The sequence below is a fragment of the Chlamydotis macqueenii genome, chromosome 6 (assembly GCF_036417535.1).
Source record: "Chlamydotis macqueenii isolate bChlMac1 chromosome 6, bChlMac1.mat, whole genome shotgun sequence".
Taxonomy (NCBI): Eukaryota; Metazoa; Chordata; class Aves; order Otidiformes; family Otididae; genus Chlamydotis; species Chlamydotis macqueenii.
In genome coordinates this window covers 19,748,826-19,870,721 of record NC_141561.1, presented here as the reverse complement: position 1 = coordinate 19,870,721, position 121,896 = coordinate 19,748,826, and the positions used below count along the sequence as shown (strand labels likewise).

General features: G+C 37.6%; 1 protein-coding gene across 1 annotated transcript; it reads left to right on the top strand.

The window, feature by feature from the left end:
• Positions 1-2,113: 2,113 nt before the first annotated feature.
• On the top strand, positions 2,114-63,284 carry GRB14 (growth factor receptor bound protein 14). Its single transcript, XM_086750946.1, has 14 exons — positions 2,114-2,244; positions 3,903-4,035; positions 37,520-37,676; positions 46,071-46,192; positions 48,126-48,200; positions 50,306-50,443; positions 51,483-51,593; positions 51,784-51,879; positions 52,454-52,534; positions 54,758-54,874; positions 54,959-55,016; positions 55,334-55,421; positions 59,400-59,493; positions 63,138-63,284. Exons 1-14 carry the CDS (start codon positions 2,114-2,116, stop codon positions 63,282-63,284), a joined length of 1,548 nt encoding a protein of 515 aa, XP_086607072.1.
• The last annotated feature ends 58,612 nt before the right edge of the window (positions 63,285-121,896 follow it).

The following is a 121,896-nucleotide window of genomic DNA, read 5'->3' as shown; positions in this document are numbered from 1 at the left end:
TTTAGTTTCACATTCTCACCTACGCAACGTTTCCAATACTACACTGAAACAATCACGTAGGTCTTTCTGTGCCTCAGTTTTCCAATTACTGTATTTTTCTCATACAGTGCTATTCTCATAGAAAGCACTGAAAGCATCAAGCATCAGAACAGACTATGAGAAGTAGAAAAAAGAAAGTTTTAAAGTAAATTTGTTTGTTACATTACTACATTCAAGTGAAATTATAACAGCATTACATTTTTCATTGATCTTTCCTAAAAGTGGCATTTTTGCTGTCATGACTCATTAGAATCCTAGCAAAGTTATTCTAAAACATAGAAGTATTTATTTGCTAATATTCCTTCTAATTGTGTTTTTATTTGCCTTCCATTTTAAAACAATTACATGAGTAAGCCAAAGACACAAAAACTACCATGTATGACAAGTTGCAACTATGTAACAAGTTGCACAGACTGGGTGAAAGTCAAAACACATCTTTTCATGCCTGAAGTTTTAAAATACCGATTAATATCAGCATACAATTGCCACTTGAAGGTTTTTATCTCTGCCTGACCTCAGTTTTCTATCTAGAGCACCTCCACCAGTTGTCCTTCCTTCTATGCTTCCGAAGACAGCGAGGTTTAACGTGCCACATTTATGGCAGTGAATCAATTAGGCAAAAAACAGTGGTCTGATCTGTGCAACTGTGTAAAAAGACAGGCACACACACAAGCAAATCCACTGTAACATTCCAGGTGTGTTTGCCAGTCTCTGTATATAAGAATTGTTAATCAACTCGGACTTGTACTTCTGCTGTCAGCGTAGCAGAGAATGAGCTGTTCAGAGGACAAGGAATCCTTCATTTCATTGACAATAAACATCCTGCAAAATCATCTGTGACTCAGCTAAAATGAAAACTGAGTGTTGCTTCTGTGTCAGAAAAATCATTCTCCAGAATTTAAATTTTGGCTTGTTTGTGTGGATTTCTTCAGTGGGTTCAGGAAAACAGCAAAGCGCACATATCTCAAAACATTCTGTTTTTTCAGCAGTCCTGACATCTCAGTTCCTGCCCCTGAGCACGCCAGGTACAGTCAGCAGGTTTCTGCATGCAGCTGTTTTTAGCAGGGGCTGGGCTTTAAATTAGTTGGTTTTCTATCAAATTGACTGACTCACACGATTTTACCCCTCTGCTTGGTGCTGTGAAGCTGTTCTTCATACAGCAAGAGGGTATTTTTACGTTGCCATAGGAGGAAAGCTGGTAAGGAAGGCCGCGGAACTGCAGTGTAGGGTTTTGTGCACAGAGCAGGAGCCGGCTTCCTCAGGGGTGCAGGCTGCTCTGGAGGAGCCCCAGGTGCGGGGAAAAACCTTTCCCCTTCCCACTCTCCTCGGAGCTGGGGCTGAACGTGAGCCTGGGCCCAGCTGCGAACGCAGCCTCCCCACGAGCGGCTCCTTCGGCACGAAGGTAACGGGTCTGTCCCGCGGCCTTGTTCATTCCTTGTTTCTCCGAGGCGTAACCATAAATTCCCGACCTCACACAGAGATGGGGCAGCTTAGTTAATGATTTGTCGGGCGCTTCGACAAGTGCCGTTCTGCACCAGGGGAGGAGGGCAGAGGCCAGGCCGGGGCGCGGCGGCGTTACCCCCCGCCCAGCCGAGGGGGGCCGGGGCGCAGGGCGGGCAGGGCGCGGGGTCCGCTCGGCGGGGGGCCAAGTGGCGGCGCCCCCTGCCTTCAGCCGCCCGGACCCCCTCGCCCAGCGTCAGGCCCGGCCCGGAGCCGGGTGACACCGGGTGGCAGAGGCGCGCACCTGCTGGGCCTCGCCTCGCCCTCCCGCCAGGGCGCCGAGCGAAGGGCTGCCGCGGCCCCCGCCCGCCCTGCTCTGCCTCCCCGTGGCAGCGCCGAGCCGGCGGCCGCCCGCCCCCGCCGCCGCCCGCGCACGTGTGCCGGGGAAGACGCTCAGTGCCGCTCGCCGCCCGGGCGGCGCTTTCCCCCCCGCTCCCCACCCCCGCCGCCTCCCCCCGTCCTCCGCAGCGGGAGCGGAGAGCAGCCTCCGCCCGACGAGCCCGGCAGCGCCGGGGCCGCTCGCCGACGGGCCTCCCGCGCGGGCGGCCGCCCGGCCAGGACGTCGCCGCCGCCGATGGCTGCCCTGCTGCCCGGTGCGCGGCGGCCGGCCGAGCCCGCGGGCGGCAGCCCCCCCAGCGCAGCGGGCTCCCCCTGCCCGCCTCCCCGGCCCCCCGGGGGGGACCCGCCGCCCTCGCCCCCAGACAGGTAAGGCCGGAGGCCGGGCGGGCGCCGGCGGCCCTGCCCGCTCCCTCGAGGGCCCGCCTGCTGCCGTCTAGGGGCTGGCAGGCGTCCTGCGATCGGGAGCACGGTGCCGGCGGGTCCTGAGGGGCGAGCGCCCTGCGGCTCGGGTGGCGGCGGTTTGGGGAGGGGGCGAAGCGGCAGGAGGGGGGTGGCCTGGCCCGGGACCGGCCCGCGCCTCCCTGGAACTCAAAAGTTGTTTCCCGGCCGTGCAGACAGTTCTCTTCGCTGCGGGGTGCGTTCCCCCTCTTTTTTTTTTTTTCTTTGAGGTTTCCCAGCTTGAGGTGAAAATAGACGGCGTTGCCAAGTCTGTCTTGTCAAACTGAACCGAGGCCTGACTTTCTCATTGCAGTGTCCTATAACGTTCGTGAGAGAACCTGCTTCCCCGTTAGCGATGCCGCTGTAACTGCGGTCAGTGATGTGCACCCGGTGTTTCTTACCTCTCAGGCTGTTCTTAAAGGCATTGGTCTCTATTCTTAGTAAAGGAAACTGTGAGCTAGGTTTTTCCATGAAGCATCTGATCAGTTTTGCTAGACTGAAATTTACAAAATCTTGAAATACTGCATACTCCTTCTTAATGCTAAATATCACTTTAAATGAATCTTCAGTGAGGATTTTCAGAAGGTAAAGCATCTTCATTCTGCATCACTACCCTACTCTGATGGTTTTCCTCCCTTTGTACCAATTAGTATGTGAAATGTGGAATGATAATAATGAAGATAATAAAATTAAATGTTAAACTTGGAGCCATCAGCTCACACATGTAGAAAAATCTGATTATATGTTGCCAGACTCAAGTACTTGAGGTGCTTTGGGTGCTGCTCTCCAAATGAAATCAAGTAGACAAAGCGCTGTTCAATATTTTATGTGAGAAAACCAAGCACTTTAATGTACACTGCAGTCTAAACCACCACATTATTAATGTGATACTTTAAACCAGTGCATAACTGAGCACTTCAGCAAGTACAGTAGTGATTATCTTCACTACTCCCACAAATGCTGCATGGTGATACTTGCGACACAATCAGGTTTTAGTAGCCAGCAACTACTGAGACATTTATTTTGTGATGGAGCTATGAAGATTCAAATACAAAAGTAATTGAAAACAGAAATGAATGTATTGCTTCACGCTATTTTGTCTTGTCTGTCCCTTTGACTTCTGGTTCCACAGAAAAAAAAAGTTTCAATTTGTTTAAATGGAATACAGTTGTGATGTGCTCAGGAAGTGTTACTGAAAAGTTACATGCATCCACTGTTGTAATATGTGTACGCAGGGAACGGCATGAACACAGGAACAACAAAATATTTACTCCTTAGTAAATATTGTCCTTAGGAGCCAATATGAATATATCCATGCTCTTACTCTGCAAGGGCTTACACATATCCAAACAACTTTATATTCAGAGCTGAATACTTGGATTGCTTTCAAGTAGTGTTAAGCACTGTATGTTAATAGATTCAGCCTACTGATTAAAAAAAAATAACTGCACAAAAAAGCTAATTGCTGCAACCAGGAAGTGTCGTGGTATTAGTGTCTTAGTATTTCATGCATTATGGTTGGATATTGCAATTTTAACAACAATTGTTACAATTATCGCTTGATATTATGTATTTTGTTGAAATAGGAGAAAAAAGAAAGATGACAGTATTTTGGAGATCCCATCAATTCCAAATCCTTTTCCTGAGCTGTGTTGCTCTCCGTTTGCATCAGTTTTGTCAGCTAGTCTGTTGCCCAAGGCAACTTCAAGAAAAAAACAGGTAAGATTTATAAATTATTATTTGACATTCTAAATTGCTTTCATGAAAGCTTGAGGAAAAGCCCAGTTACCTATGAAGTTATTTTTCTAATAAAAATGTTCCATATTTCTGCAATTTGGTGAAATTTTCTCTGTAGGTCACCAATGGTTGTAGAAAATGAGTTTTGGAATCTGTGGCTTAAGATGTGACTGTTCTTTCACAGAGTCTACATGTGACTGTGCAGATTTTTTGGGTAAAGTGGAACCAGGGACAGGCAAGCAGTGCTTTCTGTCCTTAAATGAGAAGTTAATTTCTTTCTTCCCTTCCTCCTCACCTCCAATTACTGTCATCAGTGCTATAGCACGGAGGGTTTTAACACTCGCTGAGCAGCTCCTTTTGTCTAAAGGTCTAATTTTGCTAGGATAATTGAATAAAACCAAAATTGTTGGGGAGGGACCAAATGCTGTGTACAAGGCTATATTTTATATGCACACGTGTTTATCTGTATGGCTGATGTTACTGAATTTCCATAAATACCTTAAACTGTAAGCCAAGGGAAGTTCTGCCTGGGCAGACAGACCTGGCAGTGCTCTGTCTCAGTACTGGTCACACACACTGGACTTGTTACTCTGGGCAGGGGTAGAGGTTGAAGAGGAAGAATTTCCAGTTAATGGAGATTACTGGTGTCGAAGATCTGTTTCTCTCTTTGAAAGCTTACCTGTCTCATTTCCCTTTTATTTTCTTGAGACTGGAGGAGTTTTGACAAGAACACCTGTGGGATTAAGGGTACTACTTCCTTCACATTCTCTTTTTTTTTGGTGGTCTGTAAGATCCCTATCCTAACAGATTTAGGGGTGATATTGGAGGTGTAAGAACTTACACTGCTGCTGCTGCCTATTCAGTTTTTAGATTTGCATTAAGAAATTGTCTGCAAGTTGAAGTTCCTTGTAGTTGTATTAACTTTTCTGAAGGTGACCAGCCATTACTGTTTCTGTGCACCTGGCAGAGAACTTTAGTAGCAAAGTCTTGGCTGGCCCCTTAAGGAGCAACCTTCTCCCCACTTCTCCAGGGAGAAACATGTATGTGTCTGGGAAACTGCACTGATTCTATCTTGCTGTATTTTGGACATTCTCTAAAAATAGCTATGGTGTCTTTTGGAACTACTTTTATTGTTTTTAGTTTTTTCCTACTACAGCAATCTTAATCTGAAACATTTCTGGTCAGTGTCTATCTAAATGTCACTAGTGCAGCGGGGTAAAACTATGCTAGTTTTGTGCTTGGGCAAGGTGGAAGCATTGACTGTCTCTGGAGAGGCAGGAAAAACACTGAATTGGTAACATTATCTTTCAGAACATAAGGACTAGAAGTCACATTTAAAAAAATTATTCTAAATTACTCATGTTGCTGGCTTAAATTGCACTCATTGTGGTAAACTTTGTGCTTGCAACTGGAAAGTAGATTTCCCAAGCATGATTTAATACACAAAGGTCAACTAGCTGCTTTTGTGGCCTATCATGTTTAAAATTACTGATTGGCTTGATCAGTTTAGCCAGCTAAGTGTTAGCTTCGGTCCCTCAGAAGCTTAAGTGCATAGCTTCACTGATTTCACTTCTGTTTCTTCATAAAGGCTCGTCATACATTTTGTGACACTTTCTGCGCACAGTCTTTCAATTTCTCCTGCTTTTCCATTTGAAAATGTAGTGCTCACTTTGTTAAAAGTGGGAGGATCGAGAACAACTGGTTTACTGACAGATGTGAGCTAAAATAATAATAGTGTCTATGGAGGGCCTGATCCATTTTCCAGTTACCAGAAAAACTGAGAGGAGTCTTCCTATTATTTTCTGAAGGCCATTTAACAAGACCATGGTTTCTGTCAAAAAGCTTTGCACCTAGGTATCCTTTTATGGCCACTGCAGGAGAAGTGGTACTGAGCTAAGTAGACCTTTTGTCAAATGCAGCATGACTGTTCTACTGTTCTTGATCTAAAGTTATTAAAGGTTAAGGCCAAGTGGCAACTTTTGAGTTGAACTTTTATCTTTGAAATTCAGGTTGAAATCTTCTAATATGTTTATAAAATCACTTGCATTTAAAAAGGAGAGGGAATGGTAAGCAGGTGTGCAAAGAGGAGAAGTGAACTGGCTGCGACGTTGACTTCCCACAGTTGGCTGTGGAGGCTGTGCTTGGAAATGTCATGTTTCCACTCTGTGTTCTTATTTTGCCAACTTTGTAACAGCTCTGCTTGCAAATACCCATTCCATATACAAAGATTTAATTCAATGTAGCCCCCAAGGTCATGAATATTAGTGTTAGAGTCTGATAGTTTCCTAACTCTTAAAAGAAACCAGCTACACTTAAGCACATTTTTTTTTTCTATGGTGTTGACAGCTGCCACAATTTTTTCTGTTGCCTCTCTGGTGATCTACATATGTTTTAAGAGATTCTTCTTTTTTCTTTTTCCACTGTGTTTTTACTTTCAGGTGTAATAAAGAAAAAAATACAGAGTAAATTTCTACTTTTGTCTAGTAGGTAACTATTATCAAAACAGGTGTTTCTAAAAGAAAATAAAAGAAGTGATGCCTCTTGTCTTCTTGTTCTCTCCAGAAAAGATTTTCTACTTCTAGGGAAAAAAGAAGTTGTCACAAATATCTACACTCATAGCACCTGTGACATGTGAAATCTTTCCTCTTCTGAATAGATTATTAACATTATTTTGAATTCTTGTTTTTCTAAGCTGAAGTTCTTACTGCCTTCTTTTATCATAAGCCTCGCAAAACATTGAACATGCTGCTTGAACAGCATGTCTGTCTGTGGGGTTGACTTACTGGAAATAAGTTCATAAAAGCAAATTGGTAAAAGCCGTGTAGCAGAACAGTAAGTTGCCTTTGTGCTTGGAAAGTAGGACAGCTGTGTGTCTGGACATTACTTGATCTGCCTCATCAACACAGCTGTCCACATCTCCTTCTCCCTCCTGCAGTTTGGAAGAGTTTTGTGTTATAGCCTCACAGACTCATAATCGTGACACATTAACAGTAATTAGAACAAACGTTCTCTAAGAGGCAACCTTGACTATTTTTTTCTCTTTTAATTTAAAAAATGAAGGAAGGGGAATGCTGTGGATCAAAATAAGGAGTAAAAGTATAGAGTCAGTATAGTGATAAATGTTATCTTAGATAGAGTACTGGGAGCAGGGAGAATGGAAAGAACAGGCCTGCATTGAGCTGCTGAGAACATGCAGACTTGTGCCTCAGATGACCTGTTCTCAGTGGAGCATTTCATGGAGGTGATGCTGTGGAGCTGATGTTATGGCATCACACCTGTGTTTGGGATGATGGGACCTTGAGACATGTCACAAGTGGGAATGGGATTGCGTATTTAACATCCTCATCTTCAAAGGAATAATATAGAGGTTAAATCAACAGGTGAACTTATGGATGGGAACAGCACATTGTGGACTGCATAATCCATTCTGTAAGAAATCGTCAAGTTTGGTTTCTTAGGAAGAAGTGTAGAAGGGAGGTGGGTGCTTTTGGCATGAGTAATGTTATATTTATCTGTGTTCAGATAAACTCAATTTTATGCTTCAGAGTGGAAGACTTTTACCTGAAAAGGCCAAAAAACCCAGCTTTCCCCTCATGTCCCACACAGCATGGTCAACTAGGTTCATGGTGGGAAATGTTTCCTTACGCTGAGGAATTGATAATTTACTGTTACTAGGTGAACTTGTGTGGAAAATCTAATTGTGTCTCGGAGTCTGTGTTCTCTACGAAGTAACAAGGAACTGGAAAGATAAAATACTTTGTAATTTTATCTCTGATTATGATCAAAATGCATATTAGTAGGGAAGAATGTTAACGGTAAGAAAACATGTTCTGCTCTTTAGTGTACTTTTGGTTTTCTTTGGTCAAATTAACTAAATAGAGGTTACTATAGATTTATGAAATCTTAGCTGTTAAGTGTTTCTGAAAACAAAACCTGAATCATTAGCATTGGAGTGACAGTTCTTGCCCTACTCAAGGATAAGCCAAAAAGTGTTTCATCACAAAAGTAGTTCAAGGTAATTAGTGCTTTGTTTCTTTAAATTAAATTAGAAGTGCAAAAATAAAACTCAAGTAAATCTCAAGGTGAAGAACACTCAAATCTTTGGAATTTTATCTTGCCTCTCTTGTCTTTTCTGGATGTTCTAAACAAGTAGATATTTTTATAATTTAGAATCCAAGTATACTCCCATAATGTTCTTTAAAGGAAATCAATTGTATAGAGAGATCTCAAATACACATTGATTGTAGTGGAATGTCACTTCTCTTTTTGCATTAACAAAGATTTTAATGTAAAGCTCTTCAGCAAGGAGCAACTGAGAGGAACTTTATGACAAAGAGCAAATATTTCTTTAAATGTTTCCTGTTCTGAGTTTATGAATAATATTGAACATTGACTCTTGTAATTGAAGTACTTTTTTTTTTTTTTTTTTTTTTTTTTTTTACAGCTATAGTTCAGGGTCTTCTAGCACACCTGCTTGAAATGTAATTCTTCAAAATTTTACATATAATTCTATTAGGAGACATAAGTGGCTAAGTATCTAGTAGTTAGACTTTTTCATGATAGTTTTTTTTTGGCTGAAATACCTGTTTTCTCTTGACTTTTAAACAGTGCAAAAATGAAAGTATTTTTTATTGAAATGTCATAATTCATGAATTTGCAAGCAACTTCCAAGGGCTGGAATATCTTTTCCAACCAAAAGATGCATTAGTTAAATTTACTCTGTAATTCCAGTCTTGCGAGATTTCTTTCCAGGTTGGAGAGCATTGCACGCATTCGCCTTTGTCAGTTCTCAATCTTTTTTCCTTCCAGCTCCTAAACATACACAAAAAAGACTCCAGAGTTTGAAAGGCAGAAAGGAAGGGAAAAAGTCTTTCCAGCCAGTTTACAGATTAACAGAAGAAACATCCTATACAGAACCAACGTAAAGAGCTCAAGGTTTTTACGTGAAGTCTTTAATTTAAGACTTGATTCAGTTGGACTCCTTTTTGAGGTGTCTCACCTGGTGGTCTTCTGCTCCAGTTTCTGTGCTGTGTTTGTCATTTAAATAGCTGTACCCTCCCATCAAGGAAAGATTTATTGCTATTACATTAGATTGAAGTTATCTAGAGCTCTACGAAAACTTGCTTTTTTTAATGCATGTGTCTTTGTGCTTTCACCAGTCACCTTAACACTGTGGCAGAAAGTCACAGGTCTATATAGGTAAAAATCAGGAGGCAGATTTGAACAATTTCTCATTTCAGCAATAAGGAATATCGCCTGGTTTATATTGAGGTGGCCTAACACAAGCTGTTGGATACATCAACCTGGGGAAGCTTCAGAATAATCACTTGTTTGTGTCTTTTATTTTTCTTTTTGCATTTTACTTTATTGTCTTTACATTGCTTCATTCCTTAGTGTATCTTTCTTATAAAGAAAAGAAATTGCTTTCTGTCAAACTTCACATCAACTCTCAATGTTATTACAAATCAACCTTGTACTTTGTTACTGTCCAAAAGCAACCCAAGAAAGGACTCTAAACATTCTAACTTCACAAAAATAGCATGTCTTTTTTTTTTTTTCCTTTCAAATGAGGAAGAAAACAAGGTCACTGTAACTTTTCTGGTTACTCAGATATTGCCTCTGGAAGCACATTGTATAATTCACTTACATCAAACAAATGTTAGGCTTAAATTTTTACTATTTGTAGCTGTATAAAATAAAATAATTATCAGTCTTGTCAAAGATTCTGACATTTTGCTAATTGTCAAATTGGAATGATTTAATCATTCTTTTGATTTTGATTGTTTTGGGCTTCATGAGCCTGAAAGTCAAAATTGAAGTTTCTTATATTTTCTATTAGGCCTGTTTTCCCAGTACAAGAAACTGCCTCTTCTGTGTCGTTTGGGAAGTTATATTTGGAAAAAGAAACCTCTGGTACATTGCAGTAGATCTAGTTCTTTGTGTAGAAAACCTCTGTGAATTTGGAAACTTTGGTTCTCTAAAAAGCAATTCTTTACTATTCATCTTTTGAATTCATAGTTGACTACCTGGTATTTTGGTCCTGTGACACCTCTATAGTACTATGCAATTCTATGTAATTACAAGGTGGCTAAACCAGACAGTAATAAAAACAGTCTCAATTTCTTTGAATATACAAGACACTTGACAGTTAAAGCCAGATGAAACTTCAGGGAACTTCTGCTCTGATATTGCTGAGTCACTTTTGATAACTCAGTTTTATTGAGTTTGGCTTTAAAAGAGTAAACTCTGATGAATGGAGCTTGAATCCTCATAATTTTGAGAAGGGAATGAGATCTGATAGGAGTAAGAAAAATATTAGTATCTAACTGTTCCCAGGGTTAAGTGCATTTGTTTAGGATTAGACTGGAGAACTGAGAAGTTTAGATCATTTTCTAGCAGGTCCATACCTGCCATAGACAGATCCATTATTAAATAAATATTTTATTAACAGGTCTTTTTCCAGGTGGCTTCTCATTGGTGGCATTGTCAGTAAGTGATACTGTGATAAGTGGGGGATGCAAGATGTCAGTATTCTAACGACAGGATGCTGTTGACATCTTCCCTTTACAGACCACTGTCTGAACTGTTTTTTGATTAAAACAGATAAACGTTCCTATCTGACTCCCAGGGACACACAGTCTATGTTAATCAGAATAGTGTTTAGTAACATTAATAATTTGTATCATTTATTCTAGATTAGCATTATGATTCATATTGAAGAAAGTATGTGGATTGCTGTTTAAAGGCATTATCAAAGTAGAAGACTTGTATTCTCTTGCTTTTTGAAGCAGTACTCCTCCCAAAGTATTGAGAGCTTTTCTATTCCCTAAAGGATTTTTTTTTTCAATCTTAAAAGACTTAAATGACAGTATTTTTAAGCATGTACATTTAGAATTAAAGTTAATGTCTGCTCCTTAGATCACTTTTTTATTACCATGGCAGCTTTCATTTTCAACCAGATAAAAATCAGACCAAGCCTTATGTTTTGTTGTGTTTCTTGTGTTTTTTCTCCTTCGTTTTTCTTCAACTTTCTTTTTCTGGTCTTATAAAACCTTTGTGGTCCTGTCTGGTCTACTTTTATCACCTCATTGTGTAAACACCTGCTTGATTTTACGTTCTGCTATTTTTGTAACATAAACAATTTAATAGGTGCATAGTATTGAACGAGATGAGAGTAGTCAATGATGAATAGCTAAACTACCTGAAATGCTATGGGTTTACTAAAGCTGGCAACTTAGATGTTTCTTATTAAAGGTTTACAACTTTCACCTCCTTTGAATTAAAAGCTGTGCAACAGATGGAGAAAATACCAAGTAGTTTGCCATACATTTTACAGTACTTAAGCTAACATGGTCAGAAATTTTATTATTTTTATCATAGTAAAACTTTTTTTATCCTACTGTTAAGGCATTAACTAAAGAATGGAGCTCAGGCTCTGATTGATTTCTGTTAGGGGTTTTGCTGCAGTTTTTAGCATATCCTTGCATTGTTGCATTTTTGATGTTCTGAAAGTTATTATCTATTCAAATAAGAACTTGAGAACTATAGAAACAAGCAGAGGAATATCCCCATCCTACTTCTGTGTGTAAATATTGCCACAATAAGAAGAATTTAGATTTTACATACACAAAACATACCTTTGCATAAACATCAACATTAAAACTGGTTAGTTTTCACCAGGTGGAATTAATTTGATCATTCATACAGATTAGTCCTAAATATTTGTGACTGGTAAAACAATTTTATATTCATTATACATATGTATTTTCTTGTAAGTTATTTACAAGATAGCAGAAAACTTACTTGTTCTTTCATGTGATAATTCCAGAGCCACTAATCTAGTATTGGGGGAGTTTTTTCCCAATTTTTGCTTCATGATCCTTTTGAGTCTTTGCAGTGGTAATCTTTCTTCTGTAGCAGTATATTTAAGAGATCTATCTAGAACTGTAATGGAAATTGGACCAATTGAATACGGGACTATTAGGATAGAAAAAGGACTCCTCAGTTTTTAAGTTGCCTTCTTATACCTCTTCCATGCTTTACTTGCCTTTGCTTTCAGGACCAAGTTTCCGTTGTGTAAGAAAAAGTACAGAAACTGAAAATAAACCTGAGGTCTCTCACCCACCTTATTTCATGCAGTATAGTAGCAGACAACTGGTATCTGTGTCTTGACACCTGCAGATTACTTAGATGAGTATCTTTAGGATAAGAGTAGTCTTCTGTTTGGCGTTTGCATAGCAGGAGCAATGATGGCCAGGCAGTGGAAGGGCATCAAAATCCTGTAACTGACAGTTGATGTTGATCTCACGTGTGTGTGCATGTGCATGCAGAGGCGAGAACTGATACAGCTTCCATTTAGGGATTTCAGGGCTCGGGGATTCCAAGCTTTTCTAACAGCTGATGATTTCTATTAACACAATGGGATATATCACTAGCAAGTGGTGAAATCCTACAGTGATAAGTGGGAGATGACAGTTGACCATTGGCCATATTCTCCTTGTTTGTCTTAACATGTTTAAAGCTGTTACTTCTGAGGGAATTTGTGTCTTTATGACTGCCTTTAATTTGGGAATGAAGATAAAGGGAGACCTTCAAGACAGCATGCTTATGTGTGTCTCTCATGTTAAGAGTCCTGATGGGAGTCACCTGAAATGGGAAGATTAAAAAAAATGCTAATCAGGCCAAAGAAAATTTTTGAAGAAGGGCAGTTGTGGGAGGAGGAATGAAGAGGGAGAAGAAATTAGATTTCTTTGCTCTAGTAACAGCGTGAACTTTCTTTTCTCCCGCTTCAGTCACAGAACATTCATTTGCAGCTAATCAGCTCATGTTTTAGCCTTATAGTCTACATTATATTTAATACTTAAGTCTCAAGAGAGAAATCTATATCGATTATCTTAGAAGTGTGCCTGTGCTTCTAATTAGGATACTGATGGATTGTCCCTACCTATTTCTGGTTTGGGTGCATATGTTGCACACCAATACGTCTATCTGTTTGCTTCTTAACTTGATATTATATCAGGAAAACACAGGAAAACAAGATACAATAGATTGCCTTGTGATCAGAATTTGATTTTTCAATGAGTGCATTCTTAGGCTATAAAGAGCCTTTTAATATTAGTTGTAATATCTTCTGTCACTGATTACATTAAGACCCCAAGTTTATGAACAGCTGCAAGGACTTGATAATGGCACAGAAATGGTATCAACTGTTGAGAAACAGGCTGGAAGTTTGCAAAGGTTTCTTTTCATAATCACTGGAATTTACTGCTGTGTAGTGAGAGAGGCCCATGCAATATGAAGGTTTTCTTATAACTCAATTGACAGAACTTTGCTATCAGTATGCTTTTCAATCAGGCTTCAGCCTATTGATTGCGAAAATAGGCAGCTGAAAAGCTTTGCAAGGAGTGTGTGTAACAAGACTTTAAGATCCCACAAGTATGTGAGGAGAATTGGTGAGGATGGAAAACTGCACTATGCATTAAAGAGCAGCGTTCAGCTTTTTCCAGTTGTTCTTGCAAAAGTGAACCCTTCCATAATCATTTGAGGGGAGATGAATAATCTGGTAAAAGAAGGTTTTTTTCCAGGCTGGTGTGATTTTCATTATTAGGCTTTTCCTGAACATCAGCCCATCTCTGATTAGTGTGTTGTAGCATTAGGATACAGGAATAGTCTCTTCCATTTTGGTAAGCAGACAAGGTCTGCCTAGTTTCTGCCTAGTACAATAATTACTCATTAGGGCTAAAGGAAAAGTGTCCACAGCCTGAGGGTGTCCTGTATGTACTGCTTGAGGAATAAGACCTTGTCACATTTCTGTGTGTGATGGACTATAGAAGTAGAAAGACAGCTTCTCACTCAATACTTTGAAATCTTTCTTTTGTGGGGTGGTTTTAAGAAAAATAGTTATTTGCCAAACGTATGCAAGTGTACCTATTCAAAAAATACCCTGTATGTGTTTCCAGAGTCACGTTGGTGGTATTAACTGACTCTTCTAGTAAAGAGACAAAGTGACCATTTGTGCCAAGCAGACAGGAGCACTCTCTCAAGGAAGTGCAGATAGTCCCACAGATAACTTACCTGACTTTATGTTGGTCTTGTGTGATAATCTTCTGCCCTAGCTTAAAGAAAAAAACAAGTACAAAAACTAGCATGAATGATTTTTATAAACCTTAATGAATTTATATTTTCTAGAATTTTTTTTCATCTACAGAAGCAAAAGCTGAGTCTGATCTGCTCTTGTTACCTATAAATGCCCCCATTCCTGTGTTACGTCTGGCAGAGCCAGGAATAGATCAGCTGTTGTGACTCCATATCCAGTGCCTTAAGTACATCACTGACCTTCCTCTACTGGCAGGATATTTCTATTCCATATGTTGTTATAAAACCCTTACTTGGAGCTACTAACTCTTGCTAAGAGCTTTTCAGTTCTTGCCCACTCAGTTTAGTCACGCTTTCTTTAGTGGCAAGCCGTAGAAGTGGTTTCTATTTTGAAGTATCTAAAAAGTATCTGCACAGTGTTTTCAGGACTATATCTGATAGCTTAGTGACAAAAATAGGAGTGAAAAGCTGCATGAACATATTCATTTTACCAAGCTCTCAAGCAAGTGAGCTGCATGTGGTTTCCTTCCTGTCCACCAGCACCAGCAAAATTTTTTGTAAACTTGCCATGGACAAGTCAAATCTTTTACCTGTAGGAAAAAAAAGTGATTATATATGTTTCCTTGAAGGCACAGTCAGCTTTCAAAGCATTTGTGTGTCTTGTGTTTATCAACAGGACTCCCTTTGCTTTCAGATGGTGAAGTGATTCTGCAAGGCTTGCACTTAGAACTTGAGATGTATTTTATTTTATTCTATTTGTGCAATTTAAGAGATGAAAGTATTCCTCAGTACCATTTTTAGTACTCTTGAGTGCAACTGATGCGTACTTTCATTAGTATAAGTAAATTACTGTAGTATTTTTGTTTAAAATAAAATCAGATCTGAATATTGGATTTTTGTTGCAAAGGTAAACAACACTTAAGTGTTTGCTTACTTTCTAAATAGATCTGGTCTGTATATCTGACTAGAGAAGATAAAATACAGATAGTCTCACTGAGGAAAATAATCCTCTGCTTCACCTTGCAGACAAATAGGTCAATATTATTCATAGAACAAAAAGCTGCACAGGCTTTTCAAGAGCTAAGGACCTTCAGTACCCAGGCGTAAGGAAAAATGGCTTGGGTTATTTTTGTTTCTTTCCCAATAAAGTCCCTAATGCAGTCCACTGAGATTTACAGTTACTGTTTCCTGAGCATTTTTCCATAAGATCCAAGGAGAAAAGATTGTAAAGGGAATTTTTTGTTCTGGTGCTGCAAACATGCATATGTAATATTCCTGGGAGTAAAATGCCTACAGGATCAGGCTCTAGTACCACAAGTTGTTTTCTGAATCTTACAGGAAATTTTTGAAGCTGTATAATAGAATTTTGAGAACGTGCTCCTGTAGGAAATAAAATCTTTGTGCCTGAAAGGTAAAAACCTAATTACAAGCACTTGACATTTATCATAGCTGTCTCTAGTAGAAAAGGATGTTCGTTCCAAGTGTTACAGCATTAACACTTTAAACTTGATCTCTAGAATAGTTTTTTTTATTCTTCTGATTTCTCAAAACACTTATAAGGATTTTGGACTGGAGCTTAAGAGAGAAAAAGAAAATAAATAAATATAATAAACCTAGAATATTGGTTGCTCTACATCTGTTGCTGCTATAGACTTGATGTAAAATGAGTCAAAGTTAAAATGGAACCTTTTTATTGAGGCAGGGAAATGGCTAATATCTGCTGTATTTTAACTGTTTTTATGGTTTATTGAAAAGTTTTGTTTTAAATCTAACTGAACAAGGATCAAATGTCTGTCTCCAAACAAATTATTTTTGTGACTTGGCTTCAGTTTCTTATCAGGTTTTTTCCACCCTGTGTGACTCAAGCAAGGGCAACAGGTTTTGAAAGTTTAGGAAAATATTTTTCTTCACTTCCTGTTTCTTGGCACTATTTCATTACTGTTTGAGCCCTGCAGGTAAAATGCCAGTGCGTTGCAGGTTTTAGTTTTTGGAAGGGAACTGTATTATTTTTGTATTTACGGTCTTTGTTCTTCTTGTTCGTCAACAGAATTTACCAAAGCCCTACTGATTTTAGGATTTCAGGAAAGTAATTTAGCATGAAAACAGATGCTTTGAATCAATGGATTCTGAAGTATCTTACTGGTGCCAGTGACTTGTTATGTAGTTTTTACCAGTTACTTAATTCTCAAAACAGAAAATTACATGAAATCACATTGGTTTCATTTATTTTTTTTTTAACTTGCCAGTATATAGTTTCTTATGTCCTGGAGATGAGTTTTTTTTCTAGACGTTTTGGGATTACCATAGAGTGTGCTGATCTCCAGTTACTGAGGGGAAAAAACACTATCAATATGATCTAGTGAATTTTAGCATGGATTATTATAATATTTGCCAAGTCAATTCTGAATGCTTCTAGGACATATACATCAGATGTGTCCTAAATAATAGATTTACAGTAACTTTCTATGAAGCTACAGTAGTCTGCATATCTGATAAATTATTGTTTGAGATATTATGAATTTTTGCAGAATGTCTGCAGTCTTCACCTATGGTGAGCAATGGTTCTGATGCAAACTGCTTATTCAAGAGTTACAAAAGAAATATCCAATATCACAGCTCTAACACTTGTTTAATAATTTGGTTTACAACGGGATTATTGCTTACTCATGCAGCATAAAAACAGAACACTTTTTCTGCTGTTATGCATGTTATGAGACCTTAAAAAAAGATTATAGCTGCAAAATTTTACCCTTTTGAACAAAGAAGAAAAAACCCTGACTTCCTTAGTAGAACCACATTAATGAAACTATACTTCTTACGCAGATATTTGATACATAAAGTAGATATGTGAGTGAGGATGATCAACAACTTGAATTCATAAAACAATCTTAAATTTGGCACATTTTACATGCCAGATCTTCAGGCCTTTGCTGCATTGCGAAGGTAGAAATTGCACTACTTTAAGTAAAAGGGAAATTTTGCTACTCCTTTGAGTAAAGGCAGTTAAGAATCATAGAATTAAACTCCATGGATTCAGTGCATTTATTCTTATGCTCAGTTACTTTCCTGAAACCCTACGATCAGAAGCACAGAATATTTCTCCTGGAAAAAGTCAGGAGAAAAAAAACCCAGCAACACTATAACCACTCAGTGTAAAGTGCTAGAATACACTCTTTAACAATTTTTTGTTTTTGTTTTTGTTTTGACAATGAAGACAGGGTTCTGAGTGATAGAAATGCATGTTGTTCTGCTTATTTTTTATAGCCAGAGATACTGTGTGCACAGGACAGAAGACAGTCCTTCCTTCCAAGGACAGAAGACGAGTTTTCAAGCTCTTTGATTGGTTGATTTCTAGTTAGTCATACCTCAGCATCTTCTGTAATTTGCTTTGAATAGGACTAGATTCACGTAAATAGAGTAACATTTACTACATCCTTAGTCTTTTCTTTGCACAAACTCTCCAATATTTGGGTTATGAGAAGTTAGGCTTCAAGGAATATTGCGAACTACTTTGTTCTGCTTCATGTTATCACCTGGGTGAAGGTTGGTGAGTTCTGTGAAAAGCAGACATGAGTTTTTCCTCAAGAAGAGCAACGTTGCCTGCATTTATGCCAATAACTCTGCAGAAATGGGTATGGCATTTAAACCGGTCTTGTAATTCTGGCTTTATTACAAGTTGGTAATACATTTGCTTAGTGTATATAGGCAATGTTTAAAATAAACAGGGCTAAGGATTAGCCTTAAAGACAACATACTTTTTCCTCACTATCTGTAGCTAACACCTTAATATTGGATGGTTCATCATGTATTTTGGGAATCAGAGTAACACTGTACAATGTTTCCCCATAGCCACTGTAGCATGCCTTTTTTTGTTATCTCTCTAAAAAGTGGAAGCAATCCAAAATCATTACACCCATGTGCACTAGGATTGCCTTGTGTAACTCTATGCATTGGGAGTATCTATGAAGTTAAAAATACACATGGAAGTGAAATATGGAACTATGACTCTCTGCTAAGCCAGATATGCTAACATCTAAGAAGTTAGTTCAAAAAAACTGTAAGTAATTAATTAGTTTGATTTATTTTGTAAATGTGTAGAGATTTTTCAAAAATTCATTGCTACATAATGCGCCTGAATCCCGATTAATAGACTCTTTTGTTACACAGAGACTTTTAATATACCAGCAGTGACAAAAATGAAATTTCACTGAAATACTGCTACAGTATTAAATGGTTCTCATGAGCAATTTACCCAGGACACAGCATATACTTATGGCATAAGTTCAGTGGGTCTAAAGTGGTATATGAACACATAGCTCTTATTGATTTGAGATGTATAATTATACTACTGTCGTAATAACATGATCATATACTACTATACTGGTATAGTAACTTCCCTTTCAGATTTAGATGTGTGCAAGATGTGCTCTTACATAGTTTTATCCTAATAATTTGGTATATCTCTGTTACTCTCCTTAAAAATACTCTTTTAAAAATTGTGGTTTAACTTCTCAGCTCTCATCCTCTCAATCCTGTGGTTCCCTCCCCTTCGTCTCTCCCTCCCCCCAATACCCCATTCAGTCTCAAATCTTTAGTTGTCATTTTATTTCGGGCTTTTCTTTTGATATTTGTATTTTAGGAGATTTAGGTCTTTGTTCTTGCAGCAGGTAGTTGTGTTGGACTCCTCTCGTGTGCCACACAGCACTACTTGGTGCTATGTAAGAGGGGAGAGATATGTAACTTTGCTCAATCTAGCATTCAGAAGCCTAGGAAACTCAGTTTTAACTGTACTGTATATTTTAATGGATTGCTTTTCTTTTTTTTGCTGTTGAGAGGTGAGCATCATTCTCTGAGGAAACGTACGGGTTTTTCTTTTTTGACAAATGCATGGTGAGTACGATCATTTTCTGTGCATTCTCTCCTATTTTAAAACACAAATATTTTCACTTTACTGTCAAATTAGCTATCAACAGTTATTGGCTTTACTTCTCTTTATCTGTGCACTTCGTAAGCCCAACATAAAAACAATGGAAGTAGGAGAAGAAAGCAGAACAGGATGTTGCTTTAGGTAGGTAGGTATTGGGTTACACACAGTTGCAAAAATTCTTAAAGGCATGTGTCCTCACTGATGGCTCACCATATGCCAAATTTAATAGTCCTGTTTATGCTTGTGATGTTTGTATCTATGCATGTAGAATTCCTCCTGGAAGTATCTCTTCTCTCTGTTCAGAAGGTGCTCTTGTTATTTCTGCAGCAATACCCTAATTTCTGGAACAGGAATACTGCAGAGAAGGAAGGCAGGCAAGAAAGAGCCTTGCTTGTAAGGGGTAACGTTTGTGCGTGCGTGTGCACGTGTAAATTTGTTTTTGTTTCTCATGGATATTAGAACCTTAGATGTCACCTTTGACTTAAAGTAGTGCAACTTCTGTTTTTCATAATGCAAGAAGGACCTGGAAATGTAAAAATATTACATTAGCACTGCATAGTCAATAGAAACTTAAGCATTAGCTCATGAAGTATTATTTTAGGCTATCTATAATCTTCAATCATTATTACTTAAGTTCATGGAATGAGTAGTTGTGTAAGAAGTCTAGTTTAATTATGATACTGCAAAAATTGCAGGCCTTTTTTTTTTCTTTTCCTTTTCTTTTTCCTCCCTCACAAAAGGTGAAATTCTGCACTATCAATGTGCTAATCTGGCTGTTCTGCCAGTTTCTTGAATACATGGGTTTTTCTCATTTTCATTCCAAATATCTGATATGCTTTGTCCAAACTTATTTCATACTTATTTCTATTTTAAAATCTGATATGAAGTACGTATTACAGTTAATGTGTTTTATTCTTAAGTTATATGTTTTTAACTAAAGCTACAGGGGCTCATTTAGATTCCAAGGGGTCTTTTAGCACAGGCAGAAAAATGACTTGCTTAATAAGCATCGGGAATTATGCATATTGGATACTATTCAAACCAGATTTGTAGAGTGTATATAGACTAGACATATAATTAACCCAACACAGTTACAGTATATGTCTTCTTTATCTTTTGCATGAATAACTTTGTACTCCTCTAAAAATGTTTTTAGGAAATCAGATTTAACAGGTCATAATGCATTCAAAACATTGTTTTAGTCAGTTAAAGACCAATCATTTATTCAAGATAAACAGCCACAAGTCTACTAGACTTGTTATGCGGTAAGTAATAGAGTACTTATGCACCTGATGTCGGATGCAAGGTGTATAAACAGTGGGAATTGTAGTTTTTTTCCACAGCAGCTGGGAACTTCATAGCATACAAGGTCACGTGATGTTAGAAAGCATTGTGTACACAGGCAGTATGGATTGCAACTGAATAATTTCCAGTGATTCTTAAAAAGATTGCATAGTGTCTTTTAAGTGGATGAAATATTGATTAGAAAATGAGGATGTGGTTTAGATTGCTCAAATCTAGGACTGGTATAAGCATGCAAATTTCAAGATTCTCTTGCATCTCTATTCCATCTATTTTTCTGGCCTGAAATCACACGCTGCTTTAATCAGCACTAACCCCTCCCCCAAGGAAAAATGGTCACTTAAGCCAAATTGTACTGAGAATTAGTAATGTCTATCTGCAAGGCTAAAAGCATGAAAGTAATTTTTCGGTTTTGCATTTGGGTTCCCTGAGATGAAAGGCCAATGTGCTAATCCAGGAATTTTACATAAGGCACTTCAAGTGACATGATAATGGTGTCATTAAATGGATACCTTTTAGGAAATAACGGGAGGCAGACAAAGCATTCATGTATGAAACATCTCTTCATAAGGACAGTTTGAAAAATAGTCATTTAAAGAAGCATAAATAACACTCATGCCCTTTTTGTCTTTTGTACAGTAATTACAGAAATACAATAATAAATAATATAATATAATAATAAAATAAAAGAGTAACATCCTGCAAAGATTTGAAGACAGATGAGAGGTTTAAGTAGGAGCTGAACTTGAGTGTTCTTTAATGATTTAAAGAACAGTGGTCAGAAAACCTGTCGTGATTGAGGTGAAGTATTTGAATCACTGTAAGGTCTTATTCTTAATGGAATGTCTTGTTTCCTGACAGACTGAGAGGTCTGAGAGAAGGTAATGGGGATAACCACAGGTAAAGCAGTAAGATGGGCCTGACTAGAATTTCAGTGTAGAATTAGATCTTAGAGATAAAATACTAGGGTAAAGCATCAGGATGTGCTGCTACTGGAGCTGCAGAGTTTGATACAAACAGTAAAGGTTTTGAGCCAGAACAAGAGTTGAGAAAGGTTGAGGAGGAGGAATATGTATGGGAATGGGCAGAGATCCAAACTGAATTCAGACGACTGGCAGTGTGTTTTCTGAAAGAAGTTTATGTTTAAAACTGATAGAAGGCCAAGCTAGTATGTAGGTTCAAGGAAAGATCTTGCCACCTTTATGTATTTAACCTGTGCTAAGGTAGCTGCATTTTGTTTGAGATCTGGAGTTCTTGCTTCCTCTTGATAATACATAAAAACTTTGTGAAACTAATTTTACAAGTATCTACCTGAGATACTTGTTTGAGGGAGCATACAACTTTCATGTTATCTATTAAAGGATTCATAAGCTGCCTAGAATTCAGTCATCTGTCATACTGTACTTGTAGATGCTAACCTACCTGCTCAGCCTCTAGGCTGAGGTGATGCTAGAGATTCAGTTTGTGGATGACAGGGAAGAAGGAGGGTGGCAGACTAGCATTTTCTGTCATCGTGGTAGAGATCTGGCTAGGTCCAGGGACTGTTTAGGAGAGAGCTACTGACAGGGAGGGCCTCCACAAGGGAAGATATTGCAGTACTTTTCCCCTCCCTATGATGCTGGCCAAATAAATCTACATCTGATACTATAGTTGAGAAGGGTTGTGGGACCAAATTTTTGCTTTGAATATTAGCAGACACCTAAAAATGTGTTCTGGTATAGCAGTCATATTCCAGTTGGTCAGTCATCTTTCCTGCTTTGAATAATGTGGAACTAGTAAAGTTTCCTACTGTTTTTATTATGTATAAAAATGATCCCACACGTATAAATGAAAGAAAAATGGGGCTAAGTTTAGCAGTCTCTATGGTTCAGCTACTGGGGTGGAGAGGGAGTTTTTTTTCTGTCCTGTGACATTCCAGTCTCTGCAAGCAATCAAATTTTATGGAATATTTTGTACACAAAATTAAAGCGATCTTGGAATTTAAAATGTATAGCACTGTCCTGCCTAATTGCCATGAAAGGAAGATAGGGATGCAACTGTGTGTGTGTGTGAGAGAGAGAGAGAGAGAGAGAGAGTGTGAGTAATAAGTGCACAGAGCTTTTAAAAAGTCTTTTAAATTCTCAGTGGTTTAATACACTTGCTCATTACTTGTCCCTTGTATAGTCTGACAAGGTTTAGTGGCGCAATTAATGTTGCACTCTGTCTCCTCTCTGTCTTCAGTTCTTGAACAAATCTTTGATACGTTTTTCAGTTTCTTCTTGCCTTCTTTGAACATCTAACATTCTTCATACAGTAACCAAGGAAATTGGCAGTGTTTAGTACCCTACTCTGCTCATAATCCTTTTCTGTTGGCAGAAATCCTTTGGAAAAAACCAGCTTTTTCATCAATTGAGGAAACTGCTTGGCCATTTTCTAGCTCTAGTACTTTAGTCTCCTCTTGAATAAATTAGGCTTCAAGAAGTCAGAACTTGACCTTCAAACTGTGTTATCTAGCCTTGAAGTATATCAAGAGCTATTGCTGAATAGTTATTTCTGCTGGTAGTAAACCTCATACTGATTATGCTACATTGCTTTATATGTAGGGAGAAACTCAACAAACTGCACACAAGGTGTTGGCATCAGTTCTATATGAAAAAAATCAAATTTCCCTTACTTATATATCTTCTCTGTGTTGCTTTCAACATGCAATACACAAGCAAGTACCTGAAAAATGAGAAGATTTTATTTAATTTTGATAAATTAAAGATATGCTAATGTATACAAAGAAAATTAATCACCTTGCACCAAGGAATTACTCATATTTAAGCTAGCTTTCTTCCTCATTTTCATGCTGTTGCTATGGGTACTGGCCATGCCCCGTTCTCCCCCACTCCTTGTTTTTCTGCCTGTGGGTCAGGAACAGAGGCAGGACCAACCCAACAAGACACCAGTTGCCTTAAGGACCTAAAATAGAAGTTATGACTGTATGATCAAAACTTCTGAACCAATGTAATTCTATTGTAACACTGGAAATTTTGCCCTGGTTCCAGTCCATCTTAGTCTCTTACACTTGGTAGTGACTTTGTAAAATTTCTCTTTTGAAGTTACCTTTATTCAATTGTTTTCAACCCTTTCTTGATGATTACATTATTTCAAACTGTTTTTCATAGTTTAAAGTAGTTATACACGAACAGATTTATTTTGGCACAGTACAGCACATAAGGGGTGCCTAGGGAATGGTACAAAGCAAGGCGACTTCCCAAGTCACACTTTCTGAGAATGCATATCCCGTTTCTTGAGCCAGAGTTGAAAGACTCTCATAGTATTTCTCATATAGCATCGTATTTTGCATCACCTGTTTCATCTCCCCTCCCTGGCAGATCCTAATGGCTGTCTTGGACTGCTGACCTGTATCTCTACCAATAGACATGCTTGGCCATCAAAAATGTTAACTTGGAGAGACATCTCTTATTCTTTTATTTCTCATGCCTTGTACATCCCTGAGGTTACAACTTCCTCCTATTTGTGTCTTTGGCACCACTACAATTCTTATGAAGGACTGAGAGCTGGAAGGAAGCATTCAGTTGTCACCCTTAATGCTTTTCCTTTATTTGCTACTGGAATCCTCTTTTTTTTTTCACTATCAGTGAAAAATAAAAGAAATCAGTGTACTGATTTCTTCACAGTCTTTTTTATCGCTTGTGTTGCATATTGTGTCATTTCTGCCTCCGATCTTGGCTGTAACATAACATCTTTTTTCTTAGACCACTTTGGCTGCTTTTCTGAAACAGTTGATTTCCTTCTGCAAGAGGTTAGCAAATGGTGTCTAAACTGCATAACAATTGAAGCCCTCTGCTTGTCTTGTATTAGCTTGACAGGGAGACTTAACGAGCTCATCAAATTATCCATAGGCTGCGTATGCAAGCCCTCAACATTGTCATTTTTCCTTTGATCCTGTTGATTGTAACTTGTTGGATTGGTGTCTGTCACCATGTTTTTGAGTATCCAGTTTGACAAGACTTTTAGGATGATCATAACACAAATAAAATACATTTATGATGATATGAACCTGGCTTGTGTGTGGGGAAGAGAAGCAGCAGCCAGACAACCCAGAAGATCTCTGAATGTAGGGTATCACAGTGTGTGAGAAATGTGCTACTGACTGACCAGTTTTCCTGTATGACTGAAGGCTGTTCAGTTGGCATACCTCATTTTCATTTTAGAACAAGTGATTAGAGGTAAATATTGTCAAAATACAGTATTTCTGAAATGATTAGTCTCTCCTTATTACTACCTCGTCCACTTCGCATTACATTTCTGTTCCACTCTGTTCACTTGTTTTAATGAGTATCTCATGCATTAAATGATTATCACATTTTTATTGACAATTACAGGGCCTGATTTCCGTGCCCTGGTACTCCTGGTCTTTTTTTAATGTTCCTGTAGTGGTTTGGATTTGTCAGCCAACATTTTCTGACATCTGTAATGACCCAACAGTGTGTAGTTGAAGGTTTTTCAAGGTTTGAGTAGACTTACTAGCTTTATTGCAGGATTTACTCTTTATTTGGATTTTATACTTTGGCCAGAGGGAACAATGCTATGTGAATAAAATGAAAGACAAGTTGAAAAGTGTTGAGGCATAAAATGTTCTGTCAGAATAACTATTCTGTAGCAGTTAAACCTAGCTGTTATATACCACCAGTGACTAGAAACAGATACCCAGAGACAGTGCTGGGCTAGAAGGATGTTGTAATCTGACAAAGCAAAGCAGGTTTTTTTGGTCTTATACCAAATAGAAAAGTGCTTCAGCATTCTGAAACAGCTATTTATTATAGTGGGTTAACCTACAGAGCCTTTGTCATATTTGCTCTGGACTTTCCTTGTGCCACACCAGATATTCCAAGAAAATTTCCAAACTATATCTTCGTTAGCTAAAAATCTAAACTTTGCTTAGTCTTACAGAATCTACATTCTTTTCTTCTCTAGTGACCTTCATGGGAATACATAGGTGATAAAGATGATGACAAAGGCATTCTTTGCTTTGAAGCTGTTATAGTTCAAGCCCTAACTTCTGTATAAAACTGTAAAAGTGAAAGAACATTTTAAGAAAAAAAAAAAAGTCCTAAAAAAATTTGAAAAAATTATTTTGGGACTGCTGCAAAGGAAATGGGAAACTAACTAGTCTCTTAATGGTGTTATTCAGAGGCTTGGTCTTCCTCAGATCAGCAGGAGATCTGCTCTACTGAGAAAACAGCAACATAGTGTGAAAAACCTGGTAGAAACAATAGGTACTTCTTTTTATAGCTGGTATCTCTCCGGAAACAGAGAGTGCAGCCAGAACGTGGCAGTAACAGATTTGCTTTCTCTTGTGCTGGAACATAGCATTCTATTTATCTCTGACAAGCGAAGGATATGTTGGACAAACTGCACTATTAAATACAGAAAGCCTCATTTAAATAATGTTAGCGCTTTGACATAAATAGGGACAAGCTATTCAAACATGAGGCTGATAACATTCTGCCCTTAACTTTGTTGTACAAAGAAAACAAAAAACAGAAGTGTCTTTTAGTGGCTTTATATTGAAATTTCTTTCTCCCTCGATCTTCATGCATTACTTCTTTGGAAAGTAGAGTAGTATGTGGATAATTTCTACCATATTTCTAGTTTGAAGGATAAAGAACACTGGTGCACTGGGAACTTTTTACATTTTCTGTTCATTTTCTATTTCACAATTATTTTTTTTCATAAAATATAGAAGTTCCTCCTTCAAGTTAGATCTTTTGAATCCTCTAGTATGATTTTCCATCCTATTCCTTTTTTTTAAGTCCAGTTTGTCTAACTGGATATTTTTCCATCAGTATATGGTAAGTGCATTCTAAATGTTGGTGTTGTATATGGTGAAATGTAAAGCTGTATATTACTGTTAAATGTATAAAAGCTATGTAAAGTTAAGACTTAGCAGGCGGTGTTGAAGCAAAAGAGTGAAGATACTAAATAACATAAACTTACTGATAAGGCTAATAAGCTTTTCACCTCCACTAAATTAACTTTTTGTGAAGAAAAGCTAATATGAAAATACACTCTTATTAACTTTAATGCAATAATCAAGTCTGATCTGAATATTGATCTCTTTAAATTGAACAATAAGGCTTTTGAACTTTTGTCACAAGGGACTTGGTTTAGGGGCAAGGTACAAAACTCTTAGCCATTACCAAGATGAATTTTGTACCTTGCTAGTTGCTTTAGCAATTTCCTGTGGATTTCGTGAGAAGTATTAAGGTAGCTCTGAGTGAAGATAATGGATCATAAAGCCTAGAGAACTTAAGCTTTGTACTGTGAGCTCTATTGGTTGGACATACCGAACTATGTGAAAGAGTGTGGTGATTCTGATACTAAGAGGTGGTGATGCATGGCTAGAAGGGAGAATAGCTTGCATACAGATGTACTTGTTTGGAAGTTGGTTTATGTTATGTTCTCCACTGAGTTTTACAATTACTATCCCTTGGTTAAGGAATTTTACCCACGTTTCACTGGATTGTTGTCATCATTTATTTATTTATTTTTAGTGGATAGGAAGATGTAAAACTCTCTTGTCTTCCTACATGTCTACATGTCTATGTACTGGGTTTAGATTAACTGGGGACCAGTACATACTGTGCATTGATGCTGAGAAGTGACCTACATTTGATTAGCTGTCTATTATTAAGTGGTACATAGAAGACAGGAATAGGGAACCTTTTACCTTTCCCAGGGCCAAGAGGTTTTTCAAATAGCTTTGTGTCAGATGTTAATGTACACACTTAGCATTACTCAATAATGTAATGAAAAATAACAAAAGACATTTTTATCACGGCTTATAAGACATGGTTTGTTCACACAGATGTAAAGGTTGGTGTGAGTATGAAATGACTTGACTTGGCTTGACTATAGCCAGTTGTTCTAAAAATGAACCATTCATTCCAAGTTTATCTTTATTTTGCAGTCTCTCCCTCCATGACTGTTTAATCTTCGTAATAGCTCTTCTTTTGAAGGACTTGGGAAAAGTTATTGATACCAATCAATATGAAGTGCATTAACTCACTGAGATTTTTCATAAGTATGATAATTGCTCTAAACCATTCTAGCAGCTGCTATGAACAAGATGGGGAAATTTTTTCATAAATAAGAGTGAATTTTCTTCTAGGAAGAGACAGATTCAGGTAATGTTAGTAGATTCTTAGCTATCTGCCTGATCATGGTGGCTCACAAATTCACAGTGAAACACCCCAAAATTAATCTGCCACAATAGCCCTTGGGCTTTTCCTCTTTCTCAGGATTGAACAGAAGTTTATACCCTATGCACATCAGATGCAGTAATAGATGGAGCCTAAGCCTCCATTTCTAGTGATGTTATGATAGACTGAGGTTTGCCATTTTATTTCACCTCTAAAGAGTAGATCTGGGAACATATTCTTCCATATCCGTTGTGAATAATTAATGCAAATAAATCATTTCACTGCTCTGCAGTGTGTTTATCTTGTATAAGTGATCCTTTGACAGCTTAATCATCTAGCAAATCTGCTAATTTTCTTTCATTTCTGCTATTCCATGGAATTGTATTATTTGAATTTTTGCTAATGTTTTTTAAATTTCCTCACAGCTCTCTAATTATTCATACACATCTTACCAGTTGCACTTGAAATGCCTCTTTAGCTGCCTTTGTTTGGAATCTTGGTAGTCTGAAAGAAGCCTCTGGTAAGGCAGAATAATTTCAGGCTCTCTATTTAAATAAATTGTCCTGTCCACCCCCGCCTTTTCTGATAAATCATGTGCATTCTTTTCAAGAACTTTATTGTAGTTTTTACTTCTATAGATCCCTTTGCATTTATTACTCCTGATTTGGTCCTTTGTGGTGGTAACGGCTGTTGATGATGATAAATCTTTCACTTTCTGTATGTAATCTACGTGTTATTTATTACTACAATTCTTACTTGCAGTGTTGAACTTCACAATGTAGCTGTTGTTATTCATTTATAGTAACTTTTTGAGGAAAGTATCATATAATTATAGTTATTGTATAGTTAACAATAATTTCACTTTCTGCTCTAAGAGTGGTTGTACTATAAGTTAATTGTCCAAAGCGTGGGAGTTGCTTTCTCTAGACCTTGACTTTTGTTCAATTTTATACAGAGAAATGAAATCTTCTATAGCTGTTTAATTACTGTTTACAACTGTGTTTTGCTTCTGTTGACCAATAGTGAAAAAGTGAATGTATTAAACTCTGGATTAAATAATTATATTTATATTTTAACTTTCCTGTTGTCTTTCAAGCCTTGTTTCTCTTCAGTTTTACTGACATTGCCTTTGAGATGATTGGATGTCAGCATTGTCCTCATTCTGCCATTTTTTCTAACATTGTAATGTGATTGTCATACCTTCGTTTGAAAGAACTTTGCTGGTATATTTTTGCACATGGCTTATTATAATTTAGAGATCTGCATAATTTAACCTCCCATTTTATAATACAACATATTTACACTTCTAAAGCAGTAGTCATATGAGGAAGTCGATGTGCTTTACAAATCTTAATGAGTTCAATCTGTTACTCTGCTGTACAGAAATAGATTTCAGTTCCCCTGCTCCATTTTACTAAAAGGGAACTAAGGGACTAATACTGACTTACCTGAAGTCAGATGGCAAATACATATTTTAAAACTAAGAATTGGACCTTTTTTTTTGGCTATAGGTAGTCTCAGATCTTTTTGTTACTTCTTCACATTCCTATTTAGTTCCTTTTTTGATGTGATTTTTTCATTCATAGGATGGTCAGTCTTGTGCTGGATTAGGGCACAGAGTCTGTACTAAGAAATTGAGGGAGGGGAGTGACTCTCTGGGCTACATAGTATAAACAGTTGCCATAGTAAACTATCAGAAGACTACTACAGAAAATAAATAGAAATTCTTTTAGTTGATAATGTACTGTTTCTGTGAAATTAAACATTTTTTTTTTAATATCTTCTAACAGAATATTTAAGTCTAAAAAAAATCATTATGTTTTAAGGCAACAAATTAATGAATTGCTAGAGAAATAAGGTTTGTCAGTGGTCTTACATTTGAGTAAAGACTGGAAATTTAAATTATTTTTGCTCTTTGAAATATTTTAGCAATGGTTAGATTTTGGAAACAATATGAGATTTTTCGAAGTTGTGGTAGGAAAGGCAGGCAATTTTACTAGACTTTGGTCTTACTTTCTTGGCACTTTGGTTTCATTGCAAGACAGACTAGTGGTTTTATATCTTTTATTGCTTGTGGGACCATACTTCAATATCTCAATAATAGGCAAGTGTATGCACAGTTCACTTTTGGTTCACTTGGAAGAACAGGTCTTCCTTGTTCGGGCAACTACTTCCTTCTTTGATGTTTGCTGTCCTTGTATTCAGTGGATTGGCTTATCTTCAGTTTCTTTAAATTGATCTCCCAAGTCTTCAATATATGGCTTCACAAGCTGTACAAGGTGCTTAACTTTTCCTTAATACCAAGACCTATATTTTACATAAATTTTTTTTTTTGATTGCATGCTGGAACTTGGATTTGCCCTCTTCCCCCATGGACAGGCTTCCAGGTAGTTGTCCCTAATCACTGGGTGACAGTTCCTACCTCCCCAGTTATACACGTTGACAAGTCTATGCGGAAATGATGTGATGCCTTGTGAACTCTCCTTCAGAAGAGAGGTTCACAGGCTTAACGGCCACCATTTTGGATTTGGGTGCCTAAAAAATTAATGAATCCTCTGTTGTTTTGTGTCTGTGCTTCAGTTTTCTCTGTCCATTCCTCACAGGGACGTATACAGGATAAATTCTTGAAAGCTTCTGTTGTGGCGATTGAGAAAATAGTTGCTTTAAAATGAGCAGCTACCATTCATCATCTTTTTTTTTTTTTTTTTTTTTTAATGACAGGTATAGTTTTCTGCAAATTGTGAGAATCCTTTTGGCTTGGAGATCTTCCCTTTGGAGGAAATATTGGAAGCTGGCATTTTAACTGTAGACTGGGATATTTAAAGGGAAAGTCTTGCATTCACATCTGATAATGAAGACAGTTAAACTTTACTAACACTTTTTTTTTTTAAACTAGTTGTGAGTTAACCTGCCCTTAAATATTTTTATGAATGTGGAATTTTGCTGATTTTCTCTAAGCCAAGACAGACTATTGCTAGACGTCATAAAATAGTTCAAAATGCTAGGAATTTCCAAGTCCATCCATTGTAGTTCAAATACACTCCAAATTCCCCTACCCACTGGCAATATCAATAAGAAAAAACTTTGTCTAGCAGGGGGCAAGGTTGGAAGTTGGAGAACAAACGCTTCAGGCAAATAGCCTGTTCGTTAACACTAAAGGCAAGGGTTAGCACAGTAGCAGGCAGGATCTCAGGGGAAGTACGGCACCCTGGAGTGCAAGACTTTTTAAGGCCTGTTTTTTTATAGAATAACTGTACATTTAACATAAATGTGACTGAAATTGTAATGTAAGCATAAAATGTGTGATGTTTTATTCATGGGGGAAAAATAATTGTAGAAATGATAAGCTAAAGTTAGATGCTTGTATCTTTATAAATAAAAGTGGCTTGATTTTTTTTATTTTTATTTTTTTTTTTAAAGTGGAGATCATCCCCTGTCTTAATGGCTATACAGGAACATTAAGAATCTTGTAGATGTCAGGTCATTTTGATGTAGGCACCTAAATATGGACTCCATGTGCTGAGTGGTTCTTTTTCTGTTAGATCTACCTGGCTTTTTTCACACGTCAGGACTTAGTTTGAAATTTGAAATTCCTCAGTGCATGGTATGGTCTTTCCATATGTTTGTGCTGTTTCTGCAGATTGGAACTTCCAAAACAGATGGCTTGAAGATTCTGAAGAATCAGACTTGGACACCCTCTCTTAAAAGTCTATGAAACACATTATTTAATTATTGTAGTGGAGATGACAGTTGAATGTGGAAGAAGACTCGGGGGAGTAGAGTCCAGCCTTCTCTTGCTCCTCCCTCCTCCCACACTGATTACCTTATGTGCTCTTTTACTTATTCTTTTAAACAGTTTCTGATATTTTTTTTCCTCCTTCTGATTATTTTTAGTATAAAAGCTAGGTTCTCCTTTTCCTTTTCTGTGTTAAATAGGAGGTCATGTTTCTCAACATTGATTTGACATTCAGATGTTAGTGAAATGCAAACAAGGATATATTTTATTTTAAAGCAACATTTCTTATAAAAATAATTTTTTTGAGGGATAAAAATGCATTGCATATACGTCTGGGATCTTGGCTGATTTTTAATATATTGAAAAATTGAAAGAGGACATGCAGGAAAGCTGTACCTCCTTGCCTGCTCTCATAGGCAATGAAAATTATTAATGCTTCTCATGCTCAGCTTGGTGCTTTCCTCTTACAAAAAGATTTTGGAGTTACTAATTTCTTAGTTCCACTGGCTTAAATGGAAGCTATTGAGGTGTTTGTTTTTCTGATCTCGGGAAGAATATCTTGTATTCATAAACTAGACAAGAAGGAAGAAGATTTGAGCACTACTGAGGCAACTTTTTCTGTCTACTAATAGGTGTAGTCAAGGGAAGTTAAATAGTTTGCTTTAGAACAAAGCTCGAGAGTGTATAGTAATGAAAACTGTAATGACAGCTTGTTCTCAATTAGCTCTTTTCTTGTGTGCTACTTCTCAGACAAATTTTCAGCAGAAAAAAATGCAAGAGAGTGGGGATGACTGGCCAGCTTAATGCATGATGATAACTGCTAGTAAAAATAAAGAAGTGGTCACTCAAGCTTCCTCATCGCTATAGGAGGTCAACATCATTGCATCTTTAGCATAATCTTGCCACTCTTTAATTCTTGGAGCATCCTCTACTTCTGGGAAGAGAAGTATGTATTGCAACATATTTCCAAGGAAAAATGGGATTTTGAATTTATCCTTTCTCATGTGATCCACTCCCCTTGGAACAAATACATTCCCAGCAAATCCTACAAGAGACTTTGCTTCAAAAACAGCAGAAAGCACAGACTGAGCAACTTTTTCTAATTACATAACCCCTCAGAGGTCACTCTAACTGGTGAGATTTACAGCATCACATTCAATTATTAAACTAAAACTGTAACAGAAGTTTAGAAGGGTCTGTTAAGTGACTGACTGTCTCTTGTCTTCTGCTGTATTTGAATCCCTTGCAAGGAAGAGAAAAAGGGCACAGCATTTGGGTTTTATAAGGTAGCACATGTCATAGCTGTGAGCTGGGATGATCCGTTGTCCTAGACTTGTGCAGGATTTATTTCCCTATACTGAGAAAGGCAAGTGAGAATACTCACTGAGAATATAAACTCTGGGGGTTTTTCTAGTTGTGTTGTGTTGTTTTGTTTGGTTTTAGGTGTGCTCCTGTAGTCCAAGGCCATCTCCAAAGCTTCCCATTCCCTGAGTTGAATGGCCACAGGCAGCTCATTATCACGACTTGTGTTGCTGTCTTCAGCATTTTAAAGTCTTTTTCTATTTCTTCAGCAATAAGGGTGTAGTCATCTGCACTGAGACCCTTAACACTTTTTAAAAGCATTTCTGTAAAAAATCATCCATCAAGGGCCTCAGCGTGGGCCATACGTGCTCTTGCTGTAAAACAAGCACACCACCTAATGTGATGAGTACCTGGAGAAAACTGTAGTTGCTAATATGTGCTGGCAGGGTCCCTAGCCAGGGCACTGGCGTGGATTCTCACCCTGCCTTTATTGCAAGAATCTTGAGAAATAAAATAGAGTATTTCAGTTGGAAGGGACCTAAAGCAATCATCTAGTCCATTACCACTAATGTCACTTTAATTCTCTCACTTCCTTTCCCCTTCTTACTGTCTGTCTCCTTTTTGGCACTTCAGCCCATAAAATCTTTTCGATTCAGTCTGCCACACACTTACTGGAGAGGCTCCCTGACCTTCAGTACAGCCCAGAGTAGGACATGTTTTAAGGTGACCAAGTGCTGTTTTGTCTACTCACCTGTACAGCCAGCTCTCTATCCCACTCACAGCGCACACTGCCAGACACCTCTTTTAATTTCACCTTTGAATCCTTGTAAATACTGGAGGAATTTAAATAATTCATGCTGGTTTATCCTGAACTGTAGAACATAATTTCTGTGTGACTGGAGTAGGAGTTTAAGTAAGTTGTGTATGTGGAACAAGACCCTACTGCAAGCAGGCTGCATTGCTACCAGTCTCACTTGCTTGTCAGTGGGAACACGGCCACAGCGTAGACATCTTGTAAAACCAACCACAGCCATCAGCCATGGCTGCTTGGGCAGTACCAATCATTGAATTCAATATTGATGTGGTCGTTTTGCCTTTTGTATTAAATGTAAGTACTGGACTGTAGCTGAGGCCTGTGGAAACTTTGGATGAGCTTTCTCCAAGGCCTACATGTTTTCCTTGGAAGACTCTGCTTTGAGGTGGTTGATTAATGAGTAGACAGAGATCTTCACCACTTTAGAAGCGTGATTTTAATGTTTGCCGTATCCTGGAGGTCGGTGTCACGGCAAGGGTGGGTGAATGTCCTCTGGAGCTCTTGAGCTGTCATCATTTATTAGCTGAAATATTAAAGCAAATCATCACGGACTTCATGCTGATTTAATATGCTGTGCCAAAGTTTGGAACAAAACTGCTGTATGTGTAGTTCCATAGAGAAAAGCAGTTTTCTGGAGAGGAGTAAGGTCATCAGTGTGCTTTATTCTCTATGTGGTTTTCACATTGAGTCTTTTTTTCCTTGTTCTGATGTTTGGCAAGCATGGGTGAGCTGACCTGATTTTATTTTAATTTTAATTTTAATTTTAATTTTTATTTTTATTTTTATTTTTATTTTTATTTTTATTTTTGCCGTTGGTGGAAGAGAAGCAGGTGGCAGAAGACAGGGTTGCAGCTCCTTGCGCACTTTCCTGCCAGCTTTGACACAAACCATGGAAGGAGCTGCTGTAACAAGTTAGGGCAACAATACATTGCTAATTGTTTATTAGATGCTTGAAATGAGCATGTGTTTAGTAACATAGCAATTAAGGGCTGACTGACAATAACATGCTTGTTTGTCTTTAAAGTAAGAACATGTCTTGATGTTTAATAAAGGGTTTACAATGGTATTTTAAGTTTTGTGCATAAAGTTCAGGTGAGGTGGGTGTTATGGTTTTGTTTAGTGAGGGGGGGCCTAAGGTGGCAGCTTCTGTAGGAAACTGCTAGAACTCGCTCCTCTTTGTTCAGTGGACTCGGCCAGGCCTAGGGCGGACCTGCTGCTGGCCAAGGCCGAGCCAATTGGTAGCAGAATGTCACGTGATAATGCCTCTGCGATAACGTATTTAAGAGGGGAAAAACAGGAGAAAAAAAAAAGATGTGAAGCAGCTGAGCGGAGGCAGAGAGGGGGAGGTGCGAGCCTTGTGGGCCTTGCAGGCCTCACCCTCTGGCCTCCTGTCAGGCAGCTGACTGGGCCCAACTCAGCCCAGCCTGGCTGCAAGAAGTGGAGAGGAGATGAGAAGTGAATAAGATGTAAAAGGATCCTGAGAGGCGTCTGCCAGCCTGTTGTGAGGAATGGCTGCAGACGCCAAGGTCAGTGAAGAAGGAGGGGGAGGAGTAATGCGGCAGCCTGTGGTGACGACCATGGTGGAGCAGGTTGTCCCACTGCAGTCCATGGAGGTCCACAGAGGGGCAGAGATCCACCTGCAGCCCGTGGAGGACCCCACGCCAGAGCAGGTGGAGGCCTGAAGGCAGCTGTGGCCCGTGGAGGGCCTGCTGGGGCAGCTGTTCTGGAGGGACTGCACCTTGTGGAAGAGATGACCCACGCCAGAGCAGTTTCACGAAGGACTGTGGCCCGTGGGAGGGACCCCATGCTGGAGCAGAGGAGGAATGTGAGGAGGTCTTCCTCCGATGATGAAGCAGCGGCATGAAACAACGTGTGATGAACTGACCGCGATCCCCATCCCCTCTTCCCCCCTGTGCCGCTCGGGGTGGGGAAAGTAGTAGAGATAATGTTCAGCCTGGGAAGAGGGAGGGGTGGGGGGAGGTTATCTTGTTCTCTGTCTCATTCTCCTGCTAGTTTTAGAAATAAATGAATAGTTTTCTCCAAGTCGAGTTTGTTTTGCCCATGACGGTAACTTTAAGGATTTTTCCCCATCCTTATCTCAAACCTCGAGACGTTTTTCCTTATATCATCTCCCCTGATTCTCTCGGAGGGTGGGGGGAGCGAGAGAGAGACTGCGTAGTCTGGTCCCGATCGGGGCTGAACTACGACAGTGTGTCATGTATAGTGATGAATAGGTATAAACTGAATAAACTGAGAGGATGATTTTTAGAGATAAATTAAAAATATCTTGGATGCCCTTTGTCTTGAGGATGTATGTGCTTTGGCACAGACAGGGTAAGCAGAGTAATTTAACTGGTACTAAGTTCCTTGCTGTTGTGGCCAGACTGTCACTAGCAGATGAGCTGCATAGTGGTTCCATTGGGACAGTACACAGCAGGCACTGCACTGGGGGTGGACATTCAGACTCTTACTGTTTTGGTAGAGAGGGAATAATGTTGCTCAATGTTACTTCATGCTACTGGAAAATGTAAATATTGGGGAATAAACTCCATTCTTAAAAGTGAATTAATATAGTAACTTCCAAATCTCATGGCATTGGGTGGCTTTTGGGTGAAAACGCTTGTTTGAAAACAGAGAGTAAAAATGATGCATTCCTGACTTGATCACTTAGTGTGTTTCTAAGTGCCTGGAAGACTTTATGGCATGTTTAATGTTGCATCAAATCTTCTATACCTGCTGCTAAATTTTACCTGCATTCTTTTGTGTTTATAATAAAATCTCAAATGTATGTTTTATTTTGGAACTATGTCACTGTTCCAACATACAGTACCACAGATAAGAGTCGATCCTTGTGTCAGGAAACTCAATATTTTTCACTTTCTGTGTTTTGACTGCTTTTAAAAAATGAGAAATAGAGGAAATCTAACAGTGTTGAGTTTCTTGACTGCTGTGAGGAATATGAAATTATTTTCTACTCTTATACAAAAAACCCCTTCAGTGTTGACTTTAATGGGGTTGGTCACTGTGCAGAGCTTATGGGGACGGGGCACTAGTGATTTGCATCAATTCCATCCAATTCACTGATTCATCCAATTCATTTGATTTATTCTCCTTCAGAGAAACAAAATACAGAAAAAAATAACTAAATGGTCATGCCTTCTTTTAAACAGTCGGTATGCAATAAGACTTCCTCAGTCTCTTCATTTGAAACTAAGTGTAAGCAGGTTTAGATTCACCTCCTCAAGAACTTAATGGACACGTGTTCTTCTGGACTTTAAAATGTGTGTCAGTGTTGAAAAACAAATTTTTAAAGTGAAATTTAAAAGTGAAAATGACAAGTATAAGTGAGAGTTTATATTGACAAGTATGAGAGTTTATATTGTCTCCTCCCCCCGCCCCCAACATACTTAACAGAATAAAGAAACTACTGAGATAAGACATTATAAAAATGTCTACTTAGTGATAGATTTTTTTTTTTTGCATGTACATCTAGAACATTTTATTTACTTTCCTGGTCCTCATAGGATGATAATTCTTTTCCATGTATGATGTTTTTGACTCTGTATGTATGTATATATGCCTTTTTTAAACTCATAGTTCCAGTTCTTGCTTGTCAAAATTTGAAGCAACTCTGTAGCATCTCCTTTTTATTGTCTATAGAATTATGAGCATCTCAAATCTGATTACTGTTCTCTGAACTAACTCTATCAAATATTTCTACAGATCTTCAGTCATGGAATTCTTGAGTTTCACTGTTTATCCTCTGTGGTTTCTTCTTTAGCTTATGTAAGAATGTACAGTTTCACTGGGTCCATTTACCTCTCCATTGCCATTTTTTAAAAAAAGTGAATGCATCAGTCTGTCCAGTGTCCTGTGGCAAGGGATGTCCAGTAGCCAAATTTAGAAGTGGGGTATGCTTTGCTCAGCTGTTTTGTTCTCAATTACGCCATTGCACAGGAGAGAAATGGTTGTCTTTAGTATTGCATCCTATGTGTATAGGTTCTTCTCTCAGTCATGAAGCTGAGAGAGGAACATCTTTGGACTAACTGAACCAAAGATTAAACTTACGGATATTTTAGCTTTTTTATTTATTGCAGGTAATTAAAGTATATAGCGAAGATGATACTAGCAGAGCTTTGGAAGTACCAAGTGATATAACAGCCAGGGATGTATGTCAGCTGTTGATATTGAAGAACCACTATATTGATGACCACAGCTGGACTCTGTTTGAACAACTTACCCACACAGGTTTAGGTAAGGCTGATACTATACAATGGTATGGCAGTAAATAAGGTGTTTGGTTTTCACTTTCACGTAGAAGTGCAATTGCAATAGAAAGGCTTGGAAGCAAATTGACAGGAGGGCTTGAGTGAATTTGTTCTTTTGGGGGTTTGTTGCTTAGGTTTATATTTTTTTGAAAACGTAGCTATAAAGTACATTTTGTTGTCATGGTACGTTTGCCTCACACTACCTGATCTGCATCTGTAAGAGTGATTCGGAAGACACTGACGGTTATGGTTCTTGCTGCAAATTATTACTCACTCTTGCTTGCTTTTCTTTGGCAGTTCTTCCTCTTTTACTGGTATTTCCTGCTTATCTCTAGCAAGACTTGGGTTATTTTCATTGCAAATAAAGTCTTTGTTGTTCCCAGCACACCTGAGTGAAATCTCTGACATCAGGGACAGAAAGCCGTTACACAGTGCTGCACAGTAGGACTCAGTCTTCAGAAACATCATCAGAGTAGGCTGTCAGTATTTTCCTTCAATACAGTATGTTTGGCTAGATTTATTATAAACTCTGGGGCAGGACTACTTAAAAAAAAAGCCAAAACAACAATTCTTCTAAACTTCCAGTTATGGACCGATAAACTGTGTTGAAGTAACTTTATGCTTAGTATTTTAAGTTGCTGGAAACTCTAAACTCCTTCCACATCATCAGTGTTCCTGTAGTGCAGTAGAACCCCTCTTTTTCTATTATACAGTTTACAAGATGTAATCTGTGTTTTCAGATTACAACTATAATTTTTAACTCTGGTCTCTATTCTTTTTTGTAGTGTATAGATGTAATTTTGCAGTATAAAACACATTAAGACAAATTAAATATAGGCAGAAAGGGGATGTTTGCAGAGATGTAAAAAGTGCAGAACACAGGAAAGACTTCACTCAGTAAAAGATGAGTTTTGAAGCCAACTGCTAGGATGTAGAATTGAACTGATACTCTAGTCAGACAGTCTTACTTCCTTTTACAGCACTACGTTTCAATACTGTATTGTGTTTGATTTTGAGAGGGAATTATACCAGAAAAATCTACTAGAAGACAACTGCCATAAAAAAAATCTGGTTTTAATTTCATGTCCCTCAAAGTTTCCATATTATTCTTGAACTTTGTCACTGTAGTAGAGTTACCAAAGGTAGTACTACTTCTGCAGCCTCAAGGGCAGTTCCAGCTGCTAGTGCAAGTTGTGGCTTGAGAAGAGGACATTTTGGGAGCCTTCCTGCATTCTAAAATACATAGAAAACTCCTTGGAGTCCTTAATTCTCAGAAGAGACTGCACTGGTACCTGGTAGCTCCAGGACTGTCAATTTAAAAAAAAAAAAACACACACCACCACCAAAAAAAAACCAAAACCCAGCACCTTCCCCCGACCCCATGATATTTATATGTGACTAAAAGCTATTGTTAAACTTCCTTTCTGTGTATGTATCTAGGCAATCTAGACTCATGCATTTGTGTAAAATAAACTTGACTATGCATCTCCAACTATATTAACAGCCATATTTTAAAGATTAACTACAAAAGCTAAAACTGTTTTCTGCCCTTTTCTGCTCCCTTATCCTATGAAGGCAGCTACAAAAGTTTTTAAATTTTTTTTTTTGCTTTGTAACGTTTCAAAGATATTTATAACCTTTTGCACTGAATGTATCAGTTGTAAGATGCTTCCAGCTCAGAGTAAGGTCAGAGTTAAATCTGGGTCAAGGCCGTAAATGACTGACTGCTACAGAAGAGGAGGTATAAAAATGGCTTTAGACAGCACTACTATATAAATAGTAGAAGTGGGTTTTGTGTTTTATAGTGTGGCTGGTGTTTAAGTACTGTAGTAACTATTGAAGATGCTTTCACAAACCATGCCAGAACAAGAGTGGTGTTATTTCCCCAGGTTTATTTATTTGTATGATACGCTTTTTGTCAAATATTGTATTTGCTTCAATCTGAAGGATTTCTTGGAAGATTTCAATATCAAATCATTAGTGAAGTTGCTTTTCCTAAGATTCTGAAATTCTCAAAATTGCTGGCATGCAGGTCTGAAGACCTGCATTCACCATACAGTCTTGTGATTGCTCCAGCTTTAGGCATCATTTTAGAAAAAGGTGAATTGCTCATTTTAAAAATAAAATTAGATTATGAGGATGGCAATTCAACATAGCCAAGGAGAGGAACAACTTGAGATATCTTTTTTTTTTTTTTTTTTTTTTAATACTGAATAATAATGAATTTATTTTTTATGAAACTGTTAGATCTGGTTTTCTTTGAAAGGTTTTACATATAGATCTTGACTTGCATTAAGTGTATTGTGATGCACTGAATGAGTAGTGTAAAGAAATATTTCTCAAGTGATTATTTAGTTTTGGATGATTTGCTATTTATTATTCTGTTGTGTTTTACCCATGAAAATTTGGACAGTGTTTTTCTGCTCCCAAGTTAAATGAATGGATATAGAAAGGAGAAGTACTGTGAGTGAATGTGTCTGTGTAAATTCCAGTATGATGGGGATTAATAATTCATTCATCAATTAGTGAACATTATCTTTAATATCTAACAGCTGTCTGAATACTCCTGAATTAGTTATGATTGCATGAATCTCAGTGAGCTGAACTGCTTTTAATCAAGACAGACATTAATTACATCACCAGGGTGTGCCTTCATTGCTGTGTGGAGGTATCTGTATGTGAAGGCTGGAAAAAGAAAAAAAAAAAAAAAATCCCACCTAAAAGAAAACATAAAAACACAGTCTATATATTCCTATTTTCACAAACCTGTATGTCCTTTAGTGTGAACCTATATTGTTGAACATTAGGCATGACTGTGTCTCATTGCATTGCATGGCAAGTGCTGACCAGGTGATGCTGACTTGGGGCAAGTGGGCAGGTGAGATGCTTCCTCCACCTGTGCCACTTCCCCAGGGTGCTGGCCCGTGCACCCCATCTGCTTGCTGTGGGGCACTCATGCTGTGCAAATCGCGCTGCCACTGCCTCACCACCCGAGATGCTCAGCCTTCCCACCCACCTCTGAAGTCTTGCAGTAGCCTAGGCTCCATTTCAAATATCTGAAGTACGATTATTACAGCAGTATAAATCACAATGTATTTCAGAACTGTGTGCTTCTGATATGTGTCCTTTTTGTCCCAAGCTATTGAATTCAAAGAAATTCTTGGATGTTTTCCACTTTGTCTAAGATTATTGAAGGCAGTTGAGGTATGCCTAGATTTGAATGATGCCATGTCATCCCTACCACCAGGTACCTTGATGTTGAAGTCTCATAGTTCCACTGCAGTTCCCCTGTAGAGGGCAGGCTGTGAAAACAGATGAGGTTTCCATAGCTGTTCTCCTTTTCAAGGAAAATACAGTTTTCATCTTGAAATTTTTCCTTTTCTAGTGAGAAGTTTTTGTGTTGACTGTAAACAGTTTTCTGTTTGTTTCTGCAGCTCAGTAGGAGGGGGTGTCGCTCTCTACATCAGCAACTGGCTGGAGTGTGCGGAGCTCCACCTGGGGATGGAGGAGGAGCTGACAGAGAGCTTATGGGTCAAGATTAGAGGATGGGGACGGACAGGGGACGTTACGGTGGGGGTCTGTTACAGGCCGCCTGGCCAGGAGGACAGAGCAGATGAAGTGCTCTATAGGCAGATAGGAGCAGCCTCACGGTCACAGGCCCTGGTTCTCATGGGGGACTTCAACCACCCTGACATCTGTTGGAGAGACAACACGGCAGGGCACAGGCAGTCCAGGAGGTTCCTGGAATGCGTGGATGACAACTTCCTCCTGCAGGCGATAGAGGAGCCGACAAGGAGGGGTGCCATGCTCAACCTTGTGCTCACCAACAGGGAGGGGCTGGTGGGGGATGTGAAACTAAAGGACAGCCTTGGCTGCAGCGACCATGACATGGTGGAGTTCAAGATCCACGGGGCAGCAAGGAAACTACATGGCAAGCTCTCTGCCCTAGACTTCAGGAAGGCGGACTTCGGCCTCTTCAGGGACCTGATGGGCCAAGTGCCATGGGAGGCGGCCCTGGAGGGAAGAGGGGCCCAGGAAAGTTGGTCCATATTCAAGGACCACCTCCTCCAAGCTCAGCAGAGGTGCATCCCGATGAAAAACAAGTCAGGCAAAAAGGCCAGGAGGCCGGTGTGAATGAGCAAGGAGCTCCTGGACCAACTGAAAGTGAAAAAGGAAGCCTATAGAGGGTGGAAGTGGGGACAGGTAGCCTGGAAGGACTACAAAGAGGCTGCGCGAGTGGCAGGTAAGGTAAGGTAGGCCAAAGCCCTGGCAGAACTGAATCTGGCCAGGGATATAAAATGCAACAAGAAGAGCTTTTATAGGTACGTAGGGGACAAAAGAAAGTCCAGGGAAAATGTAGGCCCCCTCCAGAAGGGAACTGGTGTCCTGGTTACCCAGGACATGGAGAAGGCTGAGGTTCTCAATGACTTTTTTGCCTCAGTCTACACCGACAAGAGTTCCTGTCCCACCACCCAAGCTGTAGAAGGTGCAAGCAGGGACTGCGAGAATGAAGAACTGCCCATTGTACTCGAAGAGCAGGTTCGGGATCATCTGAGGAACCTGAAGGTGCACAAGTCCATGGGACCCGATGAGATCCATCCGCGGGTCCTGAGGGAACTGGCGGATGAAGTTGCCAAGCCACTGGCTATCGTATTTGAGAAGTCGTGGCGGTCTGGTGAGGTCCCCGATGACTGGAAGAGAGGGAACATAACCCCCATTTTTAAAAAGGGGAATAAGGAAGACCCAGGTAACTACAGGCCGGTCAGCCTCACCTCTGTGCCTGGCAAGGTCATGGAGCAGATTCTCCTGGAAACCATGCTAAGGCACATGGAGAGCAAGGAGGTGGTTGGTGACAGCCAACATGGCTTCACCAAGGGCAGATCGTGCCTGACCAATTTGGTGGCCTTCTATGACGGGGTGACGGCATCGGTGGACAAGGGACGAGCAACTGACATTATCTACCTGGACTTGTGCAGAGCTTTTGACACTGTCCCGCACGACATCCTTCTCTCTAAACTAGAGAGACATGGGTTTGATGGACGGACCACTCGGTGGATAAGGAGTTGGCTGGATGGCCGCACTCAGAGAGTGGTGGTCAACGGCTCAATGTCCATGTGGAGACCGGTCACGAGTGGCGTCCCTCAGGGGTCCGTGCTGGGCCCGGCCCTGTTCAACATCTTTGTCGGCGACATGGACAGTGGGATAGAGTGCACCCTCAGCAAGTTCGCCGACGACACCAAGTTGTGTGGTGCCGTCGACACGCTGGAAGGGAGGGATGCCATCCAGAGGGACCTTGACAGGCTGGAGAGGTGGGCCCGTGCTAACCTCATGAAGTTCAACCAGGCCAAGTGCAAGGTCCTGCACCTGGGTCATGGCAATCCCAGGCACAAATACAGGCTGGGCGGGGAATGGATTGAGAGCAGCCCTGAGGAGAAGGACTTGGGAGTGCTGGTGGATGAGAAGCTTAACATGAGCCGGCAATGCGCCCTTGCAGCCCAGAAGGCCAACCGCATCCTGGGCTGCATCAAGAGAAGCGTGGCCAGCAGGTCGAGGGAGGTGATTCTCCCCCTCTACTCTGCCCTGGTGAGACCCCACCTGCAGTACTGTGTCCAGTTCTGGAGCCCCCAACACAAGAAGGACATGGACCAGTTGGAGAAGGTCCAGAGGAGGGCCACGAAGATGATACAAGGGCTGGAGCACCTCTCTTATGAGGACAGGCTGAGAGAGTTGGGGCTGTTCAGCCTGGAGAAGAGGAGGCTCCGGGGACACCTGATAGCAGTCTTCCAGTACCTCAAGGGGGCCCACAAGAAAGATTGGGAAAGGCTGTTTAGTAGGGCCTGTTGCAATAGGACGAGAGGTAATGGTTTTAAAATAGAGGGGGATAGATTTAGATTAGAAATTAGGAAAAAAAAATTTACGATGCGAGTTATAAAACACTGGAACAGGTTGCCCAGAAAGGTGGTGGAGGCCCCATCTCTGGAAACGTTCAAGGCCAGGCTGGATGAGGCTCTGAGCAACCTGACCTAGTCAGGGATGTCCCTGCTCCTTGCAGGGGGGTTGGACTAGATGACCTTTGAAGGTCCCTTCCAACCCTAACCATTCTATGATTCTATGACATGTTAGAGATGGTAATAAAGAGATGGTAGAGAAGAATGTAGAAACTCTTCAGTTTTGCTGAAAGAGGAAAAAATCATCTAATTAAACTGAAGTGCAATTTTTTTCATGAGAACATTTAGGGATTTGATTACAGGGCTGTGTTTTGGAGGGCCCTAACTCAATGTTTCAGTTCCTTCAAGAAAGTAAGTTGAATCAACTATAAAATATTCTGTGATGTGACAGCTTAAAATACAGAAATACCAGCATCCTTACCCATCCATTGGGGTGGTGCAGAATGTCTTACTTTTGTACCAAGAAGTAAGTCTTGAGCAAATGGTATTTCTTAAATGTCACAATGCCAAGCATTTAAGAGTGTAAAATGTCATCCCATAGGAGCACTTTCTCTTTATAAAATTCAAAGAAAGAAAAAAATGCAGGTTTTGAGTAAAAGCTTCAGTTCTTTAGTGTTTCTTTACTTCTGCATCTGGAGAATGTGTTTTGGAGTAGAGCAGGCTGTACAAGATTTTAAAATGATCACTTTTCTTTCTGTATTTTTTTGGTATTTTTTGTTTTCGCAGTTGCTTTGTATTTTTATTTGCTTCATTTGATCTGGTTGCAAAATATGAGTTTCATGTAGCATCCTTAATCTCTGTCTTTATGGGCTCAAGAATGAGTTAAATTCAGTGAAGAATGAGTCAAATTTGTGGAAATCTGAATTTTCCCTACTTGATCTGTAGATCATGAGAGTGCTTTGTCTTCTGTTAGTCGTGAGCTTGATGTTTTCCTCCTGAGATGAAATTTAGCTGTATGAGTGTATTGTCTCCAAATTTGCTAGCTGGAAACTTCCTGAAGAAGCTTATAGATTTGCAGGCTACAGTAGGGCTGTTACCCAGGTTGGACAATGTGGAAGCATGGAGCAGTAACTGGCGAAAGAGGTGGCAAGAGAAGATTTATAAAAAGTTGCTGTAGTTCTAAAGAGGCCTTAATGATTTCAAATTTGAGGTTTGATTTTTATCTCTTAGAAGGTTGCGCATGCTACGCTTTATGAAACTTAGGTTTTTTTCTTTAGTCAAAATCACTTGCAAAAATTTACCATTTATGTTACTTTAATGTTATGGATAATTAAATTTGTAAAAATAAATTATACTATTCTTTTAACTGTTATGATTTTTTAAAAAGTTTCTAACAACAAGCTGTTATATAAGACCATCAACGTTCTTTTAAAGCATGTCATAAGATCCCTTATGATAATGCAATGAAGTGTAGAAAATGTGATCAGAAAATTGTGAGTTACATGGTTTTTATAATACATTTTGAATTGCCTTCTTACTTTGAAACATGATGAGAATTCATTGTTAAAACCCTGTAACTGGCAAGGAGACCTAAGTTTAGATCTCAAACCTATTCTTAAGCTGTAACTGATTGTTGGAGTGTCATTTAAACTTGAAGGTGCCAATGATCATTTAAGTGAAATTTACAACTTTGTTCAACTCCATCTTGTTCTAATTAGTTTGAGTCCACAACAAAGTACAAGAGGACACAAAACCTCTATACTCATTTGGAAGCATGTTCATCCTTTTTTTTTTTTTTTTTTTTTTTTTTTTTTTTTTTTTTTTTTTTTTTGTAACATGATTTTGTAAGTTGCTGGAATTTATTTAAAAATAGGCGGTATAAACAATATGTACACAAATTATCTATAGCCTTTCAGGATTTATGCTTCCTGCACTATAAGTAGTCCCATTGCATTACTCAGACTGTGCAACATGTAAAAATGCACAACACATATACAGGAAAGTTCTTAGATTCTGTGTCTTTCCTATAAGTGCATTCCAGATTGCTGTAAAATAAAAAAATTCACTCAAGAATCTGAACAGCAAAAGCAGCCTAGAGCAATGAGAATACCGATTCTGAATGCCAGTGCTGTGGTACAAATAACTGAATTCTTTGCCTGGCTTCTGCAGGGAGAACATGGATTTGGCCATGAAATGGAATAAAGCCCTCAGCTGTCCCTGTAAAAGATAACAACAACAAAACATGAACAAAAGACCTCACACGTGACCTACCTCAGAAGTTAGGACCAGCTGAGGTGGAACAGTGACTTGGTGTAACATGGACCAGATTAATGAACTGTGTTCAGATTGCTTGTTTCATGTTTTGTATTTGTTTAAATTAATTTAATTTAATAATATTTTTGTTATTTGACCTTTGTGTTTTAATGTTCTACTTCTAGGCTTTTCGGTGCAGCTTATGTGTTGGTTTTTTTCATTTGTTTGGTTTTTTACAGGAAGAGCTATAGAGGACCATGAATTAGTGATGGAAGTCCAGTCAAGTTGGGTAATGGAAGAGGAAAACAAACTGTATTTTAGAAAAAATTATGCCAAGTATGAGTTTTTTAAAAATCCACTGGTAAGTCCTGACATTATATCTGCGACATGCATCAATTGCTGTTGCTGCAAAATTGTCTTTTATCTTACATACAGGCAAAGTGTAAATCATGGTCAGAATGAATAATTGGGAGGGAATATATGGGATATAGGAATATACTGTGGTGTGTGTAATTGTTGGCCGGTCTCTTTTTTGCAATTGTAAAACATTCATGTTCATACTTTTTTTTTTTTTTTTAAAGAGTGAGTGGGACAGACATGGCTTTATTGAAGTTTGCGCATAGACCTACGACAAAATAAAGTTTTTGAAACTGAGTGAATTTTCCATCAAGTGACAACCAAATATAAAATGAAGCCATGTGAGGAGGGGCATCTGTAGCAAAGATGATTTTATTGTTAAAGTGAACATGAAATGTTATGGCCCAGCACTGCCCAATGACAGCTTCTCACAGCTGCAGCTAAATGACAACTGACACAAAAGGCCATGAGCAGCCATAACCTATTAGGAGTAAGTGAAAGTGAAGCCAAAGTTAGTGTATGTAAGGAATGGAAAGAGAGCAGAGACAACTCATAGCTCAAGGATATTGCCAAAGGTTAATGCTGCTGATTCAAACCTTGGCTGATGGTAAAGGCCATGGAAAAGCAGCCCTGGCTCAGCAGGAGAAACTCACCATCTGGTTGCTCAAATGCATGGTGTATTTGGATCACTGCTAATGCTGTTTCTTATAAAGCCAGCTTGTTTCACATGTCAGAGGGAGAAATAGCAGAAATGTATGAGGGCTTGAAAGGTGAAAAGTGGAAGGGAACTCAAATTATCTACCTGTGAAAAGGATGAAGAGGTAAATATTAAGATATCAAAAGATATAAGAGATCTAAGAGGTTTTTTTTCTTGCTCCATCTGTGTTTCTCTGGGCAAATAATATACTCCCTAACATGGAGATATCACTGCACTGTGAAAAATTCTAATCTTGAGATGGTCTACAGTTGGTAGAGAAGCTTTCAAAGAATTTGTGTTTGTGTATTGGTTAACTAGTGAGTGGGACCAGCTATGGAGTGTGGGAGACAAGCAGCTGTGGCTACTCAGAGTCCTTGTAGTTCCTGTTCAGTCTTTCATGTACTGTGGTCCCAGTTGTAGCAAGAATGCTTTATCAGAAATAAGTTGATATTAATTAACCCTACCAGTAGTTCAGTTATATTAAAAATGAAAGTCAGTGTACACTGGATGGCCAAGAGAGTATTAGCTTCAAAATTGTCCAGGCCTTGAGAAAACTTTATTAGTAATGGTGAAACTCTTGGCTGGTTCATATCTACATGACTATAGTGAGCTCTCCAGCTGCAGGTCTGTCCCATAAACTGTGTCTTGAGCTTTCCTTCATAATGAAATTGGCACTTGAAATGTGGACTTTTTAACCACACTGTATTGATGGAGTCGAGTTTTTATGTAAATTTGTATTCATGTCACACAAAATGGACAATTAAAAAAAAGCCTGTGTGGATTTGTTCTTTATTAATGGAAGTTATTCCGAAATATTTTACTGGGTTTCTAGTGTAATGAAAACAATAGAAAACAATGTATTTGTCAGTATGTTGGTGTATATCCTCCCTGCTTTGTAGCCTATTGATGCCACAGGGAAGTCTTACGTATCAACAGCAAAAGAAATTACTACTAGAAAAACAGCACTAAGGGCCAAGTACTGCAATATGACTTGCACTAGTGTATGAAACCCTCTTGCTTCCAGGGACCGTTGATGTTTTCTCAAAATTCTAAGTTTTTCAGCAAATAATACGTAAGATGTCACAAATTTAGGAATGTTATTAAGGTAAGCTTAAATTACTGGTTCAGAGAATCTGCAGTGTCTTGCACTGCATTGAGAACTTTGATTTTATGGCCAAATGAGATAGGAAATTTTATATTTATTTTTATGGAACTTTGATACAAATTGTTATTGTTGCAGAGCTTTTTTCCAGATCATATGATATCTTTTCCAAGTGAGATCAATGCAGCTGTAAGCCACTCTGGCATATTACAGGTATGTAATCTTTGAATGAAAATGAGCCAGCCCAGCTCAGAATTCCCCACTGTCTGCGTTGTGTGAGCATAGCTCTTTGTCAATGTTGGATCTGTTGCTAGGTTTTGAATAACTCAAAATATGGTTAATAACTTTTCTTCCTTATAAGATATGAAGTGATGTGTCACTTCCAGACACTTACTACAGGACCACACTTGGAAACTTGCACATTCTTTCAGAGTCAAGAAGTGCCAAAACAGATAAAATGCAGTAAAAATGGTAATACCTTTATTGAGTATTTCAGGTGAAAGACTGTTTCCGTAGAAAGGTGGAGTGCTGCAGTACTCAGCACATACTTAACAGCAGGCCTTGGTAGAATACTGAGAACTGGTAATGGAATACAAATGGATATAAAAAAATACTTAAATGGTGTCCTGTTTTCAAAACTAGGACAAATGGTCAAACTTAATGAGTAGAAAATTTAGACTGACCAGTATGATTTGTTAGCTTGAAGGCTACTTTAGCCTTCGGGGGAAAAAAAAAAAATGGTAGGTCACTCAGTGTTAGTCATCTTTTAAGCAGATACAAGATTTTAATTTACAGTGGGAATAATTTCACAGAATGACCATACTAGAGATCATCATCTTACTTCTCAAAGAGGGGAAAAATGAGTAATAAAGGTGGAAACATACACATCACTCTTGTTTGCTTGTCACTAGAAAAATTAATTAATAGAAGAACTTTCACTGGTCTTAAGACAACAACCCTATGTATGAGTTTTGGGGTTAAAGAATGATTGGAAAGGCAACACAATAACACGAGATACTTAAAATAGAACTAAAAGGAATATAGAAATTACAATATTTTTTGTATCCAAATAATAAATTCTACCTTAACATTCACCAGTAAATTAAAAACATTAATGAACTAATTTTCAAACCATTCTTCTGTATTAAATAGTTATATCCTTATGAAAGCAGACATTAGTCAGGAGGTTAATATTATCCCAAATATAGTACAAAACATTAAATTGATACATGCTAGATTCTGTAAATAATTTTTACAGACCTAAATAAAAACTTTGTAATTTCAAAAGATGTTGCATATCTAATGAGAATTGATTCACTTTTGCTGCCTTAATAAGAGACAGATTTTGCATTCTAACATAAATATTTAATCTAGAAAATCTTTTCCACAGGTTTAATAAACTTAATATTTTTTGCTTGCTAATGTAATTTGGTAGTTTGAAAAAAAATAATTAAGACTTTAATTATCAAACTGTTTGCCATATAATTTTGCACAGAACTTCCTTAAGCCCTACAAATAGAACATATTGTGATGTGTAGAAATGTGTGCAGAGCTTGTGGGTAAGATTAAGAATCATTCTAAATACATATAGTTACATCCCATTTTGATAGCTTGAACTCTCCTCTGTTGCTGTTTTACATTGTGTTGTCTGTTTAATTGTATTTCATCAAATAAAACTTACTAGGCACGAAATAGAGAAAACCTTTGTGGATTGTGTAGCTGTTATGCACATTTCAGCAGAAGCTATTGGGTAAATTGTTTACAGTGTGTTGCTATTTCCTTGGAAACTTTCATTAAGACAAGTTAATGGGCTTGTATTATTATTTGTGATATGCTTGGTCAAGTATCAAGAGAGACATTTGTTTTAACAATGCTTCCAAGTGATTAAAAATAACTTGTGATACTTTTATAGCTTTTGGTGGACGGACCTGTATGCAAGTAAAATGTTTTTTGAGTATATTTTTCTTGACTTTCATTGAAAGTAAGAGAGTAAGTATTTTGGCTGATGACTTTCAATCAGAGGATCTAAATAGCCTCAAAACCTGCAGTCAACGTATTGCGTAACTAATGCTCTCATTTCAAACCATATGTTCCATATAAATATGTAACTTGCTTAGCATACCTTGGACTTGTGTAACATTCTACGTGCCTTAAATCAGAGGTGCTCTTAATGGGATTAGGTGCAATCATAACTGAATTACTGTGGAGTAATAGTGGATTTAGGCATTTATTCCCCTTAGTCCTGGCTGAGTATGTTAATGAAACAGAAAGCTGGTTGCAGATGAAAAGAAAAATGCATGTCTGATATTTTCTTTCAGATGTTCCTAAGCTCCAGCACATATCCTGAGATCCATGGTTATTTGCATGCAAAGGAGCAGGGGAAAAAAGCATGGAAAAAGATGTACTTTCTTTTGAGAAGATCTGGCCTTTATTTTTCCACTAAAGGTACATCTAAGGTAAGGGGAGAAAAAGAAAATAGATAACTATGTAGTCATAGCAAATGTTTATGTATTTATCATTTGTTGTAATAATAACCCAAATTTGAATTTCAACTTAGAGTGCTAAAAAGAAGAAAAAGTCTATTTATTATAGATAAAATCTAGAGAGAAATTGAGGTATAAAATTGGGAAAGTATTGTCTTAGAAACAGTGCTTTCTTTTTGCCTGATAACTTTACTTCATTCTGGTTGATAGTTTTCCAGTCAGTTAGCAGAGTATCCTTTTAAAATGAATTTTCAAATAGTAGTTAAAATTCTGAAGTATAAGTAAATGCTCTCAAAAGTGCAAATAAACAAAAACCTATGTATAACAGAAATTTACAGGAAGATTTTGAGAGTTCACAAGTTTTGTCAATGGACAGTTTTTCATTTTACTGGTTCAGCTTTTTGATGGCAGCATTTTAAACCTAATTATTTAAACAGGATGCATTGGAGTTGAGACACCTTTTACATAAACCACTTAAACCAATGTTTTTTCTTGTTCTAAGTTTTCAGTGTTAACTGACAGAGTATTAATTGAGCTGGTTTTGTATCCTTCAGCAAATTTCTTTTGTTTGCTTCCTTGACTTAATTAACCTTAGAGGATGGAGATAATGGTTAGAAATAGTACTGGGCAGTACTTATTACAGTATGTTGTTTTTCAGATTATGAAAGTGTGTTTTATTTTGATGTTTGAAATGCATACTGCTCTCAGAACTTGACTCCTACTCTAATATTACTGTGACTTGAATTTAGTGGATGTTTTCTCAGAAATGGTATCACTTGTACTTTGGTTTTTCTCCCTTTCAGGAAGAATGAACTCTTTGACTAGTTTGGGGTGTTTTTTCTCTACATTATAAAATTAATGCTGAGTTGTCTCTTTCCTGATGTCACAGTTTAAATCTGCAGTATGCAAGACTATATTTTGGAATAGGATACCTACTATAATCTTCTGAGTTTCTTATCTGAAGAGGCTGCCAAAAAATAGGCTAACTGTATTACATTGCTCTTCTTTTTAGGAGCCAAGGCATCTGCAGTTTTTCTGTGAATTCAGCAATAGTGATATGTACATGTCTTTGACAGGCAAAAAGGTTTCTGGAGCACCAACAAACTATGGATTCTGCTTTAAGGTACAAGCTTATTATTCTGATATATTGTAAAGCAAGCCACAGTTTTTAGGTAAGCTTAAATTTCCTTAAGGTTTTTGAAAACAATATTCAGCTGTCTATTATAAAATAGGAGAATTAGTGGCTTTTATTTCAACAGGTATTATCTTCAAGATATGCATTAATGCTAAAAAAATGTGCTGTGGCCTTCTAGCCTAACAAATCAGGAGGAACCAGAGACCTGAAACAGCTCTGTGCAGATGATGAACAAAGTAGGACCTGTTGGATGACAGCAATTAGGTTGCTTAAGGTAATTTTTCTGTGTGGAATTAACTTTACTATGTGAAATTTTGATACTGTGCAGTAGAGAAGTAATGTAATTCTAGGTTCCCATGCAATAGCAATATCAATTTTGAATTCTGAAAGCTTATTTTTCTCCATCCCAACAAACAGAGAGAGACCAAATAATTGGAATCATAGGGGATGAGGTTATGTCCTGAAGCCTCTGTCCTGTAAATAACTTAAATTTCACATTAAACATAAGCTTACGTGTAACTATGTTGAGTTCAGTGAGATTGCAGAGTAATGTTTAACAAAACTACAAGAATACACAGGAAGGGAACTTGAATATGTTTTTAAAATATCTATTTGTGACAAAATAGAAATATATCAGTTGATGTGTTAAATGGGTAGTATTTAATGCAGAGTGTACATTTATAAAGGCAGGAGGAAGAACGATGTTAAACACTTCCTTATCCTAGCAGCATTTGTCCCTGATTTCTAATGGTAAAGAAAAGCATGTGTTATCTTTTACATCTGGAAAAAAATTTACTCGTCTTAGGTTTATAATTTAAAGTGTTAACCATGCTATTTTCTGGTTTTAGTATGGGATGCAGCTGTATCAGAATTACATGCAACCATATCAAGGTAGAAGTGGCTGCAGCCGGTTGAATGTAACACCTATGGTATGTCCCACAGCTGTTCCGTTAATAAATACATTGTTTCTGCCATCATGCTATTTTTAAGTAACTTGTGTCAGTTATACTACTGACCTGATCCTGCAAATCTTTGCATGTGCAAATCCATGCCGAAATATTTGGGGCTCTCAGGGTTGAATAGAGAGCTGATTAATTAATTTACTCACTTAATACAATCAAGTAGTTCAGACCAGTTAACAGACTTTTTCCCTTTGTCAAATTTCCAGTATTTTGGGAGTTCATTGGCTTATTATCACTGTTAATGGAAAGAGGATTTTGAAAACAGAGCAGCAGAACTATAAATGTATTTAAAAAGAGGCAAAGTATTTCAGGTCAATCTAGAAAAAATCCTTTTCAGTATACAGGAATACTTTCATGTTATTATTTTTTATATAAAATATTAAGTACTTAAGATGAGTTTCAGCTGGTGTAATACTGACTGGACTTCACAGGAACACCATAATTTGGCAGAACTGGGTTTTGTAGAAATGACAGCATATACTACACACTGTGTCCATCTCCTCAGTCAGATAGTTGGGATTAGATCAGGTTGTCCTTTTTTTTAATAATTTATGTTAGCCCAGTTCTTAGAGTCCTTTGATTTCAGACTTTTTCCATGGATGATTTATATCACTTTTGTGTTTGTAGTTGGCTAAATTGGGTAAAAATTGCTTATTGCCGGGACTTGTGACAATGATTTTATGGTGGATTTTTTTGAGCTTTTGTTCTAGTTCTTGCTGGTTAAATTCTCAAAATATGCATTTACTACTACAGGTATTCACAAAAATGGTTTTCAGTGATATTGCTAATATGCATGGTTTCAAAATTGTATTTAATACACTGACAGTGTCTTTACTTTCTGTTATGTGAAGCTGTTACAATGGCCAGCTGCTGCTTTTATAATGAATCTGGGAGCCACTACTGATGCTCTCTCCTTTTACATTGTTCTGTGCATTTTAGCTCATGTGACTTCTAACACAGGCAGAATCCGTAACCAGTACTAAGTATGACACAGTTATTCTACTTGTGTATAATTTATGAATTAAACAGCAAATTGGATAAACTTGAGAATTAAGTGCACAAGCTAATGAACATATTTTGTGGGGGAACCACTTCCATGTTTCACAGTCGTCAATAACTGACAACCATGTCAGCTACAAGGAGTTACCTCCACTCTCCTAGAGGCAAACATTTTATCTTATTTTGCGTGTATTTTTGTACTTTTGCTTCTTTACAACTTACAGTTAGGCAGACCTTAGACTACCATGTTAAAAATTACAAGGAATTACAGAATTGTTGGCTTCCGTTTCTAGTTATATTCATGCTTGTAACCAAACAGGAACAAAACAGCACTGCTTTGGTATTGGACTGGGAAGCTTTGGTAACCCTACAGAAATCTGTCTCTTGTGTTCTAGATGTTACTTTAACTTCTAGAATGCTAGAATGTTATTTTAATTATTTGGTATTGCAGTGACTGCCAACATTTGAGCCATTACAATCAGTATTGAACTTGATTTTGTAAACCTTCATTTCTGAAAAGTATTTTGGTGAGTTTTAAGACTTCTTTGTCAAACTTCAGTGCTTTTTATAATATTGTTACAAACTTGGCCTTCTCTGGGAGGAAAAAAAAAGAATTTTTTTAATAACAGATCTTACAGTTGTTGAGTCTATGATAAAAGTTAGAAGGGATGTATTAAAATAGAAGTTAAACTCCATAGAAATGGCTGTTTTCAATGCTTAAATCCAGTAAACTTTGAGTGAAAGTTTATATAGAAAATATATAAATTTATGACATATTTATAGCAAAATATTTCAAGTCTTTGTTATTTGATGGTTATATATAAGAATTTTGCATTTTATCTTTTTTTTTTTCTGTTACTTGGACAACTTAATAACATTTTCCTGACTTGTTTTGACATGCAGAGGGCTAGTTGTAGTTAAAAATATAGAGTTTATGGTAAAGCGATGTATTTATCATCAATTGCAGTAATGCAAGAAGGTGATCTGTCCTGCCAGACTGTAAAATTGAGCTTTGCAGCAGCATATTGGAATTACAAATGCTCCCAAGGGTAAAATGAGTTTGACTCTGATGGGAAACTGCAGATACTTGAAACACCACTTACAAAACATAATGTTTTCTCAGAAGCCCACTTTTAAATGATGAATCTTTTAAAAAAATGAACAAACTAAATTTATTTTTCTTTGTTGCAGAGAAGCATTTCAGAAAATTCTTTAGTAGCAATGGATTTCTCAGGACACAGAAGCAGAATTATAGAAAATCCAACAGAAGCCCTTTCAGTTGCAGTTGAAGAGGGATTAGCATGGCGGGTATAAACACCTTTGCTTTTTCAGAATAGTACTTTTTTAACAAAAAAAGCTTTGAAATCATGTTTTTACTTCTCTCTCATACAGAGGAGAGGGTGTCTACGACTCAACTCACATGGTAGTCCTATTGCCATGTCTAACATGGGTATGTATGACTTAATTCATTGCCATTTAAGACTTTTTGTCAAACTTCAGTGCTTTCTATTACATGGCTACGAACTTGACCTTCACTGGGAGAAAAAAAAAGCATTTTTTTTTTTATAACAGATCCTACAGTTGTTGAGTCTATGATAAAAGTTAGAAAGGATATGTTAAGATAGAAGTTAAACTCTATAGAAATGGCTATTTTTTAATTAATTGCCGGAGAAATGGAATAGCTGGTTCTTTCAGTAAAGACATGTTTTGAAAATATATTTATTCCTACAGCTATACACAGATCTCAGTCATGGTTTCTCCCTACAGCTATACACAGATCTCAGTCATGGTTTCATCATAAAATCTCTAGAGAAGAGGCTCAGAGACTTATTTTGCAGCATGGACTTGTAGATGGGTAAGCTAATTCTTTACATAGTTCTTCTGAGACACATTTCTAGTTATCAACTGCTACTTTCGTCTGCTTCTTATTGGGGAGGAGATGGAGGAAGGAGGATTTTGCACTTACCTAATAGAAATAAAAAATCTTTTATATAGGGCTATCTGGGGATCAGTTGGTTTTTATTTTATATCTTTTGGAAGCAATAAAGTGGTGATCTAACGCTTCGATTCTGTCACTGACAGATTACTTATGTCCGCTCAGAGCCAGGCACTTGAGCTTTGTATTTGCACAATATTCTCTGGGAACTGTCAACTTTGGCACCAGTGTCTTTTGTATCCCTTATTAGTGATGAAAGAATGGAAGAAATCCTGAAAACATTGAGTAACCTTATTCTAAGATGAACTGTGCAGGGACAGTCATTGAAAAAAACTGTGCTTTTACTCATGAAATTACTGGAAGTTCTATTATCCATTAATGGTAAACAATAAGCATTAGGATAGGACTATTTCTTTTTAATTTTCTCTCATTTAAATATTAATTTTAAAAAATCGCAAAGCAAGTAGGTACTTTATGTTGAAGTCTTCCTGGTTTTCATGTCTGTGTTTTTATCCTTACTTCTGTATTAAATGTAAACTTCAGCCTTGTTCATTCAATGAGTAATTCCATACAATGCTAAGTTTCTCTGAGTGTTTCCAGTTACGTACCTGTAATATCAGATTACTGGTTAAATTCCTTCAGTTTTAGATTAAGTATTTCATAATACTGTTTTCTTCATCTATAGAAAGGGCTCTAGATAAAAAAAAAAAGAGATGGAAAGGAAAGGGAGACAAAAATAGTCATAGTCAGCAAGGATGGCTAATTGGACTTCCACTTCTGTATTTTTTTCTTTTTTTCTTTTTTTTTTTTTTTTTAATTTTAGGGACAGCAACAATCTGAAGGTGTGCTAGGAAGGAATAAAGTATTTGGATCTACTGTTCTGGTGTAAAACCAACTTCTTAAATAAGTTAATGTAACAGTATTGTAGATTTCATGCTTTACTCCCTAAAGGACACTTGAAGACTTTTCAGTGATAAATGGTTGACAGGATTGCAAAGTGACTGGCATCTGATTGATGAATGGGATAATAGAATTACCAAAAGGCCCATGACAAAATAGAATCATAGAATAGTTTGAGTTGAAAGGGACCTTTAAAGGTCATCTAGTCCAACCCCCCTGCAAGGAGCAGGGACCTCTCAACCAGATCAGTTTGCTCAGAGCCCCGTCCAACCTGGCCTTGAACGTTTCCAGGGATGGGGCACCCACTACCTCTCTGGGCAACCTGTTCCAGTGTTCCACCACCCTCATTGTAAAAAAAATATATCCAGACTGAATCTACCTCCTATTTTAAAACCATTACCCCTTGTCCTGTCACAACAGGCCCTGCTAAAAAGTTTCTCCCCATCTTTCTTATAAGCCCTTATGTTAAAAGCCCTTTCTTATATTTCTTTTTTATAAATGCAACTGGTGATTCAGAGGGTTCCTTGTAAGTTTCTGAAGGAGCAGTTGTTTGGAGTCATCCAGCACATCTAAAAAGCTCCCTTCCAACCAGCATTTCTAAGATTCTGTGAACTACAACCCTTGCTTTATAATAGAGTGATCTTTTTAAAGGCTCTTTGACAACTAAGTAGGTTTATTGTGATAAGATTAGAAAAGAGTAAAGATCTTTTTATGTGAAGGAGGACAAATATTGCTTATCTTTACTGTTAAGTAAAAAAGTAAGAAAATGGATGTTAACAGAAGTTATGAATGGGAACATAAATCCTAATCAACCTATATTTTCTTTCCTACCCAATATGATTACTTTATGTATTGTTTAATGTGGACCTCAGTATTTGGATGTAGAGACCCCATTTTGGATATCTGCGAAGTGGCACCTTCATATAGTGTCATTTTTCAGAATTAAAAAAAGAACGCCAGTCCTTAATGACAGTTTATGCAAAGGACCTGTCTAACTGTGCTCTGAAAAAATTCATTCGTGTCCTGGAGCGGGTGAAAGGCCACTAGGTGGTGAGAGAGAGCTTGTTAGGAGAGCCCAAGGCTGTTGAGAGCTCAGATTTCTCCTTACACTTGTCGTGTGCTCTTACAAGCCATATGCTGAGTTGGCAATTATCCCTCTTTAATAACTGAATTAACATCAGAGCTTTGAATTAGACTGGATCGGGATTTTGATGGAAATGTTAATGATTATGGACTCAACATTTCTTAATTGCAGATATTGTCTTGCTTTGTACACAGAGAATTCTTAAAAAATTTGTGGATTACATTAGTAGTTTGGTTCCATGCCGTTAGTCAGCAACAAGCCACTGTAAGCCTTTGTCTGCATTCTTCTCCTGAAATCATTTTTCATATAATAGTTGTGCTCTAATTCCTGGTATGTGGTTGGGCAAAAGTAGGTGGCCATTAGTGCTCACTTGGTTGACAACTACAAGTCCATCTTGCCTGTTTCTTTTGTATCCTGAAAAAGGAGCATGTTTGCCAATGGCTGTCCCTCCATTTCCCTTCTTTGATACATTTGTTGGCTATAGCTCTTCCAGACCTGCACAGTACAAACAGTTCAGACTCTCTCCACTACAAAGCTGTGAATCAGGTACTTTCCTCTGTCCTCTGAACTGCTGTTCTCTGCTGATATTCCAAACTCAATGATTCAATTAAAGCTGTCTCTTATTGGTAATCATACCTTGCTTGTACCAGATTATCCTACCAGGATTAAGGCAAAATTATGTCTATCTATAACCTAGCTGGAATAAGTTATCAGTCAACTAGTTGGAGTGGCACTGTTCGCCGTTGAGAGTGTTGTGATTTGAATAATGATGCCATAAAGTGAGCAGAGTGTAGCTCTGTCTCCGTGGGAATTTTGCTGATGTGCAGAAGTGAGTGTGTGTTTATGAATATTGGCCAGATGTGAAAATCTTTCTGGTATGGCTTGCATAACCTTTTCTGTAAACTTCCTGTTGAAATACTTTTCAAATTTGCCCTATAATGCTTGTGGTTTAGGTAATTGTCAAAATTCAGAGCAAAATTTTTTTCAAAGCACAAACTTTGAGGGTGTTTTTCTATCTGAAGGGATGCATTGTAATTCTATGCAGTGTGAAAACTAACATGTACAGTGTCATTGTCCTGGTTTCAGCTGGGATGGAGCTAATTTTCTTCCCAGTATCTGCTCTTTTGGATTTAGTATAGGATTTGTTATGTGAAGAATCTTGATAGTACACTGATGTTACTAGTTGTTGCTAAGAGATCAAGGACTTTTTCCAGCTTCCTAGGCTTTGCTAATGTGCAGGTACAAAAAATTGGGAGAAGGATAGCCAGTACGGTTGACCCAAACTGTCCAAAGAAAGTGTTCTATACCGTAGATGTCATGCTTACTATATGAGTAGGAGTTGGGCAGTGAGCAGCTCTCTCTTGCTGCTCAGGATCATTCTGAGATTGCACTCAGTTCCATTCTGTGATCGCTGCTTGAGACAGGCTGTATCAGTGCTCAGGTGGTGAGAAATTGTGCATCATTCATTTTTTATATTGTTATTCTTGTTATCATTATATATATATACTAGTATCATTATATCTTCCTTTGCTGTCCTAGTAAACGGTCTTTATTTCAACTCATGAGTTTTTCTTTTCTTTTTGATTCTCTCTCCCACCCCCCTCCCAATGAGGAGGAGGATGAGCGAATGGCTGTGTGGTACTTAATTGCCAGCTGGGGTTAAACCATGACAGTCATTCATTTTGAGAATGCATGTTTTTTACACAATAGACAAGGTGAAGAAGAATTTAAGAAAAAGTATTTCCAGTGGCCCATTTGCCAGGAAATACTGATCAAAAGCGTAACTTATGTAATTAATATTATTTTTGCTTTTCACTGATACTTACTGCAATGAATTTACAACAGTTTTAGCTAGATGTTTACAAAATACTTTCCAGAGTGATCTTACTGTGAAAATTTTCAATCTCTTCTAGGGTATTCCTGGTACGTGATAGCCAAAGTAACCCCAAAACATTTGTATTGTCATTGAGTCATGGATTAAAAATAAAGCATTTTCAAATTGTACCAGTAAGTAAAACTTTCAGTTTATATATACTGTTGAATGCAAAGCAATCGAATAATGGTGATAGAATACTGATGGATTTTTTTTCTTTTGCTGTTACATTGAAGATGTAAACATAATACCTGTATCACTAAAAATAAGCGAGTAGAGTTGAACATTTTTGAGCTTTGCTGTTCAATTTGTTATAAAGATTGACTAGTAGTATGAAATCCTAAAAATATCCTTGAGATCCTTGAAAAAATAGACCAATCTATTTGACCGGGAGTAGAAGCAACCCTGGTGGCATGAAAATCATGTTTTAATAAAGGTCATATTGCATTTTTTTAATATGTGCAAAATTTTTTTTTAGTCATCTGTTTAGGGGGGCTGCCTATGATGTGTGTGTGTGTATCTCACTGACTCATGAGGTCAGGATAGTTTCTCTCAGTATTTGAAGTCAAACATTTTTTGCTGACCTCTCTTCTTGATTCATGTTATTGTGATATATTCATGTCCAAGTCTTCTTCAAGGGGACAATTTTAGCAAAAAAAATTATATCCTTATTTAGTCCAACTACTTATACATAAACTGATATTTCCTAAATTGAAATAATATTTCCATCAGTTTTCATTGAATATGTCACCCAATTCTCCTGCCAGGATGGCCAGCTTTCCTCATCCCTTTCACTCGCTCCAGAGGTGGTTTATACTGTTTTCTTTACAGCCTACTTCTGTTGAGATGGGAAACACTTTAGCATTATGTGTTTTAGCCACAGATGCTTGACATAACTGAGCAGACCTACAACTTTTTCTTCTCTCTTCACAAGAACCTTTCTTCCAGACCACATAATACGCTAGCTTCCATGTTTCTTCCTGCTGAAGTTTCTACAGGATTCTGCTGTTTCTCAGTAAAAATTAGTGTAGTTGCATTTTTTTGTTTGTTTGTTTCCAATCTGGAGATCCCCTATGATTGTTCACCAAATTTCTGTATGCCTTACCTGGGGCTTGTAGGTGATATCCTCCCCTAAAAAAGTTCCTGTAGAATAAAACTGAAGCGTTATTTGGGAGGAGGAAAGGAGTGACTCAATGTTAGTTAAAAGAATTGTGCAGGATTTTCGTTGTGTTAGGTACAAATAATGGAGTCGTTAATCCAAAAGTGATAGCTATGTCTTGGATCCCATGTGAGCATCAACGTATGCTCTGTGATCAGAATCCCAGATGTAAGATCCCTGTGCTTCTGTTGACTGTAATTGCTTCTAGTATTTACTTTAGGATAACTATTGTGTGGTTTAGAAAACCTTCTGAACTCTGTACAAATACTGTATGATTCTGCTTCATTGGGATGTCACTTAGCTCTTAAATTTAAGAGACTACTTTTTCTTTCCCTATCAGGAAACAGACCTTCTCTTCTCTAAGAGCAGATATAGCAGGAAGCTGCAGTTATCTTCAGTTTCCTCTGAGCTGGATGCTTCTTCTCTTCCCTTCCAAAAAATTATCCAGTCAATTCTAATGTTATTCACCAGATGTAAGCAGTGCATTTGAGGAATTAATCATATACACGCATGCCAAAACCTTGCTCTTCTGTTGTAGGATCTTTGAAGGAACCAGGGATTCTTTGTTTCATGTCTACATACTGGGGTCGATTTTTCTATGCTGGTGGTCTAGAAGACCTGTACCACAAGTGCAAAACCTGTTTTACTTGAAAGAGAGGGGGTTTTTTTATTGTTTTTAAAGTAAAGGAATTTATCCTATGCTAGTTACCAGAAAATAGAAATCTACAATGAGAACAACTCATTCCAGAGAGCGAATGGGAATATTTTTCTCTTATAGGTTGCTTCAGGTTATACTTCATTTAAAAATGTCTCCTTTCAGATAGTGCATGCAGCCTGCTAGTTCAAGCTTCCCCCACATTAACAGGTGCATCATGTTAACATTGGTAACATGTGCAACAGGTTTTGCAGGTGGGTGGCAGGAATTGATTGTAAAAAGTTGAAAAGAAAACCTTTGGGATACATTTGGCATCCCATACTGTGAAAATTGGAGAACTTGATAGCTTAAATGTATTTTTCAGCCTTGCTACTCTGAGCTGATACAAGTTAACTTCAGTGTAGTCTATCCTGAAATTAGCTGTTCTCTAGTCCATGAAAAAGAATAAGAATTGATATACATTTCTGGGACTGTCTTTTTCCAATAGATGTTCTCTCATAACAGCCTTCTTAGCTTGCAGAAGATGTTAGGTTCGTGGACAAAATAATTTTGATACGAGTTTTAACTTCGCAAAGTATTTGTTGCTTTAGAATTAACAATCTGTCTGGTATTCACTTCAAGGTTTGGGATTACCTTGGAGGGGGAAAAATAAGCTAAAAATTAAATCCTGGTCAACAGAGGTTTGAATTGTCAACTCTTCCCTTGTCTTCAGTTGTATTGGCAGGAAAATTGCATGAGGAAAGTCCAATGGATAATAATAAGTTTTCAGATTCTTGGTTGGAGCACAGGAATTTACACTTGCACACATTGGTAATTCCTTAACTAGCAGTGTTTGACCTGGATTGACCAAAGTCTGAGAAGGAAATTACAGACTACTTCCAGACATGGTAGAAAGGGGTAGAATAACCAGGAGCCATAAGCAGTTCAACAGTTGCTTCAGATGAGAAATCTTAATTACAGATAAGAGAGCTAATTGTATCTTCTCCCCTCCTCTGTACTCAAGTAGGATAGTTGCATCTTGCCCTAGCACACCATCTGCTACTCTACGCTAGCCCTACCTCAGGATCTTCTGTTCACTACTCTCTCAATCTTGTAAAGTATCTTTTTTTCACTTCTCTTTTTAAAAGTAGTTTAAATAGTTTTTTACCCTCTATTTGCATTAATACTAATTAGTCACTATTGCACTGAAGCTTCTTGATATTAGACATAGCAGCAGCAGAGGAATAAATTGAGAAAGTATATAGTCACCAGTGCAATACAAGTTGTGCAAGACCTAATGTTCAGTAACCTGGAATAAGGAAATACTGATTCCAATTTTCTAAGCATCTGGAAGTCAAAAGGAATCTTTGAAGGTATGTTTGTCAGTTTCTTCTCTCTCTCCTGTGTCTGTGCTAATACATGCGTTTGGAGCTGCAGCAGTTCTTTCTCCTACAACAAAGAACATATTACTACATCAAGCATGTTACTTTTGTGATGGACAGTTTCTTGTGTAGCAAATACAATGCAGTACACCAATGCACTAGTGTGTAGCCTCGTTGCATCTTATTAATAAGTGATACAACATGTAGCACTTACACAGAATGTGAATGCAGCAAAGTTGAAATCTATGAGTAAGTTGAGACTTGGTTATTTCTTGTCACTATGTAAAAACTCAGTGTTCATATTAACTCCAGCTATCATTTCAAAGCAAAGGCACACAGTACAATTGTTAGTGTACTTATTTAACTATTCTTTACTTCTGGGTGTGTACCTAACTTAAAGGGGAAATGAAAGAATGTATTATTTGACAGTCGTTTATTTTTGATCTTGCTGTGAATGATCACTGTATTTTTCCTTCTTTCAGTTGTCATAGGATTGTGAATATTTTTGTCTACAAGAAGATTTGTCAAACAATTATTTCAATCAGGAAGAAGTACTGCAGCAAAAGAGGATTTTATTCTATCTTCTTTTTTTCATTTTTACAGTTGGAAGATGATGGGAAGCTATTCTATACCCTTGATGATGGTCATACCAGATTTACTGATCTCATCCAGCTAGTGGAATTCTACCAGCTTAATAAAGGAGTACTGCCTTGCAAGTTAAAACACTACTGTGCACGAATTGCTCTTTAACCAAAGCATCCGTTGTTTCATCAAAGGGAAAGGAAGATACTAGAATACTTTTCCTCTAAAGGCAGTTTGTATAGTAAGAATGGAAAAAGCCTTGCATTGTAAAGATTCTATGTTTAAGCTGAAAAAAAAAAATTCTGTATAGATATAAACTTTGATTTGTGATTGTCACAGCAAAATTAATTTTATGTTTTTTTTTTTTCTTAAAAAACCCCCCATTATTTCCTATGTAATTTTTTAGTGTTGTCTTGGACTTCTTTGATTTTTTTTTTTTTCAACTGAAAGCAATTTTAAAAAAAAATGATGTTGTGTAACTTCTACAAAAATATAACTGAAGGGAAGATCTTTGTTCTTAGGTTTAAAATTAACTTTTTGTCTTTTCAAATGTTTCTTATAATTTCTGTTCATCACATAGAATAATAACATTTACTGTGGTGAGGATAAGAAGCTGAACTGCACATTTTATTTGTAAATAAAATGAATAAATATTTTGCACTATATTTTTGGATGCTACTTTGAGAATTATCATATACAAAAAGTGAAAAAATCATTAAAACTACTTATAACTGATCAGTTGTACTGAGTTGTGCTATTACTGTTGTAATATTTTATGGGATTTTTTTTCTGTAATCTAATGACGAAATCTGCATCTTTATACAGAGCTGGAGGGTCACTCGCTTGGGTGTGATATGTATAAACATGCATAAAGTGTCATGTAGTATATAATGTGGTTGAGTATATGCCTACAGTCTCTAACATAGAGAGAGGGAGAGAGAGACCTTTGGATTGTTACAGAGTTGGGGAGGGAGTCAACTTCACTTGCCCTTGAAAAATAAAGGTAATGTTATAATATTTACCAACACACAAGTATTTGCAATACTTACAAATAAAGGTAAATCCAGTGATCTTTACTTTCTGCTAAAAACCTGGTGAGAGTGTGTTTGCATTCAGTTCCTAGCTTATTTTATTATTCATCACAGAATAAAAATTTCAATACAGCTACCAGTCCAACAATCTTTAGAGATTACCAAACATCTAACATTGCAACTAAAAAGAGCTGTTATGGTAGAGTCAGTCAAAATTTGGACCATAGCTATAGCATTAGAAATATTTTTGGTATCTGTGTTTTGAAAGAGAGATAATACTGCTGCATCCTTAAACGAAGACTCGAAGGGAATGAGTCTTGGATTGAAAGGGGCATCCCTGTCCTGATGCTTTGCTATTCCAAGAGATTTGATCTTGTTATGGGGGTTCAGGAACTGGCCCTGGGTATCTTTACCCTGGGTAAAGGCTGAAGTGCAAGGTGTAGTGCTTGGAGATGGGCCATCACACCGAATCTGGCCCCTCCTTCCTGTGCTTGCTTTGATCTCTGACTGTTAGACATACCAGCTGTTCTGCTGTAGGAATTGGTAGGGAGAGAAGGTGAAGGAGGCCTGGGCAAGGTGGACCCTTACCCTGGGAGTAAGGTGGACCCCGGGCACCTTACACCTACAGTGTGTGTAGGCTGGCAAGGTCATGTAGATGGAAGCATTAGCATGTAAGCACAGTATGGTAACTATAGCCTGTGGTTTTGTTATTGTGTGTCTGTGGAAAGCAATCGTAATAACATAGTACTGTGATACTTAATTTACTGACTTGATCCACACATCACTGGCCTTTTCCTCTGGTATGCAAATACACTTTTTAAAGCTCATTAAAAAAGCAGCTCTTCATAATATGTAGCAAAGATGCAACATATGTGGTGCCTAAGCTCATTACATTAGGAAAGACTTGTAAAACTCTTTACAGTCTAATAAACTTAACTCTTAAACCTCAAATATAATTTCAAATTGTAATTACAAAAATATGGTTTTAATTAAAACCTCTTCAGATTTAGTTTAATAATGTGATTACTTTTCAGGCCTAGTATTATTTCAGAGATTAGTACAGAATAAGGAGAAACATTCTCCTCTGCATCCCTGTTTTTTTTTATCATCTTCTGGCAAATGAAATTTTCTACTGTGGTCCATTTCTACTTGGACGCATGAAAGCTTTGCCATAATTTTTTTTGTATTTCTGTATTTGCTAGCATGCTTGGTAGAGAAGCTTGGTGAGTGAGTACCTGTCACCTTTGGACCTATCAGAGAAGAAAAAGAGTGTGGGGATTATATCATGTGGTAGAGAAACAACAACCATCAAGAATCTTTACCTGCTTTTTCAGGTTTTTTTACACAAATGAAACTGGGGAGAAAAAAAAACAACATCAAAAAAAAGTAAAACAAAGTATTGCTTAATAAGCATGGATTTTGGACATTTGAAAGTTTTTAACCGGCAAGTATTCAAAGCATTCTTATTCTGTAAAGTGTCACCCCCTGCATTTTGACAGCTCTTGTAATTAAAATCTAAACTGAAATCTCACTGAGAATACAAAAGCTTTTTTTTTTTTTACAAATGTGCATACCTTTCCTGAACTGTATGGGTGCTCGTGACTATGCCATAAAAACCAAACCAGTAAAACTAATAAAATCTAGTTTGATGTTTAAATGACTTAACAGGCTACCTCCTTCTTTTTAAATATTACTGAAGGAACAAGCATGAAGGATGTAGTCTTAATGGTTCAAAAAAACCCAAAATAAACAAAAAACCTACCCAAAAAAACCCAGAATAAAACTCTTTGATGTCCCAGACTACTTAAAATGTGCTAAATGGTACAGGTGGTTGATATATGACTTGCAAGATCCTTACTAGGAACAAATATTTTCTTGTCAGAAAAATGGCAAGGTGGTTTATTATATCACCCAGGATACGTCTGACGATAAAGTTCTTTGAGGATGTAGGCAATGCTGTATAAACAGGCTTTCAGCGTGTTGACTGTGGCTTCTAATTAGGAAACTACACTTCTTTGGTGCCCACCTTCAGAAAGAAAATTGGCTAATCGGGAGTTTTTAACAGCTCAGGGAAAAATCAGTACTATTTGGGGCAAGCCAGTCTATCTGCCTGCAATGGTTTGCTTCTCTACAATATGCGGACAATTTTATATCATCTACCTCATAGAGCATTTAAGGACTGGTTTTTTTTTTTTAAATTACAATTGTAATCAATGTTGTTTGCAGAGAGCTTTTTTTAGTACCTAAGAAAGTCATATGTTTTACCACTACTTTGGGGAGGTCAGAATCTACAGTCTTAAACTTCCTGATGGAAAATCAGTATCAAACCTAGATTTGAAGCATGTTATTTGAAAAACACTTAATACTTTCTTAAGATTTAAAATTGTATACTTCTGTGAGTGTATCTGTGTAGTGCAGTGCAGTGCCAGGAAGAGGGAACGACGCTTGCCGTGCAGAGGTTCCGGATGCAGTGTAACTGCATAAGCCTGTCTTTCTGTCTGGGGTGATTAGCCCTGCAGGGGTACGCTCTGCAAAATGTGAGCTAGTTCAGAGATTGCTCTAAAGCTCAGCTTTGTATTTGTTGGCATGACCTTTGTGCTTAGTTTCCAATCTTAAAATCTTCTTGGCTCAAAGGAGATTAAAAGTTAATTCACTGATGTTTCATAATGCATATCCATACATGGCCAGAATTAAGGTTGCATGGGTAGCATTAAATGACATTTTTTAACTTCAGAGTGTTTTTACTTAACAATCTTATTAAGTCATTTAATGAATTTTTTGAAATGTAGCAAGTCTTCAGTTCATCAAACTAAATGTTTTGAAAGAGAGCTTTAACCCATTAAATAAAAGAGGATTACGTATGTAACGAAGTGCAAGTGGAATCTTTCAAGGATAATTGAATTTCTGTCAAATGTTGTCTGTTACATCCTGGTTTAAGAATTGTAGCATTTTGTGCTTCCCTGGGGGTAGAATTATCCTGTGGTGTAAGTGGGTTTGGGGTGTCTCATTTTAAGACACAAATCAGCTTATTTCAGGAGAATAGCCTCTTTTTTTGTTGTTGTTGTTATTGTTGTTAGATTGTTTAAAAGCTACTCATCTTTATCTAAATGGAAGCCACTCAGCCACCAATTAGTTTTAGCTGCTTAAACATATTTAATAGATGTAGCTTGCAAATCAGTCTAGCATTTGTCGGTAAGAAATCTTACACATAATTTTTGTTACCTTCATTACTTTAGTTTAGAAAACTACAAAGCAACTTGCAGCTTACATCATCATTTCTGTTTGGTTAGTAAAGTAATTGTTTTTATTACTGTTCTGATATTTCAAACTACTATTCCTTAGCACTGTAATGCGTTCCATTTCTAATTTCAACTTTGTAGCTGAAGCTTTCACTGAAATCATCGAAGATGGGACATACCCCATTACTTGAATGTACTTGCAAGCTTTTAGAGGTTAAACACTTAAAGTCTATGCATAATCAATGTGTATGGTAGTGCAATTAATGTTAACTTTAATGAAATGCATGAATATTTTAAACTTAATGAATCCGGCTTTACAGCGCACTTTACAGCCTGGTTCACATATGTGAACAGTATTGACTGTTGGCCTCTGGATGTCAGCAGCGTATCACAAAATTCCTGTAATCAGCTGCTGTTTTCCTGCTTCCTCCCAGAAATATCTGTGACTTGTGGTCTCTGCACACCTCCAGAACACCCCGTGCTTTTTCCTCTTATAAATTATTCACTTACTCTGTACCAATTAGTTCTACCAGTTGCTGGGTTTGTTATCAAGTGAAGCTTCAAGACAAGAACCTGAACTCAATGAGTGATTAAAAATTTATTAGCAGAGATGATTAAATATGCAGATAGTCTGTGAAGCTTGTTCTTGAAACCATTATATTACCTTTTTAATACTAATGATTTGTATAATTAATTTTAAAAAAGCCTGAAAGTCTTTAAAAAAAAATCAGAGTAGGACATAAAAGGGAAGAGATTAAATGCAGAGGAGGCAGTGAACCTGCGTATTAAAAGAGCTCATTCACATATATAGGCAATAAAGTGATTTCCTTACAGGAATAGTTTGTGGTTTTTTTCCCTTCTGCTAAGTTGATTATTTTATTAATCTTTTAAGCAATTTGGGAAAACTCTATCCACTAGTGAGTCATATTTTCAAAACAGAACTTTGTGTGATTAATGCTGATAATACAGACAATTTCCCTAAACTTTACAGTTAAAAACGAAACCATGCGATATCAACATTTAAGCATATGCTGGATTTTAGGCATGTGAGTAACACCAGGGTTTCCACAGGAACTGCTCAGGTACATTAATGCCACCAGGGAACTGCCGGGCAGTGTGGCAAATGCCAGGCAAAGTTTCTGAAAGAGCGGCTGTGCCCCACACCAGTTTTCGGAGGTGGTGTGTGTGCGTGTGTGTGAGGTGGGTGGCGAGAAGAGCCTGTGTTCTCCCAGCTGTGCCCAAGGCAGCAGTCAGACACATTTGGGAGTGGGGACAGGTGAGACCCTCCAGAGCCCACGGTGAGTGGGAGCAACGTGGTGCTGTTCAACCTGCAGGGCTGGCTCTGGAAGAGACCTGTCCTCCCCTCCCATGAGAGAAAGAAAATAAATTACTTCATTGCCCATTAAGGGAGCAGCTGGAGCAGAGGGGTGGCCCTGGCTTTTGCTTTCCAGCTCCCTGAAAGAAGTGAACCCTCATGGCAGCATAGAGGTGGCCTGGACAACAAAGGCAGCGGGCACCAGCATGGTGCAGAGGGGGCCTGTGTGGCTGGTGCTGGCCAAGTGTTAGGTGTTTTGTAACACCTCTGTGAGAGGGTCTAGAGGTGATGAGACCTGGTTGTGCACTGGGAGCTGTAACAGGCTAGGGGTGTGGGGGAAGCTCAGGGGTGAGCTGTGTGCTGCCGTCCCTCTGCGCTAGGGCCCAGCGGGACAGGTAGGGTAGGCGGTGGGCAGCCCTCCTCAGGTGCTGCCCTCTGCGGCAGGGAGAGCTGAAGTTCACCTTTCTCTCCCTCTTTTTCCAGCCTGCTCGGCACAGTGCCACCAAAAACCATGGCTGATGGCCCCAGGCACCCCATGGGAGTGCACTGCTGTGGACAAAGCTTGAAGGAAGGTGAGGGCCTGCCCCATCTTCTGCTGGGGGCTCTGTGCAAAGGGCAGGGTGGGAGCAGGCCAGGAGCTACTACTGTGTCCTTTGCCTCCTGGAAAGGGAGGAGTCACCCCTCAAGTGAGGCTGATAAGTTCCCCTTAATTAGCACCTGTGCTTGGGGCTGGGGTAGTTGGTGTGTGTTTGGAGGAGGTGTGTTATGCATCAAATGGAGGTCAGCATGAACAGTGGGTAAAATTGTTTGTTATTTAAGATTGGGGGCTTGAGATGGGGGAAGCATAAGGGAAGGTTGGTGAGTACTTGTGGTGTTGCCATTTTTTTTCCCCCTGTTCTATTTATAAATTAGAGTACCTTTATTTTCAAATGCTAAGCTCTATGTAATGTTCTTTAGGCTTCAGTTGTGAAGTGCAGCGCGTGTTTCTAGCCCTGGCTGTAGCAGGCAGCAGAACTGGAGCACAGCCTTTTCTAGATTGAGACCTGAGGAAGGTGTTTGAGTTTGCATGGCTAGGATCTCGCTGTGGAGGATAAGTCTAAGTAGAAGTGGTTGTTTTTTATCCAAAGTAGCAGGTGTGCCTCTTTGATAGTGTGAGATTAGACTGTGACCTAGGAGCTTCCTTAGCAGAGCATGGTCCTGGAAGCATTTCTCTAGTTCTCCGGGAGATGTATTGACTCAGTTGTGCAACTTCCTGTTCTTTCTTACTTCTTGCTCTGAGCTAAGTCGAAACATCACTTTTCACAAATGTATTTCAGCTGCCCCTTCCCTTGTGTCAGCTATCTACTTGGGGACAGACAAGGAGAAGAGGAAAGAACATTAACTAGGGTAAGCAAGTTGGTAGAAAAAAAACTGAGAGGACATTGAATGAGGTGCTTCCCGCTTTCCTTCTTGTGGCTGAAGCTGAACAAAAGAATGAGTCCTTAGTCTTGCATTCCTGAATATGGGGAAGGCTGATGTGCTCCCAAAGTGAGATCGTAAGTTTAGATTGTTTTTTAATGTTAGTGAAAACTTTCTAATGTGAAGATAAATCCTTAAACTGAGGCAAAGCACATATATGATTTCAAATCCTTTTACAATACAAGTGGATGCAGGAGGGAGAAAAAAAAAATGCATGAAGGTTTCACAGGTTGGGATTTTTTGTTTGTTTATTTGTGGTTTATTGTGGTATTTCTTTTTTAACTAAAAAACTTATTCTGTTAAATTGTGCCAAACTCTGCAATTGCCAAATCTACAGCCTATGAAGTTGAAGTTCTGGGAAATAACTTGTAGAAAAAAATATCTTCTGATGATGGATGTGAGGTCAGCTATTCAAACTAAAATACTTTCTTCCCAGTTACATAGTATAGGGCTGTGGTGCTCAGACCATATGCATAGTTAGTTATTTTTAGGCATTTAAGGAGAATGTAAAGGAGGTGATGTGTAGGAGGGTGGAAGGGTAAAGAAATAATTTTAAAAGAGATACTTACACTTGGAAAAACAATAGATATGCTATTGAAGTGATTTCCCCCCCCCCCCCCCCCCCCCCGTACACATCACGTCTGAAGGGGTTTGCTTCTAAACTGAACAATTAATGAAGTCCTCATTTCTGAAATAATGCATGTGCTTGTTTGCATGCTGTGCATAATGCTATGGATTTCAGTATGCTTAAGATAATGTGTGTAAGTGTTGGCAGAATCGGAGTCAAAGATGTCAAAAATAACTTGCAGGGCTTGTGGAAATTCACAAAGTGTAATAAGGTGATACTTCAATTGGTGCTGAAGTGGAAATTGTAGCTGATATTATATTTAATGATGGACTGTGGTCACTAGGTTCACTGTGACTGAACAATATCTATCTCTATTTTTGAGGTAAATGAAGAGCAGTATATGAAGTTGAACTAAAAATTAGGAATGTTTTTCCTCTTTTGTACTTGCACATTGGTAATGCTATGTGCACTTATTATTGTGTATTGTGTGTTTAAGAAAAAAACACACAAGAAACCCCACCAAAAAAAGCCCCAAAGCCTTCTTCACAAGAAAGGATTTGCAGTAGGAATCTATATTTGAAGTGGCCTTGGCCTTGTGAATGTGTAAGATGTATGATACTTCTGAAGAAAAAGTTCTTGTTCCTTAGCACTGTAGTGTTAGGAACTAAAAAATATTATGGGAATGATCTAATTGTTTCTATTTCTGTGCTAGAAATATAATGAACACACTAATTCAAAGAGCATCAGCAGGACAGGTGGCCCTTAAAAGGGCCTCCCCATGGCAAAGTAGTACAGCTAAATTGTATTACTTAAGATAATGGGGGTTTGCAACAAATGAGTTCTAGGCTGTTCTGAGATGAAGTGAAATGCTGCTTTGTCTGCAGGAATGTGTGTTCCACTGCTGTTCCTACTTCCACTTGAAATAAGGCCATATTGCAGCCAGGGTGAATTTAGAGGCAGGGAAGTATGAACGTGCTTTTGCCATCATGTTGATCCAAGGACCTGCAAGAGCATTAGCTACTGATGTTCTAGGCTTTTAACTTTTCTTTCTCTCTCTATATATATTTCTTTCTAGATTATCTTTTTATTACTTGTGGAAATTAATCTTTTTCTCTCTGAAATATTTTCTAGTCAGTTATTTGTCTTCCTAGAATTTATTCTATAGAAAAGAGGAAAATACCCTCTTTGCTATGCGAAGTGCATTGTTGGTTTACAGATCTTTTAACAAGTTTTTGATGTAATTTGGAAACAGCATTGGTTCTGTATTTACAGTTGATTAATCTAGTGTTGAAAGCATGATATTGAATAGATTAATGCACATGTACTGTTCAGGATGCTTTCAAAGATGTAAGAGCAGGAGAAAAATGTATTTGACGTTATGCAGACTCCTCACAAAGAAATGTGGTGGAGAAATTCTCCTATGCTAGGTAGTACAGACAAAGAAAACATGCTTCAAGTAGCTGAACATCTTTATAGTGAAGTAGTTTGCATTTATAGCATTTCAGACTGGTTGTGGGTAGCTCAAGAGAATTAAAATGAAACAAATGGAGAGCTCCTGAAGAAAACTGTGTGATGGTAAAAGGCTGGAGGAAATGAGCTCCAAGTGAAAACTAGAGAACTATGGCAGGTTAGCCAAGTAGGCTGTGGCAATTTCAATCCTGAAAAACACTAAGAAGTGGATAAGAAGATGAAATGGAAAGGAAGAAGTTAGAGAACACCAACTGCTTTAGCTGTTTGGGGCGGGGAAGGAGTCTTAATTTGTTTGGCCCATGATTATGTGGCATTCTTACATGTGTTTGAATTTTAAAATTTTCACTAACTTTGTCAGTCTCCTGTGGAGTCTCATGAGGCAGTTCTGACCTAGTGAAACACCAGTATTCTTACTGAATAATTTTGAATTTGTCACTCGGTAGCCTGATGTTGCAGGGGAAGTTTTGTTCTGAGGGATGTGTTTGTGTTTACTTTCTGAATCTAATTTTCTTATACTCTACCTAACAGAAACAACAGTATAAACTGGAGACAGGTGGTGAGATGGAAATAAGTCAAGTAGAAGCATGGTATGTGCTGCAACTATGAAGCTTGACCAAAGTGGAGAGAATAGTAAGAAGTCATTTCTATTAGTAATGTGGCACTGTTTGCTCATGGCATGTAGTTGTAACTAAAATGCAACAGCTTTGTGAATTTTTTTTCTGGCTTACGTTTCTTACTCTGAAGATATGGAACTATACTTGCTAAGGGTTAGCTCTAACAATTGTTACTTGAAAGTTTCATTGGAAGCTGCCCAACCTTGAAGTAGTTGAACGCACTGTAAAGTTTTAAAGTAAGCTTTGCTGTGATCTCTCTTCTAGAGAGTAGTGTAGATACTTCAAAAAAAAAAAAAAAAAAAGGGAGAAAGGTTGAAACCAGATATGTAAGCATGTTAACTTTTTATTAAAAGAAATCATTCCAGGAGACCTCATTAAGCCAGGACGATATTCTAAAAGTGAATATACATGTTGACAGCTACACCCATAAATTTGAAAACTGCAAACATGTTCAGCATAAAAGCCATTTTTGAAAAAAGCTGTTGCTCTGCCCTTGTACTAATTTAAGAATTGTTCTTTCATTCTGATTTTCATAGTTTCTTTCCACATATCTAACTGGGGCAGTTTAAAAAGTATTTTAAAGACTTTTGTGATGTCACAAACTTTATAATGCAGATGATATTTTTAAAAATGCACACATTATATAATGACTCAGACTGTCAAATGACCTCAATAATGCCATTCTTTTCCTCTTCCAAGAAACAAAATGACCTGTCCATAGACTGCACATCTGTACAGTATTCTTGCAAAGAACCTCTGTTTCCTGGGAGTAAGTAACTTAAGCAAGTTTAAATCTCTTGGCTCCAGCACTAGTCTTGGTGAAGAGTTTCTCTTGTTTTATTTGTACTGTCTCTGGAGACAAAATAAGGTCTCTGCAGTGAGCACAAGACGCTATTAGACCAAGTCTTCTTTGAGTACATTAAAGGTACATGCAGGTTTAAGTTGGTTTCAGTAAAGCAGGGACTTATTATTAACCTAGTTTGGAGAAGCATAATTAGTACAGAGAGACTTGAGTATTCTGCCTGTGGATGAAGACTGAAGAACAAGAAACAACTAGCTGTGACCTCAGGTTTGTTTTCTTGTTGGTGTGCTAGGAAGGAGAAGGAAAATTCAATTGGTTTGCTCTGTGTGGGTGGAGATAAAATGGTGTTCAGAAGCTAGAATAATTTTAAATGAAGATCAGTAATGAGAAATTCCACCACAAAAAGTATGGAAAGATGGCAAAAAGTGACTGAGGTAGTTGAGAGGAGCTAAGCAAGGGACAAGACCTTGGACTGGAATGGTTCTTAGGCATTAAGAAACATAAAGTGTGATTGACTTTTTTTGAGGGGGATGGGGAAGCAGGGTGGAGTTGGGAGGGGGGGTGTCTCTCTTTTGAATAGGTAGGGATTTTTGTGAATACTATTCATATCCAAAATGGGTGTGTGCAGTCTGATTACTTGTATTTTGTCATATTTAGCAAATAACTTCTAGGTTTTACATGACGATACTTCATATGTGCTTGGGAAGGGATTACATTTCATGTGTATCTTACCTTAGCTCTTCTGACAAATGGCCTGTTGTTTTCTCTATTACTTGAATTAAAACACTTTTCATAGAAAATACATTCCTCTTACTTCCCATCTGAGTGGCGATGTAATAAGGAACAGGAGAGACAAAGAACTATTGCCAAAAATCATTTGGTGAGCTTTGACACTTGAGATAAATCAGTACCTTGCCAATAGAAACAGTGTTTATGATAAAGATTTTGATCTATTGACCAATCTCTGTCATAGTGTAGTGGTTCAAAACTTTTGATAGGTAGACGGTGTGTTTACTTCGATAAGAAATGGAAGGCTGAGGTAGAACTATGAGGTGAATCTTCAAGGATTCACGCTAATACATGCATGTTCAAATATTGAAAAGATTCATTTAATACTTCGTCTTAACAGCTGAAAAATAGTTTTGCTACAGAAAGGCTGTCAGGCATGTTGCACTGCAGACGTGAGATCTGCATAGAGTAAAGGGAGTTGCAAAAGCTACAGAGTTCTTGGACAGAACTGACACAGAATCTTTCAAATGAAATTAATTGACATAATTGTGCTGTTTCTGGCCTCTTCCAATCTAACTGAACATAAGCTCCTCAAACAGGCTTTTTATTGGTGAATACCATCTGGTAAAAGAGAATATGTTTATGCGAAGTACTCCTTTATTTCTAAGCAGTGGTGTCAAACAGATTTTGATCTCTCTAATATAGGTGTATGTTATTTGTGGGTAGTGGGAAGAAGGGTAAGAGTACATTTCTTATCTAAATCAAGCGTGTTGGCAGCAGTTCTCTGTCGGTTCCAGGGCATTACTACTTTCTTGTGTATTGAATAGACTCCTGCCTCAATGTTACGTTTTGTTACATATTCTGGTATCTTTGGCAGAGGGAGGGAAACAATCCCCAATGTGGATGTATAAAAATAAAAATCTCTTTTAGGTGATGAATAATATAAAAAAAACACCTTATGCATCCAAACCAAAAGATTTGTATGTGCATAGGAGATGCTTTACATAGTAGAAACCCAAGAAAAATCGAGGCTTCAAGGAGTAGCAGCTTTGGCAGGTTCTCTACAGCTGACACTTCCAAAATCATATAATGATTGCACCATGGACTTACAGGCAAGATTTCCTATTGGAACTTTTCAAGGCTTTTGAACGTGGGATAGAGCCAATAACAGACCCAGACAAGGGCAACTAACAGTTTAGGAAAAACAGTTGTGACAGAGAAAGGACTAGAGTGATGCTATATGAGGATAAACAACACTGGAGATGAAGAAGAGAGAGCAACGTAGACTAAAACCAGTAAGACATTAGTCTGATATAAACACTTCTACATTGCCCAGTGTTTGTACTGGAAAAAAAATTCTTTAGCAGGAAGAATGATAAAGGCTCATTAGATCAAGTTGTTGAATATGGAATAAATACAGTGACTAAAATTCTTACTTGTGTAAGATTTTCAATTTTCCTCTGCTGACTGAACAAGATTAGAATTTTCTGCAGATGGAATAGAGAGCAACAGTATATGAAACTGTGGAAAAGAGTACCAAAGAAGTAGATCCCTGACACTGAAGGCGTCTTTCACTTTGTAACTGAGATATTTGCCAATTTACTCAGTGTTGATCCTGGTGATAGAAAGAAAAGAATTATGCTGGTGTAATGCACTGGGGTCAGATAAGGAGATGTTTTATTTGGTTGTTTGCTTTCCATCAAACATTAGCTGAAATCTTTTTAAGATGGCAGACACAAAATAATTGCATGGAACTTGTTCAAGTATTATACTACTGGTACTCAGCGGGAAATACTCTTAAGTACAGCCTGTGTATATACTAACAGTGAATAGCAATGTACCAAATATATCAATGTGCTATTAGTATATTTAATGGCATTGACTGTGACTATTATTGCATACAGACTTTTTAATTTTTTTTTTTATAATGCAAGGCATATTATGTCTTTGGGTAAGCATTCACATTCTGGTTTTATGTCAGTTAAGTAAACAGTGATATTTATATCTGGGCTAATAGATGTTTAAATGATGCATTATACCTAGAGAAATTGCTTTTCATTTAATGAGTGGTTTGGTTTTTGTGGTGTGTGGGGTTTTTTTTGGTTTTTTTTTTTTTTTCTTTTTGTGCAACGCAAGCTACTCTTGTATTGGAGAAGAAAATAGATGGAGCTGGGCAACTGAGCAAATATGACCATATGGTAGAATATCCTTCCAGATTCTACTGTGGCAGCAGTAGCAATAAGAATTCCGTGTTATAAAATAGCTTCTATATCCAGGCCTTTTTCTTAAGAACGTAAACCTTGCAGTATTAATTTCATAGTCTAGTCAAAGCTACCTACGTGCATATAGTTCCTTGTTAAACTTCCTTTTCCAGTCAACTTACTTTCATTTTTCAATTCATGAATACTTTGGCTTGTAACTGGTGATATTGGCCCATGCAGATTAGTTGAAGGCTATAATTTCCTCTGGATCAAGGAATAATTTTGATGTATCTTCTCTTATGTGAAACCTTCTGCCCAAATTCCTGCACCTGGAAAACTGCTAATGATTGCCAGAGGTGGAAATGCAGGCTGACTAGTTCTGTATGAGAGATAAAGAAAGCAAAATAGAGCACTGGAGAAATGAGATTAAAGAATTTGAAAAGATGAGTACCCTTTGCCTCTAGGAACAGCTACTTTGAGAGTAAGGATTTCTCTTCCTCTCATCCCCAAAATGCTGGGCAGGGTGAGGAAATGCTCATTATGATTTTTGGTAATGTTATCCAAATTAGTAAATGGACTTAATATTCTCTACCTACCAGTGGTGAAATGTAAATGCTGGTAGAGGGAATAGGAAACAGCAGTTGTATGGAGGGCCTCTCCCTATTGTGCCTTGTTCTGCAACCGGTTTGTCATTGCATAACTTCCTTACAGTAGATTGCATCTTGTCCTTAATTAGTTGTTACTGGACCATGAACTACTTCCAGCTCTGTTTGATCCCACCTACACTCTTGTTTTCCACCGTTTCTCAGGCAGAGTTGCACTTCTTGTTACGTGGAAGTAGTTCTTTGTGGATTTGTAAACATCCTGCTTGATATGTTTCTAAGTGAAAAGTGATGAGCAGGTGAGTCATCATCACGTTTACCTCACTGTTTGTTACTTAATAGATGAGCACATAACTCTCCTCTGTTGACAAGGAGACTTGGTGAAGAGTTGAACTTTCTCCATTCTGGACGTTTTCTACATTCCTGATGATTGTGCTTTTCTGAAGTACCTGATTTCCTTTAATGAAGTTATCAGAGCTGCACTTAGACTGAAAGATTTGTGTGTATTTGAATTTACTAAGTCACATTATGTTTTGAGATTTTTTTTGTTGTCTTTATTCTCCTTTCTTCTTTTCAGTTTTCAATTTATTTTTTAGACCTCTGCTGAGCATTGAACTGAACTGATGTTTTTGGAGTGATGGTGTCTACCTTGTGGCCAATCACTGCATGTGGATGCTTCAGGTTGTGGTTTTGTTGGGTTTTTTTTGTTTGTTTGTTACTTTGAATTTATTTAAACTTTTAAAATTTTTCTATTTAAAAAAATTTTAGTTACTGTGAAGGTAGCATGTGCGTATACATGAGAGAGATGATGTCATCCCACCTGGTGTGTTATCCAATGTTGTCCTTGGTGTTGTCTGGCATAACTTGAATATTTTAGAGAAGACACAAAATTTAGGATTTCAGTGTTCTGAAAAAGTCCAGTGAGGCAGCAAAGATAAGAGACCGCTGGACAACAAAGAAAAGGGAAGGTAAAGAAGGTTTCTTGGAGACAGCTGGCTGGGTTGGCTTTCTAAGTGAAGAAAGGTACTGATCCTGAAAAGAAAGACTGTCAAATCTAGGACTCTAATGAGGAAAGAAAGAGTGGCATGAATGAAACAGCATGATATTTGTCTGGGAGGAAAGTGGAGCAAGAAATAGCTTGGTTACAATGAAGTTTGAAAGTAGAAACTTTTTTTTTTCTGATTTGGTTCATAGAATCATTTGTGTACGCTTCTACAAATGACCAGTAAATTAAACTTCTGAAAATTGCCATTTGTAACTATTCCAAACTGCCAGATTGAATGGACGGTGAAGATATCTTTCCATCCACTCCACTTCCCCTGCCACTTTCAGTTAAGATTGGATCCTGATGGATAGCATCATTTTGTCACATTGTGGCACTCCATAAATAACATAATGCAGTGATGTACAGTGCACTGACAATTGCGGTTTTAGTAGCTATTGGGAAAGCTAAAAATGAACATTTTCCATAATCTAGATAGTTTACTTTGGCTGTTGGGCTTTCTGCACATTTCCAGTATGTATTCCCATAAGATATTAAAAAGATGTATATGTTTTTATTGTATTGTGTGTACACTTTAGTAGGTGTAAAATAAGTTTACATTTTAAATACATTTGTGCTGCTATCAGAAAAGCAAAACAAAATAAATTGATGCCAGGGGAAATGTCAGGCATGCAACACAGATTTGTTAAATAAACATTACTGTGTGGCATTAGCTAATGTTATTACTTTGTTTCCCTAGTGGCTCTTTTTTTGATTATCTGCATTTCTAAAGACTGTGCACATTTCATACACACTATGAACAGAGCATGAGGATTCTGCTTACATGAAGGGCCTTGTAAAAAAAAAATACAGAATACAATGGCATTTTTTTTACAGCTCTGCTAAAAACTTGCTTACATTTTTGTTGTATGAGAGATAATGTGAAGAAACTTAGCTATTGAACTTTTTTTTAAAAAAAAAACTGTATGGGAACTATATGTGGGAAACCTTAAAAAGCAAAATAGAATCTCAGGGATTTAAATAAGGGTCAAAAGTATATTGTGCTTTTCCTGAATATCTTCCAGAATGGAAACCAAAATGACAGTGTACTTCAGAATTTGTTTAAATCACTGAACAAAGAATAGCACAGATGTGCTCGTAACTGTGGAAGGTGGTTTCGTAACTTCCACGCAGCCTTTTACACACAAATACTTCTTATTCATAGAATGGGGCTGTTGAAGCCAATATGCAGTGTAGATAATACTCATACATAGTGCAAATTTGGGAAATCTTATGAAGAATTCTGTGACTGGGAAACCCCTCCCTCTCTGGCCAATTCGTATCCAAGAGCAGAGACTGGAGTACCTGCAGTGCCACTGCATGGCTTATTTGAACAAGCTGGATTTATTATCAAGACTTCATAGCAATACCAGCTAGGAGTTTCTATGTTTGCTGCTACAATATTAGGTTGGATAATGTATCCGTATTTATTTGAAGAGTATAAAACTAGTTTTCAGGGTTTGCGTAATCAGCTTATTCCAAACAAGTCTGATGCAGAAAAGTGACTGGGGTAAAAAAGAATGTCAAAGCTGCATGTTACCATCTGTTCAATTTATTTCATGTACCGTGTTGCTACTTTTAGTCTAGGTCCAAATAAACTTGTATCCATACTACATGTGATATCAGCTGGCCTGCCTTTGGGCTGTTGGTAGAGAAGGCCAAGGCAAGAGAACTGATCTCGAGCATGGCTGAGAGACATTGATTAGAGTATTTAGGGGGGAAAGTTTGCACTGACATTACCTTTCTCAGAATGATAACATCGTTTGAACCCTACACAATAGGTTGGACATGTATATAATTGTCAGTGCTTCTTTAATGTAGTGTTTCCTCCCTGCTGAATGTTTGACTTTGCAAACTAAATGCTATTTTGGTATAATTAGTTGGTTTTGATTACAAAGTAGGGAACAAGAAAAAACTTGTATGTATGGAACAATACTGACTTCTCTCTTGACTTCTCTCATCTAGTGCATCCTACAGCATGAATCTTTACTTCACTTGACTTAATGGAGCAACTTGTAGAAATGACAAAAAGAAGTAACTTAGAAGGATTATGCTATTAATCTTTGATGAACAAGAATGTAGAACCTGGATTTTGGGGAGATTTTTTTTTTTTTTTGATGTGTGATGAATTAATGGTCTAACATTCTGTCCCTTCAACTTTCACATATCAGATCAGTCTTCTGGCTACTCTGGCTTTTTCTTTTAATAAAGAGGGCTGACAAAGCATCAGTCTCTACTCTTACTGACTCTTGGTTTTGACTTTCTGATCATTGCAAGCTAAATATAATCAAAACCCTTGTAGCTTTGCCAGAACAGGTGGAATTTCTATGAAGGTGAAAAGATATTCAAGCAAGAAATGATCACTCTGGGGAAAAAAGTTATTTCATGAAAGTCACGATCTGGTGAGGATACGATTTTATGATGGAGAATGAGCCATGTTTAACTACAAATATTCTTTGTCTTTATTAACTATGTTATCAAGTGTGTATATGTTGGAGATCTGCTGAAGAGACACCTTCTTTTCTTGGGGAATGTCATGCCTGGATGGACAGCTGTGTCAGGTTCATTGCACATCATACTGAACCTGTATTAGGTTATTGTAAAATGAAAACTTCAAAACACTCCTGAGCCTGATTCAGCTGAAGATGATAGTTGGTATACCATTCATTAATTTATGAGCTGGATCAGCTCTGAAATTATTCTTCCTTTGTTGCATTAAGCTGAAAAAGAAGAAATTCAGTGAGTCTTGCTGTAGGTATAAAACTAATTGCCAACTCTAATTTCTATGCTGATTTTCAACTCCCTTAAAAAAAAAAAACCTACAAAAATAACCCTTCTTTTCTGTTATTGTTAATCCTATTAATGGATTCTATCACCTAGTGGTAGGACTTTAATCCCAGCACCCACCCTTTCCCATAATTTTCCTAAAATCTATCCTTTGCAGCATATGGCAATTGAGACTCTTAAATAGTGACATATATTTATCCTTAAGAAGCAGGTTTTGCTGGGGTTCATGCTTGAGTCTGTTTTTCTTATCTTTCTCAAATGGCCAAAGTTAACTGATTTGAAAGGGCCTCATTTTAAATTACATTCATTCAGTGAAAACAGAAATTAACACTTGGAGACATCTATATGCTAATGATTGTAGCTCAGGGAATACCCTTCTAACCTTTTCAAAAGGAGCTGGTAAAAAGCCATTTCACTTGAAAGCAACTTAGCAAAAATGGTAGATTAATTAAATACAATAAAATTTCCCTAAAATCTTTATCCCATTTATCACTTATCATTATTTTTCCTTTTTGCATGTGGTACCTTAGCTCCAAACTGAATGTTCCAGGATGCATTTATTAAAACTGTTTTTCTGGTGACATCTATTAGATGCTAAAAACCAGAGGTTAATAATGTCAGGAGTTTTAGGGATGGCATGTAAACAAAGGTGAAAAAACAGCGTCATCTATCACAGTACATAAAATACTAAGTGTATGAATTTTGGCAAAAGGGAGGGTCAAAAATGTGTAGAGGAAAGACTTCCTACAGCCCTTCCAGATGCTAAGCAATGAACTGAACAAGAAGATTCCAAGCTTTCAGACTTTAAGTGCTATGTATCTGCATCCATTAGAGAGTTTGCTGTAAATGCAAAATATGACCACTGCTGCTTATAGGCATATTTCTTACAGGTGCAGTTTGTGTTTTTTCCTGACTCCGTGTAGGAGGTCAGAATTCCTGAAGAAGATATGTTGAGTATTGCACACATTGATATTCTACCTTGTAGTACCTGTGTTACTGCCTTATGAATAACACTTCTGAGATAAGGTTACTGCTGTATATAGAGGATTTGCAGGTCCTTGAATCTTGCCTTCCTATTTGGAAGAATAGGAAAAGCTTGTGGAAACACTTGCCCTGTTGTTCTTACACTGACCACTGTTGGTAGTGGTGTTCTTAGAGGAACAATTTCTAAGTAAAAGGCCTAAAAAGCTAATGCCTGAAGCTTCTTTGAAGCCCATCTGATTAGTCCTGTAGATCCTGATATGAAGTCAAACTAGCGTCAAATAAAGTAGTAAGCCCTGGAGTAAGATGTGTTTGCCCTAGGCTAGAAGCAATTTGCAACTCATACTTGGTTTAAATTTAATAGCAGTAAAAATCCTATTGAAACAAAATGTGGCAATTACTGCACTTGAAATTCCAGTGCAGGAGAAACTGGAGGAAGGTCACAGAGCTGCACTTGGTTTACTGATGAAAATCCGTTAAAATCATGTGAAGATCCAAAAGGATCGTAAGCTTTTAAGCAGATGTTATGGAGCAACTTGCTTTCCAGCAAGCAGAAGAGAAGCCCAGAAACCTTCCTAGTTGGCTGAGCAGTGCATCTGCAAGCTCTAAGGAGGCAGGCATAAAAGACTGCATTCAGCTCTACCTTGAGAGAGAGAATCAAATATGCTCGGCAACCAGACAAGAGAAGATAGGTGGTGACAGTCCCTGAGCAGAGAGGAACACTTGTGACTAAAGGATTGGAGGGTGAGATTTTTCTGCAGGAATTAAGGGAGAAAGCTAAAAGACTGGGTGATAGCTACCTCCTACACAGCAAAGGAAGAGAGGCTGGGAATCTTTTGACGCAGAGCTCCTAACAGGTAATATATGATTAAAAAGGAATAACTGTAGCTTGAAGACACACCAGAAGAGCATGTGGGGTGTGAGAAAATGGTTTTTGCAGGCTTTATTAGCAGCTTGACTGTACCCTAGGCTTTTTCGTGTTATCAAAAAAGTAATGATCTACTCTGCTGTGTTTTTGTCCCCTGGACTGCAGAAAGACAATTTTTAAGCAGCTGTTGCCTAATGCCACAAAAAGCTAACGTGACCTGGGATCACAGCAGTTATGAGCAACAGGATCTTTGTCTTTCACTGTTCTGAGCAGGAGCTGTTCCCTTTTCTCTTACAACTTCAACTTTCCTCAGGGTTTTAATCAAAATGATGTCTCATCCAAAATACTTCAGAAAGGGGAAAACATCCTATTTGAGCTGGTAGCTTTTAGCATGTGTTTGTAATAAGACACATTTAAAATGCTAAATTGTCTCTCAGTCTGTTGTTTCTCCCTCACCCCAAAAGACAAGACAATTCTTAAAATTGCAAATCTTTAATCAATTTTGGAAGCAGCAATTGTTTCTTCCTGGTGGCCACTGAATTGCTTCCTGCACTTCTTTGACTCTGGGTAAGACATGACAGTTCAATTAATTTTCTTAGTTAATGCAAGATGGTGTCCTTTTATTTGACATTTGATTCTCTAGGTTCTAGGTTGGTCCAGCTAAATAAAAGCCCTGCTGTCTTGGCTGTTATATGGGGCACTCCAGAACTGTTAGAGCTGGAGAGGCAGAGCTTTGTCCTTCTTCTCTTACACTTCTCGCATTAGTGTGTTGAGCACAGTGGGGAACTGTAACATACTCTGCTGGTGGCCTGCAGTCTGAGACTGGCTACGGGCTTTCAGCACTCTTCTTGCAAAAGCACAACTGAGAAACCAAACATCTGTAACTTAAACTATTTGGTATATTATAAAGCAACAACAAAATGCTTGTAGAGTTCATAACTAAACAGCAGACACAAGTGCAGAGGTTAGCATACTTTTATAATAATTGCACTGATTTTTGAGGTGATGGTTAATATTCTCAGTATTCTGTGTATATTTATGATTTGTTATCCTCCTCAAATTATAAGCTTTGCTAAACTGTAAGCAACAGTCTGGATGTTGCAACTGGTACTTGTGCAAAGGTATGAAATGGGAAAAAAAATTGTATAAGAATGGAAAATGAATTATTTTCAATGCACTGTTATTTAGTTAACTGAACTGGAGTTTAACTGCTCCTTCCTATGGGTCTAAATGGGGGCTGCCATGCAGTTTTCCTGTTGGTCCAAGAACACTTTTGTGATGAGGGGTATGTGGCTCCCAAGGTGGTGAGTCAGAGTGTGTGTGTGGCAACTCTAAAGCTAAAAAAACATAACCAACCAAACAAAAGACCCACCCCCCAAAAAAACCACACCAAAAAACTTCCCAAAACCCCACAAACAAAAGACAGTCATTGATTCTGTGCAAAAAGGAACAGTGACAAGTTTGTAAAATATTGCAGAGAGAAAAAAGTATTTTCAGGAGGGAGAGTGAATAAACTGTTGCTTTCACTGTACCTCCCGTGAAATAATACCTGATACCTACACTGTGTTGGTTAGATGCTGGACATCTCTGCACCCATCATCCTGCCTCCCCTGAAGGCAAATGCTACACTTTAGGCACACTATCAGTCTAGAACTTGGTCCTCAATTTGAACAGTTTTTGATAGGATGTTGTATGGTTTCCATGAAGAGCTAAGAATATTTTGTTTGCGTATATGTATACATCAGGTTTCCCATTTATTTTAAGAGGAAAAAGTTGTTTAAATCTTGTGGGCTAGATGCTACAGCTAATTACAGCTGGTGGATTTATTGCTTAATTAGCAAAGCATTGATATGCATGTACTTGGTATTCTTTGTTTCCTGGCTTACCTATGTGCATTTAATTTACTTTTGTTACTTATTTATTTCCACTTCTTTCTTCTGCTAAAACAACCAAACTAAAATCAGATGTTTGGATGCACCTTGCTGCAGTGATGGTTGGTACCTTCACAAAATCCAGGTGTTGCTAGTAGCTTATGTTTCTTGCTCATCAACAAATTAGTTAAATGGGAGCTGACTGAGGACTACTGACTTTTTTTTTTTCTGCTGGAAAGGAGAACAAAAGCAGAAGAATGGGAGCATGTAGGATAGAGGATTTTATGGTACTTTGATCTAAGACACAAGAGACTCCTTTTTGCAGGTCAGTAATGATTTGGAGAGGGAACTGACATCCTGATAGGTGTCCTTGGTGAAGCTGAGCTAAGCTCTCTGCACAGTGGTAGCAGAAAGCTGGGGAGCTGATGTAGGTCAGGAGCTTCCAGAGCTGCTTTTTGAGTTCAGAGGTGCTTGACTTGTCCCCTGCCCCAGGACACAAGAGTGAAGAGTGCTGTGGGGCTGGTGTTGTGGAACTTTGAGTTCCTGGGATGTGGTGGGGGCAGGCGACTGACTGTAGCTCCACATAGCCTGAGAAGGCTTCCTGTGTCTGTCAGTAAATCCCACTTTTGATTCATGGTCATCGGTGTGCCAGACTGGGGCGCTTTCTCAGAGGTGTCAGATATTGCTTGTCTGTAGCCTGTGGTATATAAAAGCAAAACCACATATAAATCCCTCTGGCACTGTAATAGAACTGGATTTGCAGGAGTTTAGCAAGCTAAAGGAGATCCTACAAGTTGAGCAGGTATAGATTTAAAGCAATGGAAAACCTTGACTGAGGGAATTTCATAAATCCTGCTTGCTGAATGCATCAGTAAACCAATTGTTTGGTTTGCCATGGCATGAAAAGTTAGTCAGCTGAGATAGTTATCAATCTTTTGAAGGCTGCCCTCCCTGTAGCAAGACCAAAACTGACTGGAGTTGGTACTGTTTATGTCAATGAAGATATTTTTAAATGGCTAGCTATATTATAGTTAGCAATTGTCATGGTTACAACAGAAAGAAAAAGCCTATCAGAAGTTTTTTGGGTGAAGACAACTGTAAAACTTCAATAACTTAATAGTTTAAAACTAAAGCAAGCCTCTTTTAATGAAGTCTTATTTCCAGTTGGTGATACTCTTCTTTACTGTACTTGTAAAGATTGTGGCATAGATATCTAGAGCGCAAATAGACTGTAGCCTGATAGGGAGAAAAATGTTCTGTGTGGCTTGTTATAATTATCAGCTGCAGTTATTAGTTTTTAACAAAATTATCAATTTAATTGGAATGCTATTTTTCAAGCTTATTTGAAAGGAGAGAATAACATTGTCTTGTATCTGTCTGTGTCACTGGCACTGTCTGGGAAAACATTCGTCAAAGTACTCCACCTTTCCCCTTTATCTTTCTGGCACAATATTCAAACTGGTACTTCAGTTGTAATGTTGTGAATTTGATGTGTCTTGGTAGTTAAGCTATTGAAAAACATACTAATTTCCAAAATCTCCCCTTTCAAATACAGTACCTAAGCACTTGTGAATCCTTTTGTAAATGAAGTGTTAATTACCATGTGATAGATTTTTCATTACCTGAATTACTGTCGATATGAATAAAAGTTTATAAGGGTAATGTTTAATTGTATATAGTAATAGTACAAGTGTCACTAGCAACAGATTTCATCTGTATCCAGAAGAAGCAAAAAATATGATGTATGGTGGGTTTTTTTTGTGTGGTGGAGTTTTTTGGGGTATTATCTCAGATCTCTGAGACTCTAAGTAGAGTTGAGAGTGAATTCCCTGCTTTCATAATTTTTTTTTTTTTCCCCTGTGAAACTTAGAATCATAGAATAGTTAGAGTTGGAAGGGACCTTCAACGGTCATCTAGTCCAACCCCCCTGCAAGAAGCAGGGACATCCCTGACTAGATCAGGTTGCTCAGAGCCTCATCCAGCCTGGCCTTGAACGATTCCAGGGATGGGGCATCCACCACCTCTCTGGGCAACCTGTTCCAGTGCTCTACAACTCTCATTGTAAAAAATTTTTTTCTAATATCTAATCTAAACCTACCTCCTTCTAATTTAAACCCATTACCCCTTGTTCTATCACAACAGGCCCTACTGAACAGCTTCTCCCCATCTTTCCTGTAGGCCCCCTTGAGGTATTGGAAGACCGCTATCAGGTCTCCCCGGAGCCTCCTCTTCTCCAGGCTGAACAGCCCCAACTGTCTCAGCCTGTCCTCATAGGAAAGGTGCTCCAGCCCTCTGATCATCTTCGTGGCCCTCCTCTGGACCTTCTCCAACTGGTCCATGTCCTTCTTGTGTTGGGGACTCCAGAACTGGACGCAGTACTCCAGGTGGGGTCTCACCAGGGCAGAGTAGAGGGGCAGAATCTTAATGCAGAATTTTCCATTGTAAATGCTTCTGTATTTTTTTTTTAAAGACCTCTTTGTATCTAAACCCAGCTTCTTTTGTTCAGTATAAGTGAACTTCTGATACTGCTTCTAAGAAAGTTTAAGAATATTTTTTTTCTGCATCTTGGTTAAAGAAACATGCATGTTAAATTACGTGTAATTTCAGCTGATTCACTTGAAAAGGAAAACAATTCGTTCTCTTTGCAGTCTCATTGTATGTAAAACAATAAAATCCAAGAAGCTGCTTACTATAAGCTGATAATTTAGACTGTTAATGGAATGGAAATCAGCTTGGGCAGGGTGATGCATACCGGACTCAAGACTGAGCATGCAGTTACCAAAACAAGAAGAGGAAAAAGACTTTCCTGCATGCATAAGCAATGCATGTACATTACATAATGTAAGTGCAGGAAGATGCGAGTTTAACCTTAATGGACTTTGGAAAAAAAATGTTGCCCTATTAGTTCATTTCTACTCTGTTCTTTCTGATAGAGATTTATTTGTCTTTGCACCAGGTTTTAGGTATTCTGTTGCTATAATAAGAGCACAGCAGAGCAATGTAAGGACAAGGAGAAACCCTCTCAGGAGGAAAGGAGGACATAAGGCCAGCTTTGAAGGTTTGGATCTCCCATGCTGTAACCAGGCACAGAGCCAAACATCCAACTGATACCCAGTGTATCACATGTAGAGGTGACAATGGGTTTGTAATCCAGCCACAACAACATTAGTTAATGACATACTGAATTAGAGCAACCTGTAATTTTAATAAGTGTCTTATGGAAACAGATCCTTTGGTGAAGTTCAAGGAATTTAGTGTTTTCATACAGGAGAACGTCATGAGTTACTTAAGGGTTTTTATTTTTACATGTGCTGTATACAGTCATGTGATTGTATGGATATTTGCATAGCTTAGTGTGACAGAATATAATGGATAGTTGGGTCTTAAGGCTCTTTTGCCAAGCTGTATCTGTACCTTTCTTGCAGCATTCAACCCCCACCTAATCCATCCACAGTCTTCTCTCACAACAAACCTTACAGTTACAGTCTTTGCATCTAGACACCTAAAAAGATTTTTCATGCTGATGCTGCTTACGGTAGAGCTCGCTTACCAGGAATTCAGTGCGCTTAAAGAAAAGGGCAGATTTGGAAAGGCAAAGATAAATTGCTTTTTCTTCTCCCATCTTCTTTGACTCAGTTTTTAGGCTCTGTGGACCATACTGGGACTACTATTTATATAAAGCTTTTAAGACTTGCTTCCACTTGGCCCTTTCCGACTTCCCTCCACCCCCTAAAGCACTTGTAGTTGTGGGAATACTTGGAAATTAACAAATACAGTTAATTCAACACCTGTCTCTCCAAGCTTTCATAACTGGACAGTACAGAACCAAAAGGAAGGAAAATCCATTGGATGTCTACAAAATGCTTCCTGCTCTCTGTGAAAGCCTGCTCAAATGGACCAACAAATCTGATTTTTCACATCTTTCTGCTTAATTTTAATCTCCTGTGTAATCCAAGCCTAACAGGTAATCTGCTAATATTTTGAGTGTGCACAAGTAGCTATATCTCTTAAGACCTTGCTAATGTCTGCTAGTGTTCTGCTCACTCTGTACCTCACAGGTTGAAGCTGAAAACAGAGCTATTGAGAATTTTTTTTGTTTTTTTTTTTTCTAATTTTCCCAACCTCATCCACGTCTTTAGCATTAGGGCACTCCATGATGTGGATTTACCTGTGACCAAAGAGAATGAAAGCTGTTCCCCATCCTTGCACTGCTGAAGCATTAAATACCTGATACAGGCACAACATTGGCACAGGCCTGCCTTTGTTGCAGGCACAACAAAATAAAATGGGCAGTGCAGTTGTTAACATCGTGGAATATCACAGGTATGTGCAAACAACTTTCACATAATTTTTTAAACCACAAGGAGAATTTGATTTTTATAATTAAAGATATAGTTCTTCTGGTTCTATCCTTGTAAATAACTCTATCAGCATCTCAATTTGTAATTCCCTGGTCATAACTCTACAGTGCTCACTCTTAGAAATAATTTAACTTTGGAATTTATCTCCAGTGAGTCTCAAGGTGTCTCGTGTTCAAATAAGGGATGAATAAAAATGCAAAATGATTCAAGCAGGGAAGTTTGAAATTAGTGAACTCTTCCTTCATTGCAATCCATTCTAATTTGTTCTGTGATTCTGTCATTTCTGAAGGAAATACTTTTGCACTTTGGAGGATGAAGAGAACCACAGATCTGTGTAAAATGTAGGTAATTTTCAGAGCTATAAATGTAACAGGAGCTACATGAAATTATAACCCATGACACTTTAAGCTCCAGCCTGCCTACATTCAAAAACAAACTGTAGGTTTGGTTTGGTTTTTGTTTGTTTTTTTTTTTTTTAATGGCTATATACTTCTTGCATCCTGTTATGAAAACCATGCTCATTTTTCCTTTCAAATAGGAAAATTCTTTGAAGTCTTTTTGTCTCGTTGTGATAATGCAAATAGAAGAATGGATCCTTAAAGCACATTTCTCTTGTCCTACTGACATGGGATCAGAAAGGGACTCCTTGTCACCAGGTACTGACAGCTCTGTATTTTTGTGTTTTATTAATACACTTTACCTAATAGAGATTTGTAGGCACACTCAAGTTAGAGAACTTTATTTGGTCCTACTCTATGATTCAAACTATAGTTTAATGCCCCACTTGCATAGGCCTTGTAGCATTAGACTAAGGGTGCAGTATAACACACATTCAAGCACTAATGCCATGGTAGTAATAGCACTTGGAAAGATTGCTTCTGGGTAAGTTGCTCAGTATACAGTAACAAACGTGAACGTGTTTTTAACACGGGAAAGTAATAGAGTATATATTTTGCAGTGAATATACTTACCATTCTTTGTTTGCTAGTTGTTATACAGAGGAAAACTGGTACTACTTAATATAGTACATTATGTACTGGAGCATACTCTGCTAAGGATCTGGGATTTCCCTCCATGGCATATTTTGAAAGTATTATTGACGTTATGTCCTGGGGTGTTACTGGTGAATGATGTGCCAATGCCCGCTGTTAATTATTCTAATCAAACATTGCATTGTACTGAGACGGTGCAACCTATGATGACATGTATATAGAGTAAGTAGCATTCCTATGCTTTGGGAGGAGGTCAAGTGAACTGTCTTGGGAAAGAACTGAGAAAACAAAACCTGGAATAGCTGGGAGAATGTATTTATAAATACTGTGGGGCTTACAGACTGTGGTCCTGATTTAGCTCACAGAGATTTGATGCTGATCTTACTATTTGGTTAGAAAGATCACAAAATAAAATGGTAAAAAGAGTGTATTTCCTACCCTAATTACAATGGGAAAATTGTTCTTCTACATCTTTGCAATATTCTGGAAACTTCTTTGTACTTTTCAGGATAAGCAATGTAGGTGGTAATTTTCTCTTCTCACTGAAGAAACTAGAGAAAATACATGGATAGATTCATGCAAGTGCTGTCTTTGGTGAAGAAACTACTATTAAATACATAGGATGAAAAGATGATTTTCAGGCTGATTAAAGCTCCCCGACTTGTATCACTTTGTGAAGTGTGGGAACTGACAGCATAATACAGACAATTCCAGAAAGGTGGTACACGTCTAAACTTTAAAGCCTGGTATTAAATACTTTTTTTTTTCCCATTGTGTTCTGCCTGTGGTATTAAAATTAGGACCTAAAATGTTGATGGTAGTTTCAACAGGCCAAATAATTACTTTTCTTGTGCAAACCCTCAGCTCTTTGAATTGTGCTTAAGATGTTATCTTAAAATTAGTTATCTTTCCTTGTGATCTAGGATGACTGAAGATACCAGCTCAATCTACTTCCCTTCATTCAGCTGTAAGGCTTACTTAAGGGGGAAAATGGTAGTCTTCAGACTCATCCTAGACGTATTTCTGTATTACTACAGGTAGGAAGGTCCAGCATTTCAAAAGGCGAAAATAGTCCTGCATCTAGGAAAAAAAATTCCACTGTATCACATAATGTGTATTTCTAACACAAACAATGTGCATGTATTTTTTTTTTTTTTTTTTTCTCCTGAACTTGACTGAAATTCATTGGAAAATACTGTATGTATTCTACCTATGATAGTTTGGACTGAAAACTTTAATTAGTTTGTAGGGCTTTCTACTATTATTTTCTTTTTCTTTGTTATTTTTTGCTCAGTCTCTTGTGTAAGTTATGTATTTTCATCATCACGTAACTAGCTGGCTATTTTTGTCAAACAAGAACCCTGAAACCATCACACTGGAGTGCTGAGCCTGTCTGCCCATTCTGTCAACAGGATGAAAGTGAATCTCAAGCTTTTTAATTACAAGGATAACATGTTCGCTCATCTAATAATGAAGATGGTTAGCAATTTTAAATTTTAATAATCAATTACTGAAAGTAATTCTCCATTAAACCACAAGAGAGCCATTAAATCTCAAAAGATGGAACATGCTGTATGTAACAGTAGCAAAATTTCTATTTTTAAATATCATTAGGGAATATCTGATTTTCATTTCTCTGCTTTTCTTTTACCTTTTTCCTCATGCAGACCATCTCATTTTCAGCAGGAAGACAGCACATGATCTTATAAATAATAAAAGAAAACCCTTGCAAGACTTGATCCAATGTGTGAAATATGTGCTAAAAATCTAATTTGTTTCAATCCACCATATTTTGACTGTACAATAAGGACAGTGACTAATTAATATCTTAATGTGCTCAGGGCTAGGTGGCATGGTGGGCTTGATACACTCTCCTTTCACCTCAGGAGGCCTGAGTTCAGATCTTATTGATATTGCAGGTGCTGAACAGAATTTGGTGGTTTCTCTCTTTCTGCTGGTATAGGTGCCATCAAAAACCATAAAATTCAGTACTATTGGCAGCTTCAATTATAAGCATGGTGAAAGCTGGAAAACAGGGGTACTACAGCTCTCACTTGGTGTCCTTATGTGAGGATGCCTATTCAGCGACAAGGAAGTTGGCAAACATAAATCAATAATTGCTTCCAGTAGAAATAAAATAACCCCAAAGTATTGAGGGGGAAGCAAAGCAATAGATTAGTCTTGCCTCAGTTACAAAATAGCTATTTTTCTCTCAGGGCATTGAAAATTGAAAGCTGCAGAAGTGATTTGGAGTTTGTTTGGTAACGTTGGACTAACTATTAAAATGTATGCTGTTTAAGCATACAATGGTAAAGTATGACAAATGTGTAACTTGAGTCTCTTTGTGTAGAGAAAGGGCCTGAAACATCAAGGCAGGTTTGAAGGAAAAAATAAAGCTCTAAAATAAAAAGCTGATACAATGATTAAATTAAAAATGATACTTAGTCTTCAGTAGTTTTTTTTTTTTACCAAGGAGCCACTCTTACTACAGACCATGTGTATCTTTCCAGCAGACAGTACTGTGTATTAAGACTTGCAAAGTTCAGCTTCATTCTTTGGACCCCATCACTGAATTATTTTGTCCCAATGTGCCTGATCACCCAACACTGGAACAACATGTGGTTAAGGGACTCTTAGCGTTAGTTAGTATCAGTTCCCTGTACTCAGAAGGGAAGGTCTGTGTCACTGATAGCTTGGCTTAAAGCAGAGTCTGATGACATCACCAGAAACTTTATCTATCTTTTCAAAGGAGCTGAGATACTTTAGAAGCCCAAGCTTTGTAGGAAATAAAGTGGAAGAAGATTTAAGATTGATTGTTTGTTTGTTTTTTAAGCTGTAGCTGTGTGGCACTGATACTTGAAAAATTTTGTGTTTTGCTTGGCATAAAGCCTGCTCCTGCAGACATACGTTTGGTTTAGAGATTGAGGGATAGGGAATTTTCTTAATGTGGGACTCTGCATCAGAATTAGGGCTATTATCATTGCATTAGATACATCTTCTTAGCTTGTGTTTTTACAGATCTAAAAAAAAAATATAGAAAACTACGTAGCGTTCTCTTATCTCTTCTTCCAGAATTTCAGGTTACAGATATAAATTGAATCTTTAGGTAAGGTTTCCGAAGATCTGAAGGCTTAAGTAAGGTAGTAAGTGTACGGTTTTCAGCTTTTTGGTTAGTTTGAATAAATTTTGTTCCCTATCTCAAGCACTTTTATAAGACTGTTAAGAAAACAACTGATACAGCTGCAGGGTTGGAGAGGAGGGACAAACAAGCTCTTGAACACAAAGCCATTCTTAGTGTCTGAAACAGAAGCAAAAAAACCCCTATAAAATTAAACATAGGTTGAGAACAATTGCTCTGAGCTTAACTTGATTATGTTCATCAATTAGGCAATATGAAAGAAAAGGTGATTGGACCCGTGGAGCAAAGGGGAAGTATTAACAAGGAGAGGGGTGACAAAGTCACTAACCTCCATGGCGCAGAGAAAGAAACAGATAATTATCATTTGTGGAACATTAAGGCAATATTTGGGGAGAGAAGGTTGGTGAATAAACTGTAGTATTAAGAAAAAAAAAGGCACCGTCACTACGGTTGTCACTGTAGAGCTATGTATGTTAGTTTTGCTCTTGTCTCTTACTTGTTTCTTCAGCTCTTCCTCAGTTGAGGTCTGAGAAGTTAGATAAGGCATGGTTCTTTTGTGAAAAATATTCTAGAGTAATTATTAGTATTTCTGTGCCTTTTATCAGTTCTCTACTTGCGTTTGGGTTCACAGTGGTTGTTAAGAAATAGCTGAAGCCATGGATAGCTTTGTAAGAGGCATAAATAATTTCAGTATGGCGTAGTTATGATAATTAATGGCCATCTTCTGTTTTGACTGCTCTGTGATTGTCTGCTTCCATTAGGTAAAGGATGACTTGTCAGGTATTTGACTCTAGTGATGGGTTTTGCTTTAGAATTACAGGATTTGAAGACTAAAAGCAGGATCTTCCACTGTGAGTTAAATCCTGAGGTGTGATGATCTCCTAGTATAAATTGTAATAGCTTAATGAGATTTCAAGGAAGGCTGGTAGATGACAATCTAGGATATAGATGTATTGGGCACTTTATCTTGAGTATGTACATAGTGCATCTTTGAAGGAGCTACATATCTCCTGGAGGAGTTAAAAAAGTCCCAAGAGTCTGGGTTAAAGAAGTATCTGCAAAGTGTCCATGGGTTGCTCAAGGTGTTCTGAGAGCAAGGCAGTGTTTGAGAGTCTGTCTCTGTCTTCTGGCAAGTTTTGATGTATTTGGAGGCCTAGAGCTTCTGTGGAGTAGGTCTGCAGGCTTTTTGTTTTTGCAGCTCGAGTAGACTGTGCTTTTGATGCTGTTGTTTCAGAAACTTATTGACAAAAACTGTTAGAGGAATTAGATATCTCCTCTTCCAAATTAATCAAATGAAACTTTAAGTAATAGCTCTCAATTTAGAAACAAGTCAAAACACCTGAAGAAGGACTTCTGTGCTTGGAAAATTGTGCTTGGAAAATCTCTTCAACGTTGTTAAAAATACAATTTTATGTAGTTTGATTAAAGCTAAGTTTCCAAGGATGCATCATCTCTACTACTTAGAACTGCAGAACATCATGAATATAACAGCACCACTGTTAGTGAACAGAGGTGCACAAGTATATTTGGAGACTCAGATCTTCTACTGAGTGTTTAGTCTTGTGTGTAAGGTCAGGGAAATTTTGCTTCTGGACCCCCCGACTGTAACTGGTAATACTGTGACACTGTTAGCGCACCTGGAGAAATGCTGCATGCTGTTCTTTGTTTCTTTGTTCACCACAACCTTCGTTGTTTAACTCTTCCTATTTTCTTCTTCTGAAATACTTGTCCCTCCTCTCTGTGGTATATTTGGTTTTTTTTTTTTTTTTTTTAGTTTTGCTCAAACTGTACTATTTCTGTCTGATTTTGAATTTTTATAGCACTTTTGAAAATTTTAAACTCATTACATCTAATGTCCTCTATCCTCTGTGCAGCTTCCCTGCTGGCTCTGCTAACCCGGCTGGTGACACAACTGTTGCTCCTTTTGATGTTCCCAACCCTGTCCTGCTGTGCTTTCAGCTGTTTCCTGGTCATTGTAGAGTGAACATAAATTTTCAGAGTAGAGAGAGAAGCTTTTAAGTGTAGATTGACATGTTGCGATGGCAGGAACCCTAGAAATACTTAGATATCACACAGATAAGCAGAAACACCACAAAGTTTAGCACAGTTTCACATCAATAAGCGTTGCCCAGCCCTTGGCAGTACACTCACAACATTTCCCCAGAGTTATCGGTTGTGCAAGCTGCCTTCTGACAGGCTGCAATAGGGAATGATTAAATGCTTCTTTAATGATGTCTGAATGGAGACGTAAGGATTGGCTAAGCAAATCAGTTGCTGTCCAGGACTGCACATGAATTGTGGTGTAGAGAGGTTTTCTCATGCTATAGGTAGGCAGCACACATTTGGTTTAATTGCAGCTAAATGCAGTAGTGTGTAAATATAGGAGGAAAAAACCCCAGACCTACAGATGCAACAGCATAGCCTTTTTCTATCAGATAAACAGAAACCATATTTTTTCTTGTTTTTTTTTTTTTGTTTAGGTGTGACTGGAAAGTCTTCCACAGCAAAGATATAAACTTTGTCTGATTTCCTTCTACTGTGTTCAAAGAGATGGTATTATATTCTGTATGGTAAGCCTCACAGCTGCTAAGAAAAAAAAAAGTCCAGAAATCTTCAAGCACCTAGGAATTATCTAATTACTCAAGCCAAATTAGTAGTAAAATCTAGCCTTCTTGCCGTCCAATCCTAGTCACTTGCAGTAACAAACCAAGAGGAGTTTGGATAAAGAAATCTTGTTGGGGATACTTGTGTGGGAAGAAATTACTTTTAAAGAGGCGTTAAAAAAAAAAATCTATTGTAGTCACATATAGCTTGGCTATGCAAAAAAAATATTAGACATGGCAAGAGTTTAAGAGCGAGCAGCAAGAGGGAAGGGGAGGCTTCAATATTAGCAAAAGGCCGAAATTAGGCAGATGCAGAATTGCAGCGATTATTTCTGAAAGTGTTCCACAGCAATGCTGCAGTTGCATGTATATTTAATTGTACATGAGTTTTAAGTCCTACTGAAGACTGGTGCTATTAGATGTTCAGCTGACGTAAGACTCTACGTCTAAGCAGAATTTAAATAATTTTGGCAATGGTAGGGACAGGTTTTGAAGAAGAGTGAGGAAGAAGGGCTAGTTTTGAGGTCCTGAGATGGATACAGTTACTGGCAGGAACATGTTTTTTCTTTCATTCTCCTGAGATATCTGAATCCATCCTCACCATTTCGTCAGAATGTGTATTAATTTTTTTTCCACAAGGCACCAGCTTACCTCCAACCTGTACTCTGTCTCTAAGCATGAGCTGTAGCACCTTCCTGTACTGCTGAGAAGACACACAGTGCTGGCTCACATTACAGGGAGAGGAAGGGCTGATCCCAAAGGGAACTCTGCGGTAGAAAACTTCCTTGATCCTACTGCTGTCAGAGTTTGGGGACTGGAATTGCTTTGATGTGTGACAGCTGTCTCTTGAGGTGAAGAAGCCAGTGTATGTTCAGCCCTCTTGGTGAGAACAAGAGGCAATGACTGTTACGGAGTGATCTGGGTCTGCTGACTGTTGTCTTCTCCGGCGCAAATAGGATGAGAATGGCTTGTGGTGACAAACTACTTCATACCTCTAAAGCTTTCAGGTGCTTTTGGTATGACAGATCCCTTACTAAAGTCTGAATGCAAGTTACTGGCCTAATGGCCTTTTTGGGCTCAGGACTCTGGCATACTAGAAAATGGTGAATATGTCTTCCAGGTGATGCTGGGAAAAAAGGCTAAGGATCAGTCTTGCTCTTGTTTCAAAATCTCTTTTCAAGAGTTTGAGGCCCTTCTCTGAACCCTGAGGCAAGTGCCCATTGGTCAGCAGGCTGAATTGGTTTATTGTTTAGATACTGACTGGGCATTGCAATGATATTTTTAAGCTCAGTTTTGATTTGTTGAATAATGTAAGTGAAAACGCCCACAGCTTCTCCCTCTCCCGCCTCCAAGTGAATGGCTCTCAATATAAAAATAAATTATCGGTATAATCAACAGCCTTCCTCTTTGGGCCTTCTAGTATACGCTCAAGTATTGCAGTGGTTTTTATTCCACTCTCTCTCTCTAGCTCCCTCAGTTTCTTCTCCCCTTCAGGAGATTTTGGATTTATTAAATTGCTGGTGTTCTTGCTTCCTTTATTCAGATGAAGGTTCAATCTGCAGTGAAGGCATGTAAAATTTCCGAGACATAATATTAAAACTTCTAATTTGTTTTTGTTTATTTCTTTTAGTGACTTAATGAAAAGGGCTCATCGAGTTTAGGAGTTGAGGGATCAGATTTTGTTAGATTTTCTAAGTCTTTCTTGACATTTAAATTTTACTAGAAGAATTACCCTTTTGACAGCTCAAGACTTTCTTTTTTCATGCATACTTGCATAACATACTTCAGGTCTTTCAGACAAGATGCAAAATGCAAATTCAAGGTCCTGACCACCTGTGGTCATTAAAGACTTCATGGCACTTTTTTTTTTTTTTTTTTTTTTTTTGCAAGAGGAGGAAAGTTAATGCCAATGACCTGGTCAAATTCCAGCTTCAGCAATTACATTCTGCATTCCTATAAGAATATCTTTACTACTTTCAAATGGAAAAATCTACTCTTCATTCTCTTCCCCAAAATACTACTTGGTTATGCTGACTGCTATAAAGACCTTTAATGTGGGCCAGACAGGTTTAAGCATAGACTCAGTCACCATTTGCTTAGCTCTCTGTAGAGCTGTCGACCTTGTGCTAAACACTTGCGCACACACAAATAGCTAAAAGGAGTTCTGTGTAATTCATAGTTGAAGTGTGAATCTCGGTATGTAATAGCTTGTTTCATAATGAAAGCATTTCTTACTTCAGAGAATTTTTACTATTTATCTCATGTTTCTTTATGAAGAGTTCAAAGTACTTTTAAGAATGTTTGCTACTTTTCTCTGTACAAGTTTCTCTCCTCTTTTTTTTTTTTTCTTTAACTACTTATGGTCAGAAAAGGAAGAAAAGGATATTTAGGAAATATTTAGAAATCTAATACTGCTGCTTAGTCTGTTTCTTCCAGTTCTTGCTCATGTGAACAACCATCAAAATATCATCAGGAGGCACCAAATGCCATTCTTGTATAGTCCTTGTATTCACCAATGATAAATTAAAAATTGTTGTTCTCTAGTGTTTCTCACCAGTGTACTACCTTCTATCAGGCTGTTGCTATTCAGTATTTTGATAAGGCATTTTCTGGAGGCTTACTTTTGCAGGTAGGGAAAGGATAAGAGTGTAAAGGAAGTGACAAAATTGCTTCATTCAGTTTAGCTTTGCATTTAAAGGCAGGCCTAAGTAAACATTAAAAAGGTATCTTAATTTAAAATTAAATTAAATCATATATTGAATATCTTTTGAGCTGTGCAGCTAATGACTAGGCACTGAAACATTTGTACAAGAGTATAGCTGTGTAGCTGTCATGAGCAGAGAGTTGGGGTGAAGTCCACATGGTGTGCTGGGACGTGCCAAGGAGAGTACAGTTCATCTGAAGAACTTGATAAATGTTTCAGAACTTCTGTAACCGAGTTGGTCTCGTTTGTTTTGCCATTTTGCTAATGAATTCCCTGTACACTGTAGCCTTATAAATAAAACCATCTTCACCGTAAGCTGTAACTAGTGCTCTCCTTAAAACCACATACCACAATAAAAATTGAAAGTAATACACCAGGAATAATCTTGAAGTTTGTACCCCTTGTGTGTAATCCGTGGAACCTACTGAAATGTTTGAAGACTGCATCTGTTTCACCATATTAAAAAAAAAAATCCATTCTAAAAATAATAAAAAGCAAATTGTAAAATACTGCGATGCTGGTATAATGATTACTGGACATATCTATTCAGAAATACACATGCCGTTTCTCAGCACGGTCATGGGGAGACAATTTCTTATTGCTATGACTGCAGTTTTGTTAAGTAAAACTTACAAAATGCTATACCACAAACTCTGGAAATGCAGCTTTAGCATTGTTCTGTGTTCAATAATTAAATAGAAAATGCAAGAAGTTGCCTTCTTGACTTTCACATCATACTTTTGCCACATCCAAAATGAAACACAATTGCAGGATACTAATAAAAGTAGGCATGATTAGGCAAGGTAATTTCCTCCTGCATTAATCTTAAATTCTTTAAGAGTCATCAGAGTTCTATTTCACTGGTTGTAGTTTAAATGGTAGAGTTTAACAACACAGTAAAACTTACACTGAGGAGATCAATTTCAAACAAATGCTCCCTTTGCAGTTGTACCTGTATGAAGAAAAGCAATCTTCTGTTGATCAAAAATTCAGTCCACTTTAAGCAGTGTTTGAAGAAGCCAAGTGACTCTTGTGTAAGTTTTAATAGAGCTGAATGCTTGATGTCCACTTGTTTTGTTAAGAACAGTTTAATTTAACAGCAAACGTTCAGGACAGTATTTCCTTCTGCTCTGAGACTCAATGAGCACAGAATGGATGAGTAGCTGTCAGGGAGCAGGTTGCAAGTAACCACAATCAAAGTCCTGCTGTGCAGTAGATCACTCATAAGCATTATTATTTTTTTTTTTTCCTCTAAGTGACAATGTCTAGCTCAGATCCCTAAGAAATCAAACACACTTTCAATCTGATTTGCAAATTTACCATTCTTTTTCCCTTCTGGGCTCCCTTGTGCTGGGGAGTGGTGGGAAAGGAAGGGCCCGGATTTAATTTTCTGAATTACAGAGAATTCTTAAATGGGCTCTTCTTCATGCACAGTCTCTGTCTTACAGAGGAGATGACTTTATGCTATAGTTGAAAAAAATAAGGCAAGGTAAGATTGAGTCATGAAATCCGTGTTCATTTCTGTAATCCTAACGTGGATAAACACATGTTCTAGTCAATGGAAAGGTGGACAGTCAACTATGTAGTATGACTGTGGGCATCATCTTCGGCCTTAGTGTTTGGAAATTATTTAGGTACTGAAAGCAATAGGTAAGAATGAATTATTGTAATATCAGTCATACTTCCATTTAAATAGTCCTTGTGAAATCTTTGCTGTTATTTATATGGGGTAAATGTAATCACAGTCTAAACTTCCTGATTTCTGAATTGCTATCTGTTGTATGGAAGCAATATTTGAACCAAGCAGCCAAACATAATTAAGTATGACTTCTGTTGCTTAGTAGCATGTACATAATTTCACATTTATGTTTAACTTTCAGTGATTTTTAGCCGATATCAACACAGAAATACTCAAGAATTTTTAGGGAGACTAAAATAGCTTTTGCGGAGTTTTTATGTTGCCTTTTGGCCTTGACCAAGCTAGTTTGGTGGCTGGTGGTGCTTATGTGGCAGGTACCTCTGTGACAAAAATGTAGCTATGCTATCATCAGAGCCGTTTCTCATCAAAAGGCATGCGATAAAATTTATACAGCTCTCATTCTTGGGAGGAGCTTGCAATCCAGTCTGGGAGAGTGGTGTGTTTTTTTTGTTGTTTTTTTTTTTTTTTGGGGGGGGGGGGGGGTGGTTTGGGATTTTTTTTCTTTTTTTCTTTTTTCCGTATTTGGGTTTGTGTTTCATGGATTAGTCTCTCTGCTCTAGGGCTTCCAAGTGTTGTATATTTTATCAGTCACAGGCATCCCTGCTCACCTTCTGCATTCAGCTGGCTACAGGCGAAGTCTGCTTATTTTGACTAATTTCTCATATGTTAGTAAAGGGTTAATTCTGTGAGCAATAATCAGGTGGCCTTATATTTCTCTTCTGGATTCCCCACCACATTAAACATACTTGGATTTTTCTTTCTAACTTGGAAGTAGCAGGATTACTAGAAGAAGGAAGAAAAGAAAATTCTTCAGGGTCTACCAGATACTATTCCTAGCTGTTACCTACTATCAGAACTATGTGCCCAACATCTCCACCCAATACCTTAGCAATAATCCTACATTAGTTAACAAAAATGTGCCTGCATTCCCACCAGCTTCTCTGTTCTGATAGCAGCAAGCATTGCCTCCGTCAGCCTCTAGCGTCCTTAACAGTTGGAGCTGCTAATTTTTGAGTAACTACAATAAGTCAGTGATTATTTTCAGACAACTTTCAAATATGCATATTAGGTAATTACATTTGCAATAAATGTCTCTCTGTTATGCTAATGATAAACATGCAACCCTTTCCTTGTCCTTCTGTATTAAGCCTTTTCTAAACTGATATGTCAATAACTAATTTTTTCCAGCTGTTCTAGATCAACATTTATTTTTCTGAGCTGTGATGTAAAAAAAAAAACAAAAAACCAAAGCACTCACCTCATTTATACTCTACACAAATGAAATGCATGCACCTTTGGAGGTCACCTTATTGCATTCAGATGTCATAGTCTAGCTTCTAAAATTACTTTTCTCCTTTAGTACCACATAACATGTAAAGATACAAGATATATGCTTGTGTTTCTTCTGTTTTGGGTCTTCTGTTGATCTTGCAACTTGACAGATTCAAACCTTTAACATATAAAAGAGTCTCAGATTATTAAGAGACTACCTTGTACCCAGAAAATCTGCTAATTGCAAGTAATAAAGTTTCAAAAGTATAGGAATCTTCCTTTTAACTGTCAGTTTATCTTCAAATAGTTTCCTAAGAATGAAATTGTTCTTATTGGGGTTGGGGTGGATCAGAGCTCAGTTCTTTGAAGAGACTGTTTCTGAGGTGTTTTGCTCTCTAGATTTCCTGGAATAGGTCTCTGAAGTTATTCTTACTTAATTCTCAGGTCTTGTCTCTCAAATGCAAGACTTGAACAATTGCCTAGGTGATCACTATTTTTAGTGGTGGACTTAGTAGTATTAGGTTAACAGTTGGACTTGATGATCTTAGGGGTCTTTTCCAACCTAAACAATTCTGTACTTCACCAGGATTCTTGCAAGTTGCCCTACCTGCTTCTGCCATTCGTACTTAAATTTCATAGTAGAAGCAGTGACAGAACATGATAAAAAATTATTCCTTCAGTCTATCTTACTACAGAATTTTACAGAATAGATAAAATTCAGAGTCGTGATAATTGGAATTGAAGAAGCTTTCCTTGATAAGAGAAGGTGGGGAGTAACTTCCAGATACTAGGGAGTCAAGCTGGACCCCTGTCTAAAAAATCTTGAGAGTTTTCTGTGTATCATGCGTTCTTCTCATCCCCAAAAAGGAAAGCAAAATGATAATTGTTCTCCCTCTTGGCTATGAGTATTTGTGAAAAGCAAACTTCATCTGTTTTTCCTTTACCCCGTAGTTCCTAAAACAGTCCCTGCTAACGTATCCATGGTAAAACCTGGGATGATCCTAGTAGCATATGCTCAGCAGTGGTATGCCCTAAAGATGTAAGTCTTTCTTCCCTGTGGCAAGATTATGGACTTAAGTAGCAATCGTGGTACAAATTTCTTGACAGCTATCAGTGAGGACTACCTCAGGTGCAACACAAAGGTGGGAGCAGGTAACTAGGTATTTGGCAGAATGAAAGCATAAAACAGCTGTTTGCACTTTTTTTTTTTTGTTGACTGAAAAAGGAAGTGACCATATATTTCAAGACTCTGTTGTAATACATGCACATCAGGGAGCAGAGCTGAAGAGCTAATACAGCGTGTGCAGTCTCAAGCCTTGTCACCTTCTGGTTGTGAGTTCTTCACAGCAAGCACTACATCCCTGAGAGGTTTTCAATTTGCTCACCCAAATGGGCTCAGACTTCTTTGATGTGGCCCTCTTGATGTAATCACACAGAAGATGATCCCTATGTTTAAAACAAAATGACTTTGAAATGAATATTGCAGAAGAGCCAATTTCTTTGAACAAATGAATAAACTTGACTCAGGCAGTGGAATGTCTGCTGTCAAATGATGAAGTCCTAATTTTGGGAGTTTACAACACAAGTTCTGACCACGCTTAAACTGCAGCAGTGATAAGGTAATTATATATATATAATATATATATATCCCTCCTCCTTGGGATGGGAAATATAACTTTTTTTAAGTTGCTGAAATACCCTATTTTTTTCATGTTACTGTAATTTAAAGATGGGTATGTGTAGAGAACTGTCCCAAAGGAAAAATTCTTTATGAAGATAGTTTACTTTGTTGTACGTGGTTAGTATGCAGAGGAAGAAATTCCTTTTTCTCTTGTTCATCTATCAGCTAAAATACAAGAGTAAAAAAACTCAAGTGACTTTTTTTTTTTTTTTTTTTTTTGAAATACTGCTGTTATTAGATTTACCTAGCCTTACAAGATGGGTACAAAGAAAGCAGTTACCAGTGCCATAGAACTTTGATTGTAAAAAAAAACAAAACAAAAAAAAAAAACAACAACAAAAAAAAAACCAACAACTAAACTCCCCCCCGACCTTTTACTTTTCTTGTTATTATATCTGTTTTTGTGATTGCCTTGCTTTGAATTATTATGAAAATTCCCATGATGACACAAGCCCTCATTTCCAAAGGTTTCCAAAGGAAGCCCTATTACTTACCAGAATTGACATGAAGTTAGTCAGCCAAAAGAGATTCAAGGTGAGGTTTAAGGTGCTTCCAAGTCCTCTGTATTGCCTACACAGTTAGTTGTGTGTTTGGACCTGCAGGTATATGTGTCCGTAAAGGGTCACAGTACAACTGTTGTCACACTAGATGTAGCAATACTTGACATTTAGGGACCTCATTTGCAACATGAAACTTCTGATTCTCTGACTGATAGAGATTTATTGGTAGCATAAACCATCAGGTTTACTAATCTCTTATGCAAAGGCAATTATAAGACAACCATCTAAATTAGTCAATAGAAATCATGATTACAAGCAGTACTGAAACACTGCATTAATTTTTCAGAGCTTGAATATCTACTTCTATGTGATATTTATAATCTTAAGTTATCTCTTGGTGTTTGATTCTCAGAGCTGTTTCTTTACAAAAAGCAAAATGGGATATTCCTTTACTGAAAGGAATTTCTGTTCACTGGTATTAGGTATTGAGCAGAAGGAGCACTGGTCAGACTGGTGGAGACTTGAACCTATATTAGATTCAAACCCACATCTCCTTTTTCAGCGAGGGGCCTCACTGTCTTATACTACATCTAGGTTGCTCTCTACTTCTTTGCAGAAAAATGTGTTGGTCTGAAGGGAACAAGCAGGACTCCTGCCTGGGGCACTCTGCTGGGAATGGGAAATCTGTGCTCTGCTTCTTGATCCCTTGACTATTTGTATTTTACCTGTTAGCTGTTTCATACGAAGTGCATGAAATCTTGCTCATAAAAGCAGCTTCCCAGTGGGGCTATATGAATACATGGTTATTCAGTGCTCAAGAACAAGATGCTTCTGGGCATATTTAGAAGCAGAACAAGAGAGTTAGTCTCCATAGTCCAATGATGTAATCAATGTTGTAAAGAGACACCTGAACTACCGGCTAAAATAAATGAAACCATGTTAGCTGTGACTACCCTGGCTGTGCTAATCATCACATTTCAAGAAAGCTACTATGGTTAGACTGCTTCTGGTAGCTGAGATGCCCTGGGAACCTTATGGGCTATTGCCAGCTTAAGTGTAAGCTATGTCAAAATGTAAATACTTTGTGTTTCTGACAGTCTGGGAACATTCAACTTATCCACACATGGCTAGAAGATGTACTATGGGAAACTTGCAAGTGCCAGCTGGAGACCAGAAAAAAATACTCCAGGATTCATATAAAAGCACTTGTAATGGGATACAACTGAATCCCATTCTTAGGCACAGAGTTTGGACATCTATGGAATTAGGCAAGCATCTAGAGGCTGGTACTGTTGGATTTCCAGACATGAATCTGCTCAGTCACACATTAGCCCATCAAGTATGTGTGCACGATTCCACTAAAGTAGAAGGGAAAGCATGGACTGGGGTTACCGGCAGATGGCTGAGCTTCCCCCCTAGGGAGGCGGGAGGTATGGATTTGAACCTTGTCAGACAGCAGAGGAAATTGATACCTTACCACAATTTAATAACACACTTGAGTATCCACTCGAAAGCGCCTATTGGGAGTGTCTGAGTTGCAGAACAGATGCTCTCCATGGTGAAACTTGTAGTCTTACTCCCTGATTGTCTAAACTGAATCCTTCTGGACTGACTGTGAACTTAAGGTTCTCTCCAAGGGGACCCTGCTGAAGACCTTGCTCCCACCTGCAGTCTGAATACAGCCACACGTGTCTGGGTGCCAGCAGGTTGTCTTGCAGTGCATATGCAGCTAAAATGCTTGAATTGTGATTCATGTGGAGTCCTGCTGTGCTGCACCCTAGTATTTTCTTGTCTGCGAATATACATACCTAGGTGGTTTATAGACAGATCAGACACACTATTTTTTTTTTTTAACCTGGTCTATGCTCAACTTACATTGCAATGTCTTCATAGACAGAGCATCCAGGTTCTCCTTTTTCTTCAATACTTTAGTGTAACAGAATCATAATGTAGTTTGAAGTTCAGTTCATAGAGCTAAGAAGTTATTTTCAACATATTGTTGTTTGTTTTTCTCCAAACTACTCAGCTTTGAGCTTTTTGGAGCTCAAAGTCATATCTTTGCTACGTGTATGAAAAGGACTTCATATGATGAAGACTCCTATCTCTCGTATTTTGGTGCTATTTTGAAATGGAAAGTGATTATATAGTAGTTACAGTTTTTCAGTGAGAATGGGATGGAAAAATAAAGCTGCATCGTAGATTTATGGTAAAATTAACTTTAAAGATTTAACTCTAAGACATAAACTTTTTATTATGCTTTTGTACTGTAGTGACACAAAAATATAGTTTTCTTGAGCTGAAATAATATTTATATATATTCTCAGGATGACCCATTTTCTTATTTTTTTGTTAAATCAAAGGTGGGAATTGTGATGAAGTAAGCTTCAATTTTTTTTTTTTTTTAGCTCTCTAGTACTGTATGAACAACTGATTAAGGCAATAGCTATAAATACACAGTAGCAGACAAACTATACAAATGAACTCAGATGTCTCTCTATATATATGAGAAAGGAAGAGGTTTTTGCACTGGTTAAAGTGTAAAAAGGAACATTTTCCTGTGATATCAAAATACAGCTTGACTGAAGATACGCACAGGCGTACAAGCACGCACAATTACTGCTTGAGCTTATGAAAATGTAGCTCTTAATATCTGCTCGAACCTCCATTAGGAATATTATAGAGCTGCAGTCTGCATCTATATTGGTTATTTAACGGTGATAGTGCATATTGTAATTGATCTAGATAAAGATGTTAGCATAAAGTATGGCAGATGTGCTTAAACCTTATGTCCCTATGTAGTCATATTGGCCAATGATGGCTTAATTTCTCTTTTAGATAAAATGTGCAGCTCTGTGTTGTAGCTTGGTGTATTTTTTAAAAGCAAAATTCCTGTGCATCTTTATTTAAAGTGTCAGAGTTTTTATCAGAGAATACAGATAATTAAGTGCTGAAACAGAAAATTATCTCCGAGTGAAGAATTCTGCTGATTTGTGTGTGTGATTGTTTACAGATTTTGCTCTCCATTTGCTCCCAAAGAATACACTTAAACACTCAATCAATGAATAACCTACAGCAGTTTGTTGTAGATTCAATAATGGGGAATGGTGCATTGTACCAGGATAGTCAGATATACCCATAGGGAGTGTCAGTGGTCAAAATGCTTCCATTGCCAGAAGGTAGTCTGAAAACGGTCTAGAAATTCAATACAGCATTGACCCTACGTTGTATACATGATCTGCAGTCAGTTTCTCAAGCTTACTTGAAGTCTAAAAAAACCAGTCATTTTAATTCTAGGATTTTATATATATATATATAACTATATATTTTTCTAGATTAAAACTATTTTTGTTTCCCTGAAGTTGTAGGTTTAAGAGGTTTTGTTTTTTTCCTCTTTACATACCTTCATGTTTCATTCTAGCACAAACAGATTTTATGACAGTAAGGTTTCTGAAAACAGAGTCTTAAAAAATTTACACACAGCCACCCCTCCATTGTTAGATATCTCTACCTGGTCAGTCTCTGACACGAAATGTTTTTGAAATGCATAGTGATACAGAATTATAGACAATATGTATGTTGCTAGACTTACTGAAAAGCTTTAGCTCCTGTTGATATGAGAAGCTGTCTTGAGTTACGAAGTTCACAATTCTATCCTTTAATGTAGAAGTTTACAATTGAAACAAAAAATGAATTATCTTTTAGAATATAAATTGAAGGTTATATTTCTTAATTGGTTTGCTACAGTACAGAGAATTATATATATATATATATATAAATTATATAAAAGAAAACTAAACCCATTTCTATCTATGCATATTTTTATTCTGGTTTTGTTTTAATTTTTTTTTTTGAGTTGGGAGAAATAAGTTTTTGAATAATTCTACCTTGTACCTCACTTACTTCCTGGATGGAACAAAAACCTTCTGCTAACTAACACATTTCTGCTCTACTCCTGTCTACCAACCATTCTAGGTAAGTTGCACACTTCTATTCTGTAGTGTCTTTCTTATTTTTTAAATCGCCAGTGAAGGTCTTGCTAAACTAAAGCAAAAGTGCACATTGCATTGCCCTGTGCTTCATCCTGATGCATACAAAGTGAGCGTTACTACTTCATACTTATAAAAACAGTTATTAGACTAAATGCCTTGAGTTATGCATATAACCATAAAGTGAGATTACACCACTTGCAGTTTTTAATGTCAGAATTTGTATGGTGTCACAGGCTGGCTTTCAGAAAAGAGCGCGCAACTCCCGTGTTTGCTTCCCAAATGGCAGTCTAATTGTTCTACTAAAATAGCAGCCGTCATTTTTTTTTTGATGTAATACAAATTTTTAAAAGATCTTTCTCCCTTGAGATTGTTTGCCATGATTAAATATTTCATCTGTATCTTATTTAACAGATGCAAATGTTTTGTAAAAGCAAGAGAGCAAAATAACCTTTCAGCTTTTTCTGAAGCCCAGAAGTATTTTGTTTTGCCAGCTGTCTATGAAAGTTCAGTGCGTAAAAGGTTAGGAGCCTGACTTTTTTTCTGTCTTGTATATCTTTGAAAAATTGGTTTATGGCGAGTCATACATCATGTAGCTAAGACATATGGGAATAGTTAAAGATTAAGGTAAATAGACAAATTGAACTGCTTTAAATCATTTTTCCCTGTTTCAGTTTTATGAAAGAGCTTATGAACAAAAACTGACATTAAGCAATCACAATAGGCTGTTCTATATATTTTAGACAGTGGTAAAGACTTTAGTGTCAGAAAGTGTTGCATCACTGATGCTTATATCAATTTGATTGGTGTCCAAGTTTTAAAAATGTTACTTTGTCAAGTCGTAACCTTTTCTGAGTCTTTCATTTGTCATTGTTCTGGTGATTATGTCTTTTAAATAAAGGAAAAAAAAAAGAAAAACGTTCTGTGCATCTGGACTAATATCATCGTTCATAAGACTTTTCTTATAAATTGTTTGGATAAAATTAGCACTTTTGTCATTGTTACATAATACGATTGCTTAGATGTTTTGGTGTAAATGTTTCATTTTAATCACTAAGATTAGCAACTTCACTCAAGAAATGTATGTTAGAAATGCGTTTTCGTGAAATGTCAGAGCACAGTTTTTCTTGCAAAGTCAAAAATGAGCAGATTTTAGTCACAGTCACCATACTCTGGCTGTTATTAATAATAGTATTACCATGAGCTGGGGCCTTCCAGACCAAAAGAAAAAGTGTCAACTGACAAAGCAAGGTAATTTGGAGTATGAACTTGATATAAGCAGACAAGTATTTTGTTCTTGTCTTAACTGGTCCAACAAAATACAGCTATTCTGTAGACACCGAATAACTAAGAGGGAGTGGATCTGTTTTGACTCTGTTTTCTTTGAGTCTTTGGCAGGAACTTAAGAAATGAGAAACAATAGGAGTTTGCACTAAAAATGCCATCCGTGATTTAAAGTGTTGTTTCCTTTACTTTGTGATTTCAGAGCAATTATTTGTGTTGTCATTCTGAAGGGCCTGGAGCTGGGCTGAATTTTCAAGATGTTGTTGTTAAGATGAATTGACCATGTCTAACTATTTCTGTATACTATAGGAAGCTTTAGGGGGAAAACAGCCAAGCTACCGGTAGGATCCTTGGGGGCAGCTTAGCGAAGCGATCTTAAATTAAAACACCCGTTTCATCCAAAATGGAGGCTAAATATAATGATTGTTGTCATGCTTTTACAACGGTTGTGGATAATGTGACTACATAGCTACCCAAAGTTTTACTCCTTTACAATATTTGCTTGTTATTTGCTTGTAGGGAGGTAATTGCTACAAACAATTTGCAGGCCTTGTATTTTTATTTGTCTAGTACTAGTTTTGTAACTAATAGCTAATTAGTTTTATTTTTGCTCTATGCAATAATATGAAATACACTAGCAGTTTCTCTATTAGAAATTGGTGGTTTATATCAATCTGTCTGTATATAAAACAAAAAACAAATCTAATATTCTAAATATATATTCTTTCGCAAATGGTGTTATTTTTTTGTCCCTCATCTGTATTGAAAACTAACAAAATAAAATAAGATTTAATACTATGAGGATTCTTCTCTATAGCAAAGTAATAATACTTCTTTGTAGCTATTTTTAATGGGTCACTTATTGTTTTGAATTAAAGAATGTATTTGGAATGTTTCTGTGCACTATGTAAAAACCAGGCACTGATTATTTTCAGTACCATAGGTATCAGTACAGCTTTTAGCCTCTGTAGTAGGAAAGCTCTTGTTTCCCAAAAATCTATTGCTATCTTCCCTATCACATCAGCTATAAATAAGGCAACTGAACAAAACTATAAAATTAAAATAACTTTTAGGTGAGTTATGTTCCTCAAATTAATGGAGAAATGGTTCTTTTTTTTTTTTTTTTTAGATTAAAATTGGGTATTAATCTTTATTATTGAATTACATTGCAATGTTTTAAGTTGAAAAGATATTAGAGTGATCTTCTCGTAAGGGAACTTGTCTCTGTCCCTCTTTTTCTTACTGTTGGCAGTGGACACAGTGCCGGTACGCTTCGCGTGCCGTCCAAACCTAACTCAGTTTAGGCAAGGGAGCTTTGGCATTTCAATCACAAGAGGGAGCTGTTGGAGCTGAAACGACTGGAAATGTGCACTTGCACATTGCCGTTTTAATCAATACCGCTTAGTTCTAAATATTTAATGAAATACATTAACAATTATTAGTTTCCACCATCACCCCCTATGAATACCACTGACACGCATTTTCTAAAAGAAGTATGAAAACAATAATTAAAGTGAATAAACCTATACATTGGTAGTAATATATTTGGCGTGTGTGTAGGAACAACAGCCAATCTTTTCTCCTTATGTTGGTGACAAGCTTAAATCTGCATCAGAGCAGTCTTGTCAAGCAGTGAAACAATACTTTTGTTACAGAACCTTTGTTACTCATTTATGTTGTATATCAAAAGTCTGTGGGTCTAACTTTTCTAGTGGTTCTGGTAGGAAACTGAGCACACACATGAATGTCATATGGTGAAGAAGGTCAGTTTATATGAAAATTGAAGAATTATCTGTTTTCCCCCTGCAGTTATGCACAAAGGCATCGTTGTCAGTTGCCTTTCGTAGACCTTCCCTGCAGGCATGATCAGACTCAAGCAGACAGCTATTTTCCTTTAATTTTCCACAGCAAGCCAGTAATACTTATGATTATTGTGAAGTCAGGAAAAGTTTAGTTTCATCAAGTGACATGTAGTGCTGCAATTAGTTACTTAAGCACTTCTTATAAAATTTTCTACTACAGTATCTAGCTTGTCAGATGCAGCTAAATATTAGCATCTTGTATTAAACAGGAGGGTAAAAACTCCTAGCAGAAAGCACAGCTGACAGCTCTCAACATGAGCTGAATGATCACTCACAATTGTAATCGATTCTGTAAGTACTGAACACAAACCCCCAGGCAATTGAGGAAAATAGGATGATGAAGGACTGCAAACTAATACGTTACACATCTTCATTGATTAGTCATTGATTAACCATTATTTTTCTGAATGACAAACAGCTAGTGGTAAAGTAACTGAAGCTGATGATTTATTTACATGTTAGACAGAAGATGACTTCTTTATTCAGCTGATCGTGAGCTAATGTGAAATCAGAAGACAGCAACAGTTTAAGAATAAAGGCAGGTTTATAATCTTTTTTGACAGCATTCCTAGATTCAAAATGGTTTTGCTAGGAAGAAATTTAACTAGACTTCAAGCAATGAATGAAATTCAAACGTGGATTGTCTGCATAGTACCTGTAGTATAAATACATTTAAAGAGAAGATCAGTTTATAGACTTGGTATTTACAAGAATATTGATCAGTGTTTATTGAACTTTTAATTTAATTCTCTGTTTTGCTCAGTGCCTTATTGGCAATTAAACACAGCTGCAGAAATGGCAGAAAAAAAATTGTTTGCTATATACCTATTATCTTTATTATTCTGAAAATACCTCCAAACCCTAGCTTTGAACACCCCATGGAATTGGGAAACACATAATTAGGAAGCAGTCTGTGTTTGGAGACCGTTTTTTTTCTTAATACATATAAAATGTCTAATTATAATCGGCTCCTACCAGTACAGTATGAAGTAAAACTGATAGCAGTGGAAGGTGGAGGGGGAGGGTTGGCATGAGGTTTCTGCTGTCCAGGGGACCTTTTCCCCTTCTGTTTTCTTTTGTACCCTCTTCCCCCCTCCTCACAAAAGGAATGTAGTGCTTAAATCAGTCTAAGGAAAGAGCCCTATGATACTCTCTATTTGAGAGATTACCTGGTACAGTCTACTTCAGCTATGAAAGTGTTGTAGACAATGCCTGTTATTTATTAGTGACAAATCATTAAAATTATTCACTTTTTCATAGCATTAATTCTGATGAGGTTTTTGTAAGCACGTGGATATATTTCTTAATAGGAATTATGTTCTAAATTAACAGTAATTAATGTGTTCTTAATATAGCGTGCTAGTGATCTGTGATGTGCATTAACTAGTTATCAAAGAGTTTCAGTGAAAGAGGTGTGCTTTCAGGAAATATGATTGTAGAATAAGTGTTTAAGGGAAATTCATTGCCATTGCTGGATTTAAAGGTTAATTATCGTATAACATAAATTAAGAAAAAGAAAGATGGCAGTACACCACAGAATTGCAGTGGAACTGCAAATGTGCTTGATATTACCTCTAACTGTTCCATTATTAGACATACAGTTGCACAATTTAGTTGTCTTTTAGTCTTAATATTTTTCTAATTCTGTAAATTAATACATTAAAATACCACTGCACACTTGGTCAACTCTTTATACATCAAATTCCCTCCCCCCATTTAATGGTAAAAACTTATCACGTATCTCTTCTTCTGTATGTGTTTTCATAAGAGGCTTATTTGCAAGTGGATAGCAACTGATATCCAGCTGGTATCTTCTGAACACGTTTAGTATGAACCTCTGCTAAACTGTTATCTTTAACGTTGAAACGTTTGTCAAGTGGCGTAATCTTATTTCAGATTTTGAGCATTTTTTACATTAAAACCAATAAAACCCCATGCTCTTTGCTTTCAGGTTTGTAACTTGCTTGCAAAAGAGCTCTAGGACAGTGGTGAATTTATACCATTATTATTTTTGCCTTTCTGCCAACAGAGTAAAGTTGAACTACTTTGCCCCTTGGGACATCCAGTTGTCACCTTGTTTCAGGACTGGGTTGGACTGGGCAGCAGAAGCATTTTGTGAGGCACCAAGTTGCTGCTTGCTAGGCAGTTCCATGTTATAAGCCCTGAAACGACAGTACGTATCAGTTTGACATGTCTTAATTATAAATCTCTGCCTCCTCATGGCTAGTCATCCCTGTGCATTTCTGAGGAACCTGCATCACTCCTGCCATCCCAAGTGCTGTGTTGTGCTGCACACCAAGCATGTGCAACTGGACAGTGCTGGTTGCTTTAATAAGTCTGAAAAATAACAAAGGAGAAATTGCTCTTGCAGTAAAACCACAAGAAAAAGCCTCTAGGACAAGGGGCTACGTGCTTCCATTCCTGTCACACTGTGCTGGTTTTGACTGGAATAGAGTTAATTTTCTTCATAGTAGCTAGTATGGGGCTATGTTTTGGATTTGTGCTGGAAACAGTGGTGTTAACAACAGGGATGTAACAAGTAGACTAGGGGTGCACAAAAAGCTGAGAAGGGGGCACAGCTGAGACAGCTGACACAAGTTGACCGAAAGGATATTCTGTACCATATGGTGTCATGCCCAGCATATAAAGCTGGGGGAAGAAGGAAAGGAGGACGTTTGGAGTTATGGTGTTTTGTCTTCCCAAGTAACTGTTATGTGTGATGGAGCCCTGCTTTCCTGGAGGTGGCTGAACACCTGCCTGCCAATGGAAAGCAGTGAATGAATTCCTTGTTTTGCTTTGCTTGTGTGTGAGACTTATTAAACTGTCTTTATCTCAACCCCTGAGTTTTCTCACTTTTCTGATTCTTTACCCTATCTCACTGGGGGGGGATGAGTGAGCAAGTAGCTGTGTGGTGCTTAGTTGCTGGCTGGTGTTAAACGATGGCATACACCTAAAATTTCAATACCTATTTCTGGTTTCCTATGTAAAAGTGAATAAGAAATCCAGTGAATCTTTATATAATTTTGTGTGTCATACTATGTTTGTGTTACCCATTTAAATTGCCAATTAAGGGGACTATTCGTGTGAGCAAGAGTGTGATGTGGCCTACTATGTAATGCTGGCACATACTTTGTAATTGAAGAAAAGAAAGAAGTATTTTGGATTTTCCTTCTCGTTCTTTTGAGTCCAGATATATTATCACAACTACACATGGGGTAGAATATGCCTCAGTGTCTTCAAGCATATTTAATATCTTTAAATTTTTAAAAGAAAATGTAGCTGTCAATTTTAAACTAATTTGGATGGACAGCAATATAAAGAAAACCTCACTTCAAATTAGAATTTTCAGTGAGGATTTCTAATGGAAAGTAATTGCTGACAATAGGAAATGACAAATTACTAATTACTTAGTTCAATTAGACTTTTGTGCCTTTGGTCCTAAGTGGCAAGCATACAGCAAATCTTGCACTTTTATAACAATTAATGGCACTAAAACTATTTAAACTGCCAACAGATGTGAGTAAGAAGACATGAATTGAAACTTACTTAATTTACATACTATCCCAATTTTATATCAAGTAAATGGTGTTTAATTTTTATGTTACAATTAAATATCACTGGCATAGTGTAATTTCTGCAGAACTTATCAGAATAAAATAGTTTTGCTGAAATGCTAGTGCTAATGCTTTCTTTTTTTCCTCTTATCACAGCACTATTTATCTTAAAGTGACCCTAAAATATATAGGGGCCATGAATGGAATATAATTTTTTTTTTTTAGAGCTTGTGTTAACAGTTTTCCTGAAGGGAGATGTAGAATTGCATCACCAGACTACTGCAATATAAGATTTCAAATTCTGCTTCTAATTTATGGGTGAATGCAAAACTTTATCCAGTGTATAGCATTCAGAAGCAGACAAGCATCCTATGTATTTGCTTCTCAGTCTTTAATAAAGTCCTTCCAGAATTTATATGTTAGATATTGTTTCTTCATTAACGCTATGTTGGTTTATGACACTTTTTAGTAAAGACTGGATTCCTCATTTTTTCTCATGTTTTGCAGTTTAGCTCTTTTGAATTGCTTTCAAATATGTTTCTACTCAATATGAAGACTGATGGACAATAAATTGACTGTAATGGTTTCTGTGCAGTCATTAATGCACAGGTGTATTTTCCCTGTAAAGTTTACCGTAATTTCTGCATTTTGAACTTCTAATATTGGATGCCTACAATTAGATGCCCAAATAAACCTTTTATGCCTTAGGAACTGCTAGCCTCTTTTCAACGTATTTCATGCAATCGTTAAGATTTCTTTAGGTGCTTCATAGTTCACAGAACTGACCACTTCTGTTTGGATATATGAATACCTAGCTTTGGAAGTATTGCCCAGTAATATATACAGGTTATTTTGCTAAGGACTATTTCTGACTTCTTCTCTTAGGCAAAACTGAAAGAAAGTTAAGGCAACATTTAAAAGAATCCATTATTCTAATAGTAATTTATTACTATTTAATTTTCTAGAAAATTCTCCCTGTCATTTTGTTTTGCAGCAAGATATTAAGCAGTAAAGGATTTTGCAGCAATAGATGTTGCTGCTGAATAGATGTATAGATTGAAGATAATACTCCTAATATGGGAGTAGAAATAGGAACGTCTTTATAAAATATAAATAAGAAGACTACAGGAAAATTAAAATGTAGGACCCAAATCAGAAAGATTTATAGAAGTGCCCACGTTTAGTTTTGAGATTTGTCTTGAAAAAGAAGGTGTTTAGTAACGAGCATTGTGCAAGTGTGTAACTTTGATTTACAAAAGAATGTAAGTACTGATAATATTACAACAGCCTTAGTGCAGTGTGCTTCAAGACAAGCTAAGTAGGAATATACTATTACGGCATTTCTTCCTCAGTGTGCTTTTATCTCAGGTCTTTGCAAATGGCTGCCAATTGATCATTGCTTTCCTCAGTTGTCTTACACTTTATGTAGTACTGCAAACAATACAATATAGTAAAATTCTCCTTGATTTGGAATATTGCGTGTCAGAAAAGCTGAACTGAATAGATGTAGAGGGTGGATATTACGTATGAGGGTTATCACCATACAACTTTTTGCTTTAAGAACTAGCTCTTCCCCTGGATTATGTTAGTGCAGTTTTGTTGTTAGCAGAGATGCTTCAATCTACATCACTTAAGTCTAGCAATTTCTGTTGAGCTTTACTGTGTTATAATCCCCTAAAAAGCAACCACAGAGTGTAGGCAGTTTGTGAAACTCCTTGCAAAAGGATTTCTGTAAGTGCATTTCCCCAAGAGATTTGTCTTGGTGGGATTTTTTTTTCTCCAGTGTTCTTGTTTTATTTAATTTCTAGATTTCCAGTAATTAGGGCAATTATGCTATTACTTGAGAACAAACAAAGCTGATGAATGAATTGAATTGCCAGCAGTAGTTTTGGACAAACCGATGTTGTTTCACCACAGCTGTAGTTTTCCCAAAAGCTCAGTGAACTTCAGAGCTAGAAATATAAGAGAGACCGTACCTCATAATAGAGGAGAAAGGAAAAGCTTAGGCAGGGGGTAGGAAGCCTGGGCAGGGACAGAGGAAAGAAAGACTTTCACAAATCAGAAAGGGGAAAAAATGTGGCATTGGTATTGTGCTTAGAAAGAGATAATGTGGAAAAGAGGTGAGAGCAGGGACAGAAGTATACCTGGAGCAAGAAGGACAGAAAAAAAGAAGTGGCCTAATTAGAAGAAAAAAAAAAAGAGAGACAGATGATGAGGGGAAGCAAAAGAAGGGTCAAAGATACCAGGCAAAAAAAATAATGAAGCTAAGGAAAATTAGCAGGACAGATATGAGGCTAAGAATATGGTGTCTTCATTCATGCCACAATGAATCATGAGAGTAGAATGTTTAGGCTGATTTAATCATCCACGATGTGTATAATTTCCTTTATAGCTCCATCATAATTATTGAGGCACTGGCAACAGATGAAACATGCAATTCTCGATTGTTTGGATGGCTGAGGAAAATGAGAAAGAAAAGTACAAAAGGCAATAATACAAATGTATTTATTATTTTTGTTTAGTTGTAGTTCTAATGAAACGTATAGATATAAGTGTATGTACAACTTATATCAAGAGGTACCTGTCTTTCCAGTGATACATTAACATGGACGCTGGATTTCTAATGACAGCGTGGTGTCAGCTAAAAAAACTGAGAGAGTAATGATTTACTTCAGCAGCAATATATTGTTTCAGTAATAAAACATACTGTGTAAATTTAGGTTTCTAAAATGAACTAATACCATTATTGTTGTAAGCATTTCCTTTAGCAAAATATTTTTTTTTCATGATAAAAAGGTATTTTCATAGGAATTGGGGAAACATAAACACCAATAGTCCTTTAAGGTGTAATAAGAAAAGAAAGACCATTCAAAATTATCATACTTTCTCAGCTTCTGTGGCCCAGAATACTTTAAAATGGTGTTTATCATTATAGAAACTCTTAGTTGTCTGACATGATTATTCTGATGTACTTTTCTCCAAAGTAAAAAACGGCATGAATGAATTTGTACCATGCCCCTCGCAGATAATTTTCTGTTATCATAGCAGTGATAACTAACAGTACAGGATGATGCTGTAAATATGTGTTTCCATTTTATTTTTTAGGACTAATGACTTTAAACCAGAGTAACTCTACTGGAGATTTCTGATGAAAGTAGCTCTCATGCCTTTTTTTTTTATTATTCACTGGCAGAGATTCTACTATTCCAGTGTTTCTGAACAGGTAAACAAACTGCCTCCCTCTCCCCCTCCCTTTTTTTTTTTTTAAAGAGAGGAAATAGGATGTGTGAAAAGAAAAATTGGTATCATTTAGAACTAAGATCCTGATTCAGCAAAAATCAGTTTGACTCGTGCACTGGGCAAGGCTGCTTAAGTCCTGAACAATTGTTTTTTTGTAGCTACATGTGCAATAGAAGACAGATGACTGTTTTGCTAAAAGAGGTCCAGCCATCTTAAATATGCTTAAATAAATTTTTCAGCTGTGTAAGAACATTAAATAATTGTTCATTATTAGCAACAGATTTTCTTGCAGATTAACAGCTGTATTATACTTGTGTTATAAGTAACGTATCTGTGAATTGCATTTATTAATGAACTAAAACTTTGTTAGACTTCATGCATTTGTTTTAAAAAATTGCTATGAAGGCTGACAGTTTTTAGAAAAAAGAGCAGCTACAAAATGCAAATGTGAAAACAGGGCAAAATGTCATATATTCTACAACTGTATCAAGGATAAAGTACTCCTAAAAATAAAAGACAAAAAATAAAAGACAAAAATCCGTATAAAACTTAGAAGAAAGTAACGGCTTATTTTAAAGTATAACTATAATAGGAGAAGAGCAGTGAAGTAAAGACAAGAGTCTACTGAAACAAACATGATAAGGAGGAGATGCTTTTAGAATCAATACATGGGTTCTGGCGGGGGGGGAAGAAGCTTTTCTTCCTTTTCTAACTAAGGTAGAATAAAAGAAACTAATAAACTCAGTTATTTTCAATGGCTGGAAGCTGGTGTCCCAATAGAATCAGAGGAAATGCAAATTATAGGTATGGATTTTGTTGTTGCTTTGTAGTGGATCTGTTGCTATTATGGACAAAGTGTATAAGGCCAAATACCTTTTTAAGAAAACAGAGTACAGAGTGCATTGGTGTGTGCAAAAGATTATGGATATTTTAATGTCTTCATACATGTATCTTGATTGACTAGACCGTACGTAAGGGATAAAACTGGGATACCTGATTTTTGCCCTACTGCACAGTGCTGACCCTTGGAAATGAAGTACTTATGTGCCACTCATATCGACAGATGTCTAGAGTGGCTGTGACTAAAAATTTTACCTTGTTACTATAGTACCGGAGAAATAACCTAATGACTATTGTGAAGCAGACTAAGCAAATATATTTTGATATTGCCCATCAACAAAAGTTAAGGTCAAGTTCCTGCTTGACAAAATGCCTGGTTTGGCAAAATAAAGCAGAACAAACTCGTATACGGTCTGCTTCCTAAACTTGTGTTAATTATGAGGGAACATACAGATATGAACAGAAAATCATCTACCTCACATTAGATTGTCAAATAGCTGTTATTGCCAGACTAAAGCAGTCAAAAATCAGTTATTTCCAAAATCATGAACTTGTCTAATCTCATGACTTTTGTAATTATTGTTTTGTGGTAGTGTGTTTTTATTTAACTTTAATTTGCGAAGCTTGTATTACCCAGTCTCTTTCAATTTTCTGTAAGCAAAAATAGAGTTTAGAAGCAGGATTTTTTGGAAAAACACCTAGTCTGTTTCAAGAGCTTAATGCTAGGAGCACTGGAGATGGCAATGCTGAAAGTCTTTGCCTCTTCATGTGCACATACTGCAACTCATCATGAGAAAGTAAGAGTGAGTAAAGCTTCTTAAGTCTAGGCTGCGCTTTCCTAAGGAGCATTGCCTATTGACACCCCAAAGAGGTGGAATCAGCTGTCAGGCTGTCTCAGAGCCTTATGGCCCTACCAGAAAAATGGATTTGTGTGGTATTAAGTTGTTCTTGCCCCCATTAGGTTGCATCACTACTGCAGCCAAAACCTGCTTTTAAACTTCTCTTGTGTTTGATCCCCTGACTTACGTCCTCTCGCTGTTATAAATTGCTTCTTCGGAGGAAGGAGAGGGGCTGGCCATGTCTGTATCGTAGCTCTTAGTAACAGTTCCACTTCCTTCAGTGATGATTTTTTCTTCCCCCTCCCCTCCCCCCCCCCTTAAAAAGTAGACTCCTACAGTATCTTTTTTTCCCCTTTGTTTTGTTGCTGAGAAATACCGACTAGTAGATTTAGAAATGGTTAATCACTTAAATTGCAGAGAATGGGTGAGCTTCTGTTCTTCACTTGCAAAAATCTAATCTAACATCATCAGCAGATAGGCGTGTTGAGAATTAATTCATCTGGCTGCATTTGCTACAACTCAGTGCCATGTCTGCTCCTTGTTGTGCTAGAGTAAGTCTGATGCAAGTCTTACAACAACAATTGTCCCTGGGGAATTACCATGGGAACAAGAAGGCAGAGCTGAGGAAGAATTAAGAGAGAGTCTGTGTGTGGTATCTGGCTCCATGTCCTGTTACTTGCCAAAGTCTGATGGGCCTCGGTAGAAAGAAGCAGCTTCTGGCTCCTCAGTTTCCTCCTCTTCCTTCTCTTTCCTCCTTCACCCCCACTTTCCAAAAATCCCCACATTCTTTCAGTACAAATACTCATAATTTACAGATAATCCTTCATTGCTTTTTATAATGTATTATGTTCCCTGGACATACGCAACTCTTGTTTTACTGGGAAGTGTTGGCTCACGAGGGCTCTCTTCCAGCCTAAATGATTCTATGAAAAGATTAGAAAGTGGAGAGATAACTAGGCCTTATATTAGACTGCAAAGAGAATCCGTTATGTTTCTACACTAAGAAGTATAAGTTTGTCAAACATTTTTTTTACTCTCAAAGATGAGATATCTTTAGGACCTACAGCCTGTCACTGAGATCTGCCTTTTGTACCAGAGGAGTGAGAGAGCTGCTGCAGCCAGAGCCTGGGGGAGAGCAGCTCTGTAACTCAGGCTGGTGCAAATAGTCTTTTCAGATTTTCTAGATTTGTACTTAGTCATGAAAGGTAATTTAACTCTGACTTTAGTACGATCCACAGAGTTTTGGCAGTAGTCTATTGATTTTTTTGTGTTTTATTTTTTATTTACCCCTCTGAATTCCATATGGCTTTCGATTTAGTTGTACTGGAAAAGGACAAAGAAAAATCCCACTCTGGTATGTCAAAAACTACACTTTGACTTGATAGGGAATGATAAGGGGTGAAAGACACTTTTCTGTGGGCTTTTGGAATGCTGTAGCTGTTTCAATAATTCACAAAACTACCAGTATTTATAAACCATTGTCTTGTACCAGGAAAGAGTGTATACAACTGCAAGGAAAGGGTGGATTGTGCCTCCATGAACTCACTGTCTCCTCATTTACCTCCTGTAGTTGAGGGTTCCTTAACTTTTGTTTATTGATCAGTTTGTTCATTCTAGCTTATATTAATGTTAACACCAAAAAATATTGTAACCTTTTTTATTTATTTTTTTTGGTTTGTTTTTTTTTTTTTTTTTCCTCCTTCCTGAGTAGGCTTATTTTTTTTCAGGACTTGTTGTCTTTCCTCTGTTACTGAAACAGCTTTCAGTTTCCAGGCTAGCTAGCTGAAAGATTGTTTGTGGCTATAAAAGAGCCAAACCTGGCCTCAGTACATGGATCTGAGGAGGATTACTAAGGATTCTAGGGCATTTTGCTTCTGTCCAAAATTACTTTAAGGCATAGGTGTCAGATAGCTTGGCTGTGTCTGATGGATCAAGGGGACAGAGTGAGAGCGAGAGAGAGAGGTGAAAGGGATATGGAACGGATTGAGGACAAAAAGAAGATCAGAAAGCAGTCTGGGTAGTGAAGGGAAAGATAGGAACAATATCTTACTTGTGAACTTCTATTTCTAACTCTTTGAATACCAAAGGCGATCGAGAGCATTTCTTCAGACGTATTGACACGAGCTGGAGACAGGTGGCTGGCTTGAAAATTCATTGCTGAATGTGAATCATCTACTCATTTTAAAATTACTTTATTTGACAGGCTTTAAAAGTAGGAAGGAGTATATTCTTATTTTGAGTCATAGATAAAAATGAATCAAGTGTTTTTCACTGTGAGTCTATTTTCTCTCAATTTCATTCATTTTGACAATTCTGGCAGTAGCGGTTCAAGAAACATTCAAAACCACAATAAGCAGCGTTGGAGGTCAGGACTGCGGTGCACTTGCAGAACTGTGTGTGAAAAGGAGCGTCCTGACCGTGCTGTGCGTGGCCGTGGGTGCTGAGCAGACTGGCTGCTGTCAGCCCCAGTACTGGGCGCACTCTCTGCCTGGCACTGGGTGCTTGGGTTAAAGTCATCTGGGAGGCTGCTACCAGGGCATCTGCATTGTAATGCTGATTCTGGATCTTGCCTCCTAGCTTTGATTGCCAGTATCTAGTACTGTGGCCTTCAGAACATAACTCTCTGGGTGTTCTGCAGAAGTAGGA

Coding starts and splice junctions, on each gene's coding strand:
- GRB14 (XM_086750946.1), top strand. CDS start 2,114: ATGGCTGCCCTGCTGCCCGGTGCGCGGCGGCCGGCCGAGCCCGCGGGC. Junction 37,677..46,070: donor ACTTACCCACACAGGTTTAG/GTAAGGCTGATA, acceptor GGTTTTTTACAG/GAAGAGCTATAGAGGACCAT. Junction 55,017..55,333: donor TATTGCCATGTCTAACATGG/GTATGTATGACT, acceptor TTCTCCCTACAG/CTATACACAGATCTCAGTCA.